Source organism: Cajanus cajan, chromosome 5, assembly GCF_000230855.2.
Source record: "Cajanus cajan strain Asha chromosome 5, NIPB_CcT2T_4, whole genome shotgun sequence".
Classification (NCBI taxonomy): Eukaryota; Viridiplantae; Streptophyta; class Magnoliopsida; order Fabales; family Fabaceae; genus Cajanus; species Cajanus cajan.
In genome coordinates, this window is record NC_138521.1 from 59,903,066 (window position 1) to 60,025,166 (window position 122,101).

At 31.5% G+C, this 122,101-nt stretch overlaps 10 protein-coding genes, 6 non-coding genes and 1 pseudogene across 26 annotated transcripts; 13 read left to right on the forward strand and 4 right to left on the reverse strand.

The window, feature by feature from the left end:
* Positions 1-10,412: 10,412 nt before the first annotated feature.
* On the forward strand, positions 10,413-15,602 carry LOC109807520 (agamous-like MADS-box protein AGL65). 3 transcript variants are annotated; one of them, XM_029273449.2, is made up of 12 exons: positions 10,413-10,734; positions 10,848-11,033; positions 12,439-12,498; positions 12,591-12,609; positions 12,738-12,802; positions 12,888-12,903; positions 12,999-13,060; positions 14,141-14,237; positions 14,389-14,436; positions 14,535-14,656; positions 14,887-15,271; positions 15,360-15,602. In XM_029273449.2, exons 2-12 carry the CDS (start codon positions 10,849-10,851, stop codon positions 15,360-15,362), a joined length of 1,062 nt encoding a protein of 353 aa, XP_029129282.2. In that variant the 5' UTR covers positions 10,413-10,734; position 10,848; the 3' UTR covers positions 15,363-15,602. The 3 variants fall into 3 exon arrangements, with proteins under 3 accessions (XP_029129282.2, XP_020225647.2, XP_020225648.2); XM_020370058.3 differs by having other exon boundaries at positions 10,415-10,734; positions 14,529-14,656; XM_020370059.3 differs by having other exon boundaries at positions 10,415-10,734; positions 12,891-12,903; positions 14,529-14,656.
* Positions 15,603-17,457: 1,855 nt separating this feature from the next.
* LOC109807521 (expansin-A1) lies at positions 17,458-20,136 on the reverse strand. Its single transcript, XM_020370060.3, has 3 exons — positions 19,991-20,136; positions 19,336-19,648; positions 17,458-18,241 (listed from the first exon to the last, which is right to left on the reverse strand). The coding sequence occupies exons 1-3, from the start codon at positions 20,106-20,108 to the stop codon at positions 17,935-17,937; spliced, it is 738 nt and encodes a 245-aa protein (XP_020225649.1). The 5' UTR covers positions 20,109-20,136; the 3' UTR covers positions 17,458-17,934.
* Positions 20,137-21,147: 1,011 nt separating this feature from the next.
* On the reverse strand, positions 21,148-21,220 carry TRNAA-AGC (transfer RNA alanine (anticodon AGC)). Its single transcript has one exon. It is a non-coding gene; the product is annotated as a tRNA-Ala (tRNA).
* Positions 21,221-29,291: 8,071 nt separating this feature from the next.
* On the forward strand, positions 29,292-29,364 carry LOC114916588 (small nucleolar RNA Z267). Its single transcript, XR_003805145.1, has one exon. It is a non-coding gene; the product is annotated as a small nucleolar RNA Z267 (small nucleolar RNA).
* Positions 29,365-29,597: 233 nt separating this feature from the next.
* LOC114916589 (small nucleolar RNA R44/J54/Z268 family) lies at positions 29,598-29,684 on the forward strand. The gene has a single exon (XR_003805146.1). It is a non-coding gene; the product is annotated as a small nucleolar RNA R44/J54/Z268 family (small nucleolar RNA).
* A 181-nt stretch (positions 29,685-29,865) lies between these two features.
* Positions 29,866-29,950, forward strand: LOC114916590 (small nucleolar RNA R44/J54/Z268 family). The gene has a single exon (XR_003805147.1). It is a non-coding gene; the product is annotated as a small nucleolar RNA R44/J54/Z268 family (small nucleolar RNA).
* Positions 29,951-30,378: 428 nt separating this feature from the next.
* Positions 30,379-30,456, forward strand: LOC114916605 (small nucleolar RNA snoR122). Its single transcript, XR_003805162.1, has one exon. It is a non-coding gene; the product is annotated as a small nucleolar RNA snoR122 (small nucleolar RNA).
* Positions 30,457-35,326: 4,870 nt separating this feature from the next.
* TRNAI-AAU (transfer RNA isoleucine (anticodon AAU)) lies at positions 35,327-35,400 on the forward strand. The gene has a single exon. It is a non-coding gene; the product is annotated as a tRNA-Ile (tRNA).
* A 21,928-nt stretch (positions 35,401-57,328) lies between these two features.
* Positions 57,329-58,931, forward strand: NAC100 (NAC domain containing protein 100). 2 transcript variants are annotated; one of them, XM_020371515.3, is made up of 3 exons: positions 57,329-57,627; positions 57,731-58,008; positions 58,098-58,931. In XM_020371515.3, the coding sequence occupies exons 1-3, from the start codon at positions 57,462-57,464 to the stop codon at positions 58,659-58,661; spliced, it is 1,008 nt and encodes a 335-aa protein (XP_020227104.1). In that variant the 5' UTR covers positions 57,329-57,461; the 3' UTR covers positions 58,662-58,931. The 2 variants fall into 2 exon arrangements, with proteins under 2 accessions (XP_020227104.1, XP_020227105.1); XM_020371516.3 differs by having other exon boundaries at positions 57,333-57,627; positions 58,101-58,931.
* A 7,616-nt stretch (positions 58,932-66,547) lies between these two features.
* Positions 66,548-69,125, reverse strand: LOC109808146 (galactoside 2-alpha-L-fucosyltransferase). Its single transcript, XM_020371014.3, has 2 exons — positions 68,783-69,125; positions 66,548-68,095 (listed from the first exon to the last, which is right to left on the reverse strand). Exons 1-2 carry the CDS (start codon positions 68,997-68,999, stop codon positions 66,636-66,638), a joined length of 1,677 nt encoding a protein of 558 aa, XP_020226603.2. The 5' UTR covers positions 69,000-69,125; the 3' UTR covers positions 66,548-66,635.
* Positions 69,126-73,708: 4,583 nt separating this feature from the next.
* Positions 73,709-78,899, forward strand: RPE (D-ribulose-5-phosphate-3-epimerase). Of its 3 annotated transcripts, none has more exons than XM_020370158.3 (10): positions 73,709-73,997; positions 74,544-74,658; positions 74,885-75,025; positions 75,105-75,218; positions 76,343-76,421; positions 77,369-77,478; positions 77,579-77,635; positions 78,024-78,093; positions 78,188-78,262; positions 78,623-78,899. In XM_020370158.3, exons 1-9 carry the CDS (start codon positions 73,891-73,893, stop codon positions 78,235-78,237), a joined length of 843 nt encoding a protein of 280 aa, XP_020225747.1. In that variant the 5' UTR covers positions 73,709-73,890; the 3' UTR covers positions 78,238-78,262; positions 78,623-78,899. The 3 variants fall into 3 exon arrangements, with proteins under 3 accessions (XP_020225747.1, XP_020225749.1, XP_020225746.1); XM_020370160.3 differs by having other exon boundaries at positions 78,188-78,250; positions 78,619-78,899; XM_020370157.3 differs by having other exon boundaries at positions 73,711-73,997; positions 78,619-78,899.
* A 385-nt stretch (positions 78,900-79,284) lies between these two features.
* Positions 79,285-82,833, reverse strand: LOC109807606 (RING/U-box superfamily protein). Of its 2 annotated transcripts, none has more exons than XM_020370162.3 (5): positions 82,507-82,833; positions 81,907-82,085; positions 81,609-81,692; positions 79,912-80,067; positions 79,285-79,570 (listed from the first exon to the last, which is right to left on the reverse strand). In XM_020370162.3, the coding sequence occupies exons 1-5, from the start codon at positions 82,604-82,606 to the stop codon at positions 79,448-79,450; spliced, it is 642 nt and encodes a 213-aa protein (XP_020225751.1). In that variant the 5' UTR covers positions 82,607-82,833; the 3' UTR covers positions 79,285-79,447. The 2 variants fall into 2 exon arrangements, with proteins under 2 accessions (XP_020225751.1, XP_020225750.1); XM_020370161.3 differs by having other exon boundaries at positions 79,912-80,076; positions 82,507-82,830.
* Positions 82,834-90,433: 7,600 nt separating this feature from the next.
* LOC109808831 (pentatricopeptide repeat-containing protein At5g66520 pseudogene) lies at positions 90,434-93,692 on the forward strand (annotated as a pseudogene). Its single transcript, XR_014434174.1, has 2 exons — positions 90,434-92,727; positions 92,964-93,692. The product of XR_014434174.1 is annotated as a pentatricopeptide repeat-containing protein At5g66520 pseudogene (transcript).
* A 141-nt stretch (positions 93,693-93,833) lies between these two features.
* On the forward strand, positions 93,834-97,305 carry LOC109808157 (protein NEN1). Its single transcript, XM_020371031.3, has 6 exons — positions 93,834-94,185; positions 94,273-94,430; positions 94,529-94,575; positions 94,662-94,725; positions 95,490-96,217; positions 96,929-97,305. Exons 1-6 carry the CDS (start codon positions 93,900-93,902, stop codon positions 97,161-97,163), a joined length of 1,518 nt encoding a protein of 505 aa, XP_020226620.1. The 5' UTR covers positions 93,834-93,899; the 3' UTR covers positions 97,164-97,305.
* A 3,329-nt stretch (positions 97,306-100,634) lies between these two features.
* LOC109809508 (Pentatricopeptide repeat (PPR) superfamily protein) lies at positions 100,635-105,847 on the forward strand. 4 transcript variants are annotated; one of them, XM_083075519.1, is made up of 6 exons: positions 100,900-102,491; positions 103,096-103,218; positions 103,398-103,535; positions 104,569-104,619; positions 104,727-104,890; positions 105,321-105,847. In XM_083075519.1, the coding sequence occupies exon 1, from the start codon at positions 100,900-100,902 to the stop codon at positions 102,370-102,372; it is 1,473 nt and encodes a 490-aa protein (XP_082931645.1). In that variant the 3' UTR covers positions 102,373-102,491; positions 103,096-103,218; positions 103,398-103,535; positions 104,569-104,619; positions 104,727-104,890; positions 105,321-105,847. The 4 variants fall into 4 exon arrangements, with proteins under 4 accessions (XP_020228431.2, XP_082931645.1, XP_082931647.1 ...); XM_083075521.1 differs by lacking the exon at positions 104,569-104,619 and having other exon boundaries at positions 104,661-104,890; XM_083075520.1 differs by lacking the exon at positions 104,569-104,619.
* Positions 105,848-107,976: 2,129 nt separating this feature from the next.
* LOC109809383 (putative xyloglucan 6-xylosyltransferase 5) lies at positions 107,977-109,764 on the forward strand. The gene has a single exon (XM_083075522.1). It carries the CDS (start codon positions 108,136-108,138, stop codon positions 109,465-109,467), a length of 1,332 nt encoding a protein of 443 aa, XP_082931648.1. The 5' UTR covers positions 107,977-108,135; the 3' UTR covers positions 109,468-109,764.
* A 6,596-nt stretch (positions 109,765-116,360) lies between these two features.
* On the forward strand, positions 116,361-119,867 carry LOC109807032 (Protein kinase superfamily protein). Its single transcript, XM_020369561.3, has one exon. It carries the CDS (start codon positions 116,786-116,788, stop codon positions 119,471-119,473), a length of 2,688 nt encoding a protein of 895 aa, XP_020225150.2. The 5' UTR covers positions 116,361-116,785; the 3' UTR covers positions 119,474-119,867.
* Positions 119,868-122,101: the final 2,234 nt, after the last annotated feature.

Below are 122,101 nucleotides of genomic sequence, written 5' to 3' on the forward strand. Positions count from 1 at the left end.
AAATAAATATTGTTTTGTGAGTGGAAAAGGTAAGGAATGGTATTGTGGTATTGTGAGGTTGTGGGGGTCAGATTTCACCAAACGTAACACTAATGTATCCTTAATCTCTTATTGAATTCATTGCTTAGTCAACCCAAGAGTTTACTCAAACCTAATCCCTTAGAGAAAGAGCCTAGGTGCGGATATTGAATATCAATCCCTTGAGTACCCAATATCTACACCCGCATTACGGGCTAGGGTTTAAGACTACTAATGGGTCAAGCTCTATCCCTAGATACAATCACCACTAGGCATATGTTTCAGAACTAGTTTCAAAGGTTATTTTCCAATACCCATGGAACCTTAAATCATGCAAAGGGTGATCAATCCAAAGCAAGCATTAAGAATAAAAACAAACACAACAAAGAATAAAACAACATGTATATATATCATTAAAACCGTAAAGATTACAATAGAGTACGTTGGTTACATCTAACCCCACAAAATGGGTGAAACCACTCACAACAATGAGGGCAAATACAAAAATAGAGATGGAAGAGGAAGTGAAGAACCGAAGGAAAGATCCGCACACGGACGATCCCAAGCCCTGGGAATCCCTTCTGCAGCTCCTGGAGGCGCCCAATGTGAGAATGAGGGTTTCTCCCTCGAAAATGGCTTCAAATACGAGTCTGGGAGATCAGATTAGGGTTTCGCGCCCAGCGTGTAAGTCTTCGCGCCCGGTGCGTAATCTTTTGAACACTTTCTGCCTCATTGTAAGCCCGGCGCAATTCCATTTTACGCCTGGCGTAGTGTCTTCCAGAGAGTTTCAAGCCTCTCTGTCTTGATCACGCCTGTCGCGGGTAGTTTCGTGCCCGGCGCATGTGTAACTTGCAGAAATTGAATGCTCTGCTCTTCTCAAGCCCGGCGCGGTTCATATTGCGCCCGGCGCAGCCACTCTGCTCTGCTCCTTAGATTTCCAATCCTAAGGTCTTCCATCCTCAATTTACTAGCTCAATACCTGCACAAAAATGAGGTGTATTAAGGTATTGTTAGCTGAATTTGGGTTAGTTATATCTGCACGCAAAATGAACCAAAAAGAGAACAATTATATTGCAATGGTTCAAAGGATGAGTGGAATTTGTTCAATAAGTCTCATCCAAAAAGAGGTAAAATTGAGACTTAACAGTGACCATAAGGTACACCTTGTTAGTCGTGGGTATGCGACCTCAGCGGCACACCTGGAGTAATATATGCATATGATGCATGTCATACAGTCGTTATTTCATTAGCTCAACATTTAACTTATTACATAATTTCATTTAGTACATCATGTCATCATTTTTCATGTTCTCATAGTCATAGCTTGTCTCAATAGTCCATTCTTAGGTCTCATGTCCATATTTCACAAGGTCATGTCATCAATACTCCTCATAAGGTCAGCATAGGAATTCACAAAAAAACATTCTTTTTTCATATTAAAACTTAATTATTTTTAGCATTAATGACATAATCATTTATTATTTCAAACAAGGAATAAAGTAGAGCAAATAGAGAATCAGACAGAACAACGGCAAGGGATTGAGATTACATAATCATTTATTATTTCCAACAAGAAATAAAGTAGAACAAACAGAAAATAAGACAGAACAACGGCAAGGGATTAGGGGCCAATCCGACAAACAAACTATCCAACAATTATCCCCACACCCCTGAGCGAGGTTTCTCACTTCCCCCCTTACCTGGATAAGCGGAGTTGAAACTTGGGCAGGGCCTCCTCCTCTGGATTCCCTCTTTCCTTCCCTCTCTTTCTTTCTTTCTTTCTTTCTCTCTCTCTCTCCTCTTTCTCTCTCTAAGATTTCACCTTCTCACTCAGTATAAAATTTTCACCCCCATTGCCTTATTTATAGGCATCCTGGGGTCCCCGGAACGGCCCGTATTGGATTCGGAACGGCCCGTTCCGGATCCTTCGAACATAGGCAAATTTAGCAACTGGAACGGCCCGTTCCAAAATCGGAACGGTCCGTTTCAAAAAGCAGAATGGCCCGTTTCAAAAAGCAGAACGGTTTGTTCTGAAGTTCACGTTAACACTGATTGACCATAGTTGGAACGGCCCGTTTCTAACTAAGGTCTTTAGGCAATTTCATAACCTTGGAACGGCCCATTTCCCTTTGGGAACGGCCCGTTCTGGGAAAACAAAAATGGGCCTTTTTACTAAATTGGAACGGCCCGTTCCACTTTTGGAACGGCCCGTTCTGCTACCTCAAAACCAGTATATTGTTAAGTCTCAATTTTACCTCTTTTTTGATGAGACTTATTGAACAAATTCCACTCATCCTTTGAACCATTGCAATATAATTGTTCTCTTTTTGGTTCATTTTGTGTGCAGATATAACTAACCCAAATTCATCTAACAATACCTTAATCCACCTCATTTTTTGTGCAGGTATTGAGGAAGAGTGGAAAGTTGAAGACTCTTAGGATTGGAAACCTAAGAAGCTAAGGAGCAGAGAAGAGGCTCTGCGCCAGGCTCAATATAACCTGCGCTGGGCGTGACAAAAACAGAGTATTTCATCTCTGCCAGGAATTAAGCCGGGCGCAAAAGGAATTAAGCCGGGCGCAAAAGGAATTGCGCCGGGCTTGTGTTGAGACAGAGAGTGCTTGACTTCTCTGGAAGAACTTGCGCCGGGCGCGAAGAATTGTGCGCCGGGCGCGGAACCCTAATCTGATCTCCCAGGCTCGTATTTGAAGCCATTTTCGGGGTTCTTTCCCCCCATTCTCACATTGGGCGCCTCCAGGAGCTGCGGAAGGGATTCCCAGGGCTTGGGATCGTCCGTGTGCGGATCTTTCCTTCGGTTCTTCACTTCCTCTTCCATCTCTATTTTGTATTTGCCCTCTTTGTTGAGTGGTTTCACCCATTTTGTGGGGTTAGATGTAGCCAACATACTCTATTGTAATCCTTACGTTTTCAATGATATATATATTTGTTGTTTCATTCATTGTTGTGTTTGTTTCTTTGCTTAATGCTTGCTTTGGATTGATCACCCTTTGCATGATTTAAGGTTCCATTGAGTATTGGGAAATACCTTTGAAATTAGTTCTGGAACATATGCCTAGTGGAGATTGTATCTAGGGATAGAGCTTGACCCATTAGTAGTCTTAAACCCTAGCCCGTAATGCGGGTGTAGGTATTGGGTACTCAAGGGATTGATATTCAATATCCGCACCTAGGCTCTTTCTCTAAGGGATTAGGTTTGAGTAAACTATTGGGTTGACTAAGCAATGAATTTAACAAGAGATTAAGGATACATTAGTGTTACGTTCGGTGAAATCTGACCCCCACAGCCTCACAATACCATTATCCCATTTCTACTCTTTCCCATTCTAAAACTAATCTTTTTATAGTTTTAACATTCCAATAGTCATGCTCTTCATCTCACATTTACATGACAAACTATAAATTGGAATTATTCTTTAGTCACGAATAGTCAATAAATGCTTATTTTACCTTCTAATCCCTGTGGATACGATATTTTTACTACTTGAACGGCCGGTATACTTGCCGTGTTTGAGACCGTTGATAGAATTAAACGAATTTACAAATATTAACAAAAGTGTTTCAACGGAAATCTCAACATATATTTTCTTTGTTTGGAACGGCCCGTTCCACTTTTGGAACAGCCCGTTCCGGCGTAAAAAAACAGATTTTTATAAAACTTTCACAAATAATTTTAAATTATTAAAAACCTTTACAAATATTTTATAAAAACCCCTTGTAATTAACCAAAATAACTTATAAAAATAATCTTCATAAATATATAAAAATAGACAATAATTGATATTGCTATAGTAGAAATTCCGGGGTGTTACAGCAATAAAGACGATAATATTAAATGATCATACCTCGCGTCGTGTTCTATCAACACCGTATTTATAGTGACATTTTTGGGCTTCATGGACTTTCTGGATTAGGAGGTTAGTAATTCCCGTTTTATGTTCTAATTTATGTTATTATGGGTTCACATAATATAATCCTAATTAAGGTATTGTGGTCTTAACAATTGAGGGTTCGGCTTATTTCAAGGCCGACTAACCTCTCGGATTATCTCTTGGCCGAAGGGGTACTCGACCTATGTAGCGACTGGGTTGTATAGCTTGAGTGTGGTTGGACCATTCAGATTATTGTGCTCGGTCGGGAAAGGGTGTTCAGCCTATGTGGTGATCGAAGAGTCGTAGTGATTTCCCCAGTACACTTCCCCCCAAGCCCGAGGACATAGGATGAAGGGGTTTGAATTGATTGAGCCTGGAATAACCGAATAGGTACTCTCACGATGAATGCTTGGATGGGTAAATGATGTACCCATTTGTGGGAGTGGAGTTTTGGATGGGTGTTCGTATCCTTGTGTGGCCGGAGGGTGTGCTTGTTCGTGGAAAGTGGGTTCAAAGGATGTCCCTTTGTGTGGTCGAAAGGTGTACCTGTTCGTGGCGAGTAGGTGTGAAGGATGTCCCTTTGTGTGGTCGTACACCCTTTGGTGGTGAGTGGGGTTAAAAAACGTGTCCCTTTGTGTGGCCGAAGGGTGTATCCTTTCACGATGTACTGGATGGCCAAGTAGGTGCTTGTTTGTGAAAAGATTGGTGCAACTCGTGACGTGGCCTACACCTTTTTGCCTTGGTAGTGATGCTACGTTGCCTCGGGGTTGTATATGGGAACCATAATTGCGTTGTTTGCGTTATAGGTATTTTCTAGGGTTTTGTGCATTAATCACGGACGTATCCGTTGTATTCGGGTGGTCAGGTGTCATTAATGAGGCGTCTTTTTGTGTGGCATATTGGTGTCTATTTATAGGTGGGTTTTATATGCTTGTATTCATACCTTCACACTTGCACCCCGAGATATAATCTGTTGCTCTCTCCTGAATACTTGCAAAGGTACATTCTTTGTGCGCATTGTGTTTGTTCGGGTCTCTCAGGGTTGTGAAATGGCTATTGTTGAAGAGATAAATGGGTCCTCGGGGTTCTCTGGGTCTTCATCCAGTGCAGGGTATTCAGCCCATTTTAGCGAGGACGAGGTGTCTGCTAGTTCTTCCCGACGATTATTTGGTAGTAATGCTACCGAGAGCTCATACGAGTCTTCTAGATCAGAGCTTCGCGATGTTGTGATGGATCCGCGTGATTATCGACAAAAGTTCCCCCCTATGAGGTTCTGGGGTATGAGTGGGTGGACGGGGAAGTGGCAACCTATTTCTCACGTTTTTATGAGAAGGTCGTCATGGAGCGTCTGTTAAAAAGGTGCCAATTGGCAAGATGGGAAAATCTTGATCCTTATCCCATAATGCTACGTCGTTGCCGAGCCGAGGGTGTTGGTGATCAGGTTTTTCTTGCAAAGCGAGAAGACTAGGGTGACTTCTTTTACATGTACGAGTGTTTGTTTAAAGATCTCGACATGTCTCTTCCATTTGATGACTTCTAGATGGGGGTGTTTCGCATTTTGAACGTGGCTCCTACTCAACTACACCCAAATGGGTGGGCGGCGATACCTGTCTTTCGAGTCTTATGTAGATATCACTATATAGGGCCAAGAGTTGGTTTGTTTTTACACTTTTTCTGCACACGTCCTTCGAGCAAGACAGTGAAGTGGTTGTCTTTGATAAGGCATGTGGATCGACCTCTTTTGAAGTCATTCACTTCTTCTTTTATGGACTTTAAAGCTGGGTTTTGAAGGTGTTCCAGCCAAAGGGTGGACTAGGGTTTTTTCCTAGATCGTGCCTCAGAGCCAGAGCATTCAAAAGTGTAATCTGCCTTCTCAACTCTAGGGTTTTGGGTTTTATGGTACGTCGTTCATGGGCCTTTTGGGCCCCGAGAATAAAGGGATTTCCCTAACCGCTCTTATCTTGATGGCGCGAGGTTAAAGGGGATAAGTCTAGTCGGGTTCTGACCGACTAGGTCCGCGCAGAGGACCCAGTCGGGTTAATGCCGGGTAGTCTCCTTAGTCCTTAGAGGCGAGAGGAATCGAGTTCCTCAGGTCGAGTCGAGTCATGACCGACTAGGTCTGTGCTGAGCCCTCGGTCGGGTTAATGCCGAGTAGGCCTGGTCATCCTATTGCCGAATAGAGGTGCAGGTCGGATTTCGACCTGGACGGCACACTTGCCTTCCAGCCCTGAGCCGAGAAGGCGAAAGGGCTTGTGGCCTGATATGATAGTCGGGAAATACCCGAGAAGAAAACCTTAATCGGATTTTAACCTGGACAGTACACTTGCCTTCCAGCCTTGAGCCTGTAAGGCGAGAAGGCTTGTAACCGGGCAGCCTGGTCGGGTATTGTCCGAGCAGAAGATCAAGTCGGATTTTGATCTGGACGGTACACTTGCCTTCCAGCCTTGAGCCTGTAAAACGAGAAGGCTTGTAACCGGGCGGCCTGGTCGGGTATTGTCCGAGCAGAAGGTCAAGTCGGATTTCGGCCTGGACGGTACACTTGCCTTGTTGTCCTTTTAAAACTCTACTGAATTTCTATTGAAAACTCTTATGAAGTATCTTTTTCTTTCACATAACTTCATGGCTGGCTGTTCTTATATACTCGTTCTTACAAGTTATATATATAAATTGTAGTGTTGCAAAACGTGTCGTCCTAATTCCGACCCTAACGAACGGGGAATTTTTATGTCTAAAAATTGAATCTCAAAGTCACTAGTCGGCCAAATACCGACCAGAAATGCCACAATTTTTTCTAAGTTAAAAATTGAATTTCAAAGCATCTAGTCGTCCAAATACCGACTAGTAAAATGCCACGAATTTTCTAAGTTAAAATGAATATCAAATCATCTAGTCGTCCAAATACCGACTAGGGAAACATGCCAAATTTTCTCTAAGTTAAAAATTGAATTTCAATGTATCTAGTCGTCCAAATACCGACTAGGAAAACATGCCAAAATTTTGATAAGTTAACATGAATATCAAATCATTTAGTCGTCCAAATACCGACTAGGGAAACATGCCAAAAAATTTTCTAAGTTAATATGAATATCAAATCATCTAGTCGTCCAAATACCGACTAGGGAAACATGCCAAAATTTTGTCTAAGTTAGCCTGAATATCAAATCATCTAGTCGTCCAAATACCGACTAGGGAAACATGCCAAGATTTTTTCCAAGTTAAAATGAATATCAAATCATCTAGTCGTCCAAATACCGACTAGGAAAATGCCACAATTTTTCTAAGTTAAAAATGAATATCAAATCATCTAGTCGTCCAAATACCGACTAGGGATTTATCTAAAAGTTGAAGTTCGTTGCTAGAACTAGATCGGAATACATTTTGTGTAGTAGGGTCGTTTAATATTTTGTCTTCGAGTTATTTAGACTCGCCCAGTCGGATTTTTACCGATCAATCACGAGTTTGGTCTTCGAGTTATTTATACTCGCCCAACCGGACTTTTGCCGACAATCACGAGTTTGGTCTTCGAGTTATTTATACTCGCCCAGCCGGACTTTTGCTGACAATCACGAGTTTGGTCTTCGAGTTATTTATACTCGCCCAGCCGGACTTTTGCCGACAATCACGAGTTTGTCTTTGAGTTATTTATACTCGCCCAGTCGGGTTTTTACCGATCAATCACGAGTTTGTCTTCGAGTTATTTATACTCGCCCAGTCGGATTTTTGCCGACAATCACGAGTTTGGTCTTCGAGTTATTTATACTCGCCCAGCCGGACTTTTGCCGACAATCACGAGTTTGGTCTTCGAGTTATTTATACTCGCCCAGCCAGACTTTTGCCGACAATCACGAGTTTGTCTTTGAGTTATTTATACTCGCCCAGTCGGATTTTTACCGATCAATCACGAGTTTGTCTTCGAGTTATTTATACTCGCCCAGTCAGATTTTTACCGACAATCACGAGTTTGGTCTTCGAGTTATTTATACTCGCCCAGCCGGACATTTGCCGACAATCACGAGTTTGGTCTTCGAGTTATTTATACTCGCCCTGCCGGACTTTTGCCGACAATCACGAGTTTGGTCTTCGAGTTATTTATACTCGCCCAGCCAGACTTTTGCCGACAATCACGAGTTTGGTCTTCGAGTTATTTATACTCGCCCAGCCGGACTTTTGCCGACAATCACGAGTTTGGTCTTCGAGTTATTTATACTCGCCCAATCGGACTTTTGCCGACAATCACGAGTTTGTCTTCGAGTTATTTATACTCGCCCAGTCGGATTTTTACCGACAATCACGAGTTTGTCTTCGAGTTATTTATACTCGCCCAGCCGGACTTTTGCCGACAATCACGAGTTTGGTCTTCGAGTTATTTATACTCGCCCAGCCGGACTTTTGCCGACAATCACGAGTTTGGTCTTCGAGTTATTTATACTCGCCCAGCCGGACTTTTACCGACAATCACGAGTTTGGTCTTCGAGTTATTGATTGATCCTTTTTGTTGTTTCTCTTCTAGCGAAAAAAAAAAATCGTTAATTTTGTATGCATGGTATGGATGAAACATAAATTTAAATTAATTTTAGATATATAATTATGTTAAATATTTAAACAAATTTTATTGTTTATGGTACTTCTATCAAGTTTGAACCAGTTCATCTTATGTGAATGATACATATAATTTCTTTTAAAATAACCATAAGTTGAAGAGAATTATTTTAAACTTATTAATTGCATTATAATTTGTATTTGAAAATCTGTCTAAACAATATTTTTCCTATATATGAACATTTTAATCACTAAGCATGTGGACCAATGGTGGGATGGATCTAACTTAATAATAATTTTACCTAATGTGAGTATGATTAATTTGTGAGAAAGATACAAAGTAATCTCAAATAAAAAATAATAGTAAAATAATGTTTGATCATCATAAACAACATTTAATATTAAAATAACATTTAATACACTACATAGACTATTTTCATGGTCTAAAAAAATTATCACTGATTGTACTTGTATGAATCAAATAGTGTGGATTGTTAAATTTAATTGGTGATCTCAAATTCGAATTATGGATATACATTTACGATTTTGTATTAATTTTATTGTTTATAATAATTTTATTTTATTTAAATAGATTGGTTTCAATAAAGGATATGTGTAATATAAAATAAATGAAAACGTTAGTCACATATACAATATTATACTTTTGTGAAAAAATAAAAAGTTTACATATACAATATTATACTTTTTTGCAAATTAATAACATATAAAATTGCCAAAGCCTTTTCTTTTCCCCGTCGTGCAAATTAATATTTTTTTTCCTCCTTGAGCATCATGTAGAATTAAGATTTTGAATAATTTATATTGTCCTCTTTATTATATTTATAAAAAAATTATATTCTTATAATGATGATAATGAGATTTAAACATAAAATTTTATGAACAAACATATCATTGGTATGAGTAAAGCTGAAATCAAAATTTTTATGCAAAGTTTCTAATTTCAGTTATTAAAGATAAAAAAAAAATACATCTTTAGAAGAGAAGACTTATTAAAGAGGGTCAATTAACCAAGTTTAATAATGAAAAAGTTAACTATTAATTTAGTTTATGTATATTTTACTTTAATAATATAATTAAAAAATTTAAGATTTCATTTAAACTATCAAAACTTTTGGAAATTAAGTTGATTCTAACGAGTTATATATATATATATATATATATATATATATATATATATATTTTTTTTTTTTTTTTTTTTTGTGTTAAGATGAATATAGATTATATTTGAGCTTATTTAAAAGCAAATGAACATTTTAGATTTCTTTTCTTTGTATGATTCTAGATTGATTAACAATTAATTATGAATAATTACTAATGATTTGTTGACTTATATTCTGAGGTCAAATAAATATTTTGGACCGAATTTTAAAATCAATAATTAAGATAAACAATTTACTATCAAATATATAAATTAACTGATTCAAAAAGTTTTCTTTTAATTTAATCATTAAGATTGACTTATGTGCCTAAATATCATTTCCTTTGTATTAGTGATTTGTACCAAAGGAAAAAGTATTCAGAATTTTATTTTATAAATATTGGAATTCATAATAAGATGTTGAAATTTAGTTAGTACCAGTAAAAGTTATAAAAATAAAATATAAATTATTAAACGATATATTTTTAATTATTTATTATTTTAAGAAATTTATTTATATTAAAATACAATTCATATTTATATTTAAAAAGAAGGGTATATATATTTGTTTTTAAAATAAAAGGAAATAGTAGGACTACTTTATTAGTATGAAACTGTTTATGACTAATATCAATTAGAAAACCTAACTTTTCAACTTTAATTCTATGACTTGAATATACTACACATAGTATTTTAAAATGTTGGGCATATATATTTTTGAGCTTGAAAGTGAGAAGAAAAAAAAAAAAAAAAAAACAAACAAACATGTGAGTTTGTTTTATAACGTGTGCTATTTTGGAGGCGCATGCAGAAAGAAGACGTGGCAAAGAGAAGTCGAATGTGAGAGAGAGAGAGAGAGAGAAAGGTGTTGGGTTTGTTGGTAGAGAACACGCTGCCAACAATCCATTCTCATGTGTTGAGCCTGGCTGGTTCCCCAAACTCTATCCACCGAAATCACAGCTACACCTTTCGTCCAAAACAATCTGTTAGCTCTTAGATTTCATATCCATCTTTCCATCTTTCTCTCTACTCTGCATCAGCATGTCTTCCCTCAAACAAATATTGCTCTAATTCTTCAGTTACCTCACACCTTTTCTTTTCCTCTACATTGTCTTCACTATCTCAAAAAGGTTTGCTTTCTTCCTTTTTGCATTTTTGATTTGCCATATATCATATGTGGGCTGCTTCTTGTTTCTTTGCTGCAAACTGCTCATGCTAAATGTTTTTAATCCTAATTTTGCAGGATGGGAAGAGTTAAATTGAAGATAAAGAAATTAGAGAGCATAAGCAATCGGCATGTCACTTTTTCAAAGAGAAAAAGTGGAATTTTGAAGAAAGCAAAGGAATTATCAATACTATGTGATATAGATATTGTCCTTCTCATGTTTTCTCCAACAGGAAAGCCTACATTGCTACAAGGAGAGCGCAGGTAATAATAATGATTGAGAATTGACTGTATGATGTTGTTACTAGTGAGTTGATCATATTTATGCCTTAGCAGAAGTACAAACCAGAAACCTTGTAATGATGTGCATGCCTTTCTATGAGATGAGACAATGATGATTTCTATAGCACACATTATAGGCCATATAACTCACCCAATTTCAATTGTTTCTTGTTTGAAAATATGTTGTATTGTAGAGTAGGCTTTTATTGTTTCAAGAAACGTTCACAATCTTTGCTTTAGGTGTTAATCCTTCTAGAAGGATAATGAGATATTGGTTTTACACATCCCTCATGACCAATGCATGTAAATGTAATTTAGTTTTAGTAATATTTCAGGAATAAGGAAGTCTCCTCATAAGCAAAAACTTCTGTGACTTGCTTTATTGTTACCTCTATATGATAATCACGATGCGAACATCTTAGGAAGAATAAAAAAGTATATATCAAAATGAAATAATTAATTTTACATCTTCCGATTTGAGTCCATATTTTAATTACTACACTTCTGTGATTGGGTGGATCTTGAATAAGAGATTTCTTTCACAGCTCATGTAGTACATTTTGTTTCAGTTGCAGTTATTTAATGCATAAAATCATCTGAGCTAGTCCATTATGATTGGAATTCTTCCTATTAGCTCTTAAGGATCAGCTGAATTGAATTTAGCTGTGAGATCAAGTATCGTGTTGGAATAGCTTATGCCTGGATCATTGTGCTGATCTTCGTTATGATCTTAATACTGTGTGGTTACAAATCACGAGTGTGTAAATTTTTAAGTTTAATAATTTTTTTTTTATAGTTATATAATATCTATTCATAACCTTATCTATCTAGGACTATTAGACAGACTGGTTTTATGGTTATTTGTAAATAAGGGGTTCATAATCCATTATGTGACTGTGGTTCACAAATCTTGCCTTATTGGTGTTTCAAGTATAATTGGTACCTGCCAATGCTAAACTTGAACAATAAACTAAAATAACTATTTAAGTATATGCAATAATTGAATAACTGAAAAGCAAAGTAACAAGTCACAAACTCTATTATTATATGTAAAATGTATTTATACGTAGTGTGATTTAATTTCCTAAATGGTATAAAAAAACCGAATCATACTAATAGTCTAATACTACTCTTAACTAATTTTCCTTTTCTTTTAACATCCCCTCTTTCATATTTAATTTTCATGCTTTTAGTTTTATTTTTCTTACAAGCCAGAACCAACTTAGATGTTCAAACAACTGTGTTAACTTTTTAACAAAATTGGAAGAGGCCAAATTCATTGAATCTTGTGTATTTGTTGGATATTACTATAAAATTCACCTTTAAATGTAAATATTAAATCCATGTCAGGTTTTTAATGATTTTACATGTTGGTTATTATTTCCAGCAATCTTGAGGAGGTCATTGCAAAATTTGCTCAACTTAGCCCACAAGAAAGGGCCAAAAGGTCTGCCAAACTTTTTGATGAGGCTTTATGGTTTTTATTTTTCATTTGTTGGTGATAAATAAGTTAATCTCTTTTCTCGTTTTATTGAGCAGGAAAATGGAGAGCCTTGAAGTAAGATTACTTTATTTTTCTCATATATGTCTTTTACATATACTGCTTTCGTTGCATCGAATGCAAATTTTTTGTTGTCTCCTCAACTTCTGGTGATGCTTAGAATTATTATTTTGTTTAAAATGTAGGCGCTAAAGAAAACCTTCAAGAAGTTGGATCATGATGTAAAAATACAAGATTTCGTAGGTACAAGGTAAGTGATTGTGATAGTCAAACTGTCGTTGTGTTTTATCTAAGGCTTTTAAAGGTTCTAAGCTCTTTTTTTATCTGCCTTGCAGCAGTCAAACAGTGGAGGTACAATTTCTTCATTAGACATCATTATGTTTAATAATAATGATAAAATCTTAAGTTGGTAGTTGAGCAACCAAAATGTTATGATCTACATGCAGGAAATGTCTCACCAAGTGAGGGTTTTACAAGCTCAACTAACAGAAGTACATCAGAGACTGAGGTGCAACTTTGGAGCTTTTGGTTGTTAAAGTATTTCTTTTTTCTTTTTGGTGTTATTTTTTTGCTCTCTTGTTGAACTATTATTCATTTGACCTTTGCCTTTCAGGTTTATTGTTTTGCAATCATTGAGTTATTTCTATCCCTTATATAGCTCTCATATTTATCCTTTCCTTGTGCATTTTGACATATTCCTTTGTGCCCTATCATACACCTGATATCCCTGTTCGCATATTGTCAAAATTATTTCAGATGATACCATTTAACATTTCCCTGGTACATAAAGTTTTATTTTAGACATGTTTATATGGTTGGTGCTAGCATTATTGATGTTTTTTTTAATCTATTAGGCATTTGAGCTTTCTCCGTACAAAATGATTTATTAGAGAATTGAATAGATGGAAGAGAACTAATTATAATACAAAATGTTATTTCACCCCCCTCCTCCCTCCCTCAACAAAACACTAGCACATTGCATAAAAATACTTCAAGAAATGCATTGATGAAACTTGATTTTTTTTTCCTTTCAAAAATGAAACTGGTGCAATTGATATTTAGTTGTTATGTTTTGTTAATAGTTTATTGGTGACTATAATATTATAAATTGGCGAGTAGTCTTACAAAAGGGAAGGAATCGTTGCTGTAATCATTATATTCATTATGCACCTTTTACATTTTAGTGATGGAAGACAAAAATCCAATTAAATACCACCTTTTGTATCACATATTCTACCATTTGTGAGTGTGGATTACAGTTACACATTAACTTTTTCACAACTTGGACTCTGTTGAGGTAAGGAAAGTGTAAGTGTAACCATTATTATATTAGTTGACCTTTCTTAAATATCTAGATTCCATAATTGTATAAATAATTCCTTAGCGGTTGGATCTGGGCCTGTTTTATAAATTTGAACAGTTCATATGGATTAAATTTCATCAAACTTCAACCAGCTTTTTCCTCTGACAGCATTAACATGATCATAAATTCATAGCACAAATATAAAATCAATGTCGACATGCATGGTCATGAAAGTTTGAGTACCCATCATAGAGTAATATTGTTTTACATTTGCATTTTTTTCAGCTATTGGAATAATCTAGAGAAGATCAATCACTTGGAACATCTTAGGCAAATGGAAGACTCACTACGGGAATCAATCAATCGAGTGTGCCTCCAGAAGGTAAGGTTTTTGTTTCATGTAGACTAGCCATATCCTTCTGTCATCTTTAAATGCCTAATATATCAGTCCATTAAATAACTACTAAAATATCAGATTTGTATTTTAACATGTCTACATGTTTTCCTAAATTACTTGGTGATTTCATTGGCAGGAAAATTTAGGAAAGCACCAACTGATGTCACTTGAATGTGCTAACCAGGTAGCAAATGTTGCTCTCTCTCTCTCTCTTTGTCATTATCTTTTGTTCTTTTCTTTGGAATAAATCTTATTTTGGATAATGTTCCTTCACAGTTGCAGGAAGGGATGACATTACCCTTGATGATGGCAAATCTGCAAGAATCCCAACCCCTGTCTTGGCTTTTGAATAATGATAATCATCAGTTGATGTTACCTAATGAACCAAAATATCTATCATTTAGGTGGGTTAACTCTTGTATGAGTCTTGCATTCTCAATTCTACAAGCTTAGTGCTACTCCTGTTGAACTGGCTTAGTATGAAAATTATACTTGTTATCCTGCTAGTAGATCTGTTTTTCCAATTAGTACGTTTCATTAGACTAGTAATTTTATCAAGTTTTCTTTCTAAATTTGACACAGCCTTGTGTTTCATTTTGCAATCTAGCTACTGATTCAATAGTATAACATACAGTGATAATACCAATAGAGATGCTGAGTGCTCAACTGACATTTCACTCCCAAGCTATTCTGGTTATATTGGGAACAATAAACTTGAAGTTGGCAGCTCTCCTCAGGTCAATACATTGGGTCAGGGAGGTGGTGCCATGAATGAGTTAAATGGAACTACTTACTTAAATGTACAACGATGTGACCAGTTTGCATACCCTCCTCCACCAGATATTGAGGAAGTGAAAAATTACCCAACAATGAACAACAGTAAATCAAACACTGTGGATTACCAAGTTAATAGCAACTTCGATCTTCCCAGGTCACTGTTTGAAAATGGACACCAGTTTTGGAATTCTGCTTCTGGGTCTTGTGGGATTGCCATGTATAATGAGAATGGCTACCATAGGGTAAGCAGCCCTTCTCTGTTATATTCATCATGTTTCCATTCTTGAAGTTGTCTTGGTTGGTTGGTTTCTAATTTGTTGTATTTTGCAGTAATTGACTGGTTCAACTCTTCATGCTAGCCTTTTTTTTTTTTCAAGTGAGAAGGATGTTAGCTGATAAGGACATGAGCAATGCTTGAAAATTATCTCCACAAAAACGATATTAGGTTGCCTCTCCACCTATGAGGACAACGGGGCTCATAAGAGTGGGCTATTTTAGGTGTATATATTGTATGACTTGTAGGATGCAGATTGTTCACATACAAGTATTCATGTTGACTAACTTGTTAACTAACTTGTTTACTGGTAGATTTTTGGAATTGACTCAGTGATCCAAGCTGTAAATTTTAATTTTGTACAAAAGTAATTTTATGTGCCCGAGACTCGAGTGCAGTTGTCTTAGAAAATAGTTACTTGAAATGAAAGTTTATTCGGCCCCTTATACATGAAAAACTCGTTTCTTTATATTCATGTCCAAAACTCTCAAAATTCATTCACTCGGGATTATAACAAGATAAAGAGCCTCTTTGGTTGTGTGTCTGGCAGTGGCAAGTATGGACGAGAAAGTAATATCTACATATCAATTTTGATGTAATTCTTAATGAACAAAGACACAGAAATCCGTTTTATTTTATCCTTTTATACATTAAAGTAATGCTGGATTTCTTCTCCTTTAATGTCGTGTTATACATACTAATACTATAAACAATAGTTATTACAAACCAAAGGCAAAATTTATTAGAACATATTTGGTTTAATTATGTTTTTAGTTTTGTACATGTTTTACTGGTCTCTCAAATTTAAAACTTGTGTTTTTAGTTCTTTATAATTTTTAAAAAATATATATATATTGTTTTAGTTCTTTCATATATATTTTTTTGTTTTTTAAATTTTAAATTTGTGTTTTTAGTTTTTAAGTATTAAAAATTATCATTTTCAATTACAGAAATTAAAAAAAAAATTGAGAGATAAAAAAATTACCCTAAATATAAAGAACTAAAATAATAATTTTTTAGTATTTTGGGAAATAAAAAAATTAAATTTTGGCATGATTTAAATTTTGGAACTAAAAAATATATATCTCAAATTAGGAATACTAAAAACATAACTAAGTCAACATATTTTATCTCAATTTTTTTTTAAAATATCGTTTTTGTAATTTTTTGTGTGTGTAAATATAATACTTTTTTAAGCAACTAATTTAAACACAACATATGATGTTTGTAAACTCTTAAGTTTGATTGGAAGTATGTGATGTTTGTATTTGTAAACTTAAGTTTGATTGACAGTATGTTTTAAGATAAGTAATTTGTGTTTAAATTTTTTTTAAAAAAATTAAATCTTTACAATATACTTATTTTATGATTTTAGTTTTTATAATTTTTTTTCTTATAGCTGACTATATATGTTCCTTAAAAAAATATTTTACAGTTGTAATCATTAATGATATTATTTTAGTCTTTATAAAATTCTAAATTTTTTATATTGGTCTCTTTTAGAATATATTCATTTTAGTCTCTGTTCTTACGAAAAGTCTTATTTATTTTTCAATAGATGATTATCATATCATTATTAAACACAGATAAAGACTAAACTTATAAAAATAAAATTTTATAAGTACTAAAATTATAATTAATATATACATATAAGGAATTATAAATATATTTTTAAAAAAATGTAATAAAAGTTAATATAAAATTCTCAATCTCTAGAAAACAGAATAAAAATCTCAGCACCAAAAAAAAAAAAAAAAAAAAAGTCATGAATATTAGCACCTTTCCTCATCTAATAAACTCTCCACGTATAGATAGAATGGAATGTGCTTGATGAATGATGACCGTAAAAAAATGATTTTCGGAATTTTATTTAAGTGAAACCTTTTTCTTTTCAATAAAAATCTCTAAAGAAGTTACTTTTCTACGGTATGTAACTTCGAACAATTTCATAAATATTATAAAGAATCCTATCTTTCCTTTTTATTTTTTTTATTATTAAAGAATCCTATTCTGTACATAAAGAGAGCCTTCTTAGTACAAACATTAATACGTACTGACAATATTTGGTTACATTGCTTCTCTTCATTGTCTGCTTCCAAAGCACATAGATTATGTCATGAAAATTATATTCATATAGAGGATAGATTGAGCTAATTACCAAAAACATAATTTTATTCATCCATGTCTTCCATTCGTTCTTACACAGAATCAGCTCCTTAAAGTCGAATACAATGACATATAGAACCAAAACTACTGCCTCATTTATTTTCAATTCTATTCCTTTATAGCTAAGCTAGAAAATACCATACTTCCATAATTAAAAGTTGAACTAACTCCAATAAACAAAAAATGGCGGGTTGATTAACTATACCACCACTGCCACCTTTACTAACTCTGCCTTTTTCAATAGAGAGCAGAACAGAATTCTTCATAACACAATCCAAATGACAAGGGCCATCTTAAAATATGCCCCTCTCATTTGCTCCCAATGACTCTCATCACTTCTATATTATATTTCTTTTTTAATTATACTACTAAGTACTAACCATAGTCCATAAATGGTACACTTAATTTTAAGTGCCAACACTTGCAAAACCAACTCTCAAGTGTTGTTATGTTCTTATGTATCTCTTAATTGAATTGTTGCCCTGTGAAGGTCTGGCCAAAGGACCAGCTACTAGGGGCCACATCGTAAGAGACCAAGGTGCGGCCGTCGCTGGTGGTAACCTTAAAGGAGAGGCTTTGTCCATTGAGGTAAGTGTTGCTTTGCCAGTTCTGACCCCAGTTTCTGGACATTGGTTGCCAATTAGTCCTTGAACCTTTGATGGAAACTGCTTGAACATCACCAGCACCACCAACGTTGCTGATTAGGACTAGGTTGAAGTATGAATGGCCATTCATGGTGAACCTGATGCCTCCCCTTTTTTGACATGCCACCCTGCGTTATCACAAGAAAAAGAAAATCACAATGCTTGGTTGAAACAAGGACAAAGCAGGCAAACCAAGGTATCAGCTATCAAGATCAAACAGGTACGGTTATTATGCGACAAGCATAGATTCCTATAGATCACCAACAAATCAGTATGGCAAATATATAAATAAAGTTTTTTTTTAGGAACGCTAACAACACATTCCTCTTAACATTCTCACTCTTATCTGTCATAATTTATTCAAAACTATAAAATCAGAAGAATGAGTGGTTAGATTGTGTTATCAAATTTTGTGTTTTATAATAAATTTCAAACAATGAAAAAGGGTGTGTTTAAAAGAATGTGATAGAGTTTGTTGTTAGCTTTTTTTTTTTTGTCAAAAATATGATGGTCTGATCGATAGTGAGAGACTAATTACTTGAAATCATCGAAATTTATTTTATCTTTCACATCAAAGTTCTTTTTCATAGAATAAAATATTCTAAAAATGTCAACTATCTACCGATTGTATTTAAATTTGTTCAAGAGACAATATGACACGATTTTTCTAGCACACTTTAGTATTATTGAGTAAAATTCATAAAAGTTCTGCCAAACCCCATTATTCAGTAATGAATTTAATTTCATTAATTATGAAAGTAAGATTTACATAAATTTCACCTAATCTTAAAGAATAGACAAAGAAGAGTATATTAGAGCATTTCAAATGTTGTAGCCTATTCGGTTCCAAACTCACTTTTTGTTCTTATTAAGTTGCATTAGATATAAGAATTTCAACAATTCTTAACTGCTGCAGTAAAATCACTGAAGAGCTAATGAATCCCACTTATTATTCTATATCTTTCTACTTTCTGCAAAAGAATAATATTTTCACGTCGAGATTTGGTTTTTATATAAGAACTATTCTGGCTTTTATGTAATAATTGTTTGTACTCTGTCACTCCATTGTAAATCTTATAAGAACCGTTCTTGTACTTAGGAACCTAGCAAAAACTATACATACTCTTAGAAAATGTGCTTATAGCTGGTATTCCTTGTGAATTATGACACATCCTGAAATAATTAGAAACAGAATATGAAAATTTGAAACAAAATGAGGTACCTTCTGAAAGCTACAGGTACTATGCCAGCTCTGTATTGAGCAATTTGTTGAAAAACAGGCTGAGAGAGATCAAAATGTTGAAGGGGAGGGTTGCACCAGCCACCTGCATCATTTGGGAGGGCATTGTTTGGAGGACAGAAATTTGTGGCAGTGACCACAACTGAGTCCTGAAGGCACCACCTTTGGTCATTCACACACTTGATCTCAAAGCAGGCCCCACAGCTCAAACCATTGTTGAACAAGGCCGTGCTCAAAGCAGCTGTGTTAGTTCCATAACCCTGGCTATACAGGTTTCCATATCCACATGCTCCACCTGCAATAAACCTCAAAATCAAGCTTTTCTTGTTATTCTCATGCCATCTTTGTCATGTTACATGTACTAGTTACATCATTTCTACATGCAGGGTTCAATAGAGGAAATTGAACAGAAAATGTTGAGGGTAGCCAAATTAATGTTCAGTTTGTTATACTACATAGTTTTTATTATGCATAATTTAAAAACAGTGCTGTAAATAAGTATTAAATGACTTTGATTTTTTTTCAAACTCAATTCATTTCACTCCATGGTTGAGAATCCATTAATTTATTCTTCACCTATTTGTTATAAACACATAATATATGATAAAAGAAAATAAGGTGAAACTGAGATACATACCCATTGTGCCAGACGCATCACCCCCTCCATAGAAGGTTGCATGAGCATCCATCCAACCATGAGTGTCAGCATACACACATGAGAGAAACCCCAGCAAGAGAAGAGCTAAGAACGCCATGTTTCCTGAAAATCTTGTGCAGTAGGACCTTAGAGGGGGAGAAGGAGAAAGAGAAGTTGTGAGGAAATTAAAAGCACAAGACAATAAATAGATGGTGGTGAGAGCTTAATTCACCAACGTAATGCCAACGAAAGTAATACTGATTACTGACACTAGAGTGAAGTGTGGGGACCCTAACCCGCCAAGTGTTGCGGTTCCTTTTTTAGTCCGGGACAGATATTTTTTCCTGAATGAAACCACGTGGTTTTGAGCCTTTTCTGCCTTTGTTTGCACCCCAAAATTCGACTAGAGTTAGAGTTAGAGTTTGCTTATGTGCAAGTTCAAGTGCTGCCTCTTAGAGGAAACGAGCCAAGAAGGTGACATTTCCCTTACATACTAGCTAGCCACCATTGCTAGCCGAACATTGCTCCTGTCTTCTTACTCGCTACATTTCATCAAATTGTGACCATAGTCAGTGAACTTAGACTCTTTCCGAAACATTATTCGCTGCATGCGTGAGCTCTATGTAATCTATGATCCTAAATTAAGCATATCATAGTATTTGGCAAATATAGATTAGTGATTACATGGTAGTGAGACCAAAGGTTCTTGATTAACTGTTTAAGATCAAAATACTAAACTCAAGAAAAGACCATGTTATACAAAGCCAACATGTTATATTATAATCAAGCTGGCTAAACGAAAAAACTCTTAACCACAAGCAGGAAGAATTAATGAATGTAGGTTGCAAGCTTACAAAAACGGTTGCCTCAATTAAAAGTTGGAAGAAAAAAAAAAGAGAGATGGCACGTGGGTGAGGTGAGGCGGTGGTTCGGTCATGTCGTCAAGAACATCCCACTCTCATTTATTACTTTCATGCTACTGCACGTTGCATGTGAAGAATTTTTTGTCAATATTTCTCGCTTTATAATAATTAAAGCTGGCCCATTCTTCATTTTTCTCTCCCTACTAAGTTCATAGCTAACCCTTCTAATTTTATCTAGCTCCACTTCCAAATTGACAATTTGTATTTATTTAGAATAGCCTGAAGTGAAAAAAATGGAGATGCGGGGTATCGATCCCCGTACCTCTCGCATGCTAAGCGAGCGCTCTACCATCTGAGCTACATCCCCATTCATGACTTCTGTGTAAAAAGTTGTATTTACTATAGAAAATTAATGTTCAACTAAATATGTCAAAAAAATTTCTTGATTTTAATCCTGTAAATTTATATAATATTCATTTTTAATCTTTTTTAAAAATTGTTAAAATAAATCATCTCAACATTTAAATTATCATTAATTTTATTGACATGCAAAATTTTAATTTAAAATATTAATTATCTTATGGTTAAGTTAAATTTTAAGATAAAAACTAATTTTATACTTAAATTTTTTTATTATTCACTGTCAAAATTAAAAAAAAAATTGAAATACTAAAATTAAATAAAGTTAATTATTGGAGGACAAAAAATATATTTAACCATAAGTATATGAAATTAATTATAACGAAATATGCGATAAATATCCCGATACTATGTACCATGCTTAAATTTATATAAAAATATAATAATGAAAATATTTAAGAAAAAATATATATTTGTATTTTGCATACAATAAGTATTTCTTTATATGATTAAAAATTATAATAAATAAATATTTTTAAGTGGCGCTTAAGTAAATAGAAAGAAATTGTCAAAAAAAAAATTAAATACAAAGCAAAAAATTAGAAATTTTTTAACACAGTTTTAGTTTATATAGATTATATTAATTTTAAAAATAAAAAACTGACATTCTAAATAAAGTGAAATAAGTTTACTGGATAAAAATGATTACAGAAAAGTGTTAATCGTAAATAAATATATTCATAATATTATATATTTAAACAATACTATAACTGACAACTTAAAAGATTCATGATATTATAAGAAGTTTAAGTTTTATTCAAATAAATTTTAAAATTTACTTTAAATTTGAGAGCGTAAATGATAAAGAATTTTATTAAAAATAAATTTGAAAGCGTAAATAAATATTTATTATTAGTTTCTTATACTGTTTGGAATATATATATATATATATATATATATGTATATATATATATAATAATGAGTCAATGTATTTTATGTTTTTATATTTTATTTAATAAAAATATTTAAAAATTACTAATATTTGATAGATCAATTGATGCAAGATATTGAGTGTGAGTCTTATCTCTATAAAAATGATTAATTTTTAATATTATTTTTATTATTTAAAAATGTAAGAATAAAATTATTTAAAAAATATATACACCAAATAAAACGATGCTTTTGATAATTATACATAGATAGAATATTAGAAAGTTGCATGTAATTATTCAAAAATGATATAAGATTTTTTTTTTACAATTGATAATGATCCAACAAAGAATAAGGATAAAAAACGACTATATACCCTAGTATCTTCTTTATAATAGGTATATATATATATATATAAGTATATATACTAGTAGAATTGAAATATTTTATATTTATTTATTTAAAATATTTAAAATTATTAATATTTATTGAATTAATTAATTGTACTGGTATTTAAACTTTAAAGTCTTGGATTAAAGTTTTAGGTTGAATTGATTTTTAATATTATTTTTTATTATTTAAAATTTTAAAAATAAAATAATTCAAAAATTGTATATATAAAAATAAGATATCCATTTTATAATAAATGATATATATATATAAAGAGAAAAAGGAAAAATGGATCATTTAATTAATAAAAAAACATTTACTTTAAAAATAAATAATAAAGTAACTACAACATGTTTAAAGAAGAAAAGGTGAAAAACACACAATTTTTTTTTTTGGTTCGTCCCTGGAGTATCCAGCTACGTTGGAGGCACCTCAAAGGGTGGGGATAGCTGACCCCAAGATTTAACGCGGCTGCATACACAAGACATGATTCGAACCCCTGACATTGCTTAAGCGTGGATCAACCCCTACCGCTGAACCACACGCTTGGAGTTTAAAAAAAAAATACACACACAAATTATTATCAAACTTTGTTAAGATACAAATAAGATTTCACAATAATAAAATACAATATATAAAATACACATATATTTTAATGATTAAAAAATCTTTTAAATAATAATAAAAACAAAATCATAAATGAAAACTTAGATTTAAAACAAATTTAAAATAATTTTATAAAAATAACAAAAATATATATCACTAATAGACGGATCCACAAAATAGACCGATCTTAGCTGCAAATCATTAAATCCTTGTGTTTTCTAAGTAACAGCTGTCTACAATTCTCAATGATTATGTTACGTGCCAATACCTTGTCTTGATTTATCGCTTTCAACAACGTGATTGTCTACAAAAATTGGCAAATCAAACTATGAAAGTTACCTTCCCCCTTTGTCCACAATTTTGGTATCAGCAGTGTTTCATCTTCCGAAAAGAACGTCCCAATCAAATGTTAAAATATTATTATTATTTAATTAATTTATTATAAAATATTTATTTAATTTAATATTTTATAATTTAAATTAATATTTTATTTGTTTGGAATAATTTTCAGAACTCTCTTTCGAGGATGTATCTTTTTTCTTTGATAAATTAAAAGCTTAAATATATTTTTAGTCCCTTAAATTTAAGATAAATTTATTTTTAGTTTTTTAAATTTAAAATTGTTATTTTTAGTCTCTGTAACTTTTAAAAATCTTATTTTAATTTTTTAGGTCAATAATAATATATTTAAAAGTGACTAATTAAGACAATTATACAATATTAACTGAATTTAATGTCATATTTTTATTAATAAAAATAAAAATAGGTAGATTTTATGTAATAATATTTAATAAATTTCTTAACAAAACTTGAAATAAAAATTAAAATAAGTTTTTTTAAAATTATAAAAATTAAAAATAATAATTTTAAATTTAAGAAATTAAAAATAAATTTATCTTAAATTTAAGAAATTAAAAATATATTTAATTCTTAATAAAAACACACTTTTGTATCTGTTGATAGCAACATTGTCATTTGTCAATAAATGTCACAAACAGTAGTCCATCACATCCAGTGAAAACTAACGTTCCGTGAGTCATAATCATTATCATCAAAAAATATCCGTACGTAAATATTGTCTGCTCCTTCTGTGTTATTCGTAACGAGACACTTGTCTGTCCTGCAAGATTGAAATTCTTATCAATTATTGTTACCTGATGACAGCTATGGCAAGTCAATCAACCCTTATCATATAAATTCGATACTACCGATTAATACTCTTTTTGTTATTTAAATTCACACTTGGAATAAAGAACTTAATTAAAGTTATGAAAATTAAGCTCAATCAAAGTTATGTGTACAGAGAAATCATGGAATTACAAACAAGGATGATGTTTGAAGTTGATGAGGTGTGTAAATGGTGTCAGCCTGTCAGGTTATCATTTCTATTACTAATGCAATTAATAGTTGCCTCCATCCTGACGAATTAAACTTTAATTCACTCATAAATAAATTTCCCACTAAATTAGAAGCTTAATTTCCTAGATACTCCTAATTAATCGACGTAAATATTATATTTTATAACTTTTATGTCTGAAAATTATAATTCTTTATCCAGAAATTCCCATTTCAATTTTGTTATGTTTTTAAAATTGGATTCATCAAAATTCAATGATTTAGTGGTGATTAAATTGTAATTAAATTGATATTAATAAAATAATTATTGCAATTAAATAATATATAAATATTATATTATAATATACATATATATATATATATATATATATTTAAAGTGAAACTAATAAAAGTCTAAATATAATATTTATATTTAAATTTTATATCTCATTATCAATTTTTCATTTAAAATTATACTTAAGTTACACAAAAAATGAATAGATATATTTTCAATAAAAACTCTTTAGTTTTATTCCTTAAACAATGTCTTCAAATTTAATGTTACTAACATTACATTCATTTTCCATTATAACATATATTTAAGACTTTGAGCATTTAAAATATGCTTTTAAGTGTCTAATTACCTTAACATTCTTATTTAACAGGTGGCAATTGAAAAATGGAAGGAGAAATAGGGAATCATTTGAAGTGAGTACGATAACAAAATAAGGGGTTTAATTACGCTTTAAAAAACTTTAGTTCATTTAAACTTATATATAAATATACTTAAATTAGTTCAAATTTAAACTTATATATAAATATACTCAAATTAGTTCAATAAATATTTGTTTAGGGGTTAGAATGAATATTTATACGTCTTCAAAAATAATAATTTAAATCTTTTTAATTAATATATTGATGTTAATGATATATTGTGTATCAAAGGTCCTATCATAAGAGTTACGTTAAATAGGATGCATGAGGAATGTGTTAAAGATGAAGATAAGATGATTAAACTTATTTTTGAGTTATAAGTTACTTTTACGGTCCATGTCTTTTTTGTATATATAATTTTTTTAACCTTGTATTTTTAGTCAAATAAATTAAAAACTTATTTTTTTATAATTTTATTTTTAGGGGTGTAAATATAAATAATATTTTAGGAAGTGTGATTAGTATTTAAAAAATGTGTTCATTGAATTTGTTTGGGTCGGGAGAGAGTGGGGAGCATTATTACTCAAAGTGGATGTCCACTTATAGGTCTCATATGCTTTCATTGGTTCACACATCACAAACAAGTCACATGTTTTATGCACTAATCACACTTTTTACATATTTACTTTTACAACCCATTTTCTACTAACACTTCTCCATCACACCTTTTGTACCTTGTAATGTGACAAATTATCATTTGCTATTCTAGATCTAGGATGTTGACATCTTTTTTGGAGGAAAATTCAAAATTGAATTTCAAATTTGAACTATAATTAGTTGACTTGAGTATAAGTTAATCTAACCTTAGTTATCTTAACTTACATTATAAGATACCAAACTATATATAGGAGTTTCATGGACATAACTCGTCACTTTTTGAAATATATGAGATGTGAGGTTGATTTTTTTTCTCATATTCAAGACTCTTAAGAGTTATTTTTAGTGCAACTTTATTTAAATATCTTATCAATGATTCTTTTCTTATGGTGAAAAACCTTTTTGGCTTATCTTCTTATTTGGAAATGGCATCGTCGTCTCTATATTTTTTCATCATTTTCAAGTGTCTTCTTTAAAGACCTTGTGGATGAAAGATCAAGGAAGTAAGAAAAAGTTAGAGGATTCACCAATCATCATTGAAGCTAATTCTATCATATATGCTCACTATATTGGTTCAAAATATTGTTTTATAAGTGATTAGTTACAAAACAAAGTGTTAGTTCTCAATAAATTAAGACAATTACACCTGCATGAGGGCATATTAGTAATTTTGTCACTTTCGTCTTTGTTCTCGTAGTCCTCACTTTGGTCTTTTCCAAGTCTTCAGTTGATCTTGTCTAAAGGATTCAAAATATATTGCCCATTTCTTTGATAATAAACGAGGTAGTCTTCGATAATACCCATTTGAAGGAAAAAAAAGTAAATATATCTGCAAAAGACACTTCAATGCTATAGTTAATCTTTAGATCTCGACAAATCAGTGCAATCAATCTTGTAATAAATACAAAAATATTTTTTTTTCTCTTTACACGTCATTATTTATATTAACTTTATTAGACCTAGACTCATTAATAATTGTCATACCTTTAGTAATTCCTTAAACTTTGTTAATCATTGGTATATGGTGAGGAGTCCTCAATTTTGGCCTTCTACCAAACTCCTCTAGTATAACAATAAAGTGCAAGGAAGAAGAAAGAAAGACACGACTTGTTCATCCTAAATCTAGAGCTACATTCAATCCTTACTACATTAATGAGATATTTTTTTCCTATTAAAACATACTCCAACAATCAAACTGGGACACAACTACAACCTTTCCTAGTTGTTCATAGCACAAAGTACACCACTCTTACAAATATTCCCAAACACAAAGTTTGCAAAGTGCACTCACAGCATATCGTATACTACAACACCTCGCACAAGTTTAGGTCTAGAATTATATCAACATTTTTTTTTGTTATTGTAAATGTTTGCACATATTACAAGTTCCCTCCTTGACAAGGGTTCCACCGAGGAAAATAGTCTCACACTTCTATGTGTTAAACACAATAAAGTTCAAATGTATAGAGGAAAAAATAATTTTCTCTTTTACTCAAAGGGATGAAACAGAAAGTGAATTTCCTGGATAAAGGAAGTGTACCATGAGTTGCACTTTTTTTTTATTCAATTGTTTGGTGTTCCATAAGTCCCTTTTAAATAGACAAAATTTTATCACATGAGAACTAACACGTTGAATGGAAAATTAGGCTAAAAATTTTGAATTGGATGAGAATCAATATTTTAATAAAATAAAAATAAAAAATTATATGAACAAAATCAAAATTTGCTTATTTTGTCCCACTAAAAACATATTTAAGGTAAAAAAAATTAGGGTAAAAATTTAAAAATTATAATTTTTAAATTGTAATATGTAAAGAAAAATATTTTTGTAATAAATAAAAAAATATTTTGTAAAGTAATTTGTATAGAATTTTTAAATTTATTTATTTTTAATGCATAAAATAAAAAAAAAAACTAAAAAATAAAGAATTTTTTGCTATAATACTTTTTAAAAGTAACTGTAACATATGTTAGATTACTAGGGTAGTTGTGGAAAGGGAGAGGCAAATTTTAAAAGATACTTTAATTATTCTATAAAAATAAACTTAATATATTTTGATAAGTTATAATTGTAAAATGCGAGACAGTTGTGAGAGATGAAAGTTGAAAGATTGAGGAAAAAAGGGATGGGGTGAGTCTGTTTTTGTAGTATAGAGGCAAGTGATTCAAATGTTTTGGAAGTGACGAATGTCTATTTTGATATGTGGTTCTATCATTAGGAAGAAGACTTTGGCTGCAAGTTAAAAATATTTTTTAAAAAGGACATGTCAACTGAAACTTTGTTCTGAGGAACCATTTTGAAGTTTTATTTTGATTTTCAATCTGATGTCCTGTTCTGATGTGATAAATGTGGATCTTGTTTTGATCTACTTTAGGTGAGATCTTCAAAATATTGACTTCATCTTTGAAAAATCCTTATCTTGATGAGTGTTTTATCATAAGTGAAATCATTATATCAAATATAAGTTGTTGTATGTATGTACGTTCAGGTGTTACATCTAATTTAACGAGTTATTTATTTATTTAATAGTAAGATTCATTAAAATTTATAACTTCTAATTTATAATAGATAATATTTGTAACAAAATATCAAAAAGAGTGTGGTTAATATATTTTTTTCTCTCACAATTTCAACAAGCTTAATAATACAAAACACTGAGTAACAAAATTACAATTTATTTAAATCAACCGTTATCTCCTGATTTTTATCAAATGTAATCAAAATTTATGTTAAAATGCATTTTGTAGTTTTTCTTAAAGAATAATTTCGTACCAATACCATATAACGTTACTCTCTTTAAACAAAACAAACGGGGCATGTGTAATGAAGTTGGACCACCAGATATTTTTTTTTTCTCAACAGAGATACAAGTTAATTTTACACTATATTTGATAAAACATAAATAAATAGAGGGGAAAAAAAAAAGGAAAGAGAAGAGAAAGGAAGATAAGTGAACTAAGTAGGAAATGGAGTAAAAATTGAAATTGTTTGTTAAGATTCAAATAGAAGAGAAGTAGAAGAAAGATAATATTTTAATTAGTTTATATTAATTAAATAAAATAACTAAATTAGTATTTTTAAAAAAAAAATCCACTCACTTGTTTTGCTTCCTTTTTACTAAGAAACTTGTTTCTTTTGGTGAGTTTGAGGGTGAAAGCCCAAGCTAAAAATCTTGCTAAAAAAACTAAGGAAGTGTTAAAGTGATGGACCAATTGTAACAGTGTGAATGTAGCCGGAGCTATGCAGGCCCAATTAAATCCCATGTGGGTCATTATGTTTAGCTTCTGTCTCATATACCCTAATTTCTACGATGCCTCTCTTTCTCACTATAAATACACGAAGCCATGATCCAAAACCCTAGCATCTGCAGCAGCAGCGTCGACAGCTCTCAAGGGGTTTTCCCTTTTCCTCTTCCAATTCCTATTGTGTTTTCTTGTCTTTTTCCCTCTCTATATCTTAGATCTTCGCTGCTTTCACTTTTCACAATTCAATTGCTTTTCTCTGCTGTGTGCCTATGATGGTGTTAAATATACTCCGAGATTTGTTTCTATGACATCAACTTCCAACTGAGGCACTACCTTTATCTTCCCAGTTTTCGATCTAAAGCATATCAAAGTTCTTTTAGGGTTTTGCTTGTACTACTTACAGAGTTCAAGCTTTTTATTTTATTTTATATTTTTCTGCCAATTGATTTTCTTTTTTCGTGATTGAAATGTTGTGGCTCTAATTTAGCTAATGCGTTCGGTACTTTATGCACTAGCATTAATCTTTGCTCTGCCGTTTTGTGTTAACCTTCAAAATCCATACCTATGGCGCAGATGACGACAAAATAGACAGGGACATCAGCACTCCATAGGAGAATGTTGACTTCGTCTAATGGGAATCTCTCTGATGCGTTTAATTTTTTTGTTTCTGAGCTTTTTCTTTTTAATTTAAAACTCTTGTGTTGTTTAGAATTTGGATGGATATTGTTTGCATAATAACTTTCCCTGTTACTCCTTCTTTGAATTGTACATCGGTTTCGGGTTGTAGAAACTCTTGTTTTTCACGATGCTGCATTTTGTTCCATCATGTTAGCGTGTGCAAGTGACGATAAATTAGACAGGGACATCAGCACTTATCTAAAGGATGATGATTTGTCTTTGGGAATCTCTCTGATGCATAAAGAATTTTAGATATGGTACATACGAAAACGTGAGCTGTTAGGAAAGTTTCCTCTATGCTTAATGTGGTGGCTTAAAAAATAAACGTCACCCTCTCTTAGGGTTAAAGTTTTTAAGGTGCATCTATCATTTTTTAATTAGCTTTTCAAATGATTCTGTAATATTTTGAAGCTACAATTGTCTAATTACCCTGATGTTTTTTGAATTTGTGAAATTCGTCGTTTCTTTCTTTACTGTATTTTACTTTTAATTATAGTTAGTGTTTAATGTTTTTGTTTGCTAATCCCATTTTAGATATACACCTTTTCATATCATTGTTTTAGTTGTTTATTTTAGTCAAGCTGTATTTTTACCTTGAGTATAGGGCAATATAATATTTTCATTTTTCTCTGTTGGGAGCAATAGTTTTCTTTTTGGGTGGGATGATTTGGCCAATGATGCACTCTTTAGCACGTATTATCAGATGTTTTCTTGATGATATCTTTAATTGTCACTACCTCTGAGGCCTTGTCTTACCCTGAATATTGTCTTTGTTTATACATCTGATCTACTTTCAAGTTATTGCTACCTATTAATGCACTTTGACAATTATGTTTTATGCACTGAATTTTCTTGGTCTGTTTATCTTCGACGTCATTCATTGTCATAGTAAGGTAAATTTGCAGGAGTTGTTTTGTATTTGCTTATACAATGTTACAAGTTTGTTCTTTATTATGCTTAACAATGTGTTGCAAGTCATATAAACTATTGGCATTCCTTTTGTTATTGTTAATTGGTTCTGTATTTAATTTTTGGCATCACTGTTAAGAAGGTTGTTAAAATATAATCAGCAGCAGCCATCGATTTAAGTCTGTCTCAAGTTTAAATCTTTTGTTCAACGATAAGCCTCATTTGCTTAATTTTTAACACTGAATGGTGATTTTTTTTCTTGATTAAAGAGCAGCTTACTTAGCCAATACATTTGGTTCCCACAAGCCTGATGATTGTTGCTAAGAACGGAGATTTGAAAAATCTTTTGTCGAAGCCTGACCATCGTTGGGCTCCAAAAGCATCTAATGTAATAAATCGTCTCATATTGGTATTAATGAAGGCTTGTAATGGGTTGGCTGATTTTGGATCCTATGTTTGTGAAATGTTCAACTACTTGCATATATAGTTATGTAAATGGGATTCTAGTGTGGTATGTAGGAATTCTAAAGCGTTATTAATAAGGCGTTTTTAATAGTCAATGGTTATAATAATTAGTAATTTAGTTTGAATGATGCTAAATGGTTTGTGTTTGCTTCCAACAAGTATGTGGGCAGAAAATACTTTTAATTTAAATTATAAAAAAATTGACTTATTAACTTTTATAATATTTAAAAAAGTTGTAACACCTAAGCACTTGACATTTTCAGAAGCACTCCATTTGTCAACATTCGGACATTTCTTTTAATGTGAAATAAATTGGACAGTTTCAAATTAATTTTTTTAGTCAGTTGAAATAAATTTCCATTATATCTGATTTGCAATACAGTTTTTGTTCGCTTGCACGAGATGTTTGAACGGCTGTGCTTCTGTCCATATTTCAACGAGGGTCACATACAATTGCAAATTAAGCATTTCAAATACAATACACGTTTCTTTTCTTTTTACTTGAGCAAACAAATTTTTTATATATATTGTTTTTGGGATAGATTTCACGAGAGTCATCCATTTTGTGTAAATATCACCGGCTAAATAGTATCTCCTGTTAAATTAGGTTCTATTCACCATGAATTATAATGTGGGGAATTTTCCTTCCATAATTTTAATGAAGTCATGAGATTTGTTAAGCATCACAAATTACGCAAATTATACTATTGGAGTTTCTCCTCCCATAATTTCATTGAAGACATGAGATATTAAGCATGTTGTTGCTATTTGAACCCAAAACTCCAAAATGTCAAATTTATAAGTCTTGTGACGTCATGACTTTATGCCCGATTATTGGTGAGACATTATTACCATAATAAGATTGACCTTTTCACATTGACATAATTGGAAAATAACATTGCTCACCTATAATAAGTATTGATGTTATTGTTAGGTTCTATGAAGTACTCAAATCCAAATATATTGTAGACATCCTTTACAAATTTGTTCAAGTATTGTAAAGTTGTGGTTTTTCCAATTCAAACATACTCATTCACATTATTAGCAGGTGATTTATGTGTGAATATACGAATATCAACAACGCATTTTTGAAATAGGGAAATGCTCATACTTCCAAATGCATTAATTTTTGACTTAAAATATTGATCTTCATTGTCAAAGACTTGTACAATGAGAAGGAAGACATTCTTTCACATTCTAAATCTTCTTTGAAATTGGTCATTTGTGTAGACTGCATTGTTGAAGAAGTAAACATTGAATAACCGATCATACCTGTCTTGTCTTTTAATTAACTTTTTGTAATGGGTTGTTGTTATTGTTGTTGTCTTTTCATCACCAGTCTCATATTATTCTTTGTAGTCATCAATTAGTAAATCTTCTAAGTTCATCTTTGAGAGATGAATCACTCAAGTCCAACTTAAGCAATATTGCAAAGTTATAGAGTTTATAAAAATTTGCTACAACTTTTGTACAATTGATATGTGTGAAAATCATTGTACAAGTAAACAATATATATATATAATGAGTTACAAAGACTAGTTTTGTTTTTGTTTTTTTTTTGTAAATGATATAATGACTTTTTTTTTTGTAATTGAAATAACTAGTTTATTACAAGTTTATTTTTTTTAATAAACAAAATAACTAGTTTTTTTTTTTTGTAATCGAAATACTAACTAGTATACTACAATCACTAATTTTTTTTTAACAAAATTGCATGGGCATCTTGCATGACATCGGATTCAAAGCTATCACTTTTTTTTTTACAGACTTGTTTGTAGCTTGTTAAGAATTTTTGACAATTACCATTGATCTTTTTGTCATCAATATTTTAGTTGTAACACTTCTTTCAGCTTCAAATGTTGTTTACAATAATTATTGTAATTTTCTACAATTTTTACCTAAAAATTTGCCCTTTGTTGGTTTGTTCCTACAATTGCATTCTTTAAAACATTTAATCATGCGTTGACGAGACATTCATCTTCCTTTTTGTGGAGAAGCATGATCTTCGTTGTGTTCTAGATGCTTCTTCTTCTCCTTCAATTTGGGCGTTAAATGGTGAAATTTGAGGCTGTGGCGCAAAGTTGGATGGTGTGTTATACTCTTTCATTACATTGTCGGCAACTACTATCCATTGAAGACCCTTGAGAACCGAAATGGTTAATTTCATGAAATTGATATGAATGAAATGGGATGTAGGATATTAAATATTTGGATTATTAGGATTGTTTAGTTGGTTAGGTAAATTTGGAGAATTTTTGAAATTTTAAACTTGTGAGTTGTTGATAATTTGGAATCAAACTAAACTATGCATTCATATTGAGTGAATTTTAATTTGGATCCTTGAATGAAAATAAATAATTAAATAAAGAAGTTGGAAATTTATTGGGGGTGAAAGTGAGAGAATAAAAAAAGAGAAGTTTTAGTTGTGTAAAAAAAATCAAAATACTCTTTATATATTTAAATGACCTTAATGAACTCAATAACATTGGATGATAGAAATCATATATAAATGATCTTAGTAAAACATAAAGGTGAGATTGGTGAAACTCAATCCCAATAATTTTACATACAATTATATTTTAGTTTTTATTATTATTTTGATTTATCTTTTTATAATTCATATTTAATTTTTATATTATAGTAATTTGGTACGCTTATCTCAAAAATCTCATCAGCTAGTTTCTAACAAAGGTGGTAGGTACCCACACTAATACCATGGTAAAAATAATACATGAATGTATGAATTAAAATAATTTTTTTTGAATCAATCGGTTCTCCACATTAGTTGAATGCATCGTTGATGCTTCCAAAAAAAAAGCTTTGCTTCACTGACATAATTACTTCCGTAAGAACCATTAAAGTTTCTCTAAGAACTGAGACTTTTTGATTGCGATGCGGATGTTTGTCTACCTCATTTACCATATGTTTTGGTGCAGTTAGAATTAATTTAGTTTTCTCATGATTATTCAGGTAATTTAATCTCTATTTCTCATGATTTTTGTATTTACTCTATATACATTAATTTAGTTTTTATACTTGTAAACATTATTGCTTTAGTTTTCTTTTTGGTCATTAACTCGTACATTCTTAATTCTTTTCATGAATGTAATGCATTTTTATTTTAGTCATTATATGCATTATACGGTATTAATTTATTTCATACATGTATGTATGAGTCAAAATAAGAATATATTACATATATAAAGATTAAATTAAAATTAAAAAATATGCAATTGAGTTAATTGTTAACGTTTGACAGTAAAAATTAAATTCATAATGTTTATATATATATATATATATATATATGGGGAATGCTAATATACTCCCACCTGTTTTTTAATGGGAGTATGTTAGCAACCTACACCAATTTTTTAGGACAAAAAAACCACTCATTTATTTTGATTTGGTTAATTCGTACAAAGGATATTATAATAATTTAATTTAATCTTAAATGAAAATAAAAATATCTTCTCTCTTTTATTAATTTCATTCTCCAATTCATTTATTTTTTCTATTAATAAATTTTTATTTGTTCAGAGAGAGGAGGGAGACATCATGAGAGATGAAAGAGAAATGAGTTAAAGAATGAATTTAATAGGAAAGAGATAAATAAGTTAGAGAAAGAATTTAATAAGAAAGAGAAATGAGTTGGAGAAGAAATTTAATTTAATCTTAAATGAAAATATTTTGTTTTCATTTAAAATTAAATTAAATTACTATAATATCCTTTGTACGAATTAACCAAATCAAAATAAATGAGTGATTTTTTTGTCCTAAAAAGTTGGTGTAGGTTGCTAATATACTCCCACTAAAATATAGATGGGAGTACATTAGCATTCCCCATATATATATATATATATATGGATTAAATTGAGAATTTCCGATATCTATATGAAATAATTTATATGGTTAACAAAAATAAATAAATAACAGTACGACTGGTACATACGTCTACTAATGTAATTATAAAACAATAATTACAAGGGATTAATTCAACTGATTCGGGTTACTAATAATGCAAAATGAATACATTTATTGAAATTTTTACTTCAATATGGTAATAGCAATATTTGTTTTATTAAGTAAGAATGAAACCTCAATGGATTCATGGAACAAGCCCAATACGGAACAAATCTGAACCAAATATCCAAGTATTAAACATGCTGAAATTAAATATTAATTCAGGAGATTTGGGAAAACTAAATTTATAATATAGTTTTTATTTGTAGCTGATTTCCCAACTGGCCTATTAGCTCAGTTGGTTAGAGCGTCGTGCTAATAACGCGAAGGTCGCAGGTTCGAGACCTGCATGGGCCATAAATTTTCATAGTTTTGGTTTTTAATGTGTCTTCTTCTTTTGAACCTTCAACGAGCTTATCCATGAGAGTTTCACTTTCTCACTTTCCTTTTGCACCCACCATTTAATGGCCCAAAATAAATTTGGTCAACTTCGCAGCATAAATAGACATGTTGGGACCATGGGGATTGGGCTAGTTGGGCTGGCCTATCCTACTTACTACATAGTGCTAATTAACACGACTTGACCTCTATTCTTCACACTACTAGCATGTAAATAATAACATCACGTTTTATTAAAATAAAATTATCATTAAACTACTAGAGTCGCATATATAGTGATGAATTTTGGATAGTATGGAGAAAGTTTTATATTTGAACTTTGTTATTTTTAATGTAATATTTTTTACTGATAAAAATAAAAATAAAAATATTAATTTATTGAAATAAATGATGTTATCGTTTTTGTTTCTTCTTTTCAGACATTATGCGGCGCTGGCGAGAGAATACTTAAAAAATATTGATTGGTGCTATGGAATTTGAACGCAGAACCTTTTACTGTATACTTCCAAAATTTAAAGAAAACGGCAAAAGATAAAAACTTAACCAATGAATTGTTCATAATCTCTGCGTTGTTAGGATTCGTTGAACATTATGAATTCTCAATTCTCAATATTAGTGGTTTCTATGTGTTCCGTTAGGTGATGGTCCCTTTCGTATTAGCAAATTTAGTTATTACCAATTATTAGGAACCCTAAAAAGTTATCTAAAAGAAACTAGGAGCTCAAAAAGGTAGAACAAATTCATAAGCATTTCATTATAAACATTGTTTAATGCATTAGTGGGCATGCATGATTCATCGAATTATTCCAGTACAGAAGCATAAAATAATTGGGTTAAATGGACGACGAACACTGAATCAAAAGTTGAGTTGCCTTCTGCATACAACACGTAAACAAATTGAGGGGTGCAACTAATTATAAAAATAGGATGTTAATTAATCAGTGTGCCTAACCCACCAAGCCTGCGAGCCAATGAATTTACTCGGCAGATCCTCCTTTGTGGTGAAAATGACAAAGCAGGAGCAAAATACATTTTTATATTTCAATTATCTTCTTCGCTGATCAAATGAAGTGTAATTATCTTTGTTTTCTCTGGGGTTACAAGATTCACTTTGGACTCATGCATGTTTTCAACACCTAACACTCTTCGTTCCAATAAATCATTGCTTAATATATTGGAAATTTATAATAAGCTAGTCTATCAAATATCATAAAATTAATATCTTACTTGTCTTTGCAGTTTTTTTTTCATATACCATGTAGATATGTATTATTGTATATGTTATAAATTCTAGTATTTATTTATGTGACTTCTTTTTTAAGTACGTATTTTTCTTTTATAATTTAGGCCAAATTGAAAATAACAAAGTGTAATTATGGATCAGTCATTAAAAAAAAACTATCTTTAATAGGCAGAAATCGAATTCATGTAACACTTTTGATTTTATATTTATTTTATTAATTATATAAATTTTTGTTATTTAAATGTTAATTACTGTTGAGAACTTTAGGTCAAAGAATCTTAAGAGTAAGTTGATCTCTAGACAATTGAATTAGAGACAAGGGAAGTTAGTTCAAGAAAGGAACAAAAAGATTTTCTTAAGTTTCAGATTTCATAGCTCAAGATTTTAAAAATTTTAGTGAGATAGGTTAGTGAGTTGATTATATCTTCTCCCTTTTTTTCTTTGACTAAGAAACCATTCCATTTCTCTCTTGTGCTGATAGGAGTTGTTAAATTGTTGGATTTGAAGTTGGGGTTTTGGGTTTTGAAGTCTTATAGGATCGTTCAATTTCTCTTCTTCTCTTGTTGTTTGGTACTCCAAGAGATAAGAGAAGCTTGTGTTGATTTTAGTTGAATTTCAAGATAATGAATTTATGTTGATCGTGTGTGTTAGTGGCTATTTTGATTGTACTTGAGGTGGTTTGCAAAAATGGAGGGTTTTCCTCAAAGTTGTTCAGAGTTGAAATACGATGATTTTTGATTGTGTTAAATGCATGTTTTTTCTAATGGTGTAAGTATGTTGCATGTTTTAAAAGTATTTAATTTTCAGGTATTTGGGCCAAAATTGTGTTTAGCATGAGTGCATAACTCTTTAGGACATTGGGTGTGGTTTCAACCAAGGGATTCTATCTCGTTTAGGTTGGGCGCAAGGTTGATGTCATCAAGCATGAGGGGAGATAATTATCTCAATTGGAATCATGTCAGACATATTTTGAATGGTGTTGAACATGAGAAGAAAGACTCGTCTTTGCCTATATCCATGTTGGACGCTAGTGGAGTGGCATCAAACATAAGTCAGGTAGAGGTGCCAAGCGTGAGTTAGGTAGAGACCATTTGTTTAATTAGAGTCAGGCGTGGATTTTGCCACACTAGACATAGAGGGTGGGTGACTTTTTGTCAAAACCACACTAGATGTAGGTAGTTTGGCAGCGAGTGTGGGTGAGATAATAAGGAGTCCCCTACCTCATTGGGATCGGGTGTCCTAGAAGTGGCGTGGGTTGCATGAATTTTTACTTGTTATTTAAGTTGTTTTCTAGCTACAAGGTGATGATAAGTTGTATGATGGATGATGTGTAATGGTGAATCTATATGTTGTAGTTTGGTGAATAATTGATGATTCATGTTGTAAGTTGTGATTAGATAAATGATTGAGTTGGAAAACTGCATGTTGTTTATTTGCTCAAATTGTTAAGTTGTTAAGCTATAGGCATCTAGGTTAGATACATGTCTTAGCTACAATTCATAAAAACTAGAAGGGAATAACGTTTTCGAAAGTTGAATATCTCATTGTGTGGATATATGTTGTGGTGTTGTGAGAGTCTAGTTGAAACCCTTTAATAGATAAGTTGACCTTTGAATGAGTAAGTTATTTTCAGTAGTCCCCTTTAAGTTTTATGTGATATTCGTGTGTGAGTAAGGCAGAGACACACATGTATAAGGTAACTAATCGAGTAAAGTACTAGGTTGGAGACTTAATATCTAACTTAGTATCGAAGGGATGTAGTACTTACACGGTAGTCAGTGGGCTAATCTCATAGGTGGCTTAATGTCGTAGACTAATGTTGTGGTAAGCTCATACCTAAAATGTTTTACTGTGACAGTAGTACTAGACTTCCTAGTTTAAGTGATGAAACGTAAAAAAATCAATTTAAGTTGTCTATACTTGACATATTATGAGGCCTAACGTTGTCTATACATGACCTAATTGAGATATGTCAAACATCAAGATACAATAGAATCTAACCACTTCAACTGCTCACCTCAATTGTAAGAGATTTCTATAAGTTGATATGCATAACAACGGATTTTAGACACATTTATATGATGTTATGTAGTTTATGATGTTAGATGATGTTGATACATTGCTTTAAGTTGTGAGTTGTTTATAGATGTTTTATGATGTGATTGTTGTTGAATTAATTGTCGTTGAGGTGTTGTAAGATGTTGATCTTAAGTTGAAAGTTATATGTTAAAGTTGACACTATGCTTGCTTTCTTTTCACAAGTTTACCTTTGAATGTTTTTCATGTGATTTGGAACTATAATGATTATACTTGTATTAGAGTAAAGCAAAGATAAGTTTTGTCGAGACGTGCGAGTGGAGACCATCACGTGGATGATGATTTTTATTGCATTTAGGTAACATTTTAAATAGATTTGCATAATTGTGCTTAACCAACACTTAAGTTATACATTCAACATTTTATTGGATTTATTGTATATACATCCTGTTTATATTTGTATAGTAGTATTTCACACTTTTGTACATGTTATACACATTATATATCTAAGTAACTCTGAATGTATGACTGTAAATAAAAGTAATAGTTTCCATTGCTAATTGAGAATTTCACTAAATATAGTGGTCAATTACAATTTAATCCCTTTATGACATGTTATAGAAATCTAAACTCAATGCTGCTTTGGGTCAATAAGTTGTTGATCATAAGTAAGGTCGTCTAGCTCTGTTAAGCCACTGAAGCTAGGCTTGTAATTATGAACTTTGACTATAAAATGAGACTTGTGAATTCAATAGCAATCCTCTTGCTCTTGGTTGCACTCCACGCATCTTATTCCATTTGGGTTTCTTATTTCAACATTTCATTTTTCAATTCTAATTTCACTGCATTTGTGTTTTCACGTCATCATTGGTTTTGGATGGAGGTCATTTTTTTTATTTATACCGCATTTTTAAATTTTAATTCAACTAAATTTGTGTTGATTTTGATTCATCGAGTTTCTGCACCTTCTGATTTTCTGTAAGCGTTTTTTAACAGAAGATGGCCACCATGAATTATTTACCTATCAACTTAAATCTACATTTAGTTGTTATAATTTTTGTAATATGTAACTTTAATTTTTTGAAAATCTTTATTATAAACTTGATTCTTTTATTTTTAAAATTAAGTAATTTCAATCTATTATTAACGTTTTACTTAAAATTTAACAGAAAATATTAATAAATCTCTGTAAGTGATACTATTTATAGTTAGTTAGTGTTAATCATATAAAAAAAATAACAATGTTAAAAATTAAAAACTAAATTATTTTAATAAATTATAAATTTTAATTGAAATAAAAAATAAACACAACATATATGTAGTAAAAATCAATACTATTCCTTAAGTAGACAATGTGATTAAGTGTCCATTTGAATACGAGCTTAGAAATATTTTTAAGAATTTTTCTACTAAAAAATACTTTTTTTTTATTTTTAATAAAAAAATTAAAAGTAATTTTTAACTTATATCTAAACAGACTCTAATTAACTACCAAAAAATGTCGCTCATAAATATGCTAGCAATTTCTATTTAATTTTTTTGGATGATATATTAATGATAGACGACTAACAATGCTTAATTTTAAAAATTGGGAGCTCAAGATTGCAATAAAAAAATTTGAGGAACTAAATTGTATATTTGTGAAATTATAGATCAAAAAATAGATTTAAGCCTATAAGTCATTAAACTTTTTTTTTTTTAAGTAATCATGTTAAAAGGATTGCATTGTATTTTATCTTTTTTGTTTAATTTCTTTTTCTAGAGTTTTCATCATTGTTTTAGGTTGAAATGTGAGTAATCAATTTTAACTCTTAAATTAAAATAGACAACTTATATTAAAATACTATAAATAAAATTACCACATGACATTGTTATCATGATTGTCATTATCGTTATCATTATTATTATCGTCGTTGTAATTATGTCACCACTACTACCGTCATTACCTTAATGATAATGATGCTGGTAATGGTAGTTTAATAATGATAGTCATGGTGGAAATGATAGTGGTAGAGGTAGCAATAGTGTAATGATGATAGTGATAATGAAGACAACAATAATTGTGATACTATAACGATAATGATAGTGACAATGATAAAGATTGTGATGATAGTAACACAACAACAATTATGATAATAATGATGACAATAACAATAATAAATTCAATTACAATAATGACAAATACATAATAATTTTGATTATAATTTTTAATCGAAATTAAGTTATCTATTTAATCTAAAGGTTGATATCTATCGATCTCATTCTTACATAAAAATGATATTATCATATAGTGTATATGTCCTATATATATGACATGTAATAAAGAATATTTTATTATTGTGAAAATTTTTATAAAAAAAAATATAGACTATTAAATTATAGTTAAATAGTTAAATATTAAAAAAATACATGTCTTATTTTAATGACCCTACCTTAGAATTTACCATAAAAGTTTTCACTTGAACACGTAATAAATTCTATAATTATTTTTAAATATATTTGAATAAATTCAATGAAAAATATTATGAAAAACTATTGTTTAATTTATTTTAATAACTTCACATACTCACGTATAATAAATTTCCATAAAATAAATATTTAATTAAAGGATTAATTGCACTTTTAATTTTTTTATAATATTAAATCTATAATTTTAGTTTGTTTATTTTTAAATATACAATTTTAGTCTTTTAATAATTATAAAATTTACAATTTTACAAAAGTGATAAAATAAAATAATAATTAATATTCAATAATATTTAGGCTAAATTTTTCTATTAATACTCATTTTTATTTCACAAAAGTGATAAAAATAAAATGAAAAGTGATAAAAATGAAAACTAAAAGTACAAATTAGCACAAATATTATTAAATAGTAATCATCTTGTTATCTACCTAATGTTGAGTTACAATCAACATTATAATTTTCACAATTAACAAAGGAACATTGGATAAAAATAATTGCAGATTTTATAGAGTTAAGAAACTAAATTTTAAAATTTAAAATAAAAAAATCAAAATTATAAATTTAATCTTATAAAAAATCAAAAACATAATTAAACCTTAATTAAATTATATATCCAATCATAATTCACTAGATACAGACTTTTTAATCAGTCTGAAAGTTTTAGTTTGATTCCATTCCATTTCCTTATAATTTTGAAATATCATATTTTGGAGTTAAATTGAATGAGACAACAAATAATAGAATATTTATGTTATTAATAGAGAAAAATCACTAGGATTAACCTAGTGGTTGGAAGGGAAATGATCGGAGTAATTAGAAACATGAAGACCTAGGTTCAATCTTCATTGTAGCTATTTTTATAATATTTCCTATCTTTAGCTCCTCAAGTTCTTTCACATTTCCTAGTCCTTCCTTGTCTCCTTCTCATCTCCTTCGTTTTAGTGACTGTAAATTCCTCCATTCGATACCCTCAAAGTTTGATTTATTCTGTGCAAAAAGTCATAATCATATTGGTGATATATAGTTATTTAATGGCTGCGAAAAGATATGGTGATGTTGAAATAGTCCACAAATCTGATTAAAGAAAGATTCCACACAACCAATCGGATCAAATACGAATATTCCCCTATCCTATGCTAATTGCCATGGCCATTTCCTTCTCAAATTAACATTTTTTATTTTTATTTTATTAATACATATAGGATTTCTTTTTAATCAACTTTATTTATTTATTTATTTTTTAAAGGACCCCATTCAAATTGTTTACTGTATTATTTTCTTAATAACAATATTTTACATGAAAACATATTAATTAAGTATTAAGAGATTAAAGATATAAGATTTCAATAGTTTCAAAGATAAATTTAAAACAATATATTAATTAAAATAACTGAATGTTTTTAATTCTTGAAAAGTGATTAAAATAGTCTTATACATAAGACCACAAGTAGTATTGATTTTTTTACCAATTAAAGGGTATTAATAATTTAATATTACACGGAGAAAATTCTTATATCGCACGTGGGGTTATTGTAAAATTAAATTAAAAAAATAAATTTTATTAAATTTTATAGTTTAAATTTAATAAAGAATGTAGACTTAAATATGTTTTTAGTATTTCAAATTTAAGATAAATTTATTTTTAGTTACTCAAATTTAAAACTAGCATTTTTAATCATTGTAATTTCAAAAAAAAATCTTATATTAGGTATTCACACTTAAATTTTGTTAGAAAATTTGATAAATATTGTCACATAGAATCTACCTATTAGTGTCCTTGTTAGTAAAATATCATATTAAATTCAGTTGATATTATATAATTATCTTAATTTTTCATTTTCATATATGTTATAAATGACCTGAAAGAATAAAACAAAATTTTTTAAAATTAGAGATGTCATAAACAAAAAATTTTAATTTGAAGGACCAAAAATAAATTTATCTTAAATTTGAGGACTAAAAATATATTTAAGCCAAGAATGTATTATTATAAAAAAATATCTTTAAATAAATATAAATTATTGAATTATAGTATATGAGTATTTAATAATCAACTTCTATATATTAAATATGAACTTTTATCTTGCGCGAAAGTACTTTTAGAAGTTTTTCTTTAACGAGAGAGTTTCCATAAATTTTTTTGAATTCTTATCTAATTCAAACTTTTTTTATCATAATTATTTATGAATTAAATTTTAATATTTTATAGTAAATTATCAATAAAAAATAATAATATACTAAAATATACATTATTTATCATAAATCTAAAATATGATTTATATGTTTAGAAATATCTGTTTACACAAATTTTAAATATAATTTATATATTCAAACACAACCTTTATTTATATACATAATTTATTATAAATTTGATTTATATATAATAAATATTTAATCTATGTTACATAAGTTAAAATATGAATTTTAATTAAGGGATAAAATTTAGTCATATAAGATAATTAAATTTTATTTACTTGATTTTATATTGTTAATCATCTATTTGAATTATTAATTATACATTTCATCGAGATATGTTCCTTTTGTGCTTTCATCTTTTACCCAACACGCTTATGATCGACAATAATTGTTTAATTGATTTTATTTTTCATCACTCATTTTTTTTAATTATTATACGGTTATGATTCACTCATGTTCTCATTTTTTTGACTGCAAATATGCCTTTTATAGGCATGGCAACGGGGCGGTGCGGGGCGGGTTTTACGTTCCCCGCTCCCGCCCCTGCAAATTTAAACCGCCCCGCCCCCGTCCCCGATACCCGCCGGGGATAAAATCTAGGTCCCCATCTCCACTTCCGGCGGGGTTCAGGTTTCCCCGCCCCGCCCCCCGCCCCCGCCCCCGCTTTTATTTTTTTCTTCTTTTCTTCTTTTAAATAAATATGAACAATTTAAAAAAAATAAAATAATATAAATTTTTACATATAAATATTTATAATTTTGGTTTATATATATAAAAATAATTTTTTAATTATATTATTAAGCGGGACGGGGGTGGGGGCGGGTATGGGGACGGGGGCGGGGTGGGTATTAACATCTCCGCCCCCGATTTTATCAATCGGGGAAAACCCGAACCCGAACCCGAACCCGATAAACACGGGTTTTCCCCATCCAAATCGGGGCAGGTTCGGGCGGGTACCCACGGGGGCGGGTTAGATTGCCATGCCTAGCCTTTTATATGTAGTTTTTATATGTAGAGAGAGAGAAAGGGAGGGAGAGTTGTCTGTGCAATAAAAATTGATATATTTTCTTATAATCTTATAGTAACTAATATTATGTTGACAAACAGTTATTATTGCATGTTAGTCTTAACCTATTCATGACTAGTTAGGTGGCTATGCCTTGACATTGTTTTTACACCATGAAATAGAACTTACCTAACTAATTAACCAGACACCTCCCATTGAACCACAGGTGTGTCATAGAATAAACAAATGAACATGTTTTGAAAATTGTGTGTTTTGCGATTTGTTACTTAATGATTAAGTAAATTAAATATTCCAAGAACATTCCTATAAAAAGTCAACCCTTGAAAAAATGTTTTAATAACAATGGCATCTCCCAATTATAATAATAATAATAATAATAATTATTATTATTATTATTGTGATTCTCACACTCCCATAATCCCATTGTTACCTCCAAAAGTTAGGCAATCCTATGAAAGGGTCAAATCGTTAGTTGAATGGTTTAAAAAATGAAGCAGCTAATGAAGGGTTTCCACATAGCATGCTCATCCATCAAATCTCAATGACATTTGCCTAACAGTAACTTTATATAGATCAAATCTCAATTTCATATAATATGATATGAAGATATAAATGAATATGATAAGGGGTTTTGGAGCAATGGTGTTGTTTCACATGGTCTTGGGCTTGCTCATGTCGGAACAGGAGAAACAGGGCCCACTTCAGCACCTCAAAACCCATTGTTTTCGTTTATAATCAAATGGTGTCAAAATTGATTTGCGTTGCTTAATTGTATTCTACTCAAACCAACAATGCCGGCGATTATTACTACTTTAATTGGATTTCAGTTTTCATGTTCAACATTCATAAATTTCATTTCTCTAAAATTATTTTGTTCCATGTAAGAAAAACGAGCATGAAATGACCATTATATTAGATGAAATTAGAACTCAGAAATAATTATTTAGTTGTTATAATCTTAGTTGTTGGCACAGTTAGAATTTGAAATGTAAATAAAAAAGATTGAATCTTGTCTTGCCTGACAACGCTCTTGAAACTAACTATCAATGAGATAAGTTGTAGAACAAGTAATTGTAATCACCGTGAAGTTATAGGTGACTCGGTCATGAGTACATATTACCCTTATGCATTTTTTTATTATCAAAAGTCTAATGGTTAAGGCATACACTATTATTTAGTATTACATATTAAAACTCATTATTAATTAATTATCACATTATAGAATTTATTATCTAATGAATTATAAATATTAATTCATTTTTTTGTCAATTCAAAATTTATAATTGGAGAAGAGGACCGCTAGTCTAGTGATGCAATTAGCCAACATCGATGGAAAAGGTGACAACTACATATAAATACTCTATTACTCAAGTCAACAGGTGATCCAACAAAGGAGCAAGGGAAGATAGTGACCATTAAGCAACATTTTCTTCATCCATGGCCTACATGGGAAGCGATGGAAGACGATGATGATAAGGATGCCTTCTTCCAACGTTTTAAGATATGAATTGTCTGTATAATTCTTGTTTGTGAACATTGATATGAATTGTTTGTTTGTGAACAATGATATGTTCATCTAAAATGTACCAATTTTTGAATGATATATTGTTCATCTAGTTTCTTCACTTGGAACTTTGATGCTTTACATGTTCATAAACACTTGAACTTAGTAGTTATTGTAGTTTCGGTACAAACATCTTCTGCTTTTAACATAGGTTGAAAATAAATTGTTCATTTTAGTTTATAAAAAAAAAAAAAAACTAAGTTGAAATTCTTGTGTTATTGCTTTTGGTTTGATTTAATTTATTTATTTGTATCCTCATGTTATATTTGTTTGTAACTTCACCTGCATGATATATTATAAATGTTCAATTTTATTAACTGTTGAAAAAGTTTTGAATATGATTTCCTTTGACATTTTGATGCATTACAATTATTATAATTCATTGTTTTTATTCTTCATATAGCGTAAGGTGGCATGAAGACCTGAGGATGAGGAACAGATAAAGAAAAATTTTCACTCAAAGGCCTCTCATAAATTGTCTCATATGTTTAGTGAAGCTCAAAAAGCAAGTAAAAGGTAACTCTGAGTTGGACAAGATGTGTGGAACCAACTAGTAGAACATTGGAATTCAGCTGCTTTTCGATTAAAGTCTACACAAGCTTCACTAAATCGAGCATCTGAAAAGGGTGGGACTCTTCATACAGGTGGCTCAATTACAGTTCATGATCATGCTAAGCGCATGGTATATATAGATTAAAATTTTCTTTAATATTTTTACAACTTTACAACTTCAAATTAATTTTATATCCCATCAATGCATTATTTTGCAGGCAAGAGAATTTGGTCGCTCGGTACATATTGATGAGGTCTTTCAACAGACCCATATACGAAAAGAAACTAGAGAGTGTTTGTTGATAAAAGATCTAAGAAAACATATATAAGTTATTTAAATAATTATTCTTGCTAATTTTAATCATATTTACAAGATTAGTAAAACAATGCCTTTGTTTGAATAACAGGAAGATTTTCTCAATAAATTTTCTCAAGCTATGTATAAGGCTGCATCATCTATTGATGAATCACATCCTATGGACCCTAGTTTGGAGGATACAATTAGGTCTAAGTGTTGGTTTGATGTAGTTGGTGGCATGACCACTAAGGGGGTGATTGTATGGAGTTGGAGACCTTACTCATGATTTTAAAGATACACAAAGCAGTCACCTCAAGCTTAAAAGGAAAACATCTTATAGTAATTCACATGACACAGAAGACATTGTTCAACTAAAACAACAACTTGCAAAACATGATGTGCTTATTCGTCAGTTACAACAATTTCAATCAATTGTCATGCAATTCTTACCCGTAGAAGCACAAACCGCCATTCAAAATATTAGTCAACAACAAAATGCCAACCTAGATCAACAAAATGGGGAACAACAACAACTACAACAACAAGAACCAAAAGATGACCAAGGAAAAAATCAAGAAGACTCTCTTAATTATGATGATTATTAGTTAGCATTAGAAAAGTATGAGAATCTATTTGAATTAACTATATACGATGTTTGAATTATGAATTGTTTAACATATGTTAGTGTTGGATTATTATTATGATATAAACATTAGTGTTGTCTTTTAAATTTATTTTGATGAAGCTTCTGTGAGACCCCCGTAACTCTTTTCCTCCCTTCCCTCCTTTACTCACTTGCACTTTCTCTTTTGCATTTTGGTTGCTGATCCTTCTTCCTCTCAAGCCTTAACCCTGATTCAAATTCCTTTCTCTCTAGCTGAGACCGTGTGTGACCTTGGAGACCCTTCTTTGCAAGCTTGAAGCCGTTCGGAGCTGAACGTGAGTGGAGTTCTCTTCCTCTTCATCTCTTCCGTTCTTCTCTTCCCGGAGCTCGGATTTCTTAAACTGAGGTAAGGGAAGTTAGTTTTGCTGTGTTTGTGGCTGAAATCGAGCTCTAGAGGCTCAAGTTTGCTGGTTAACAATTTCTGATCCTTGATCTTGATTGCTGGAAAAATGGACTTGGGGGGGGTTTGGGTTTTCTTGAGAAATTTGGGTCTTTTTGGATTGTTGCATGCATGGGTGAAAAGATGGTATTTTTAGACTCTATGATGAAAATGTGGTATTGTGGCTGGCTTGCATGTGTTAGATAAGTGAAATTTTGTAGGTTTTGGATGAAATCTTCGAACTTGGGGAAGCTGCTGTTGTGTTTGCGCCGGGCGTTGTTCTTCGCGCCGGGCGCGATGACAGTGGTGACACATTTTCTGGTGCCACGCTGGGCGCGTGTTTCACCTCGCTGGGCGTGGAGGCTCATTGGGAGTCTCTGCCAAGAGGGCGCTGGGCGCAATGCGAATTGCGCCGGGCGCGAGACCCTGTTAGGTCTCTGCCTTCCCCACGCTGGGCGCGGGTTAGGCTACGCTGGGCGCGTGAGACTCCCTTGAGTCTCTGCCTGGGCTTACGCTGGGCACAATTGAATATTGCGCCAGGCGCGGGAGAACCTTGGGTTCTCTGGCTGAGGTACGCCGGGCGTGAGTATGCTTGCGCCGGGCGCGCTGGTCCCCTGGTGACCCCTAGATGTGCCACGCCAGGCGTAACCATGGGTACGCCGGGCGCGCAAGAAGGTGTTAACTTGATGTGCAAATTAACTAATAAACTTCGTTGAAATTACTGAAAGAGGTTGTTTTAAGCTGAATTTGATGTTATGCCATGCTGAGTTGGCTGTTATTGATAAGTTTAAATGCTTTATATATATTATTGATGTGTTCTAGAATGATGGGTTGAGGTGTAATTAGTAAGCTAAGTTGAATACTACAAGCTATGTTGTATGCTGATGTAATGTGCTGTGCTATTAGCCACTAGTGTGGTGCCGTTATAACCACTATTGTGGTGCTGTTATAACCGCTATGGCGGTGCTGTTAGCCACTACGGTGGTGCTGTTATAGCCGCTGAGCGATGCTGATATAGCTGAATGGCTGTGTTGTAGTGTAAGTTGTGCGGGTGTGTTGATAGCTGTAGATATTTCTATTTGTATATTATATATGTATGTTGATTTATTTACACTAGCTTACCCTTTGTTGTTTCCTGATGTTTGTACTGTAATGATCATATTATGTATGGGAGCAGAGCAGGAATAGGTCGGAGGCTGGTAGTTGGGCTGTAGCTGGCAGTTGGAGCTAATCCTCTTGGGATGTTTGTCTTTTTGTTGTTTGGCTACTCGGTGTAGCAATTAATTGATGTATCTTTTTGTACACTTTAACTCTAGTCAGACTGGAACTTTGTATATTTATATATTCTAGATCCTATATTTATATATTTGTTCTATCTGTCTAGTGTTTCTAGTGTATTGAGCAGTGTGTAGTGACCAGCCGGGTCGTTATAGCTTCTATCAATCTATCTATATATATATATATATATATATATATATATACATACATATATATATATATATATATATATATATATATTGTTAAACATATGAAAATAATGTCAATTGGTTACATTAATAAATTTATAAAAAAATAACATTCAAATAATACTTCCGACGGAACTTTCTATTGAAAATCAATTTTTTTTTCTGACAGATATATCCATCAGAAACTATTGACGGATCTTTATTCGTCGAAAATTAATGATGGATGTTCCTACAGATATATCTGTTGAAAATTATTGACAAAATTTATTTTCGACAGATTTTTTTTTACGCTCCTTTTTTTGACGGATTTAGGTACGTCGGAAGTTTGTCGAAAATCTGTTATTTTCGACAAATAATACTTATTTCCGACAGATTATAACCATCGAAAATTAGCGTGCTTCTTATAGTGATATATGTGACATGAGATGCTATTTACAAACATTAATAAGAGACACAAGAGAGAGAAAATTGTTATCCTCCATGGAGGTTTTGTCACAAGACATGTAGCATCACTCAAAAATGGTTATACACAACATGACAAAGTCAATTAACATGTGACCTTGTCAACTTATAATAGATGAAGCGGGTACCTATTTGCTTGAGATGACCTTATTATGAATATCCAAATTTTGTTGTGCTTAGGCCGATGTAATCTTGATATGAGTAAGAAAAGGCCAACAACAAGATCTAATGAGTTTAGGCCATAAGTGCCTCCAAGAACTTCAACATTCTTCAATTTGGATAAAATCAATTATTTTTTCATAAAAAATATTTCCAAAATTGACTCTTAGACTAATAACATATTGTGGCCACAAAACACATGATTTTTCAATTAAGACTTATCCAACAAAAGTTTTATAACATCTAATCACAACAATAACTACATATTTTATTAACACAACACCTTTAATGGTTACAAATATCATTGACCCTATCATATAGTCATCAATGTGAAGTTAACAAGAAAATAACACACCAATGTAACTTAAAAAACCATACTATTATTTACTTTGTTAGTCATTAGTTTCTCTCAAATGCTTGGAGGTTAAAGAAATTTTATGGTTGTACCAAAATCATCATTCCTCAAATCCATTGAGACATCAACCACAAGTATAGTGGTCCCAATAACATCAAACTCCAATAATTTCACATTCAATGTGTGTGTATATATGTGTGTGTGTATATATCTAAACTCAAACTAAATGGAAAAATATTATCAAAATATGAAAATGTCAAAAATTAGATGATCCATTAACATAAAAAATAACAACATAAAAGTCAAATTCACACTGACCAAGCATATTCTCAAAATTCTCATATTCTCCATATGTCCCTAAAATCCACTAGATTGAGGCCTTTGATTAAAGGATCAGTTAGTATAAAGTATGTGCCAATATGCTCAACCACTACGTTAATCTCTTTCACAAGACTTTTAGTATGTTGGGTACTTCAATCCACATGCTTAGAAATTTTGTCACACTAATCTCACACAATTCTCATTAGCCCAACAATGTAACTTGCTCAATCGGTTTTGTAAGTTGTGCAATTTTAACTATGGAAAAAGGATCAATCACATTCTCAACTTAAGAATGGTCACATTCTCAATCCAAATGTAGTATTGAATTAGAATAATAGATGAAATATTGTTATAAAGACTAGGAAAAGGTAAATAATTAGTTTTAGGTAAAGAAACATCAACCTTATAAGATCGAATGACAAGGTTTATCACATCAAGTTTCAAGAATTTAACGTGTATAGATTCAAATATTTCAATACTTATGCTAGGGTAGAAGAGTCGATGCCCCATAAAGGAGATTGACTTTTCTCCTATATATGAATTATAAATTTGGGCAACCTTAAACTCATAGTTTTTTTTAGGTTTCAAAAGGGGTTTTCAAGAAAGGCTTACTAGGATCTTTATTAAGATTGTAAAAGTTTGTTTCCAAAGTATCACCCCACAAAAGACCTAGTAGGCTACATCTAATCAGCATGTTTCTCATTATATTTTTAGAGTATGCAATCATGATTTTCACTATAGTATTTTGGTTAAGACTCTTAATCATTGTGTATATTGAAACCCTTAATCATGAGAGTATGTAGCAAATGATCTTATATGTTTCATTGTGACATCACGATTACTGCAATACTTTCTACTGCTAATGTTTATGAATTATTTTTAAAAGAATTGAACTTCTAGTTGTAGCATTCTTCTCAATCATAGTGGAATTTCATATAATCCAATTCACTCGAGTACCCAAATCATCTAAATATAACGAATGTGAGGTGAGATGTTGGTCTCATTCAACCTTTCAATCTTTCCCCTAAAATTATGACCAAAGTGTTTGCATCATAACATAAAAGGTATTTATTTAGTTTCACACACTTTAACTACATCTCATCAATCAAAAAGGAAAAGACATTTACAAGAGGCCCTAGAAAATTTATATAATCTATCAATAAGAAAATCATAACCAATAAATTGAGAGTTTAACATTAAACTTATTTTTCATCACCAAGACCAAACTAATGCAAGATTTATCTAAACAGAAACAATTTTTTTTTCCTAAAAGAAAGATAAAAGATACCCTTCAAAACAAATTCAAATTTATATCTTCAAACTTAATTGATGACTCACATTGATTCCATATTTACTTCAAGATCATTTCCTACCTGAGTTTATTTTGCTTCAAACTTTTTTTTCTCATGATTCTAAACGACTATAAAGACATACTAATGAGTTATATAACCATTATTAAGTCACCAAAAGTCAAGTGTAGGACATTAACTAAATTAGACTCAAAATAGACAAAAGTTAAATTATTTATCCTTCATATTTTTTTATTATTTTTCACTCAGGTTTTTAATCTACCATAATCAACTTTATTATGTCTTTTATTCTACCTAGAAACACTAAATATTTTTCTTAGTTGAGACTTTTAATCTCTTTACTTTTACCATCAATTCCTTTTTCTTTCTTTCTTTTTTATTTATTTATAAATATTCTCTTCTTTTCTCGATTACATCACACACACATAAGATATTGACACAACTTATAAGATTAATATTAGTTTTTTTAATATTTTATATTTTCTTTTAAATTTAAATTATTTCTATTATGAGTATGTTGTTAGCATTAAATTAAATAATATTTTAATTTTAAATCGTAAAAATTACAAGTATTTATAAATGTAAATAAAATATTATTAATTGTTATGTGTATATTATTATCTTAAAATTAAAATTAAATTAAATAATATTCTATATTATTTTGCTTAATTGAAAAGTATAATAAAGTGATTTTAATTTATGAAAATAAATGATTGTGATAGTATGTTTATATATATATATATATATATATATATATATATAATTTACCTAAAGTATTTAAGAAAATTAAAATGTTAGTTAAGTTGTATTTAAAAGGATTATGAATATATTTTGTTATAAAAACAAAACCAAAATTACAAGTTTTAAAACTTATTAACTTTTGTGGAAGCATAGCTCCCTTCTACTTTGACTTTGTTAAAATTAAATTAGGAAAAGAAAAGAAAAAAGGTAATTTTGTAACATAAAAAGTTGGTCAAGTGGTTATATATGAGACTTTTCCTTACATACTAGACAAATTTGCTTATGAAAGGCTAACGAATTTGCCCATCATTTTGCAACCACCCAAGTGAATATTATCCCAAATCCCAACATTCATTCCATCCCATCAAATGTTACTTTGACTATTTTCAAACACGTATTGTGTTTTGATTCATTCTTACGTAATTATATTATTATATGACAATAAAATATTCATTACTTTATATCATGAATAACTTTCGATTTCCCATGAATGATTTTTAATGATATTGAGAGTCAGATTAAAAAATTCACATTTTTATTATTATTATGACTGGTCTGATCAGAAATCAACGATTAAAATCTAAATTTAATAATATATATATATATATATATATATATATATATACACGATATATTAAATAATTATCAAACACACTCATTTCTCATGCTTATATTCATTAATACATTAAGAACGTATTTTTTTCATTATCAAAAAGTATTCCATTCTTAAACACATTAACAATATAAACAGTACTTAGTAGTATAAAAAAGTTATCTTTTATATTAATATATATATATATATATATATATATATATATATTTACACATATATTAATGGTAACAATAAATGTATCATCATTTTATACAATTTCATGAAAATAATCTATTCTCTCCATAAATGTATTACTTTGCATTATGGTGATTTAATAATTTATGAAAGGACAAATTAAGTAAAAAATAATTAATATTACATTGAAAAGTGAAAATATAATTCATTCTGAAACATTTTTTTAAATGTTAAAATTACATAATGATAGAAGAGGCTTATAAGAAATGTTACTAATTATTATTGTGGTTGTCATAATTATTACAATAATTATCCTTATTATTTAGTTTATCAATATATTGAGATATTATTCGGTGTGAAAATAGTTCCTTCTAAAATTAGCACTTTGTTTGGTTAATGAAAGAAAGATAAAGAAAAGAAAGTGAAAGAAGAGAAAGTCATTAAAAAAGAAAAAGAAATTATTATTTAGTTGTTTAGTAGGGATAAAAAAAAGAAGAAAAGGGTGAAAAGGAAAGAAAATAGTATGTATGAAAATGACATAAATATCCTTAAGTAAAAAAGATATAAAATAAAAATATAAAAATAAATGTTAATAAATAAAATCAATAAAAACTTGTGATAATTTTTAGGATAAAATTTTAAAATATTAATAAATATTAAAATGTATTATTTCATTATTTTAAAATAATGATTTTTATAAAATAATATTTTTGTTTTTATTTGTAATAAGCACAAAGAAAAAAACTGTAACTTTAACCATATTTCTCTATTTATTCTTATTTTCTTGCCATGAAAAGAAAAAAAATAATGCGAGACTCACATTATCTATTATTTTCTCTCTACTTTTCTTTCTTCTCTTTTATTTTCTTCTTATTTGTTTCATGTTTTCCAGACAATGTGTAGAAGCAATACACTTCGGTCTTGTGGCTGGAGCATGGAGGTGACTTGTACAACGCTCTAACCTTTCCATGTTCATTAAAAAGACAGTTTTTTTTTTATCGTAAAAGTTAAATCTTTTGCGGTAAAAGATAATTTGTGCTCATTAAATTTCTCATTCCATAAATAACTATACATTATATTTTAATCAGAGCAATTTTATTCATTCGTTTTAAGTAATTACATTTCTCATTCATTAATTAATTATTTTCAATCGTAGTTCTTGCGGGAAAAAAAAAAAGAAAAGAACTACAGGGGTTAGGAAATATATTTTACTCGATTCTCATTCCAACCGCTAATAAACCAAATTTCAACCCTAATATAAATGGGTTTTTTTTATTTATTAATATTTACTTATAATTAAAGTTTAAATTTAATACTCTATTAATATAAAAATTATACTAATGATTACATGTACCTACAAAGATAATAAGATAATTTCATTCATCTCCCTGAATTGTCAGTTCTTGTTATTTAGGTTTTTGATCAAAAGGAGTAAATGTTTTGAACCTTACTTGTCTGTTTTGGAGTAGCTATCTTTGATCCTACCTATCTGATAAGAAAAAGAAATGTATTTATAAAAATCACTTCAATGTTCGAATAAATTTTTGATTTCGATTAAGTCAAAAACATTATATAAAAAAATACATTTTTTTCTTAATATATCATTATTTATACTAATTATAATTTTTTTTTTTGGAAGGCAACAATTTTATTAAATAAAGTCAATTACAAATAAAAAGTGCCAATTGAAATAAGTACAACAATATTATTAAACCCTATACTAATTATAATTGAGTATGAGTCTTAATAGTAAACCCTACATCTAATTACCCTTATTTTATATTTCACTATATTCTCGAATATATTTGTTCACATAGCTTTCGGTAAAATTCGAGGAGCCTACAGTTTTATCACTCAACTACATACCTATCGAAATAATATTTTTTAAAATAATTATAAAAATCAATAATTTTATAATATATGACAATGTATGATTAAATGTGCACTTTCTATCGAGACATTCTAATTAAAATCTTAACTTAAAATGATACTATTAATTATAATAGTTTTATGATATGTTATTAATAATAGTATATGTTGATGGTACATGTTCGAACTTTTCAATTATTTATTTTATATATATATATATATATATATATATATATATATATATATATATATATATATATATATACACGGGGTTAAAAGCCCAAATATAAAAGTTACTTTGATACTTTTTAAAACAGAAATTGTTCATTGGTAATTGGCACGAAGCAAATTGTGCAAATTAATAATTTACTATCAATCCGTTTCCGTTTATGGTTAGGTACTCAACGACTGAACGTGAATAGTTTTAACGGATTTTATAACTTTTTTATACTACAATATTTGTAAAAGTAATAATTTTTAAATGATACTAATTAACTAATATATTAGTATTTACAATACATATACATATATAAATAATACTATGTCTAAATATATAATTATATTTAAAAATTTTATAAATAAATATTTTTAAATATATAAATTGTATTTTAAAATTTATATTGTAATAGAAAATTATTTTATTATTGATAATTTATTTTAAAATATTAATATTTAATCACAAATAATTATTCAAAGATGGTTTGTTAAAAGCTTTTTTTTATAAAAAGTAAAAATAAATTATCATGTATTAGTTACAACGATTGGATATGACTCTTACACTTAACAATTCAACTATTGACAATAAAAAACATTTAACAATTATCTAAAATTAACATATAATTAGTTCTTAAAAAATATATATAATAATATAGATATGTGCATAAGGATATAATCATCCAGTAGATGTTCTTCAATGAAATTATAATTTATCTTATACACATATTTTTAAGTTATATTTTCAATTGTTTTAATTACTATATATATATATATATTATTACATCAAAATTATTTGAAAGGGCAGTTATTTGTCTTATTATTTTTATTTATAATAAATGTTGAAAACCATATAGGATAAAGTGATATAACTGATTTTCAAAAGGAAGATGCAGAAGGAGCTGGTGTCATCTATTATTGATTGAATTTATACAGCTGGGATAAGACACAGGGAAAAAAAATATTTGCTTCCCGAATACTCTTCTGTTTATATATATAAATAAAACGATTTAATTTTTTTTTTGTTTTAAAAAGTACAGATTCTTTATTTTTGTGAAAGTCTTAAGTTCTTGGTGGAAAACACACATTATCAACACCACTTGATTCTAATCGTTCTTTCCTCTTCTGATCCAAAAAGGAAAAACTTATTATAATATTATCAAAACCAAATTTCATAAAAGGTCTTGCTGGGCCAGTCCCCTTACCACTTAAAGATTCATGCTATTAATTAAAAAAAAAAAAAACGTTTTTAATTGAAAAAAAAATTCATCATTTAACGTTTTATTTAAAACAAAATCAATATAATATTTTTGAGAGTCCCAATAGTAATACATTAAAATAATTTCTATTCAATCAAAGCATTGCAATTAAGACAAGTATTTAATTTATAATTTTATAAATATGCTTTAAGAAGTTAAATAAATATCGAACTTCTAAAAACGTTAAAATATATAAAGTAACTTTAATTTATGATACGATAAGACTAATGATGTTTAAATGCTTTATTTTTTAATAAAAAATATCCCATCAACTTCTTTAATTTTTTTCTTTATCTCTTCCTATAATGCAATATCACTCATCATGTTTATACTTTTTTGGCTTCTCTTACACCGACTATTAAATAACATTCGATGTGTTGAAAAAGATCATGTAATTGTTTTTAAAAAAAAAAAAAGAAGAAGAAAAACCAAGTAAAGTAGAAAGTAGGTAAGTAGTAAGTAGCTTAGCATGATTCGTAAATAAAATTGTAATGAAGTGAGAAAAGTTGTAAGAAGTAAGAAGTGGGCTTAGGAGGTTACTTACATTCCACGTTTCTTCCTCTCTTGTCGCAAAGAGCAGTATTTATGGCCTCAACCTCAAACTCTTTTCTCTAACATTCACCTCTTTCTTCTAAAGCTAAGCCTCATCCATGGAAAACGCGGATCACATCGATTTACCTCCAGGATTTCGCTTCCACCCCACCGATGAAGAGCTCATAAGCCATTATCTCTACAAAAAGGTGATGGACACCAAGTTCTGCGCCAGGGCCATTGGAGAAGTCGACCTTAACAAGTCCGAGCCTTGGGATTTGCCATGTAATTACTAATTACTAATTATCAATTACTAATCACTAATCACTAATCACTAATCACTAATCACTAATTACTCAAATTGAAATTACTTGGTTGTGGTGTGTAGGGAAAGCCAAAATGGGAGAAAAGGAGTGGTACTTTTTCTGCGTGAGAGACAGAAAATACCCCACTGGGTTGAGAACCAACAGAGCCACTGAAGCTGGGTACTGGAAGGCCACGGGGAAAGACAAAGAGATTTTCAGAGGTAAATCGCTCGTTGGAATGAAGAAAACTCTGGTCTTTTACCGAGGTCGAGCACCCAAAGGAGAGAAAAGCAACTGGGTCATGCACGAGTACAGACTCGAGGGTAAATTCTCCGTTCACAACCTCCCCAAAACTGCAAAGGTATCAAACTGTTACTCTTGTTTTTCTATGCTTTTCAGTTTGGCTTCCTTTTGATTACGATTCATGATTCATGATTCTTGTGTTTGTAGCAGAACGAGTGGGTGATTTGTAGGGTGTTTCAGAAGAGTTCAGCTGGGAAGAAAACCCATATTTCGGGGATAATGAGGTTGGACTCTTTCGGGAACCAATTCGCTTCCTCTGCTCTGCCACCTCTCTCCGATTCTTCACCTTCTATCGGCAACAACACGAAACCATTCAATGATTCGGTTTACGTGCCCTGCTTCTCCAATCCAATTGAAAGAAACCCTGAAGGGGTCTTTGATTCCGTTTTTGGGGTTTCTTCAAATTCATTCGACATTCTTCCCAGAGTGCCACCTTCTGCTTCCTTCTACGCTCAACCCGCGCCTAATTTCCCATTTCAAGCTTCTCTCTGCACTCAGCAGGACCACACAATCTTGCGAGCTTTGTGTGAGAACAATGGTTTCAAGTCAGAGAGGGACATCACCAGTGTCTCGCAGGAAACGCCTCTCACTCCTCATGTTAACGCTCAACCCTCTTCCAATTTTGACATGGGTAGGAGGCCCTTTCACAACCACAATCACGCACCTGTTTCTGTTGCGCCATCGGATCCTGATGGTTTCTGGATTTACTAGGTTGTTTCATGCTCTTGTGTATAGATTTTATCTAAAACATGTACTCAAGCATATGTTAAGTTGTGAAATTAGGTTGCTTTTGTCTTTTGTTTCAGCTTGGATTCAAAATCATCATAGAATGAGACTGGTGGATCAAATTTATAAAATATGTATAGATCTTGCTTTTCTGGCTTGGATCAGTCTAGTGTCCAGCTAATGCTCAGACCAAGACCATGAACTTGATTCGGTTAATGTTTGAAATTGAATAGCATATGTATTTTGATTTTAAAATGTGGGGGCTGTACGGTTACCATTGAAAATCTCTCATTTTTTTTCTATCCCTCTATTTGGACACACGTGCACGCGCGCATGCTTTGACATGGACAAATGTGTAACAAGCTTATCTGCATTTACCAACTCCTAAATTCACTGTGCAAATCCTGACTCAACTTCTTCTCTTCCCTTTCACTTTCTGTTTACGTGCGTGCATATTCATCATGACATGACAGTATGATTCATTGTCAAATGCCAAAATTCAAACGTCTTTACCTAAAACATCGCTCGGCATATGTCGCTCTAGTAGTGTTCAGATTTCACATTCTCTCATTTATCTCTTTCAAAGTGTTTTGTATTATTGTTTTATGAAGGGTGATGAGAACAACTGATTATCAACCAATTTCGCAAAAACAATTTTAGTTACCAAGAGGAAAGCGTTTTAGAATAGTAAATATGATGTGTTTAGTTTGTAGTCAAGATACAAGTCAAGTGAGAACAAAGAATTTGTGCCAGCGCAACCTGCTATTGAATATGACACGTAAAAGAAAACCATGCATAGGACCGGTGCCAAGGCGACACCAATAGAAAATCAAAGTATAAGGTTTAATATATTACCTTTTAATCTGATACTTTATATTTATTTGATGTTCTTGAGCTATAGTCAAATACCATTATTCGATTTTTTTTGTAAGCTATATATGAAAAATAAATATTAAAAAAATCCTTATTTTGGGTGTGATTTCTTTTACTGAATCAGGAACGATTGTCTGTATTTGTGATCATTTATAGTTTCATTCATTGTCAAATCATCCATTTCTCATTTCATGATATGAATTCCGTTTTGAAGCTGTAATGGCATGACATGAGAGCATTGATCTTCTTTTCTTATTTTGTCCAAAAATACAATATACGTATCTCATTTGAACCATGTGGTGGTCATATTTATGGCACATGATAAAAATCCTCTCAAAAGTCCACCAATTTGAGTCCTTCACGTCTCGATCCTAACTGTATGAAAACACCGGCAATTTGTCTTTTTATAATTTTTCGCTCAACTCACTTAGTTTGATGGCGAATAAACACAATAAAGAAAAAACTCACTGTTAATATTTCATTTTCTTCATGATATTATGACACCAATCCAACTCCGTTATCTTTTCTGAAAATTTTTAGGTCCTCTTCTAATGGGCTATGAGGTGTTTATGTTTATTTAGTATATTTTACTGTGGGAATGAGATTGAAATAAAAAATTAACTTTGGAGGACGTATATAATATTTGTGACTCTTTCCTCTGATTGGTGTAATTGTGGTATAAGTTTAGAAACTCCAACTACCTTATCATCATCGCTTTAGTGAGCTATGGCCTAGGAGCATTTCGGGTTTCAAAATTGGAGTATTAAATTATGATTAGGTTGTTAAAGGTGAAACTTTCGCTTTCAACCAGAGTAATTTGAGTAACATCGAAACTAAACAACGAGAGGAAATCATCCAACACGTGGCGCTCTGGTGCATGTGCCAGGTCCTCTCAAAGTGTCACATTATTTTCCACGTGTTTTTCTTTCTTAATCATATTATTCATACATAATACACATTATTTAATGGAACTACTACTTCAATAAATGATTTGTTAGTGTGTACAATACATTTTACTCTTGTACACGAATATTTAACCCTCATTTTTTCAAATCTCAAATTTATACTTGTTTTATATCTCTGACTTTTTTGATATAATCGAGTGATGGAGGTGGAGTCTTGTTTGAGATAGCATTCTTGAGGAAACTATCTTAGGTTCAAAGTATTTAAAGTGCAATTTTTTTACAAGCCTTAAGTACAGTTTCATAATTATGGTTAGTGTCTTTTATGAATCAAAATTAAAAATTCATCTCAATAACATACATTTATATTTAATACAAACGTAATTAATATATATAAAGTGAACTTGTGATTTTTATTAAAAAGGTGCATCAACCACTTACCACAGGTATAAAAGTGTAATTAAATTTAATCCTTTTTTTTGTCTCCCATCAATCATACTTGAGTTTAATTTATTGGGCGGTAGTTATATATATGGATTTTGATTATTTTAGTTTTTAAAACTCCCGGGATGAAGGAAGAAGATGTGATTTAGGTAGTGAGTTTCCGTTGGCACCTTAACGATATATGGCAGTGGCAGTCTGATGAGGTCACTCTAAGGACAAAGTTAGGCTGCGTTCACCCTTGGCTGCTCCTCAATATTTATCATTACTTCACTCAACTGCTAAATATTTTAAACAAATCTTTTCTAGTCACCACTAATTTTATTTACTTTCATATCAAAGATATATATCTAATCTATGTAAAAGTATAATAATAATAATAATAATAATAATAATTCATTTAAATGATAATTAAGTTAAGGAAAACAATGGAGGCATTACAACAAAATTATCATACAGTAACACACACCTTATAGTGATACTATATATGTTATTAAAAATTATTTTTACCCATACAATAACTATAATATATGTTGTTATATTATTAAAAAGTATGGGTATAGACTATAGTGACATACAAAATATGTTATTAAATCTCATTCAAAATCAACACTAAAATTATGTGTAACTATATGTTAAATAGACATATATCTATATATATTGTACCTATAATAATACTTTTTGTATGTCATGTAATTAATAAAATAACAATTATCCCATCAAAAAAAAAACATGAATTATATTGTTTTAGTATACAATCACAATAATAAGTATCAAATTTATATAGCTATCCTAATTACTACTACTTTAGTGTTGTTAAATTATATAAAAGATTGCAATAGTATATATTACCACATAGTTTGAATAAAAAATATATAATTTTTTTTATACTTAAAACAGTAAATAGGAAATGATATTTTTATGATCACCAAATAACTACATGTTAAAATCTCCATAATAAACACTATCATTCATTTAACAGTTAGTCAAAGTTTAATAATATTTAGGTTAAATCAAAACTTTATTTATCAAAATTTAATGGTAATAGAATTTTAATTAGATGTTGTTGAACAATTGAATTAAATTTTAAAGAATTAGCAAATTTTTAAATCTAAAATGATACTCTCAAATAATTTTATGTTAAGAGTATTTTCTCAAGTAGAACGTTAAACGAATGTGAATATGATAGTTTCAGGTGACCCATTTCTCGTCAAATATTCTAACTATGATAACTTTTCCGTCTAAAATTAGTGTGTTGATTTTTTAATTTGTTATTTTTAATACATAGGAAATAATATTTTTATGTTTGGAATTTTATCATTTTTAAATTCAATTTAGATATTTTTTATAATTATATTATTAGTACCAAATATTTATTAATTTTATCTATAATTAATTTCTGTCAAGAATCTTAATCATTTTTAACGAGATTTCCCATCCTAATTATGTTTTTTCTACACAAAAGTAGAATATGAGATGTTATTTAAATGAACCAAATCTAGTACTAAACATACTAACAATTTTTTGAATATATGATTAAGCCATTTACTTATTATATTTTTTAGAGTATACATAACTTTAAATCTTGAGAAATAAATTTTGTTAAATTTAAAAGAATAATACTTACTTTATTTGTAATCACAGTCATTGTTAAAGATTAATCATTACTTTGATAATAAATATTTCATATAATATCATGATTTAAATAAAAAAAAAAAAGAATGATACTATACATCCTAAAAAAACGTTTGAATTATCCTCCGAATAAATAATAAAGTGAAATTTGTTAAAAAATTTAATACATAATATTCATAATCGATTAATTTTTCGGATAATTATGTTTGGAGGATCTAGCATTTAAAAAAAAAAGTGCACATAACTTTCTTCCGTGTGGCAGTGTGCCCTCCCAAACATCCAAAAGGAAAAAATCCATTTCCATTATTGTGATTCTGGTCTTCATGGCCCACTCAGCCCCCAATCATTGTTCTCTCCATAAGAACTCGGACAAATATTCAAAAGCCACGTATTCATAATTAAACATTTTCAGTTTTAAAAAATAGATATGAAAAGATAAGAAAAAAAAATTAACCATGTACAAAATTGATTAATTTATATGTTAAGTAAGAATACTTGTCAACATTATTTAGTTTTACAAATTTTAATTAAAAATATTTTTTTTCTTCTTATATTACCTTTTTATTAAAACTTATATCAAGAATAAAAAATCTCACTAAAAATAAGATTTCTATTAAATAAAAGACATGTTATATTTTGTATAATTAAACAGAATAAAATCATTTAAGATTGTATATATTTTAGTTCATCATTCATGTTTCTTTACTTATATTTCAATTCGGATGGAGTAATAATTTTGCATATGATTTTTTTTAATAATTTTTTACTATTGTAAAGTGATAAAATGATGAATCCTCCTTTATTTAATCATCGGATTCACATATATACATATGTGAATAAAGTAAAATAAATGAGCAATTAAAAGCAATGGAAAAAATGAGAAGTTGAGGAATAAAGGGCCATAGGAAATGACGTGTATGAGATAATTTTTGCCACGTGTCATTATCATGCTTGGCTAATCACAATGTTGATTCCTACTATAATTAGGTAATGTCAATTATTTCACACCCTTGAGGCCACTTAATGGGGTCAGTTATACAAATACTTCCAATATTATATCCAAATAAAGTAAGTGAGGAAATATTATAAAAAAGAAAGATACAAACGATGAACAGAAATCGAGATATCCACGGAGATTTCATTGTGCAAAGTAAAATGAAGCTTAATCCAAACCAAAAGTGGGAAAGGTCAGTCTTATCCTCGTTTCCATGGCCCAAAATGATTGCAGGGTGGTGCAAGAACGAGACATTTGGAAACAAATGTCCATTTTGCTGCAATAAGAAATTGTATGGTTAGTTAATACATTCCTTTTTATGAATAAATGAAAGTATTATTAAATGTGATATCATTCAACAAAGTGATACGCATTCATCCTAGTCCATCACCTCATCATGTCAATGGCAATATGGAGGCATATAATTGGCTTCGAGAAAAAGTGAGATTACCCTATATGAAACGGGTGAAGGGAAAAGTTTTGGAGAATGGTGTTTTGATCTAGAAAATTAACATGATATAAGTTACAACCACACCTTGGGGAAATCCAATTGGGACTTGGATTCAATTGCATGTTGGACTTTTGTTTCGGAAGGGAAATAGTGACTGGTCTGTGGACTCTTTTTAGATGTGATTATTCATCACAAATAAATGGTAACAATTTCATATGCTTATGTTTTTTCATAGTCCGGTAAATTAAGCCTAAATGTTTCAACTTTACTACACTAGGGCACTAAACTAAGAAGGTCAACGTTTACAGAATTGGTTCCATCTACATCATCATATGGATATCATTATTATCATAACCTCAAATTTTCGAATTTCAATGTGCTAAAGCGGATTTAGGCAGTGGTGCCAGGGTGGTACTTTCAAAGCTTTCAAAAGAAGAAGAAAAAAGTGAGTAAAAAAAAAAAAAGAAGAAGACATTATCTCAACCTTAAAACCATCACCCTTGAAATTATAAATTGTTCTAGTTCTACATAAATTTTTATATGAATAAATCACAGTTTATCTCCTTTAGTTAATTTGATTCGGAATTACTTTACTCTCTGTTCATTTAAGATACTTTATTTTCTCTCTGTAGTTTATTTAGATTTCAAATAATCACCTCATGATTTTTCTCCATTCAGTTTCAAGCGAATGAAAAATGTGCTAGAGATATATATTAAAAAAAATTATGAAGTTGTATGCAAAACACTAAATAATAATATTTAAGTATTTACATATAAAAATAAAAATAAAAACTAGAGTGGAAAATCCCATATTAAAAAGGTAAAGCATAATAAGTCCCCGCCGGTCTAAATAAATATGATTTTCTCATGATATAAAATAAAGTGCTTAACTTTTGTCACAGTACACACATAATTGCAATCCAAACTTATCCTTTAACAAATTTCTAAACTTTGACATTTTTTTTATAAAGAAAAATGATAGAAAAAACTACCAGTGAAGACAATGGTAATTGACTTTTAATTTACCAAATATCTGAAGAGAGTACAACCATACATGTTGTTTTCATTATTGACACACGTGTAAACAAAGTGGGAAATAGTTTTAATGGGTGATTAGATTTTGTGAAGAGGAACAGAAGCTTTCTCCAATACGTGGATGATTTCATATTTAATTTTGGAGTTTAAACACGTTGATAATCCCCTCTATTTTACCAAAAAGAAAAAAAAAACGTTGATTAATTGGAATGCAATAAGAAAACACGCGTGAAAATTTACACAATTGCTTATTTTCTTGGCAATTTCCAAAAGCTGCTCTTCTAATCTCTTTGACTTGGATTGGAAATGATTCGAATTTGATAGGATGGAGATGTGCCTCCTAACTTTGTGTTTTCTCAACCTTTTTGCAAACACTTAAGACTAAGATATATTCTTCGTTGATTGCGACCCTTAATGTTGAATTTGATTCTCCGTTACTCTTCCATTATGGTATGTATTTTTCCACTAACTCAGTGGTATGAATCTGGTGATCCAATGTCAACCGATGGGAAAAACATAGTGTTAACTTGTTAATGATTTGATAGATCTATTTTTAAAATGGCCCATTTGGAAAGGTCAAATGTTGGGCTTAAATTCAAGCCCACGAAGTGAACACTATCATCCAACATGGGACAAGACAAATCTTTAAGAGGTGATATTTTTCTTATGGACAAAAAGAATGCAACACTATGGGTGTTTGTTCTTGATTCTTTTCTAAATTGTTATTTGGTTAAATGCTTGGATGTTGCTTCCTTCCCCTATCAGAATGCGGTTTATAATATATACGTCATGTTTGCCAGATTTATGTTGTTACTAATACTTCTGAGATTTTAAAGGTTATATGTGAAAAGTGAGAACAAAATATGCCTAGTCATGAATGGTTTTACTGCATTTGGAATAGGAAAATAGACAAACAATAATCGAAGACGTTAAAAATGACATTGGTCTTCTTGTGCCTCTTTGGAATTGGTTTGTCATTCATAGCAGGTCCAAATGTTAGTCTAATACCAGTTGAGACCAACTTTCTGAAAGATTAGTGAATAAATAGACAGACATGTGGTTGTAAGGGAACATTACTTCTCTTTTTCCCTAAAACTGAATTTACAAATACTGGAATATCAGTGACAGGAACATTGATGCTTTTATTATGCTTTGTGCCTTTTAAAAGAAAAACAAAATTTCAAGTCAAGTTCATGGAATAAACCCTTAAACTAGTCCTTAAATTAGTACAAGTGAGATGTTTTAATCCTTGAGACTTTACAAACTCTCCATGACTTCGCAAAACATCAGTCATTTTAATTTTTAATTCACCGTTGTTTTGCACCAAAAAGGTCTAAAAATTCTCAGATTTAACTCATAATCTCGAGATCTAATTTAGGGGTTTACTCCAAGTTAGTCTTATAAGGACTTTAACTAAATGTAATGCGAATTTCTTAAACCTGGTAATCGAATTCATTTCTATGCATTCAATAGCCGTAAAAAGGTAAAGCTAATAACACCATGGTTCTCTGGGAGAAAACTGCATACACTGATACACATCTAACATAAATAACTCATTCTATTTTACAACAAAATTGCAACACTTCGTACCCGAGTTTTAACAATAGCATACAATGCATTGGTCACAACTACTTATAACTATAACTGTCTACAAGCTTAAGGCCCCAGCTCATATCTTCGCAATGCCTAACGTATGGAACAAGTTCACCTGTGTCAGTTCCTCTCTTGGCCTTGCAGTCATAGAAGGGAGGAGCATGGAAACATGGCTCCATTGACATGGCACGTCGACAGGGAGGATCCGGAGCAGTTCGATTCTCAGGTTTGTACAGAATCCATGGTTTTAAACCTCCAAGCCCCTGAGCAACGTAGCCAAAAGTAGACCATGAGCTAGTAACCAACACATCAGTTAAGCTTAAGAGATACATTTCTGCCCAAGCTTTTTGGTTGTGCATCTGCTTCTGTGTTTGTTGATATCCTTCATGGCTCGGCTGGTAAACGCCAACCACTTCTCCTGTAACTGTAGGATATTCCCAATACATGTCTCTAACCTTTTCAAAATAACCAGAGTTTAAGGATGTCATCAATACTGCTTTTGTCTTGGGAATTTCAGATGAATTGATAGTATCTTGCTGGTGATTAACATCAGGCAAAAGTTTCTCCTTCAAAGCACAAGCTAAGATCTGATCCAACACATGTTGAAATGGACCAGGATCCGTGTCAAACACTCTAATTTGTATGCCCACTCTTTCATCAACTTTAGCTAAATAAGCTTGATAGTATCTGTCAACAAGTCCCCACACACTGTTTGTGGGGTGGAGCAGATACCTACCCAAGAAATGGAAAACTGTTTCCTTATTTGGAAAGAGATCATTGAGTTCCTGCTCAAAAGACGGCATTAAGAATAAAGATGGAATAAAATAATTATCTGATTTCATCATTAGCCAAGGCACTTTCTGGAGGAAATGTTGCTCTTCATCGCAGAAGAAAAGCTTATCATGATCATCGTAATCATGGAGTATATGAAGGTAGACAAAAGATGAAGCAGTGGAATTTGTAACTGAATTACTTTTCAGCATTTTCCCATAACATTGATCAGATTTCTGGCTGAAATTATTAAATTGAGCATTAAGAGGAAAATCAGCAGGGAGAAACCAGGAAGTATCTGGAAACGGCTCACAAAAGAGATCAATCATATCCACACCAGGGTCAACCAATAGAACACGGTTTGTGAGGAGAGCATAAAGAAACGCAGAAATTAAGGTCAAAATCCTATTCCCTAACCCACTAAATGAAATCCATACAACATATTTACAAGCTGAGGACTCGGTAAATTTACCAGACCTGAGTTCTTCCACTGTTTTGTTATATGATTCAGTATAAGGTCCGCATTCTTTGTGTTGAGCTTCATATTTTCTTAACCTAGAAATGAGATAAGAAGAAGGCTTTCCTGATAGCTCTTTGTGATACAAGGCTGACTGATACCTGCTGAGACAAGATTTTTCATCAAATCCAGCAGATAGAAGGCCACCAAGCAGTGCATCTTTTGATTTTGGCAACTCATCAGAATCAGAGGCATCATTGTCCAAATCTACAAGTCAGAGAAGATGAAATTTTATAACTTCACAATGAGTCTCTAAAATACACAAAAATTCTAAAAAATTATCATTTAGGAACTCAATCTTTATCAAGAAAAACTCAAGTCTTAGGAAAGAGAGTATATAAATAAAGGATAATCATCATTTTACAAGTCAATTTTATAGATTAAGTTAGATATTTGGATTCAAACCCATGTTCTAAAATGGTATTAGAGATTCATCGAAAAGAATCTCTGCATATGATATATCCACTCATCAAGCTCACAATGTTACTGTTAGGCCTTAGGCGTGATGTGATTGGGTGTATCGGAAAACTCAAGTCTCATAAAATAAAGTATATAAGTGAGTACCGAGTAGCAATGTCTACCTTATAAGTTAATTTTGTAAGATTTAGTTGCTGTTAGTTTTGTAGGATTGAGTTATGGCTTGAGGCAAGTATTGGTTAACACTTTAACTACCTAACTCATGTGCAAAATGCAGTGCAAATATTTGATGAAACAAAAGTAAAAAACCAAGAAATGCATAAAAAAGAGCAACATATTGTTTGGGAAAAGGACAATTGAAGAGAACAATGTATGAACATGTTGATCTATCAATTAACATCTCATTCATAATGACTCAGTGAGTAACATGAATAATAAGGACAGGGTAAGTTGAAAAAAGAGGAAATGGGTAGCCACCTTGTTGAGTTTGTGTGATTTGAAAGAGAGGCGTGAGTGAGGAAGGTTCGCGAAGAGCTGCATCTGAAGGAGGGTCTCGAAGAACAATGGAGAGTGAGAAAATTACAGAGCAGAGGACGAAAGAAGCGACGAAGAAACCCATCAAGCGCATCAAAGAGATAGTGAAGGCACATTTAGTATCCAAATGGGAGGGTGAGAGTGAGAGTTTCTTCATCATCCCTCCACAACACAACAATTGCTAGCACAGTGAAGTTGGTGTGGTTTGGTTTAGCCGCACCAAGATGCGATCCACATAAACATTCATTTGTTTTCTTACTATAATTTAATAACGTTGTCATAATAATCTTAGTGTCTCTCAAAAGCTAATATTAAATGTCAAATCCATTATCCATGATGAATATTCAAATGGACTGTCGGTGGCACCCTTTTACGTTGTTTTGAGTTACCTTGCCAACCGTATTCATGGCAATTGTCAATTGACAACCTCAACCCATTTTTCATTTTAAAAAATAAATAAATAAATAAACGTATAATTATCTTTTCCTGACGGTATAAAAATCACTTTCAAATAAATTATTATAAAAGTAATAAGCTTGATGTATCTTTTGGACGCGTAACTATATCTACAGATTACAGATAGATTACAGTAAAAGTGATACGCAAGACACATTCATTGACCAATACGTGTCACTCCGACGATCGAGTGAGAAAGTGGCTAGGGAAAGAGAAAATGTTTATCATGAAGGTGTATTTACTTAGAAGGTGTATATCCCTATTATTTTTATTTTAAATTAATTGACAGAATATTCAAGTTTAAAAGGTCGAAGGATTTTTTTGGTGTTTAAGATTTAGAGGATACAACATTTTCCTAAATAAAAACATACGGTGAAAAACAATTGTTCCTTATCAAGAAAATTGTGTAAAACAAAAGGAATGTTGTCTAGTTGAACTCATGTCTTAATTATCTACTTGATACAATTATATCCCTGCAAAAATTCCTTAACTATAATTTTATCATATGGACCTCGTTTTAATATTACACCCTTTAAAAGCAGACATCTAAAAAGGACTACTCCCATCATCACCGGGATATGGATGTTTCTTATAAAAAAATAGTGTGGAGAGTTATTTTACATAGCTATTGTTGCACCATTCTAAAAAAGAAAGAGTTTCTACCAATGAAAGCAATTATTCACGACTAGGATTGCACCTTGATAAAATCCAGCAACTTAATAAAAACAAACGATCTTGAGAAAAAACAATTTTGTTACGCAATAACCACATGGACCATGTCACCGCATGCCAAATTAAAGACCAAATATTGTTTTCCTTTTCTGCCTCTAATTATCCTGTCATGTTGAGTAAAGTGTTCCATACTAATGTGTGTTAGAACAACATTAAAACTAGCCCATCATATATATATATATATTCAAATTCGCATAGACACTAAATAGTTAAAAAAAAATAAATGATTGATTTATCTTGTTATTCACAGAAAGAATATAATGTGAGACTTGCATCATTCAACACATATATTGAATAAAGTTTTTATAATGTGAGACTTGCATCATTCAACACTTATATATTGAATAAAGTTTTTTTTTTATTATTGATAATCTATTCAATCATGATCTCTAAGAAAAAGCCTTTATTTTATTTAATATTAGATATCTCTACAACTTTTTAAACTTTATTGAACTATTAGTGTAAATTTGTGGAGATTGCACCTGATTGACAATAAAATTATATGCTGATTTTGTTGTAAAAGTCTTGTTGTTTTCCATATCCTTACCTAGTATATAGTTTTGTCCTTGCTTATTAATTGAATGGTAATTTTTTCTCCCAAATGAAAATCTCTTTTCTTAATGACCATCTTCACTTTCAAATATTTTCTGCCCACTCCCTAATTTTGCAATATTTACATCCTTATTTTGAGACAAAAGGAAAAGTCTTGGAAATGCATCATTGAGAGAAATAGACCCTAACCAAGTGTCATGCCAAAACTTAATTTTTTTCTCCATTTCTCACTTTCCTTCTCACATTGCTAGAGAGCCGCATTGGAGTAATATTAGGCTAACTTTCTAATTTGGTTGAGTTCGACCACCACCATGATGTTGATTTGTAGTTCCTATTTTTTGAGGTGGTATCCTTGTTCAATGACCCATATCTTTGGTTAAGTATTTTGTACCAAGCTGCATTTTTATCATTGGGATATTTCCATTTCCACTTTGCCGATAAGTTGGGGTTAAATATTTCTAGATTCTCCACTCCCAAATCACCCTTCTCCTTTGGTAGACAAACTGTTTCCCATCTCACCCAAGCAATTTTATTGTTTCTTCTACTCCACCTCATAGGAAAGAATGTTGAATTAAAAAAATTAGTGTTTACTCACATAATAAAAGATATTTTTAGTAATATATTTTAATAAAATTAAAATATAGTATAAAATAAGATTTTTTGACAAAAAAAAAACAAGGCTATGCAGTATTTGACAAAAACTGTTTTGTATGAATAATATTTACCTTTTAGTATTTTTTTTCTTAATTGTAATTTTCATCTCTAAACTTTTGTTTTTCTTAATTTTGTTCTCAATAATTTATTTTTCATGAATTATCTCTCTAAATTTTGTTATTTTAGTATTGTTTATTAAAATACTAATAGAGTGTTTATATGATATGTTTAGTATGGTTTTTATAATAATTTTTGGGGAGTGATGTAACTTTATTTAAAATAAAATAAAATAGTCACAAATAATAATTGCATTTTGTGTTTGATATGTATATTGTTTGAGCAAACTTTTCTCTGAACAATTTTTCTCATAAATTATACTATTAAACTTTAATAGTGTGTTTGGATGGAGAATTTAAATGGAGTAATTCATTTATTTGAAGAATTTTAAATTCTTTGAGGTGAAATACCTTGTTTGGATGAGGAATTTATAAGGAATTTGAAATTCAAGCATTTGTGAAATTCCTTGAAATAGTAGAATTTCAAATTCTCCCAAAAGAGTAAGAATTTGAAATTCCTCATATTTTTTTCTTCTTATTTCACTTATATATTTTATCTTATCTCTTATCTCTTCATGTTTTTAATTATTGAATATTCAAAAATATTTTTAAAATTATTAAATATTATCTAATATTAATTTTTAAAATTATTAAATATTTAAAAATTAGCAAATATTTGTTTTTATAAAATTTAATTTAAAAATCTTAACATATAAATATATTTTTAAAATCAATTTTATCATGATAGAATCAAATTATCATATCCAACCTAACAATTTAAAATTTGAGAAATTTGAATTGACTTATCCAAACAAAATATTTTAAAAATGATAGAAATTGAAATCAAAGTAATTCAAATACCAAGAATTTAAAATTTCTTGAATTTGTAAAATTCCTCATCCAAACACACCATAAGATTTTGACAATGTGTCATTTTGTCTAGGGGTGGGCAAAACGAACTGAACTGAACTGAACTGAACTTATAAAAACTATACTGAACTTAAAAGTAGTTCATATGAACTGAACTAAACTAAATATTAGTTCAGACGAACTGAACTGAACTATTCTTTTGTGTCATTGAACTGAACTGAACTATACTATAAAAACTTGAACTGAACTGCAATTTAAACTGCACTAAACTATTATGATATTTTGAATTGAACAATTTTGACTCATTTATCTATCAAAATAGGACACATTTGTCAACTTTACTTTATTTTCCATTTTATTTAAATTTTTCAAAGGAAAAAAAATATAAAATTAAGTCAAACAAACTCAGTGAATTTTAAGTCTAAAAATAAGTAGTTCAACGTAGCTCAATTGATCTGTTAAGTTCAACAAAATTGATACAATTTTTTTTCAAATCACTTTTTTTCTAAAATTTTGGTTATTAAACTATCGAGTTAATCTATTAAGACATAACATGTTAAACACATTTAATTTTTATTTTTTTTATAAAAATAGTTCAATTTTTATAATTTAGTTCAGTTTTTATAGTTCAGTACAGTTCAACTTTACAACAGTTCAGTTCAGTTCAATTTTTTTTAAACAGTTCAGTTCAGTTTTTTTTACAAACAGTTCAGTTTTTTATAGTACAGTTCACCACCAGTTCAGTTCAGTTCAGTTTTTTTTGCCCACCCCTAATTTTGTCATATATGTCACATTAACACTTCGCTAGTATTTTGATGAATAACTTATCGAGGACACAAGTTGCCATAGTTTCAAATCTTAAAAGTATAATTTAAGAGCAAAATTACTAAGAATGAAATTCGATAGAAAGTGAAAGTTTGAAGTTATAAAATACACTTAAACCTTTTTTTTATAATTAAATTATTAGTATAAAATATTTTTTTTTACTTTGATAACTAATTTATCATTCATAAAACTTAAATCCAAGATTTTAATCATATATATATATATATATATATATATATCAAATTCTTTATTGAATACCTTTTATATAGAAATTATACTAGGACATAATAATAATTACATCCAAAATTTAATGAACATGCATTGTGAGTTAAAACTTTTCACATTCAACTAATAAAAATAAAAATTCAGAATTTAAATGATTTTTAAGAAAAATAATGCAAATATTAATAAGCTTATCATGTATAATGACTTATGATTGGATATATAAATTTGTTTTATACAGTGTATCATTATTAAACTCCTACATAAAAATATTAACAATATTTTGTTTAATTAGTGAAAATATTTTAAAATTGATAAATTTTATGAATCATTCATTTTGATTAAATAAATGTCGTGATTCGTAATTTATTAAAAAAAAAAGTTTGAGTAAATTTATTAGAAAGATTGGGTTTCTGAAAACATGGAGATAGACATAGGTGATGTAACAGCCTAACAGGTAATTAGCGATTGAAGGCAAAAACGTCCTTGCAGTTGCAGCTGTCTGGTATGTGAGACTGAGAGGCAGAGCGCCAACCGTTGCAGATAAGCACATCCCCCACCAACACTACACGTGTCAGCCACCTACTTTTCCAATTTTCATATCACAAAACCAAGTTAATTCACACCACACCACATTTTACACACTTGTGAACCCATACGATTCAATTGAAGGCGAAGAAGAACATGGCTGCAACTTCTTCCTTGTGCTCATCCACCCTCCAATCCCAAATTAATGGATTCTACCTTCGCAAAACCTCCCTTCTCCACCCTCCTTCTCTCACTTTCTCCAGGTACCAATTCAGACCCGAATCATGAATTTCACTCGTGTTTTCGATTGGAAGTCAAATCCATTCACTGGGACCCCTTTATGTCATACTGGGTTGTCTGTGGACATTTTCTTTTGTTCAAATTAAAAGAAAAGAACAACCTTTCGGTACTTTCCAGTCAGATAAATTGTTCCAATTAGGCCATAATGCATGCATTGTCTCCTTCGTAACCTGGTTTTAGTACATGTTATCTTCATCTGGGAAGACTGTGACTAATTGTTATGTTGATTTTGAACATGGATGGTTCTGTTTATTTGCATCCTTGCTGTCAGATTTTATATGTTCACGAGGTTTCATAGGCTAAAAAATGTTAGCTTCACAGCTTCATTCTATGAGACAACACTTTCAGGTGTTTGTTTGTGGGCTTCTAAAACTACTTTTCGTGTGATCGGCTCATATTTATGCGGAATCCAGTGCATGTATATTTTGTTAGATATGGCTTGTGCCTTGGGCTATTTGAAAGGTGATATAGTCTACTTTAATGTTCTTTTGTTTACTTTGTGAATTCAGGAGGAAATTTTCAACCACGGTGAAGGCTTCATCTCGTGTTGACAAGTTTTCAAAAAGCGATATCATTGTTTCTCCATCCATTCTTTCTGCTAACTTTTCAAAATTGGGAGAGCAGGTTCTATAACATGCTTTACTTTCTGTAATCAGCATTTCAGTTTCAAATGCTTTTCTTGGCTTTTGTCCAAAATCCAAATTGTTTACAATGTACAATATTTCATAATCATTTTACCAAGTTTGCTAATTGGTATTAAATCTGTCTTTTTTGTTTTGAAGTCACTATTAACATGTTTTTTAATTGTCAGCAATCATGATTATTTGAGTTTGTGGGTTATCTTGTCTAGGTGAAAGCTGTCGAGTTGGCTGGTTGTGATTGGATTCATGTTGATGTAATGGATGGTCGCTTTGTTCCAAATATTACAATTGGACCTCTTGTGGTTGATGCATTGCGTCCTGTGACTGATCTTCCTTTGGATGTACACCTGGTATTAATCTTTTTACATATACTAAATTAGGTTGATATTGAATCTAAGTACTTCTCTGAGTTTTGTTGAAACACTGCAGATGATTGTAGAGCCTGAACAAAGGGTGCCAGATTTTATCAAGGCAGGAGCTGATATTGTCAGTGTTCACTGTGAACAATCTTCCACCATCCATTTGCATCGTACAGTTAATCAAGTAAGGTTTCCTCTTGAACTGTCCAACTCTTGAACAAAATTGCTGCACCTGAACCTTGACATCAAGGGAACCCCACTTTGATCAAACTGTAAAATAAAAAAAGTTGAAGGGTCCAGGCATATGTTTAACCTAGTGTATAATTATCACATACAATTTGAGAATCTTATTATCAAGGACACAGTAATCATTACATATAGTACTGACGCTGAAATGAAAGTCCAGGATTTTAATAACAGTGAAGGAATGTCTGGGTTACTGACATTATTAAGGATATCTATACTTCATTATGTGTATGGATTGAAGAGCATTAACAAAGCAGTCTGAGGACTGGCTAAAAAAATGACCATTGCAATTTCTTGTGGTATTTAAGGTATCAACTTGCATGACTAAATTGTTATATTCATAATATTGGCATACTTTTTCATGACTCATATGAGCTTTGAAGTGTTTATAACTCTTTGAAGAAACATGAATGCCAAATACTAAAGGCTAAAGCTGAATGTCATATACAGGAATTTCTTAAACCAGGATTGACCTTAGAATGAATTTAGCATTTTCTAAAACTTTTTTTTCTTTTCAAAATGGTGAAATTCTTTTTGCGGTTACATGTCCTCACAAATTTTTCTTGGGACATGTGATGCTAAAATTGTTTTACATCTCTCTTCTTTTTTTTTTATCATTTTCTTGGTTGGTTTGGGTTAGTAATCACCTATTATTTAGGTTATCGTAAAGTGCAGTAGAAGGCATTGGTCTCTTTTTCTAGATGGCTAGAGCTATATGAAGTTGCGTACTTCTTATTACTTATGAGGTATGCTTTACCTCTTCAAGTCATTTAAGTGTCTAGATAAATAAATAGAGTTTAGAAGCCTTATACAGTAATACCATATCAGAAGTTTTCCTTTGTCTGAATCTATGTTTGCACCATTGTATCAAATTTGAGGCCTTACTTTTGAGTATATTCATTTCAGATTTGGTTGCTTTCTTTCAGAATCACAGATGTTATAAGTGAAAATGTTAAAAAGCCATCTAGGAAACTTGACAGTATAGATTATTCCTTGGAAAATATTTTCCCACTCCTGTTTTAATTTTCAGCTTATGTATCTGACTATGTTCTCTTGATTCAGGTGAAAAGTCTGGGAGCTAAGGCTGGTGTTGTCTTAAACCCTGCTACCCCCTTAACTGCAATAGAATATATCCTTGATGGTGAGCCATTTTTGCTCCCCTTTTCTGTTTCCTTTTCTTTTCATTATACAATAAGAACATTAATGATCCTATTTATGACTTTGGTTCCCAGTATGCTTTATATGGCTTTCTAAACCATGGACCAATACTGGCCTACTTTGGAGTTGGTTGTTTAGAATAGAAGTCACCAAAGCTACCAGTTTAATAAGTGTGTTGTTACTTCATTGCATTAATTATTTTTTAATAGAAGAGTATATTTTGAGCTATTGTAGGTACAGAAAAGGAAACTTTGCCTGTGTTTTGACAATGTAAAAGAAGTTATAATTTATAAACAGAAGACAGATTTATCAGCAAGTTTAATAGCAACATGGGACATATTAGTTCTACGATTAAGGTTGTTACACACTTACAGTTTACTTTCAAATCTAGAATTCACACATACTATTTTAGTTTTTGGGTGAATTACACTTGACGCTTTTTTTTTGTAATTTAAAGCATGACTTTTTTTTTCTTATTTTCATGTTTTAATCCACTGAATATTCCATGAAAGGCAACAAAATTTGAAAGATCAAGAATATTTTCTGCTTTGATCTTTAAGTAGTTTGAGCTTTCATTCTGCTAATATTAATATAGTTCTACACAGTTTTCTAATTAGCTTATTGTCAAATTTGGTGTGCATCTGAGCTGGAAATTTTTTACAAGGGAAAGTCGAAGGGATAATTTATTGTTTTAAAACTTTAGTGCTAAAATAAATTAACAAAGTATAGGAGTAAAATTTATTTTTTTTGGTCTTTATTTATTTTAATTATTCATGAGAAATGCATGGGCATTTTTTATCTCATTAAGGGAAGTAAAAGAGAATGAATCAACTTCTTTCACAGCATATTGAGATCTATTGAATTACATGTCTAAAAGTTGTTTTCATAGTTTGAGAATAAAGGTTCTTAATCTTGTTATGGTGTTGGCAGTGGTTGATTTGGTCTTAATTATGTCCGTAAACCCTGGATTTGGTGGCCAGAGTTTTATTGAGAGTCAAGTAAAGAAAATTTCTGATTTGAGAAGATTGTGCGCGGAGAAGGTACCATGATTGCATTTGTATGTGTCTATTATTTTTGTTTTTTCCCCAACCTTTATGTCTTACATGTCTTTATCTGCATTCTCTCTCTCTCTTTCTTCAGGGAGTGAACCCATGGATTGAAGTAGATGGTGGAGTTGGTCCAGCAAATGCTTACAAGGTGCCATATACAATCATATTGTCTTCCATCCAATTATTATTTAGAATGATCTGTAACAAATCTTGTACATGCTCATCTCAGCATATATTCTGATTATACTCGGTGATTGCCTTTTTTGAAAGGATGAACTCAACATAAAAATATTGGGAATATTGGGAAACGACTAATATGGAACGTGTATCTTATCATGCATTTCAACTTTATACTTACCACTGTACTTTGGCTAAGTGCTCCATTTTTTGGATAGAACAAGGAATTACAGATAAATAACGAGGGGGAAGCACATTATTGTTTATTCATTAAATTAGAATATGCTTTTAACATGGTGCAGTAATATGATTGACCCATTTGAGTTGTAAGATCCAATTTTTTATATCTTGTTTGGCAGGTGATTGAGGCCGGAGCCAATGCACTGGTTGCTGGTTCTGCTGTGTTTGGAGCTAAAGATTATGCTGAAGGTACAAAAAACATTTTGTGTGATTTGGCATATATTGTAACGTGCGGAAATTCAATGTGATTTTGATAATTTTCATGGCTTCAACTCCCTTGTAGCTATAAGAGGAATTAAAACCAGCAAAAGACCTGAAGCAGTCGCTGTGTGAAGCCAGCATGATTGTAAGCTCCAATGTAAGCTGTGTTTTTGCCCCAGAGGTTTCTCCATTGAATTTTGACATCAATTTTCTGATTGTGTGGTTGAATATAAACAAAATTGACCGCCAATGTGAGAAATAATCAAGTAAAATAATGGCAGACATTACTTAAGAGGCAGGAGCTAGTTTCAATGTGATGTATAATAATGTTATGCTTGTGAGTCAATTATCACTTGTATCTGACTGATAATTACTCAGTATTATTAGATATTATATCTTCGGTTGTGTGAAAAGTGTTAAGTTGAAAGCACAATGTATTAGGTGTTGTATTGATTGTGAGCATGATCTCAATCTAATTCTCATTGCTGGTTTTGCTCTGTTTGAACCTGGCAGACAGTATTCATGAATTAGCGGCCTATTAGGCACCATTATGTTGCCTGGCTTGCTGTCACCACTGGCTATTGCTTCTCTCTGGAATTAACTATAAGAAATCAGTCCAAGTAAGGCTGCTGCTGTGATGCGTAGTTTGTGTATAATCTTTTGGAGTATCAGAACAAAGGTTAAGTCAAGATAATGCCCTTGACCCTGTATCAGCTTGTAACCTGACAGTTATATCCCCCCATATTGTAAAACAGTTGTGCTTTCTATCAATACAACCAGCTAAATACATTGTATGCTTTTTTTGTCAAAGTTGATACCGATTTATTTCGTTCTTGTCAATACGATATTACGCCAGTCGGGATCCAAAATGTGTCTTTATAGTTTATTCATGTATCGAGGAAAGGACCCCTTGAAAGATGAAAAATGGACAATTCACTTTAAATTCCAATTAGAGTGCGTGTGCGTGAATTTTCACACTTTTACAATAAAGCATTTGATGTGAAAATTCCTCTTTTTTTGCTCCCTTGAAAGATAATATTTGACCAATTCACTTTAAATTAAAATGGTGCCCAATAGAATCTAATGACCAATTTCCTAGCATAGTAGCATTCCTCTGATACATTTACTTTTCATTTTCTCTCCCGAAACATGATTCGTTATTGGGGCTTGGGCATTGGCTTTCATACCAAACAGTGTTGTTTAATTACGTTATAGAATAGTACAAAATGCCAGTGTCAACTGTACAGAACTTGATAGTAATCTTAGTTTGTACATAATGAAACAATTAATACAACATATACATTTGCCCGTAAAGATGATCACAAAATGCCCAGGCAACAAGTTACACATTCTGTCTGCAGACAGGACACGAATCATTCTTGACAAGCCATTTGTCCACACATATCAAGTGAAATGTATGGTGACAGCGAGGTAAGCTTCTTGCAATTTCGCCTACTTCAATGTCCTGTATAATTCACTTCCCAATGTTAAGATCATTTGCATCAACAGTTTCATCAAAATTCAAATGGGGGATACTGAAGACGTGGGAAGTATTATTGCAAGCAAATGCATCTTTGTGGTCATTAAATATCATTAATACCGCTAGCAAGAAAAAGTAAAGGCTTCCTTAGTTAATTCTGCACATAATGTTGATAAGCACCGGGATTCAACACCTAATGGTTTAATATTAGTATTTCCAGAGTCTCCTAAAGTCCTTATCAATATTCTTTGTTCTTTTTAATCATTTTCACGCAGGTAACAAAACAAGTATTATGACATTCACATATCTTAAAAAAGAATAATCACCTGCAAACATATTGCACAGCAAGTATTCTCTGCCTTCATATCCTTTGTGATCATATGGTGCGGTAACTTCTTCAATGAATCTCCTGACAATCCTCTAGGTGCCACTAAGCCATGAATATCATGAATCTCATCATAGCCTGTATTAGCGATGCCAGCCTGCTCAAACTAAAACGAATGATCATACGTCAAAAAACTAGCTATTCTCTTATCCTACACACTGCCAGATAAAGTAGTCCAAGTACAGAATCTACAATTGACTTCTTAACAATAAAAATATGGAAGTAATATACTTTAACATAGTAGAAGACAATCAACATGGATTAATTAGTTGGTCCCTAAACTATTTGAGAATTTTCAAGTTCCTAAACTATTTTTTTTAATTGAGTTCTTGATCATGTAAACTAATTTTAGTTGGGTTCCCTGGATTTTTAAAATCACCATAAATTGTCTTTTTTTAGTGGTTTTAAGCTGCCAAAACTAATCCCAGTGAGCTATTTTTTAAAAAATAATTATTTTAGGAACCCAATTAAAAAAGAAAATAGTTTAAGAACTCACTTGAAAATTCTCAAATAATTTAAGGATCAACAGAGTAATTAAACCTAAATTTTATAAAGCATGCTTGTTAAAAACAAAAATCAAAGTGGTGCGGTATTACCATTTTGATCACTGAAATGTAAATAAATTTTGCATAGATTAACAAAAGTCAACAAGAGTGAAACAGAATAATCTGGGGAGAAAAAGAGGCACGTGACATCATTAACATACAAAAGCAATTGATAGCAGACATAAAAAGTAAAACGTGTTGTTAAAAAATTAAATAACCTGAGCATATGTAGCAGTAGCATCAATAGTAATTTTGGTTTGTTAGGACCATCTATTTGTTATAGTCTTATAGATGAACCTGCGATCAGTTACTTGGCGAATAGTCTCTCTATTAATATATAAGCCACATATAGTTATTAGGTAGACAACTTCTACATTTCAGTAAATTGACTAAATTCACTTTCTTCTCTCAAATTCTATCCTCTCTACCATGTCCTATGTCATGTGAACAACATCATGAACAAATTAAATATCCCAAAAACAATTGTTGACTGGAAAATTCTTAGTCCTACCTAGAGTCCTCTCCTTTCTAACTTGGCTTTAAATTTTCAAATAAATAAAACACATAATCCTTCAAAGGACGATAGGATTAACCATGGTACCATATCCTGATTTGATTAATGTATTGTGGATGATTTCCTTTATGAAAACAAACTCTCAGCTGTCAAATCTTTGTTTTATCCTTATTGTGTGCTATATTTGTTTGGATAATTAATCAAATATGTCTGCAGTTCAGTACACTTTGATTTGCATTCTAAAATATTTTGATGTTTTTTTACAAGGTAAATAGTTTAATTTATATTTTTTTTTAACTTCAATTTCAGATTTCAATAATGATATAGGTTACATGAGCTTCGCAGATGCTGATCAGACTGAGATTTTTTTTTAGGTTAATTGAAAGAAAAAGTGGTTCGTTTCTAATTACATAATAGTGAATTTGCTGATAAAACTAGCCGAGAGGAGGAGAAAAAGAAAGCTGGCATTTTGCAAGCTTTTCAAGTAAGGTTAAGTTAAAATATTGCACCTAATCCACGGAGGCATACAGCTATTGCTTTTAAAAGGAAAAAGTGGTGCAAGAGAGAAAGGAAAATTACCTGCAAATTGTAAGCAGTTAAAATAGCAGGTGTAAGGGACTCCTCAACAAGCCTCCCACGAACAAGTTCCTCTATAAAATCTGCCTGGATTTCAATGTCAAAATATTGGCTTAAAACTATGAATTAAGACTATAAAGGTAAAGCACACTTTTAAATGCTACTTAATGAACAGGCTACCACAAATAAGTGCAAAGCATAAAACCTAAAAGGTAACCATATTGTGCCTCATCATTTTGGAAGTTACAAATCATTTTACACAGAGATACCAACGAAAAACAATAACAAAATGAATACCAACCATAGATGATGCCCCCCGTGAGCCAGTTTGCTCCATGCACCAGTAGGCACGTGAAGCTTCCAAAACCTCCACCGAGAGTATGGAGCCAGCAATGGCACCCAATGAAACTCCCCGGAGAAGACCACTCTTAGTAGCCTTAGCTGCTAAAGCACCAGCTATAGCTCCTGTGAGGGCCCCAGCTGCAATCAAACATAAATTTGATTTATGCATAAACTCAAGCACCCTTAAGGCCAAGTAAACATTTAACATTCTACACCCTTAAAATTCTCTACCTTTGTACAGTATCTACACCAACTACCAACAATTCCGGTCACAAAAAATATCCAACAAAAAAAGAGCATAAATGTGATTTATAGCACGCAATTTATTCCTCCAACAAAAGGGAAAGGAAAAAGGCAGATTCTTTCCCAATTCTATTTCTACTTTCCATTCTACCCAACAGCAAGCCTCGCTAATTACACCATAATCAACGGCAAATCTAACAAAAGGCTCCAACTTTAGGGCAAAGAAACCGTTTTATGAACGCCCCACTTATCAAAACAAAGAATTAACAACATTGGACAGAAAACAATGGAAATAAAATAAGAAGGAAATAATTACCAATGGCAAAACACACGGTGAGGGCCCCAGAAATGGTGCATAATATGAATTTAGACAGGGAACGAAATCCCAAAGGTCCCTGGATTATTCCAGTTTCCATATGGAATCTGGGTTTGTCAAAGAGGTGCAATCTGCAAGGCCATGGCTGGTGCTGTTCTTGTTGTTTATTGGTGATTATGATGGGATTAGAAAGGATAAGAGAGACCCCAGATTTTTAGATAAAGGAAAATGGATTGAAAGGTAAGGTAAGGTCATGCAGAGATCAAAAGAAAGATGATGGATGGTATATACGATAAGTCAAAGGAAAACAACACCAAGAAAAGAAATGCCCATACTACTTGTTTATATTTTTTTTTTTAGCACTTCTACTTAATTATACGGTGTACTATAATAATATAAATATGATATATATAGAGAGAGAGAATGCCTAAATTTAATCCTTAAAAGAATAATTTTTTTTTCGAACTCTACTTATTTTTTTAGTCAAATTGGATTAATTTAAAATAAATTCTTAAGAAATTATTACAAAATTAAAAGAATATATAAAATTATGATGGAGTAGGTTAAGAAAAACAAAATCTATGATAAGAAATATTCATTATTTAGTATATATTTATAGACTCCAATAAAGATTAGTCACTATTTTTAAAAAATAGATATTATCTCTGAATTTATACATAAATAAAAAATGGTTAAAACTTTTTGAACAAAAAATATAAATAAATTTTAATTAAGTTAACATCATTTAACAAGAACACTATCTATTATAAATATAGTTAAGAATTTAAAAAAATATAATGTATATTTTATGTGAAATTATAAAAATAAAATACATTTAATAGGCTTTTTAAATTTATGTAAGATTAATTATTTTTTTGCTTACATAATACTTCGTACCTAACTATCTATATTTAGATTAAAATTAAAATTATGGAATAAGTTGAGAAAAAGAAAGTGATGTCATTTGCATGGGAGTGACATGGTGGTTGGTACCAACCAAAGCATGTATTTATTTTGTAATTAATGTTAATGCCCTCATGTTATAATTTTATTATTACACGCACGAAGGCCTATCACAAAAGGTTGTACTAATCTAATGATTATAGGCCCATAACCTATAATCCCATGTTCTCATCCAATGCCAAAAAAAGGATTATCATTTTCAGCATCTCCAGCCACAAAATCTGTACCCTCACCATTAACTCACCAACAACCAGGAGGAGCTTCTGATTTTTTGGTTCATGTAAAATGCCGATTTTTTTTTTAAATCAATTCAAAAAATACTTAAATTTATGTATATTGCATTAAAGAAATTAGTTAGATTTATTTAATTTTATTAATTTATTATATAAAAAAATTAACTTTCACTTTTTAAACTATCTTTAATAATATTTATTGAAAATAATAATCAAGAGTATTTTTTAAAATAATAACATTAAATAAGGTCAAGTTAATTAAAACTTATTTATGTTTAAGTTTAAAAAATTTAATTACTATTTTTTGTTTATATATAAATTTAAAAAATATTAATTGATGTGTGTAAGTAAAAAAAAAAAAAACAGTAACTTTTGTTAACTATAAGAAACACTCGTTTTCAAGTATATTAATTGTTAGAGTAATGTTATACCACCTTCCTTTAAGAAAAAATGTTACTGTCCTCTGAAAATCCTCTAACTACTTTATAAAAATATTAAATAATAAATAAATAAATTCTATTATGAGGAGATATTTTACTTATTAGTTTTTACTTATTCAATATTCAATAAATATCAAAGAAAATATATTTAATCGCATATTATTTTTCCTTAATTACTTATTCAATTGAATATAATTTATTTTCTTTAAATAACGACAAAGTCTTATCCCACTTATTGAGGTCAATTTTATGAATCTCATGGCATCATTCAACTTGATAAAAAATAATAATAATAATGATTTACCAAGGTATTTTTCTTTATATCTTATCCCAAAGTTTTTTTTCTTTAATAATCTCTCACTCTTACTTTTCATCATAATATAGTTTTTTATTTATTGATATATCCTATGACCTTCTTTGTACATGATCAACCAACTTTAACTAAATCATGTTTTTTTTCAATTAATGTTACACTAATATATATATATATATATATATATATATATATATATATATATATAATAAATTCATATCATGTCCTTTCTTGTATGATCATATAATCTTTTTATCCTTATCATTTATAATATTCTCATTTTTATCTCTCGTTATTCCTTTAAAGTCTAACATATGATATAACGATATAGTTAAGTTTATTCTTGAGTTTAATAGAATATGTGTTTTACAATCACATATAACTTCTAATGTTTTTCTTCATTTTAGACATATTATTTGTATTTTATGTGCGATATTGTTATTAATTTCTCTATCATTTTGTATTATTGATCCTGCAATTTAAATTTGAAAACTTATGAACTAATATTGATTGACACAAGTAAGAATTATTTGTATTCTTTAATTAAGTTGTCTAAGATTCGAATCTTAACCTTGAATATATAATAAATTATCTTGAGAGAAAAATATTTCTCTTGTATACACTCATAATTCTCAATGAAAATTAGTTACTTTTCACAAACCAATATCATGCTTTAAAAAAAAAAAAAAAAACTTATGATATAACCTCTTCTCTCATTTTTACTTCCTTGTCGTATACTTTTAATCTTTTGTTAAAATTGCAATTCATGTGTCCTATCTTATTCTTACTTAAGAAAAATCCTTTGATTCCGATTTGTCTCCATAAATCAAGTTTAATGTTATTTTTCTTGAATTTCAGTTATGCTGTTAATTTATTCTAATGCACTAAAAGAGTTATCAAATATACTATCTCAAGTTAAAAAAAAAATAATTATTATTATTTTGAACTCAATGTTTAATTAAAAGTATTTTGATATTTTACTTAATATTTTAGTTTAAAATTTTCAAAATTACATAATTATCCTTAGAATTATAATTTTTTCACTTCTAGCCATTGCACTAACTCAAATTCAATCATAAACTTGTTTGACCAATCTTTAATGGAAACTATCCATCAATTAATTGCTTTTGACAGAAAGTACGAATAGTCAATAATCATTACTTGTTGGCAATTTCCAGTTAAACTTCTCCTTCCATAGGTTCAAATAAGGGAGTTACCTCTGCATCGATGTCCCTAGAGGCTATTGATAATTAGGGATACAAAAAATATATATAAAAAAAAACTAAAAGAAATAAGCATTATTAAAATAATTGAAAAAACATTATTATATAAAAATTATCCTAAAAAATAGTAAAAAGAGAATAATGATTAAAGTAATATATTTAGAATAAAATGAAAGAAAATAATATGCTGCAATTTATAAGTTAATAAGTTATAAGCTTGAATAAGTTGTTTATCACATGTCTTAATTTGATCATACTAGTAAAAGAAATTGTTCCTGTGTTAGGATACACACTTCACTTATCCTTGTTGTAGCGGGTCTGATCCTGAGTCTCGGTCTTCTCGTTTCTATCCGGGTAGTCCGATGTGGGGGGGTGTGCTTGCAAAGACACTCCAACGCTCAAGTAAGTATTCGGCGTAATAAATGCGGTAATTGAAAGTTAGTTACGTACCTCGTTGGGGTCCTATTTATAGTGATTCTTATTGGGCCCGATTAAGGACTGGGCCCCGGGAAATTAGGGGGCTAATCCGGTGCATTACATAAATTAACCTCTCCATAATTATCCTGGCGTAAATCTGTGACTTGGCCGAGCACACCGACACGTTCCGTTCAGATTGTGAGTGGTCGGTGGGCTCGGGTATTCGACCTGGTCGTCCACGGACTCAGGTATTCGGCCTAGTCAGCCACGAACTCGGGTATTCGGCCTAGTCGGCCATGAACTCGGGTATTCGGCCTAGTCAGCCACCATACGGTATACAACCCCCACAGCGTCGAGGATGGGAAAGACAAAGACGTTTTAATTATATAGGGTTGTGGTTCTCGGCGTGGAATGGCAGATGTTGCTTCCGATCGCTAGTAGTAGTGTGCATGTTCCATGCGATTTGATATGCGATGTATTTGATCCGCGAGAGTGCTCGACTTAAGGGTGTTCGGCCGAAGCGTGCTCGGCCTCGGAGTCGGATCATGCGCTTTGATACGCGAAGTATTTAATCCGCGAGAGTGCTCGGCTTGAGCGTGGTCGGCCCCAGAATGTTGGGTCACGTGATTTGATGCGCGAAGTGTGTTGGAGCACGCGAGAGTGCTCGGCTTGAGAGTGTTCGGCCGAAGCGTGCTCGGCCTCGGAGTCGGATCATGCGATTTGATACGCGAAGTGTATTTGATCCGCAAGAGTGCTCGTCTTGAGAGTGTTCGGCAGAAGCGTGCTCGGCCTCGGAATCAGATCATTCGATTTGATACGCGAAGTGTACTTGATCTTATCACATCAAATACATTCTCTGTTAAAAGCTATTAGGATCATATTATAGGAGGAAATTTGGATAATATCTACAAGATGTTTGTAAATTTTAACCTTCCCTTCACTAGTGTACAGAAAATAAAATATGTTCTATTGGACAAAATTGTTTGTTTAAATATTAAAAGTATAATATAATTAAAATTTATAAATAAAATAAATTACATTTTAAATTTATAATAAATAATTTATATTACAATACAAAATTATTTTTAATTATTATCTTTTAAAAATATTAGTTTAATTTAAAACAAAAAAAAAAATTGAAAGAGTCAAGACATTCAAAAAGTTTTTTTAAAAAAATCAATAGAAAAATATAACAACTCATAATGATTTCTTATTTAATGGTTCAATTACTAGCAGTAGAAAAAAAACTATAACTACATAAGATTAATATATATATATATAATAATAATAATAATATACGTTAAAATTTAAACAACCACCAAAGTATTATCGAGATTATACAAAAATATAAATATGTATAAAATTCAATATTAAAAATAAAATTTTTAAATTGTTGGTTAAACAACAACTAAATCAACAGGTTATATTAGAGTAACCTAACAAAAAAAGTAGTAAACCATCCTTTAGCATGACCTCACCAACTAAACCTTGCTTCCCACTCAACCTTGCTTTGTTCCTATATAAACATAATCATCGTAATCCAACAACAAATAAACATGTAATGATGAGTTAATATTCAAAAGAATAAATATATAACAATTATAGGAGTAAAACAACATATTACAAACACCAACATGTAAATCACACAACATACACCTCAACCTGACATTCAACAATCTTACAAAGGTAAACAACTTGATCATGTCACAAAATATCAAATTACGCTAAAACCATGTCATTCAACAACAATACCACACAATATAAGAACAACACCAAAATCACCACATCATATACGAAATTTTTACGGAAATAATAATTTTTTAAAGAAAAATTACAAAAATGACACCTGTGCAAGTTTATTTACAGGAATAGAACGGTTTACTGTTCATGCTCAGAATTCGGTTCCCCGGGAATCGAATTCTGAGCTTAAATTTTTTTTTTCTTCTCAGAATTCGGTTCCCGGAGAACCGAATTCTGAGTTAGTTTTTTTTTTTTTTTGTGTTTGTGGCCCATTTTGGGCAAATGTTAGAAGTGGAACGGCCCGTTCCGAAAGCAGAACGGCCCGTTCCGGAAGCAGAACGGGCCGTTCCACTTCCAACATTTGCCCAAAATGGGCCACAAACACGGAAAAAAAAAATAAACTAACTCAAAATTTGGTTCCTGGGGAACCGAATTCTGAGAAGAAAAAAAAATTTGAAGCTCAGAATTCGGTTCCCGGGAAACCGAATTCCGAGCATGAACAGTAAATCGTTATATTCCTGTAAATAAACTTGCACAGGTCTCATTTTTGTAATTTTTCTTTTAAAAATATTATTTACGTAAAAATTTCCATCATATGCATAATACCCAAATTACACGCCTCATGACTCATTCACCTATAAAGGTCTTTTACAACAAAGGTGATTAGTCTAAGTGACTTGACCTTACTAAGTTAACATGATATTTTTACACATGTTAAATCAACAATCAATTTGGATACCAATTCATAACAACACAATTTCTCGGATTTCACCATTTAAACTAGGAGGTTTAGTATTATTGTTAGGATGGAACATCTTGGGTGCGAGTCTACCACAACATTAACTTGCATAACTAAGTCTCTCATGAGATTAACCCGTTAGCTACTCTCCAAATACTACGACATTTTGATACTTAGTTAGGGATTTTGGCCCCCAACCTTGTTTCTTATTCAGTTGGTCACTTTATACATGCATGTCTTGACCTTACCCACATACAAACCAACATTGGTCACTTGTAATAAATATAATTTGACCTAACCCGTATACTGTGATCACTTATAATTGATATGTTTTGACCTTACCCACATACTGCACCAATTGAGGTCCTATAAGAGATTCAACTATTAACTTCAAGAGTCAACTACTTAATAAGAATTTTAAACAAGTAGGCTTGTAGAACACCATACCAATATCCTCACAATAAGATATCCAATTTTAAAAAACACTCTCTCTTCTAATCCTAACTCAATAAACACAACACACCCTGATGCCTTAATATCTCAAGCATTATCAACATCATCTCCTCAATAGTTTAATTATCAACCATTTGATCATCAATACACATTATCTCAGATTAATGCATAAATAACTAATAACATACATCAATATAAAATATATAATAGATACAACTAACCTACACATGTTCACCATTTTGTTAACCAAACAACAAATTTTCACAAAGTAAATCAATTATGTCTGATGTCACTCTACCCACACTTGGCTTCATTGAGACAGAGAGTTATTGGGCTTGCCAATGCCTAACACCACTTAACATGTGGCCACCGTGGTGAGATAATGAACCTATGTTGCTCTCACACTTAGCACGACCAAACTCCACGCTCGACCTCATTTCAAGTAAAGAGCCTTTGCCTAACTCATATCCGATGTCACTAAACTGGAGCACTTGGTAGAATCACGATTTTGCTCAATCCACCTGAAACTTAGAAGATTTTCAACATGCAACACAACATATCATTCATACACACCATCAACAACTTGAATCAAACCAGAGTAACAACATGTAACATAAATTTGATCATCATTCACTCTAAAATCTCTTCATATATTCAAAGCTCTCAAAGCTTCACAACACAAGAAAACACATCATTTAATCACCAAAACAAGTACGTTTTGAGTTGTCAGATAACATTCAATTTATCAATCCAACAAAGAACCATTTATAGTTTTCCTTACCTTAAAATCTCAAAAATTTGAGAGAGAAGAGGAAGAAGGTGACTATAAGCTAACACTAAAGTTTCATACCCACATCGATTCTTAGCCTCTGAAGCTTTGAATCAACAACGAACAATGACAACTTTCAAGAGAAGGATACTACAAATACTTGGAAGTTAATTAAAGAGGAGAATTCTTACCAACTTCATAACACTTATCTTTAAGGTTCTTAAGAAATAAACTTATGAAACTCTAGTCTTAAAAACAATCTTATATATCCTTCTTTCAAGGTTAAACTAGATCTCAACATAGAGAAACCTTCAAACACTTGTATCTCTTCATGAATTCTTAAATTTTCAAAGTTTTCCTAACAAGAAAACCACAACATATAATTATTGTTAAAAATAACAATAATTAACAAATATATACGATGTTAAAAAAAAAACTAAAAATATTGTAGCCCAAGAATGATTTTTAAAAGCATTTTCGTTCAAAAGAACTGTTATAATTCTAATTTATAATACTTTTTGTAAGCTGGTGTACTTAATTAGAATATCCTTTCTAGAGAAAACCTAAATTTTTTGTAAAAAAGAAAAAGAATCTGAATTTATTATTTTTATTAAATAAACTAAGTCAAGCTCGATCTTGTATGAGTTACGTTGCAAACCCAATCTTCAGGATGGATGGGAGAACGTAGAACTAGAAAGTAGAAATGGGAACAAATCTTACTCTTTCTTTGTTCACGAATATTAAAAATGAAATTATAAAAAAAGAGAGTGAAAGTTCAATATAAAGCATCCATTCCCGCGAAAACACAAGAACACAAGTTCAGCAGAAAAACAAAGGCGTGGTGAAAGGTTTGGTTCTAAAATTCCTCATCCAAACACAAACACACCATGAATTTCAACACACCATTATCGAATTTTATTCGATGTTGGTGAAAGGTTTGGTTCGTGCAAGTGCAAGCGGCAAAAGGGTTGTTCAAGAGCACCTGTTGTCGCTATTGCAGAACTGCAACAGCGTAAACAACCTCATTCAAATTCACACCCAAGTACTTCTCAACGGCCTCTCTCACAAGAACATCATCATCGCCAAGCTTCTCAACTTCTACATAGCCTCTGGCCATCTCCAACATGCCCACTACCTTTTCGACAAAATGTCTAACCCAACAACCACTGTTTGGAACCACGTCATCAGAGGCTATGCCGGCACCCACACGCCTTGGAAGTCGCTGGAATATTACAACCACATGGTGTCTGCCATGGCTCAGCCTGATGGGTTCACCTACTCGTCTCTCCTGAGTGCTTGTGCGCGAGGTGGGTTGGTGAAAGAAGGGGAACAGGTGCATGCCATGGTTTTGGTAAAAGGGTATTGCTCTAATGTCTTTGTGGACACCAATTTGATCAATTTCTACGCGAGGGATGGTGGTGTTGCGCGAGCGCGCCATGTGTTTGATGATATGACAAAGAGAAGTGTTGTTAGCTGGAATTCTTTACTTGCTGGCTATGTTAGGTGTGGAGATTTTGATGGGGCCAGAAGGGTTTTTGAGGTGATGCCGGAAAGGAATGTTGTGTCTTGGACTACCATGGTTGCCGGGTGTGCTCGGAGTGGGAAGTCTAGGCAAGCTTTGTTGTTGTTTGGTGAGATGAGGAGAGCGCATGTGGAATTGGATCAGGTGGCATTGGTGGCGGCTTTGTCGGCGTGTGCTGAATTGGGGGATCTGAAGTTGGGAAGATGGATCCATTGGTATGCTCAACAGGGGTTTGTTGCGAGGAACCAACAGCAACCCTCTGTGCGCCTCAACAATGCACTCATACACATGTATGCTAGTTGTGGAGTCATTCATGAAGCTTATCAAGTGTTTGCCAAGATGCCGCAGAAAAGCAACGTGACTTGGAATAGCATGATCATGGCTTTTGCGAAACATGGACTTGGGAAGGAAGCCCTTGATCTGTTTAAGACCATGCTTACTGACGGTGTAGGAGTGAATGGAGTAAGGCCTGATGAAACAACCTTCATTGTAGTTCTTTGGGCTTGCAGCCATGCAGGGTTTGTAGATGAAGGACGGAAAGTTTTTGCATCCATGAAGTATACTTGGGGAATCAGCCCGAGGATTGAACACTACGGATGCATGGTTGATCTCTTGAGTCGTTCCGGATTCTTAGATGAAGCACGTGGGCTTATTGAAACTATGCCCTTAAAGCCTAATGATGCGCTATGGGGTGCTCTTATTGGTGGTTGCCGAATTCACAAGAATTCAGGGCTAGCATCACAAGTGGAAAACAAGTTAGTACCTGAGCTCAACGCTGATCAAGCTGCGGGCTATCTTGTGCTCTTGTCAAACATATATGCTTTTGGTGAAAGGTGGCGGGATGTCATTACAGTGAGACAGAAAATGATTGGGATGGGTGTGAAAAAGCCTCCAGGCAGAAGTTGGATCCAAATTTATGGAGCCGTCCATAATTTTGTGGCGGGTGACATGACTCATAAGCATTCATCTTTTATCTATGAAATCCTACGTGACATCACCAAGCAAGCCAATCTGGAGGCCTATGAACCGGAGATAAATATTTTCCTTGATGTTGAGGTGTAGGAATTGTAAGAAAAACATACTTTTTGCCTCCTGCATTCTGGTTCTACAATTATACGTGTTAGCATCTTTTCAGAAGGCAGGTGCTTATTTTCTGGTTTTCAGAGTGGTTGGCAGTAATTGTTAGTGCCAGTACTAGTTTCTTACGATGATTCTATACCATCACTCTGATTTAACAAACATTCTTAGGAGGAATGCTTATAACATTTTGCCACGAGTGTTCCTTCTCCCATGCCACGTTTATGAAAACAATGTAGAATTCTATTCTGGCATGGCATAAACTTTGACGTTCTACTCAGGACAGAAGTTAACATATCACATCTCTCAGAATATCTTGTAACACATAAATTGTAAGTTATTGTAATTAGTTCAGTATTAACAGATGAGCCATTCTTTTTGCCTTTGGTTTCTTCATTTCAAATTCTTTTCTCTCGTACTGACTGTTAGGGCATCTTCATTAGTTTCAATTTGAATTCTATTTGGATAAATTTCTCTAAAAGTATTATATTTTTCCATCATATTTTCTTCTTTTATAAGTGATTATGGAAAAAATTATCTAAAGAGGCCCAAACTTATTATATTTTAGAGAATTTGTGCATCAAGTAGCAAATCTTTGAGGTCCAAGATAGTGCAATCTCATATGTCCCAGACTTCTGGTGTTTGTAACTTGGTTCATACTGGTTCGTGATTCTATTGTTGCTAGGCGCATATTGGTTTGGGCAGAAGGAAGTATGAGCTGGCAGGTCTGTTATTCAATTCTCCTCATAGATCTATATTAAGGCAATTATACTTTAGCTTAATGGTGACTTGTGTTAATGGACTCCTCGTCTTGAAATAAACCAATCAACTTGTACAGTTATGGCTTCTTAATGTCATATTTACAGTTGCCAAAAAAATATTATATATTTTTTTGGATACAAGAGATAACGGAAACCAAAAAACAACCAAAAAAATATTATATTTACAATCATAGAATAAAAACTGCATATGTTATAAACCATAAATGATAATTCTACTGAAATGTATTTCCATTGCAAAGTACGCCAACAGACGTTTGTTTACTACTACGCCAATAAATCAACATATCTTCGTATGACCAATAATGATTCAGTCGGAGAAAACATGCTACGAATTAAACAATGAAAAGTGGTAAAAAATAATCTTAGAAAAACTAGTCACTTATAAATCACAACTTTCAAGAAATTGAAATCCAATCATCATGGAAGGTATTGTCATATCACGCGAACAATGTTTTTGATGCTTGATTTGATTAGTCTGCTATCCCTAAAATGGTGTTTGATGAAGCAAAGTATAACAATAACCAATAACTAACTATTCATTGCTTGAGTGAAAAGATATACCAAGACTGCGTTTCTATTTAACCTCATGGGCGGGTTAGTAATAACTTGAGTGATGGGCCTGTGCCAGCCCAATCCCAAGTCCATTATATATATTGAAGTGACCTTCGAAAAATGAAACTTTGAATTTCTGAACTATCGTTACAAATTACAACACTGTTCCAATGGGTCCTCCTCCCGCTGAAGATCGTTCTGAGATAGTCTTCTTCGATGTTGAAACCAGCGTTCCGACCCGACCCGGCCAGGGTTTCGCAATTCTCGAATTCGGAGCCATTTTGGTTTGCCCCAGGAGGCTCACGGAGCTCCGGAATTATTCCACTCTGGTCCGACCCGCCGACCTTGCCGTCATCTCGCCGTTGTCGGAGCGCTGCAACGGTATCACCGCCGACGCCGTTTCCACCGCTCCTACTTTCGCCGACATTGCTCAACTCGTTTACGATCTTCTTCACGGTTTGTTCTTATCTCTTTACTAAAATTGAAAAAAAAAAAGAACCTTTTTTTTTTTTTTGATGTTGGTGAGTGGTGAATTTTGTGTAGGGAGGATTTGGGCGGGTCATAATATCATAAGGTTCGACTGTGTTCGGATTAGAGACGCGTTTGCTGAGATTAATCAGCCACCGCCTCAACCTAAGGGGACCATTGACTCTCTGGTTTTGTTGACTCAAAAGTTTGGAAGAAGAGCCGGTGACATGAAGGTATCACAATTATGTTTCCTTATATGCATTTCTTTCTTTGTCTACACCACCTTTTCAAAAGTTGTGATGTATTTGTATATGATTAATGTTCATTGCAGATGGCTACTCTTGCTACTTATTTTGGGCTTGGACGCCAGACACACAGGTAAATTTGCTAATGCAAGCACTTATATCTTTTGTTGCCTTCTTACTTTGCCATGTTAAGTTTATTTTGCTGCTGTGGATACTCAGGAGCTTAGATGATGTTCGGATGAATCTTGAAGTCCTCAAATACTGTGCAACAGTTCTTTTCTTGGTAATTTGTAATTCAAAGTTTTGTTCAGCAACAGCTCAGCTATTTATGTACAACAACTTTTGTTACAGTTAAGGTTTTTTTTTTTCATATCATAAGTAAAAAGAAAGAACCTTGTGGTCACATCGAGTTTCTCAGCGCAATACATCTTGTTAGAATTTAGTTGTCTTTTTCTCGTTTTGGACATATGACATCTTTTTTTGAAGTCATTAATAGATGCTAACAGAATATGGCTAGCAATAGCATTGCACACTTTGAACAATCTTCTTGTTCTTGTCCTTGGTTTATTCTCATCGACTACATAAATTATAAATTTATATTTCTTTTAATACCTGGATGCATTTTCTGGCTTTTAACAAATTATTTAATCTTACTACTTTTTTACATCAATGGAGCATATATCTCCCATTTGTGCTTTTTTAAGGTTCTAGCACTATACGGTCTCCACATAAAATTCATATAGAGCAGAATACACGTAGTCACATTCATTAAAATTCCCATGTTATGTCTGTTTGGGAGGCGGGAGTTTAGAATCTGTCTTCAGCCTACAATTTACGTCAGCAGGATTACCCTACATGCGGCTTTCATCAGGTTTTACTGTCTAGCTTCAGTAGATTACTAAGAAAATGTTTGATTGAGGAACCTTAATACTTGCACTACTTTCTGAATCATCAAAAAGGCGTTTTAAGGAACAATAATATTTTTCTTACTTTATATTATATATGATTTTCAAAGCTTTCCTTGCTGTTATTCCTCTGTCCTTACAGGAGTCAAGTCTCCCAGATGTATTCACTGCAAATAGCTGGGTTTCACCAAATGCTACTACAAGAAGCCGCAGTAATGGGAAATCTCCATCACAGGGGGGCTTATTAAATATTAATAAGGATTCTGTATTGTCATCTCCTGCAACTGGATCCAAAGACAAAAATCACCCAATACTTTCTTTTGCAATGAGTAGCCCAAAAGGGGAAGTCTCAAATATTTCAGATCCTAATATAGTTCAACAGGATCCTTTTAACTTCCATGCTCTTGAGGATGAATTAAAAAGAGAATCCTCTAAGTCAGATGTTGCCATGGAGGAGAAAACCATGCAAGACTCACCTGATTTGGCTTCCTCCTCTTCTGCATCCCAGCCTTGCAGCAGCTCTATTGCCATTTTAGAACCTGATGGAATATGTATCCCTTCTATTGATGCATCTCTTGTTCCATTTTTCCGTGGCAGTCATAGGATAGAATTACTGCATGAAGGTTTCCCATTTGAGCTTCATTGTACTGATTTGAAAGTGCGGTTTGGAATAAACACAAAGTTTTTCGACAATGCTGGCCGGCCACGATTGAGTTTTGTGGTTGATTCATCACCAAGTCTATGTAATGTTCTTGATGCATGTGATCGTGTAGCACAGAAGTTAACATTGGATTCTGGAAGCAGCTCTGATTGGAGGCCTGCTGTTATTAGGAAAGAAGGCTTCTTCAACTATCCTACTGTCAGATTGCAGTAAGTTCTTGGCCTGTTATTTTATTTTATCAATATAAATTACTGGCTCACTTCACATGTATAATACTGGATAACACTATTCTCACAACTGGGCATTCAGTTTCACATGACTACCAACCTTGCCAATGGGGTTTGAATCATCCTAGAAAGCTTTCTTCAATATTGTGGCCATTTTCCTGGTTTTATTAAATCATTAGAAATCATTGCATCAATTTATATTTATATTGTTTTTGTGCTTTATGAGAGTGAACCTTGGCAGTGGCACAACTGTAAGGTTACTGCCTTGTTACCTGGTGCCTGTGGTCATGGTTCAAATCTTGGAAACAACTTCTCTCTTTGTGCAGGGGATTGGTGGGGGGTTAAGAGTGCATACATCTACTTTCCCTAGATCCCACTTGGTAGGAACCGTATGTACTGGGGAGCCCTTCTTGTTTTTGTACTTTATATAGATTTTGATTGTAGAGGTAAAACCCATTTCTATGATCTGTACGTTTCAAAAGAAATTAGTTTTTAACTATTGGTTGGTGGATATTATCGGTGCAAACAAAAAAAACTGGTTAAAATCTTGAAGTTGGGATAGCTTCAAGAATACCATAAACTAAATAGAGAAATTAATCCAAAAATTTTATGCTTTTGGTGATCCTAGTTGGCAAACAATTAGGATTCCTCTCAATGAGAATTTCTCTGATTTCTCTAACATTTATTTTACAGCATACCTACAGCAGTAGTGGCAGACGTCGCTATTTATGCCACAGAAATATATCAAAGAGAATCGTCTGGAACAGTGCAAAGACTTCTCTTCAGTAAGTTTGATGCTGCAGAACTAGTTTCTTTGTTCATGCCCGGGACACTTGTTGATGCCTTCTTCTCCTTAGATCCGTATGACTATCAGCAGAATGCAGGGATTAAATTAGTTGCCAAAAAATTGATCATTCATTGCAAATAGAAGGAAGTTAAGATATAAGTATAGGTTAGTTATTACATTTACATGCGAAGGTTGATAGATTAAATATTGGTTATGCTGTAAAGTTGGTTCCATTTCATGTTTGTAGTTCAAGTAATGTTCACACCTTTAAATTTTCTAGTTACTCACTGTGGCAAAAATATAAAAATAAAAACTAAGAAAAGAACATGAGACCAAGATTCTCAATCTCGAGAGTTTAAATAATTTCGTGAAAGTTTTGTAAACTCGAATTGTATATCGTAAGAATTTACTTAATATAAAAAATATGTTAAAATACTTATAAATAACACAATAACTAACATTTTAATTTTATATTAAAGTAAAATAGTAAATTGCAATTATAAAGTAACAAATTTTAGTGGCAAATACATAATTTTTCACAAGACATAACTCACAAGTTCTTAAAAATAAAATGATAATAAATAAAAAAACTAAAAAAAGACAAATATCTTAAAATCAAGTCTAAAAAATATTAACTATTACATGTATAATGTATTTTTGGACTGGATTGAAAAAATGGGACGCGAGAGAAAATAAATGGAACAAGGAAGGGAAAGGGGGAAAGAAAGAACCTCACTACAAAGAACGAACAATCCTAGTGCAAAGAGAACGCAGGAGAGGAGAACTAGAATGCATGACACAAAGAGAGAGAATGTACAACAGAGAGGGAGAACGAGAGTCGTCCAACACATAGAGTAAGAAAAATACGTTTTTGGGAAAATACTAAGTGAAACGTATGTTTGGGGGGTTTTGCGAGTGAAATCTGTAATCTTGCAATATCGAAGTAAACTCACGAACTTACTCAAGATTATCCAATATTACTAAAAAATGAGATTATTAACGAGTTATACAGGTATGATTGATTGTTCTCGTAATTTTGTACCAGTTATCACTCGAAATTGATAATTATACATTGGATTGTTGTTTCAAAAATTGATAGCTTATATAAAGTGAATTAATAGTTGTTCCCTTAAATAATGACCATTTGGAATGGTTACTTTAGTTGATTCCTTTTGTTAATTTTATATATTGTTAGGATTCTCTAAAATTGGTAATATTTTCTTATAAGCCTTAAATAATAATCTTACACAAGAAAAGGGAGAGGAAGATGGCCTGGGCAGTCAGGCAAGTATCAATCATGTGTGCATGTAATATCTCATATGCCAAACCTTGCTTTCTTGTCCTGGAATTTCTAAATGAATTTGAATTATCTTAGATTTGAAAACAAGGTGTTAGGAAAACGTGAACCTTTAGGGATGTTTGGTTCAAGGTATTACATTCTTGGGAATCACTTTTTTTATAATATTATTAATAGAATAATATCCTTGGAAATATTTAAAAATGTGTTTTGTAGAGTTTTAATATTCCTAGATATTTTTTAATTTTTAAATTAATTAAAATAAAAATAAGCTGAATAAGTGAGTTAAAATATAACTTTTCATATTTTTATAGAAATATAACTTTTTCATTCTTCATCATGAGATCAAAATGAAGTAAATCGTTGTGATAACTTTTTTGAGAATAAATTATACTGCAGGAATAGTTGTTTATTTTTTTATTTTTATTTTTTTATCATGACCGAGAGCCAGAGATTCTGCATACTGAGAACAGATTAAGAGTACTCTAGCAGGGGTTGCATATAAGCAACTCCCTGTACCACATCACTGCTAAATCAGTTCTGGTCCACTTTATAAATTGTTTAAATTTTAGCAAAATTGTTTCTACAAACAACTCTGCTAAAATTTAAGCAATTCATAAAATGAGTCAGAATTGATGTGATAATAATGTAGCACAGGAATTGCTTATAAGCAATCTCGTTGCAGATGCTCTAATGATCGGAATGACTCTTGGTTTATTGTGTATGGAACAGCTTTAGACCTGTCCCGCTAAACGAATTATACCTTATCTCACACCCAGCCTTTAAATTCTTTTTTGGGACCAAACAAACAGGAGGTATGTTGAAAAACGATTTATAAAAGAGTAAAGGACAACCTCCCACCGAGAGAAAGGAAAATCAATTACACCACCCAACTATTAGATGGATATGCCCAAATTTTATTTGGAAATACTATTTGGTCTTCTCATCAAACTATGAAACTGCTATATCCATTCTGGTATATAAGTTTTCTTCTTCTTCTAAATTTGTTTGTTTATTTTATAAGATTTATTTTAAATTGTCTCTTGTGATAAGTATTTTTAAATTAAAATAATCTCAATTACTTTATAAGTTTTTAGCAAATAAATAATAAATTTTATAAATTAATAAGATAAATTCATTCTCTTTCTTGTGATGATTGAGAAGATAACAAATATATGATAATTATTAATTAATTAGGTGAAAATAATCAAATAAAAAGAATGAGATTATAAATTTTAATAGGTTGAAGGTTGATTTTAAAAAATAATACAAATTATTAACAAAGTTAATGTTATTTAATAGATTATCTATTTTTTTTATGAATAGTTATATATATATATATATATTATAGACTAATGTATTTTCTAGTTCCAAAGTTAAAAGTTAATGTTTTAAGATAGTAAGATTTATTTAAGAAGTTAACTTTTATCAACAAATATTTTTTTAAAACATGTCAATTAAGAATCAAACATTCGATCTCTTAATATATATTTAAAGAACAAAATTATATACCATTTAAGTCACACTTTGGTAAAAGAGTTTAATATAAACATAATTTTTTTTCATTAATAAAATAATCCTATATGAAGTCAAGGGTAGTATGTATGAAGGAGAATGATTCTGTAATTTATGCCAAAATAAAAGACCACATCTTCATTTGTGTTAATCCATACAAATCCCTTTCGTAACACATAGTGAAATTGAATTTTAATTGTTTCTTTCAAAGGTACGTGTTTTTCCTTATTTTATGATATGATAATGTGGGCTAGACATGTATCATTAGTTCCTTAGTATGCTCAAAAAATGTTGCCTAACCAAAATGCAAAATTGGAAACCATTGGACCACTCTGCGATCATTAAGTTGGCTTTATCTCTGCATGTTCCAATCAAGGCAAATGAAAAAAAATATATAAATGCTTATTTATAGTACATACAATACACATGGTATAAAATTTATAATAAATAGATATTTAAATACATAAATAATATTATAATTGAAATTTATAATAAATAAATATTTCAAATATATAAATTACTCTTTTAAATTTATGATAGTAATTTATATTGTGATATAAATTTATTTTTAACAATAAGTCTTTATTGAAGAAATTAAAATTTAATTTAAAAATAAGTTTAAAAAATAGAAATAAGAAAATTTTCAGAATACATTCTTATTGAAAAGAAAAGAAAAACCTGTAAAAATATTCTTGTCAAAGAATAACATCTTGAAATATTCTCATTTTATAAGATTTAATAAAATTTTAGGAGGAAGGATTATAATTAGAATAATAATTAAGTTTTAGTTGAATTATTTTAATATATTCTTCTACGCTCTTGACTCTTGAGAGTCGACCTTTTTCAATCGATCTGACACGACAGCCCTTAATAATTAAGCGTTCGTCCCCAACTTCTGAAGTTCAGCTTTAGCATCGAACCCTAAAATTTAAGACTCAGAGTTCGGATTTTGTGAATTGCAGCATCTTGCCTTTCCCGTTAACGTACAGCTGGGGTTGATCATCACCTCGCACTGAAGGTTTGGAATAACTACGCTGCACATAACATGTTTGATGAATTTCTCCAATGAGATTCAAGATGCATTTCTTGTTCAAACATGCATGGAAATGCTCTTGGCTTCAAAACATGAGTACCCAGAATTTCCTACTGCTTTCAGCTTCCCACTACTCCGCATTGCCGCCAATATCTGTTCCTCCCCGGTTGCAAGAGCTCTGCAGCATTGTCATGAGCACTGTTGGTGGGCTAGATGATCTGGAGCTGAGTCTAAATAAGTTTAAAGATTCTTTAACTTCATCTCTCGTAGCTCAGGCTATTGATTCTAGTAAGCATGAGGCACAGACTAGAAGATTGCTCAGGTTCTTCTTATGGTCTAGTAAGAATTTAAGTCATAGTTTGGAAGACAAGGATTATAATCATGCCCTTCGAGTTTTTGCAGAAAAGAAAGACTACACAGCAATGGATATTTTGATGGGAGATCTCAAGAAGGAGGGTCGTGTCATGGATGCTGAGACTTTTGGTCTTGTGGCTGATAGTTTGGTTAAACTGGGAAAAGAAGATGAGGCATTGGGTATTTTCAAGAACTTGGACAAGTATAAGTGTCATGTAGATGAGTTTACAGTTACTGCTATCGTTAATGCCCTTTGCTCCAAAGGGCATGCTAAGAGGGCTGAAGGGGTAGTTTGGCATCACAAAGACAAGATTACACGAGTAACACCTTGCATATACAGAAGTCTTCTTTATGGGTGGTCTGTGCAGAGGAATGTGAAGGAAGCTAGGAGAATTATTAAAGAGATGAAGTCAGATGGGGTTATCCCAGATTTGTTATGCTACAACACATTCCTCAGGTGCCTTTGTGAACGGAATCTTAGACATAATCCCTCAGGACTTGTGCCTGAAGCTTTAAATGTCATGATGGAGATGAGGTCTTACAAGGTTTTCCCAACCTCAATCAGTTACAACATACTGCTTTCTTGTCTGGGGAAGAACAGAAGAGTTAAGGAATCTTGTCAAATACTTGAAACAATGAAAAATTCTGGTTGCGATGCTGATTGGGTCAGCTATTATCTAGTGGCAAAGGTGTTGTTTCTGAGTGGCAGGTTTGGTAAAGGGAAAGACATGGTGGATCAAATGATCGGAAAAGGCTTGGTTCCTAACCATAAGTTTTACTACAGTTTGATTGGTATTCTCTGTGGGGTTGAGAGGGTAAATCATGCTCTTGAACTGTTTGAGAAAATGAAGAGAAGTGAGATGGGAGGTTATGGACCAGTTTATGATGTGCTCATTCCAAAGCTTTGTAGTGGAGGGAATTTTGAGAAGGGAAGAGAGCTTTGGGATGAAGCCACAGGTACGGGCATCACTCTTCAGTGCTCACATGATGTTTTGGATCCTTCAATAACCGAAGTTTACAAACCTAAAAGGCCAGAAAAAATCAGTCATGTGGACAGTTCAATAGTCAAGTCTCCACAGAAAGTTACGAAATTTTCAGGGAAAATGAAGATGAGGAAAAAATCTGCTGCAACGAAGAAGAAAAAGAAGTAAAAAAATATAAAAAAATGTACTGCCAGTAAGTTAATTAGTCCTTGTTCCAGCTCTATGTCTACCGTTTTTCTTTAATGAACAGCCTCCCTTGTCCACCCTCCTTCTCTCACTTTCACCAGGTACAACCACTGCCCCTTCATACTTCATAATCTGTTGAATTGGGAATCGTATATATATGTAACTCGCAATTGAGGCCCAAATCATGAATTTCACTCGTTTTTTGGATTGGAAGTCAAATCCATTCACTATGAACCCTTTATGTCATGCTGGGTGTCTGTGGACCTTACCTTTTGTTCAAATTAAAAGAAAAGAACAACCTATCGGTAGCATGCAGTCACATAATTCTAAAGTTAAATGATTTATTTCATGCCATCATTCATGCGTTGTCTTTTGAGTACATGTTATCTTCATCTGGGAGGACTATGACTAATTGTTATGCTGATTTTGAACCTGGATGGTTCTGTTTATTTGCACCCTTACTATCAGAATTTATAATGTTCACGAGGTTTCATAGGCTAAAAATGTTAGCTACACAGCTTAATTCTGACTCAACATTTTCATGTGTTTGTTTTTGGCCTTCTAAAACTACTTTTCATGTGATCGGTTCATGTTTATGCAGAATGCAGTGCATGTATATTTTGTTAGATATGGCTTGTGCCTTGGGGTATTTGAAAGTCTGATATAGTCTGCTTTAATATTCTTTTGTTTACTTTGTGAATTCAGGAGGAAAATTTCAACCACAGTGAAGGCTTCATCTCGGGTTGACAAGTTTTCAAAAAGCGATATCATTGTTTCTCCATCCATTCTTTCTGCTAACTTTTCAAAATTTCAAAATTGGGATAGCAGGTTCTATAACATGCTTTACTTTCTGTAATCAGTATTTCAGTTTAACAATATTTCTTTATCATTTTACAAAGTTTGCTTATTGCTAGTAAATCTGTCTTTTTTGTTTTCAAGTCACTATTAACATGTTTTTTAATTGTCATCAATCATGATTATTTAAGTTTGTGGATTATCTTGTCTAGGTGAAGCTGTGGAGTTGGCTGGTTGTGATTGGATTCACGTTGATGTAATGGACGGTCGCTTTGTTCTAAATATTACAATGGGACTTTTTGTGGTTGATGTATTGCGCCCTGACAGATCTTCCTTTGGATGTACACATGGTATTAATCTTTTTACGTATAGTAAATTAACTTGATATTGAATCTAAGTACTTCTCTGACTTTTGTTGAAACACTGGGATTCAAGACCTGATGGTTTGATATTAGTTTAGCATTTCCAGAGTCTCCTTATGTCCTTGTCAATATTCTTTGTTCTTTTTAATCATTTTCACGCAGGGATTCAACACCTCATCATAGCCTGTATTAGCGATGCCAGCCTGCTCAAACTAAAACGAATAATCATACGTCAAACAACTAGATATTCTCTTATCCTACACGTTGCCAGATAAAGTAGTCCAACAGAATCTACAATTGACTTCTTACTTCGTACGGATAAAAATTTGGAATATACTTTAACATGGTACAAAACAATATATCATCACGGATTAATTAGTTAGTCCCTAAACTATTTGAGAATTTTCAAGTTCCTAAACTATTTTGCTTTTAATTGAGTTCTTGATCATGTAAACTTATTCTAATTGAGTGGATTTTTAAAATGACCATAAATTGTCTTTTTTAGTGGTTTTTAAGCCGCCAAAACTAATCCCAGTGAGCTATTTTTTTTATTTTTATTTTAGAAACCCGATTAAAATAAAATAGTTTAAGAACGCACTTGAAAATTCTCAAATAATTTAAGGATCAACAGAGTAATGAAACCTAAATTTTATAAAGCATGCTTGTTTAAAACAAAAATCAAAGTGGTGCGGTATTACCATTTTTTATCACAGAAATGTAAATAAATTTTGTATGGATTTACAAAAATAAAAAAGAGTGAAACAGAATAATCTGGACTTCTGGAGTGAAAAAAAGGCACATGACATCATTAACATACAAAAGCAATTGATAGCAAACATATAAAGTAAAACGTGTTGTTAACAAAATTAAATAATGTGTGCATATGTAGCATCATATCCTGATTTGTTTTATGTATTATGGATGATTTCCTTTATGAAAGCAAGCTCTCAGCTGTCAAATCTTTGTTTTATCCTTATTGTGTGCTATATTTGTTTGGATAATTAATCAAATATGTCTGCAGTTCAATACACTTTGATTTGCATTCTAAATATTTTGGAGTTTTTTTTACAAGGTAAATAGTTTAATTTATATTTTTTTGAACTTTAATTTCAGATTTCAATAATGATATAGGTTACATGAGCTTGGCAGAAGCTGATCAAACTAAGAATTTTTTTTTAGGTTAATTGAAAGAAAAAGTGGTTCATTTCTAATTCCATAATAGTGAATATGCTGCTAAAACTAGCCGAGAGGAGGAGAAAAAAAAAGCTGGCATTTTGCAAGCTTTCCAAGTAAGGTTAAGGAAAAATATTGAACCTAAGACACACAGCTATTGCTTTTCAAAGGCAAGTGGTATTTTAAGTTACCTGGATGTTTCTAGCTTTGGCATATTTTTCAAATTACTTCTCTTTACTGGTTTTTCAGACCTGATTTTGGAAATAAATTATTTCACTTTCCGATCACTGAATTCCTTTGGCCAGTAATTCAGTTTACTTTAAGTTTGCCTTTGAATCTCCATGGAATAGATTGAGAAAGATGTGTTTGAAATTGAACCAATATCACACCATGTATGCATAGAGGAGTACATGCTTGGAAAATCTTCAAGAATCCTCCATTAAAAAGGCATCTATAGAATTGTAGATTCAGAAGTATATTCTTGTCCGCAGCGATGGCACTTGCACTAATCGTATGTTTCTGTTTTGTGTATGATCAAACAAACTATTGGTTTTGAGGTTTTTGTTGGTGTAACTAAAATGCTCCTTGTTTCTTTTTCAGGTGCATGTACCAATATGAAACTAGTACGGTGGCAGAGGCTGATGACAGAGTAGTATTGCAAAGTGGAGTTTGAGAATAACTGAGCAAGATGAAGATCTTGAAACCCCGCACATGGGCCATGGCACATGTAAGTTATGCAGAGAAAAGGGACAAGAATAAGGTGTGAATATGGGGATATTGTGAGCACTCACCCACGTTGACACAATGCAAGTGAAATCCACGCGCTTCCCATTCTTCTACGTTCTTCCTAGAAGATGCTAACTACAGAATACCAAGTTGATGTTGTAAAGCAATTCAACTACAAGGTGCGTAACAGACCATAGACAGCCATGGGTGATGGGTCCATTGCCAGAACGCTCAAAGCTGGATTTTTACTTACTTACGTACGCTGTGTAACTCGTTTTCTCTGAAAATATTCTTATTTCAAATTCTTATTTTTTATTTTCTGGATTTATTTACCATATACGTCATTGTATTTTTAGTTTATTTATTCTATAGTATATGTCAAGATTGAAACTTGCTTGCCTCTTTTAACTTGTCGGATAGAAAAATTTGTTGACTTTTCTTTTCCGCCAATCGAAATCTTATTCATACAAGACTACATTTTTAATATTAAAAAATACTACCATTTAATAAAAGATTCTCATTTATGATAAGTTTAACATTTTTGTAATTATTATATTAAAATTATTTTAAAGATAATCTCTATTTAATTGATTACGTAAAAACAACATCTGTATATAAGGATTTCGTTTCTCTAAAGCATTGCAATTTAGAGAATAAAATATAGTAATTGATTAAAAAAATTAATAGTTGATATTATAATTAATTTTATATTTAATTATGTAAAAAATTTATTTTATCACAAGTTTCAATTATTAAATTTTTAATCAATAACTATGAGTGTAATTTATCTTCTAAAGAATATCCCTCATTTTAGAAGAGACAAATCTCTCAATCAAGTTCAAAAATTCATAAAAATGACCACTTGAAAATAGTTTAAAGGAAATTTAATTTATAAACATCATCAAATATAATTTTTTTACATTATAATCTTATCATAGATTATTGTATATTATAACATTGTTAAATTTTTTTTATTTACCTTAATACTTTGTTTAGATTCACAATAAAATTGCAATGAAAAAAATCTGTTTTTTTTTTTAATTTTATTATCTTTATCTATAAGAAGCAAATTGGTATTAAAGAGTTGGAAGTTATTAAGGTACCCTTATAAATGGATGTGTTTTGGTATAGTTAATTTTTTGAACTAATAAAAATGATGTAAAGTGTTTTTTTTTCTTCTTTTCACTTTTGCTTTTTTTTTCCTCTACACTAAGTGATGTATTCTTGACAAATAAATGATCTAAGTACTTAACTTATTCTTTATTTTTACCAAATACTGGTTCAAGTATTTCAAATGACTTTGTAAAAATCAAAATAACTTTGAAAAAAATACAATAAAATTTTATTTGCTGAAGTAAAGAAAGATTTTGTAGTTTTTTTTTAATCAACTTACTCCTTGTAATTTGTACACAAGTGTGAAAAATCTCAATTCATCATGTCTTAAAATATATCAAAATTATCCTTGTTAAATTTAAACATTTTATATATATATATATATATTAAAAGTTTTAAGAAAATATATATTGAAATGAAAAAGATAAACATCTTAAAAAAATAAACAATTCTAAATCAAATATTTATGTATTTAAAAAAACAAAAACAAATTCTAAACCCTTTGAATATATAAGGATACAGTAGAATTTTTCTAAAGAGTTTACGTCAATTTATGCAGACTTCTTAACTAAAAACATTCTCTTTATTTTGAAGAGTAAAAATAAATAAATAGATTATAAAAAAATATTTTTGTATCAATTAAAATTTGTTTTTTCCGTTTTTATTTTTATAAGAATGGATTTGGTGAGAATGAATTACACATGTTTAATAATCAAAATCATTTTTGCTCTATTATTTTTATATTATAAAAAATTTAATTATTAAACAATATATTACATTTTTTTTATTTAATATCGATTAATTGAAAGGAAATATAATATAATGAGACCGACAATTTTACAACTTATCTTCCACAGTTTTCCTCAAAAAATAAAGAAAATAGCTAAAATATTTCCTTTATCCAAAAATAAACTACACAATATCTATACTATTAATAAAGAAAATATTTCATTTTGGTATACATAACTTTTGGTCTAATTTATCTTTATACTATCTCTAAACCACTTGTTCTTTCATTATCTTTTTATTTATTTATTTTCTCTTTTTTTTTTTATAACAATATTTAACATTCAAACATTTCTATTTAATAACTGCTGATTAATTTTTATCAACTATTAAACTATTTAATAACTTTCAATAAAATATAAATTTTTTAAATTTTATTATTAGATCGAAAATTTCTTACTAGTAAATTATATATATATAAAATTATATTAATATAAGATGATTTGATACTTTATTATTATAAAATAAAATTTAACATAATATATATATTTTAAAATAAATTTTAAGAGTCTATAGTAGTGTAATGCATAAGAATGAATGATGTTGTATTAAAGAGAGAAAAGGTAAAATATTAAGAGCATTATTATTATTATTATTATTATTATTATTTAAAAGGTTAAAGATCCAGCGCTGAGGAAAAACACGTCTTTCTTGAATCAGCGTTTCCCTTCAAATCCAATGATTTTGTTTGCAAGGGTCGATCGGAGGTGAGAGAGAGAGAGAGAAACGAAACACTCCCTCTCACCCTATCAGTTTATGCAAGCGTCCATTCATTGATTGATTCCGGGCCATGGGGCAAGAGAACAACCACAAGCGCACCACCAGCGCCGCCTTGCCCACCGCCCGAGGCCGCGGCGCCGCACTCCCCCGCGGCCGCCAGATCCAGAAGACCTTCAACAACATCAAGATCACCATCCTCTGCGGCTTCGTCACCATCCTCGTCCTCCGCGGCACCATCGGCGTCAACCTCGGCTCCTCCGACGCCGACGCCGTCAACCAGAATCTCGTGGAGGAGACCAACCGCATCCTGGCCGAGATCCGCTCCGACGCCGACCCCAACGACCCCGACGAGCAAGCCCCCTTGAACCCTAACGTGACCTACAGCCTGGGCCCCAAGATCCGCAATTGGGACGAAGAACGCAAGGCTTGGCTCCTCCAAAACCCCGAATACCCTAATTTCGTGAGAGGTAAACCCCGCATCTTGCTCCTCACTGGTTCCCCTCCCAAGCCCTGTGATAACCCTATTGGGGACCATTACCTCTTGAAGTCCATTAAGAACAAGATTGATTACTGTAGATTGCATGGGATTGAAATTGTTTACAATTTGGCCCATTTGGATGTTGAGCTTGCTGGCTATTGGGCCAAATTGCCCATGATTCGGAGGTTGATGTTGTCCCACCCTGAGGTCGAGTGGATTTGGTGGATGGATAGTGATGCCTTTTTCACTGATATGGTCTTTCAGCTTCCTATGCCTAAGTATGACAAATACAATTTGGTTCTCCATGGCTACCCTGATCTCATGTTTGAGCAGAAGTCTTGGATTGCTATCAATACCGGCAGTTTTTTGTTTAGGAATTGTCAGTGGTCTTTGGATTTGCTTGATGACTGGGCTCCCATGGGCCCCAAGGGGCCCATTCGTGAGGAGGCCGGCAAGATCTTGACGGCCAATCTCAAGGGCCGGCCGGCATTCGAGGCCGACGATCAGTCTGCTTTGATATACTTGTTGCTGTCCAAGAAGGACAAGTGGATGGATAAGGTGTTCCTTGAGAATTCTTACTATTTGCATGGATATTGGGCTGGATTGGTGGATCGGTATGAGGAGATGATTGAGAAGTATCACCCTGGTTTGGGGGATGAGAGGTGGCCCTTTGTGACGCATTTTGTCGGCTGTAAGCCGTGTGGGAGCTATGGAGATTATCCTGTGGAGAGGTGCCTCAGTAGCATGGAGAGGGCTTTCAATTTTGCTGATAATCAGGTGCTCAAACTCTATGGGTTCAGGCATCGCGGTTTGCTCAGTCCCAAGATCAAGAGAATCAGGAATGAGACGGTTAATCCTTTGGAGTTTGTAGACCAGTTTGATATTCGGAGACATTCTGCAGAGAGCACTGAATCCAAGAGCTAGTGAGAATGGAGTTGTTCAATGGTGCTGTTATAGAGAGTAATTAATTAGAGACGATGAAATTTCATTTGGTGACGGTTCTCACGTGTAACTTCTCTGCATTTTCTGTTGTCTTGGTGCTACTTCGAAAATGTTAGGATATAATTCTTTCGTAAGTTATCATCTTTCTTCCAAGTTTGAGCAATCAGCCAACAAATTTTATTTACTCATCTGCTGTATACTGAGCTTCCTTTGTATTTGGGCTTTTGTGACATGAAATGAATTCAAGAACTTAATTAATATACTTACATGTCCTCTTGATTTTTGTTGTAATCTGTAGCTCAAGGTAACCATTAGTTTCAAACATTATATTTGATATGCATGTGTTTTCCAAATTCCAAGAGAAGGCAAAGGGAAGACAGGTATGATCTTCTCAACAAAGAAAGGGTGTGATAGTTTGCTTGAATTAAGATTTTGAAGTAGTTTTTTTTTTTTATTTTATAATTATAATTATTATTATTCTTTTTATGTGGGATACAACTTTGTCTTCTGGAAATAATGTTTTGGATTCGCGTTTACCCTCATGATAACAGTGAATCCAGAATTTTGGGTGTCCTTTGACATGTAACGATGGGATAAATATCTATACCAGACGCCAACGTCTTTTAACTGCAACATTGTTTTGTCTTGGAACTAAAAAGGTATTCATAGTGAGTAGTGACAGATACATAGTGTGACAGCGGCATGATATTTGAACATCTTGCCTCATATTTCTTTGTCGGATGCTACAGCTTTTGTTCCGAGTATACATTTCTGCACGCTCTACAAATTGTGGATGTAAATATAAAGAATAAAGAAAATATTGTATTTTCTTGAAACTTTGTTTTCGCTTTGTAATATTTGTTTTCCATTCCCATTTACGAGTACTTCAGAGCTTAAGAAAATAAATGTTTGGGGTAGTTTAATGTTTATCATTTATGACTGATGAGGACAGAATAAGAATATGCTATTGGTAATAGTAAGAAAGAACTTTCTTTTAGGTCAAACATATAATCTAGTAAATATGTGTAACGGATTTGCAATTTGTTAAAATTTATTAAATCAGTTTCTATACATACAAAAATCACCCATTTGGTCCTTTCAGTATTCACTCTTAAATTACATTTGTGACGATCATACTTGGACCGTTAAATGTATACACGCCCTCTCCACCTGTATTCTCCCTTTACAAACCTTTAATTCTTTAACGTTGTTCCAGTTCTTCTCCAGCAGGAACAGTCGAAGACACTTCTTGAATTGCCAAACCTTTTGTATCCGGTAAACAAGAGAGGGATATATGTTAGGCTTTGTGGACTGCCTCTCGAAATAAATAAGATAAAGAAAGTGTGTCGGTTCACTTCATTCAATGCGGAAGAAGACTTAACAAGTAGACTTATCAGTCCATGTAAGCTTAGGCTAAACAACTTTTAAAAAAATGAGATAACGTAGGGACAAAGTTGGCTAATAATTGGAAGGATAGAGATTAATTTAATAAATTTTTAGTGTAAGGACCAAATTGATATAGGAATTAAATTATATATGTTTTTTTAATTAAAGTTTTAGTATTAGGCTATCAGCCTACTCTTTGATACTATTTTTGAAATATCCTTATTAGCATTGGGTGAAATTTAATGCTTACTCCACTAATAAAGTGGGTTAACAAAATTTACATAAATTTTCACTTAAACAATGAAATATCAAAAGGAGTGTGAAGTACTCTTGCTGCGCCGTCGGTGATGGTAACCAAGTCGCTCTGAATTAAATTGGAAGCTTTTAAGAGATTCCTAATATCACATGACTTGTTATCTTTCGTAGGTATCCCCACGTAATCATGTCTCATGTAAATTATAATTGCATTGCAAAATGAGAAATTGAACGGAGTGCAAGGTTCCGCGTTGATTGTATAATAATAGCATAGTTATGCTTTGGTTAAAAATTAAGTGGCCACGGCACTTTTCATAGTTACGTTATGTATATTGTATCCGTAAGGTAGTAATTTCTTCATCATTTGTTTTTTTGGGTCCAGTCTCACCATTGTTAATTTTGTCTTTGAAGAGGGTGCGCTGTAAATCCTCCTACCCGTAAGAGCGTTAAATTTTGTTTGCATACTTCTTTTCCATATAAAAGTATAGAAAATGAAATGAAAACCCATAATTTGAAAATAAATAATCCTTCGAAAACATCAAACAGTTTCTTTTAATAATAATAAGAATATACATTTTTGGTTGATCTACGACATGCATCTCAGATAGAGTAAATAAAAGAATGGGATTTTCCAAAAGCTAACCAAATATGGTGCGAGTCCTTAAGTTAACATGAAGGGCCTAAATAGATGCAACATGAGCAATCCACCTGAGGACAAAAAACCTAGTGAACTAACAATTAGTAAAGTTAGAGTGTTCTGCCAGCTTCCCTGCGTAAATTCTGTGGCTACCTTCTGAACTAGTATTCATGAATCATTAGACTTCATTCGTCAAGTTGTTGCAGATTAATGATATAACCCAAAAGTTGGCACTTCATTCATCAGCCAATTTCCTTTGATTAGGTTTGAGAAGCCAGTTGTGAGGACTGTTCAATCACTCGGCTGCAGCAGGAACATGTGCGAAGAATGACAATTAGCTCTTCTGTCAATTTACAACCTAACTCTCACATGCAGAATACAAGCAAATTGCAAAATGCACATGCAAACAGTGATATTTCAACATAAAAAAAGAAGAAAATAGCAGCATCAGTGATAATCAGCCTAGGGTGAAGCTCTTGATCAATGCTCACAGTCACAACCTTTAGGGAATCAATCCCCCACTTTTGCAGCCAATGCTTTGTGACGATCTATAAGTATCTTATTCATTTCTGCAATCTGGTGCAAGAGTTGGGCAATTTTCTGTAAATAAAAGTAGCTAGCAGTTAGAAATGATTCAAATGAAGGCCTACATAGCAAATAAGGACAGTCAGGGAAGGGTTAAAAGATTAGTTGTTTTCACAAACACCAAAATTAGGTTTTTTCTTTCCCCCCTTTGGGCAAACAAGGTCAGGTCATTCTTTCCTATAAATCTCCTTCAATCCAATCCACTTGAAATGAGATATGACCCTTAAACCTTTCTCAAGTCTATTTAGATAAATTTTTCTGCGGACACTTCTAAGAGAAGAAATTAAGAAGAAAAAAATGAAATTATGTACAAAATTAATTTAATCTTATATATAAATTAATTTTAACCTACCGTAAACTAATAATTTTAACTTTTAAAAGAATTTATTTCATTTTTCTTCTAATTTTTTCTCAATCAAAAGTACTTACACAGAACTTGATTGGATTAGAAAAGAAAACAATGAGATGATTAATGCAGTCTATTTTCCATGGCACACAACACATGGCTTGTTTAGGCTTAATCAGCAAACCATACAATCATCTAGTTAATCAACTAACATACCAAAACAAGCTACACTATTTAATACAGTAAAGCATTTGATTTCAGTAACGATGACATGGTTGATGGCGTGGAACAAAATCTGGAATTGTTACGAAAGAAAGAGAAAAAAATAAACGAACCCCATCTTTGTCCTTGATGATGTTGATGAGACGAGCTTCATTGGGTGTGAGGGTCCTCTTCTTCCTGATGGTGCCGATGATCCAGCACGACATTAGCAGCGCCGCAGCGGACACCCCAATTGACCAAATTGCCCCTCTCTTCCTCAAAGAAGAGATTTTGGAACGCAAAATGTGGAAACCCATACCAATCCAGCCCCTAAGGTGAGAATTGACGGGTTGGGGTGAAGGAGGTGAGTGAGGAACGTGTTGGTCTGAATCTAATGAGAGAATTTGGAGATTTTCGTGGTTGATTGGAGGAAATACCAAAGGTTCCTTTGGATCCACCATTGTTGAATCAACTTGGGAACATAATTCAATTGGGATTATTGAAATATCAAACATAATAGTAATATTATCTTCAAACCCTTTACTGCACTACTCTACTGTTCCCTAAACCTATTATCTTCCTCACTTTCCACAACCTTCAATCTCAGCATAAAAACTATATTATATTCGACATGGTTTCTGATTCATATTTATATAGATTTTGCCATCAAATCATCAGATATATTTCGTCAAATAACTTTTTGGAAAAACAAACACTACCTTTTCAGTAATTTATTATTTATAATTTAATAAGTTATTTTTTTTTTCTTCCTCAAATTTGTTAATCTCAATTTTTTCAACAGATTCTTTTCCCTTTCAGCTTCGGATATATCCTATTTCATATTTTACTGTACAAATGGTGATTTTCTTTTTAAAACAAAATTATTTATTTTAAAATTATTTTTCAACAAACTTATTTAAACAAAAGCTAACGATACATAAAATCAAACTCATATATAAAAGAAGTTATTCTCACATAAATATATTTATTTATCTTCGTGGAAATGTAATTATATATATATATATATATATATTAATATTTATAATAATGAAGATAGTATATTTATAATTATCTTGATCTTATAAATATATATATATATATATATATATATATATATAATTAAGATAGTTAAATCATTTTAAGGAGTACAATTAAATTAATTAATATAAATATTATATTATACAATTAAGGTAATATAGTAACATATTATGAAATAATAATTTTTATTATTTTAAGGCCGTAATATTTATTTCTATAAGGAAGGATATACTTTAGAATTCCTTTCCTTTATGCTCGTTTTCAAGTGTATTCTAACACTTGCTTCTCCAAGTTTTCTTTTGTGGGGTAGATTCGGTCTTTTGTCATTAGAGCGAGATACTTACAATAATACATCAACATTTAAGTAAGTATTCGAATCAAAACAATAAAAACTATTAAGTAAATAAACAGTCTAATCAATAAATAATATTTTTAACCTTATCAACTCTATATTATATTGACCTTATTAGGCCTAGTGAGTCTTTGGGCATAACTCTCAATTACCAATTAGGTAATTAAGTAGTTAGGTGAAGACTAATGATGACTTACCTTAATAGTAACACCTTACTCTTAATCTCTTGGTTTACTAAATAGATGAAGGGTGTTTTATAGAATATGGAGTGATCAACCAACAATACCTTTTGGAATGCATCTTTATCAAGGGTTGATGGGGTGTTTGGTCATGGTGATGGCCAACTACGTGTGATAATTAGTATTAGTGTATTCTAGGTACTTAAACACCGAGGGGTATTTGGTTTCTTTCTCAATTGAAGGGTGCCCTATGTTTGATGTTCTTCTACTAGCTTCTCACTTTTTCGGTGTGGGTTAAGGTTGAGGGCGAGGTGTTCAATTCCTTTATGAGTCGAGGGGTCCATGTATGAGTCACGAGTTCTCACCGCGTGTGGAGAGCCGTGCTTATAGATGATAAGTGTAGCTAGAGGGCTATTTCAGTATAGTCTTATGTAGTGTTGTTTGATCAATAACCTAAGTAACCTTATAGTTGTTTCTTTTGAATTACTATATATATATATATATATATATATATATATATATATATATATACACGCACACAATACTAGTATGTTCAAGAACTACTTGTATGATAATCTTAAGTAATAGTTGTTTATAGTTGTCAGTAAGTGATTCTATTAAGTGTAGAGATTATGATAGGTCATTATATAAAACCTTTCACTTTGTTGATTTTGATTACTTGTAAGTCACAATATAATTTATTTTTAATGGATTATGAAATTTATGACATTGATTTTGTCTCCAAAAATAAATATTTTATTTCTTATTTTAAAATTAATTATTATTATATTTAAATATATTTTTAGTCTTTTAAATATTATTATGCAATTTTAGTCTCTTAATAATTGTTGGTGACATGTAAAAATGAGAAAAAATATTATCAAAATATCTAAAAATAGGTTCAAAGTCAAAAATTTTAACCTTTAATAATAATTACTAAATTAATAAGTTTACGAGTTTCTTTAATATATAAATGAAAATTACATAAACCTATTTTTCAATAAGAACCAAAGTTGCACATATATTTATTGCTACTAAATGAAAAATTATTGATATTAATAATATTATATATATATATATATCTTTATATATATACACACACTATTAATATTATTATTTATAAATTAATTAATAAATATAAGTTTATTATAGATTAATATAATTTTATATAATCATAAATATATCAGGTACGATATAAATATGTTATTAGAGAGATAATTAAAAATTTTATATGATACAAATATAAATTTTAGTGACTAAAATATTTAAATTAAATGCTCAATATTTATATAATGTATTTTTAATTAACCTTCTTCTTTTATTTATATTCAATTTATCTAGATTATATTAATAATGTTAATAGTATTAATTTATCAATTATATTATTAATACTAATATATATATATATATATATATATATATATATTATTTAATAGTAGTAAATATATGTGTAACTTTAGTTTTCATTAAAAATTATATATTATAATTTTTATTTATATATAACAAAAACTCATTAACTTAATGATTGAGTGTTATTGTTAAAGGTGAAATTTATGATTTTTAATCTCATTTTTAAGTATTTTGACCATATTTATTTATGTATTTTCATATGTTATGTTATCATACTTTGTCACCAATATACTATCGTTGTTATCTTTTAAGGGGATCAAAATTACATAATTATAATATTTGAATGTCTAAAATAGGTTAATTGAAACTTGATATACTATCGTTGTAATTACATATATTTAAAAGATAAAAAAATGTATTGAAGTGTTATTATTAATATTATTTATTTTTGAATAAAAAAGGATGATAAAATATAGAATATGAATCAATCATAAACATTTGTCTATTTTCGTATTTTAAGTTTTTGTACAGTTTAGCATTTTCCCATAAATATATGTAGCAAATTTAGAAAACTATGTACTTGGTTGTTCCTACGAGTACGACACTAGGTAGCTCAATTATGCTATTCAGTTGCATAACATCGTGCTAAAGCTAAACACATAATCTTCTTTCTAAACGGATTCCAGTATAGTTGTTAGTTGTTACGCGGTTTGTACTTGCTCATTGTTAAGTATTTTAGGACAAACATCCTTAGTGACATTGTAGGATCCAACGCATAAATCGCTCTTATTCATCATTCCTTTTACCAACATGCAACCAAACATGCGTGCTTGTTCTCCCTCTCTATCACTACAAACAAAACACCTCTCTTTTATGTTTCTCCAACTGCTACACCCTGTCAAACAAAAAACCATCGTTCAGTTCTTTCATGCATCCCCCATCTTTATGTTCACCCTCCTCCACCTTCATTGATGAACATCAAGAAAGGACTTATGAAACTTTCTTTTGTTTCACCCCTTTCCATTCTTCACCTTTTATTTTTCACCCTTGCCAAATGTGACTCTACTTTCTCACCTCTTGTTAACTATCTCATTGATTGTGGCTCCTCCCACCCCACTCAGCTCAATGATGGCAGAACCTTCAAATCTGATCGTGAAACCACTTCCCTCCTATCCATTACTGAAGATGTGCAAATATCACTCGACTCAAATCTCTCTCCTTCTGTTCCTTCTTCATCACTGCCTTTGTATCAAAGTGCAAGAGTTTTTCAAGAGAAATCTACCTACTCCTTTTACATCTCCAAAACTGGTAGACTTTGGGTTCGTCTTTACTTCTTCCCTCTCTCTCACCCTTCCTATAACTTAACAAGTGCTGTTTTCTCTGTCCAAACTGATCAAATCATGCTCTTGCATGAGTTCTCTGCCAGGAACAATGACTCATCCATTTTCAAGGAATACCTTGTTAACGTTTATAAAAGTAGATTCTCCCTTATATTCAAGCCTAAGAAAAACTCAATTGCGTTCATCAATGCCATTGAGGTTGTCTCAGCCCCTGACACTCTTATCTCGGATACAGCAACTGCAGTTTCCCCACTTGGAGAATTCAAAGGGTTGTTGAAATCTGCTCTTCAAGTTTCCTACAGAATAAACGTTGGTGGCCCAACCATAACTCCTGAGAATGACACCTTGTCAAGAACATGGGAAACTGACGAGTCTTACAACACCTTCCCACAGGGTTCTGAGATTGTTGTTGTGCCCAATGAAAGCATCAAGTATCCTACTGGGGTTACACCTTTGATTGCTCCAAACTCAGTTTATGCAAGTGCCGTACACATGAAGGACCCTGAAGTCACACAACCAAATTTCAATCTTAGTTGGGTCGTGAATGTGGAAACTAGCTACTCTTATTTGATAAGAATGCATTTCTGTGACATTGTAAGCGAAAGTCTTAACCAGTTATACTTCAACGTGTACATCAACGGGATTGAGGTTGTATCAGCTTTGGACCTTTTATCGCAAACCAATGCTCTAGCTACTGCTTTCTACAAGGACTTTGTGTTAAATCCATCAGCCATCACAAAAGGTTCTATCTTGATTCAGGTGGGACCAGCCAATCTCCAACAAAGCACAGTCGATGCAATTTTGAATGGAATTGAGGTGATGAAGATGAGCAACGATGCAAACAGCTTGGATGGTTTCTTCTCTATTGATGGGGAATTCGAAGGGCCAAGTTCACTATCCAAGGAAATGAAAGTTTTTGCTTGGGTTGGCATAGCATTGACTGTGACATCGACGTTGTTGCTAGCAATGATTTGTATAAGGTGGACAAAGAGACCTCAAGTTTGGGAACAGCATAACAGATTTTCATCATGGTTCCTTCCAGTTCATTCATGCAAAAGCCCTTGTAGAAGCTCAACCATATCCAGTTCCCGCATAAGCAAGCCTAGTCATTCTAATTCTATCGCCCCAAAAGGGCCTGAAAGGTTCTTCCCTATCAGTGAATTGCGACAAGCCACCAATAACTTTGATGAGAAGAGAGTGATTGGTATTGGAGGCTTCGGGAAAGTGTACCTTGGAACGTTGGAAGATGGAACAAATGTTGCTATAAAACGAGGAAATGGTAGCTCAGAACAAGGCATCAATGAGTTCAGAACAGAACTAGAAATGCTCTCCAAGCTACGCCATCGCCACCTAGTCTCACTGATGGGTTTCTGTGATGAAAATTCAGAGATGGTTCTTGTGTATGAGTACATGGCTAATGGCCCCTTTCGTTCCCACCTTTATGGCTCAAACCTCCCTCCTTTGCCATGGCAAAAGAGGCTTCAAATATGCATCGGCGCTGCTCGTGGCCTGCACTATCTCCACACTGGTGCAGCTCTAAGCATTACACATCGTGATGTGAAGACAACAAACATCCTCTTAGATGAGAAATATGTTGCTAAGGTTTCTGACTTTGGCTTGTCAAAATTTGTCCCAGAGGAAGCCCACGTGAGCACACTTGTGAAGGGTAGTCTTGGATACCTAGATCCTGAGTATTACATGAGCCAACAACTTACTCAGAAATCTGATATATACTCTTTTGGGGTAGTCCTATTTGAGGTACTTTGTGCTAGGCCAGTTATTTGCCCGACACTACCAAGGGATGAGATTAACTTGGCTGAATTGGCAATGAATCGACTAAGAAGAGGAGTGCTCCATGAAGTTATTGATCCACATATTATTGATACTATTAGTCCTCAATCGTTATATGTTTTTGTGCAAATTGCAGAGAGATGTATAGCAGATTGTGGTGTTGATAGGCCTAGCATGGGGGATGTGTTGTGGCATTTGGAATATGCTTTTCACCTACAAGATGCTTCCTCACGCACTGATGCACATGAAGATAGAAGGGAAAGTACTGTGATAAATGAATATAGTGATTCTACTGATGATGCACATGAAGATAGAAGGGAAAGTATAATGATTAATGAATATAGTGATTCTACTGATACACATGAAGATAAAAGGGAAAGTATAGTGATAAATGAATATGGTGATGATATTGACGCACATGAAGATAAAAGGGAAAGTATAGTTATAACTGAATATAACGAAGATATAGCAGGTCCCTTGCGTGAACCAGGAAGTGATGCGTCTGATTGCACAGATCACAGATGTTAATTCTGCTATGTTTTCTCAGATAGTCAACCATCAGGGAAGGTAAAGTTAGATAGGTAGAAATTACATTTCAAAGACTAGTAGTCACCTTGAAGGAGTAGGATTTGTTGTGCCACTCTTCCTTGCTACTGATATTCAACTATGAAGTTTATGATGGATCAACCTCAATTGGTGTGTGTGATTTTAGTGTTTTAAGCATAAATAAACCCTACTTTTTTTATTTTCTCCCTGTTATCATAATTGATCATAGTGACAAAAAAAAACACCAGGGTAAGAAAGTTTTTGTATCTCATGCGTATATTGTGCTAGTTACACATTATAGCAATATGAAGTATTTAACCCCATCCAGTGTCTCTCAAAATTCAGTTTTGACTAACTGTTTTTTTGTTATATTAGTATTTCATCCTTCAACTTCACTTAATGAAAATTTGAAATAATTTAGCTGGACGTTATGTATCGCATTAGAAGAATAAGGATTAAAAGTTTGAAATCAATAGATTTTCCTACAAAATATTATGATAAAACTTCTAAGTATAATGTATAGCTCTAACGTCCACTCGAAGTTTGATGCTAACTCAATTTAGATTCAAACATGACCACTAGGATTAGCCTAGTGATTGAGTGAGAAAAGGATTGGAATAGTTAAAAGCATGAGCACCTAGGTTCAATCTTCATTGTGATCATCTTTACGATCTTTCCTATCTTTACCAAAAAAAATAATTTAGATTCAAACATAACATTTCCGTAGTACTCCATGTCATTATTTTAGCGGTAAGCAGTTTTAGTTTTAGTACTAAAAGAAATGTTATAATATGCTGCATAATGTTTATAATTTTTAAAAAAAGTTTCTTTGTAAAATTTTGATCATAAGATGAAATTTAGAAAGAAAGCAAACATTAAATATGTTTAAAATAACTAATTTGATTTCTTTATTAAAAATATAACAAAATTAACTATATATATATATATATATATATATATATATATATATATATATATAGTGTTTTGGCCCATTACATTAATATATATATTTAAGATCCGTAAGGCAGCGGGAGAGTGTAGTATGGTGATGGTCCAACAAGGCCATTAGTTTAGCCCATCTGGAGCAGGCCATTAAATCTCCATTCTATAATGAGTATATCTTTTTTTAAATAAAAAAATGTTAAAATATATTTATTTTTTATTTTTTATTTTTAGGTATCTAATATTTTTTTTTTACATACATCTTCCTCTTTCTTTATTTGACTTCTGATATATATATATATATATATAAATATATATATATATATATATATATATATATATTTATATTTATTTATTTATTTTAAGTACACCTCCTTTTCTTTTTTTTATAAAAAAATATTCTTGAAATATCATGAACGTAAAAAAAAATAAGGAAAAAAATATAAATTAAACAATAAAGGAGTCAAATTAAAAAAAATATAGGATAAAAAATTAAAGATATTTTAAAAAATAAAAAAGGTTTACTTATAATAAAAAGGTGGTGTATATATCATTAGCCTTAAATAAATCCATTACATTTCCTGTAAAGTATCATGAATGGTCCGTTTGTTTTTTTTTTTTAAATAATACTTTTAAATAAAATATTTTTTTAATATTTTTTAGTGGGTTTGTTTAAACAGTTTATCTAATTTTATTTTTTATTTTTACTTTTTTTTTAAGAAACACATATCTTATAATTACTTTTTTTTTGTTTAAACGAACTAATATGTGCACTTAAAAAATTTTCATAAAAAGGAATTAAAAATGTTTTTGTATCATCCAGTTTAGTCAAGTCAAGTTCAGCACAAGCTCGCCCATAATTGGGCTCCCATCCCATTAGTGCTACAAAGTGAAATCCTAAACAGTTTATTCCTAAAGGCTATAGGAATATTTTTGTGTTACATATCTTTCAGAATTTAGGATCATATTATCAAAAATAATATTTTTGCCTATCAAAATAATATCTCTTCTTATTAAGAACAATATCTCCACACAATCACCATAATATATCTCCAATAAATCATGCAACATTATCATTAAACCTAGAGATAAGATTAATCACCTATATATAAGACACCAGAAGCCCCCACTACCATTGATATTAGAGTAACCAAGATGACATTCCTGGTGTCGATGCACTTGCAAATTTTGGTAAGAACATTTGACATCCACTATGGGACCAAAATGAAATTCTCTTCTGGCCACACATGGTGGAAACCAAACAATGAGCAACAATGTATCAACAACCTTTGTGACTACCGAACACCTTGGACTAGTCCTAACTCTCGTGAAGCTGCATGTGGTGCTCGTGACACCATTCGTTATCACCATTGTGCCACTTATCACACCATCCACCACTAAACTCTTGCAACACATGGAGGCCATGCACAAGTGCAACAAGAAAGTCTTGTCGGCCCTCTACCAACACCATGAGGCCGATCATGTATGATATGAGTGAGAGCTAAGCTTTGCAACAAGAGAACCACAATACTCACACATGCGTGAGTATCTAAAAAATGGAGGAATACACAACCTCTCAACCCACCAAAGACATCCCTACTACATAAGGCTCTTGGCTCGGCTAGGAAAGCCAACATCGTCTTCAAATCACACCGAGGCTCGTTGATG

Excerpts from the sequence above, each read along its gene's own strand:
- LOC109807520 (XM_020370058.3), top strand. The coding sequence starts at position 10,849 with ATGGGAAGAGTTAAATTGAAGATAAAGAAATTAGAGAGCATAAGCAAT. Across the intron at positions 14,238-14,388 it reads ATCGAGTGTGCCTCCAGAAG|GAAAATTTAGGAAAGCACCA; the intron begins GTAAGGTTTTTG and ends TTTCATTGGCAG. Across the intron at positions 14,657-14,886 it reads CCAAAATATCTATCATTTAG|TGATAATACCAATAGAGATG; the intron begins GTGGGTTAACTC and ends TATAACATACAG.
- LOC109807521 (XM_020370060.3), bottom strand. The coding sequence starts at position 20,108 with ATGGCGTTCTTAGCTCTTCTCTTGCTGGGGTTTCTCTCATGTGTGTAT. Across the intron at positions 19,649-19,990 it reads TGATGCGTCTGGCACAATGG|GTGGAGCATGTGGATATGGA; the intron begins GTATGTATCTCA and ends GGTTTATTGCAG. Across the intron at positions 18,242-19,335 it reads GTACCTGTAGCTTTCAGAAG|GGTGGCATGTCAAAAAAGGG; the intron begins GTACCTCATTTT and ends GTGATAACGCAG.
- NAC100 (XM_020371515.3), top strand. The coding sequence starts at position 57,462 with ATGGAAAACGCGGATCACATCGATTTACCTCCAGGATTTCGCTTCCAC. Across the intron at positions 57,628-57,730 it reads CGAGCCTTGGGATTTGCCAT|GGAAAGCCAAAATGGGAGAA; the intron begins GTAATTACTAAT and ends TGTGGTGTGTAG. Across the intron at positions 58,009-58,097 it reads ACCTCCCCAAAACTGCAAAG|CAGAACGAGTGGGTGATTTG; the intron begins GTATCAAACTGT and ends TTGTGTTTGTAG.
- LOC109808146 (XM_020371014.3), bottom strand. The coding sequence starts at position 68,999 with ATGATGAAGAAACTCTCACTCTCACCCTCCCATTTGGATACTAAATGT. Across the intron at positions 68,096-68,782 it reads AATCACACAAACTCAACAAG|ATTTGGACAATGATGCCTCT; the intron begins GTGGCTACCCAT and ends TCTGACTTGTAG.
- RPE (XM_020370158.3), top strand. The coding sequence starts at position 73,891 with ATGGCTGCAACTTCTTCCTTGTGCTCATCCACCCTCCAATCCCAAATT. Across the intron at positions 73,998-74,543 it reads CCTTCTCTCACTTTCTCCAG|GAGGAAATTTTCAACCACGG; the intron begins GTACCAATTCAG and ends TTGTGAATTCAG. Across the intron at positions 77,479-77,578 it reads GAAGATTGTGCGCGGAGAAG|GGAGTGAACCCATGGATTGA; the intron begins GTACCATGATTG and ends CTCTTTCTTCAG.
- LOC109807606 (XM_020370161.3), bottom strand. The coding sequence starts at position 82,606 with ATGGAAACTGGAATAATCCAGGGACCTTTGGGATTTCGTTCCCTGTCT. Across the intron at positions 81,693-81,906 it reads CACGGGGGGCATCATCTATG|GCAGATTTTATAGAGGAACT; the intron begins GTTGGTATTCAT and ends ATTGAAATCCAG. Across the intron at positions 79,571-79,911 it reads GCTGTGCAATATGTTTGCAG|GACATTGAAGTAGGCGAAAT; the intron begins GTGATTATTCTT and ends TGAATTATACAG.
- LOC109808157 (XM_020371031.3), top strand. The coding sequence starts at position 93,900 with ATGGGTCCTCCTCCCGCTGAAGATCGTTCTGAGATAGTCTTCTTCGAT. Across the intron at positions 94,186-94,272 it reads CGTTTACGATCTTCTTCACG|GGAGGATTTGGGCGGGTCAT; the intron begins GTTTGTTCTTAT and ends AATTTTGTGTAG. Across the intron at positions 96,218-96,928 it reads TATCCTACTGTCAGATTGCA|CATACCTACAGCAGTAGTGG; the intron begins GTAAGTTCTTGG and ends TTTATTTTACAG.
- LOC109809508 (XM_020372842.3), top strand. The coding sequence starts at position 100,900 with ATGAGATTCAAGATGCATTTCTTGTTCAAACATGCATGGAAATGCTCT.
- LOC109809383 (XM_083075522.1), top strand. The coding sequence starts at position 108,136 with ATGGGGCAAGAGAACAACCACAAGCGCACCACCAGCGCCGCCTTGCCC.
- LOC109807032 (XM_020369561.3), top strand. The coding sequence starts at position 116,786 with ATGAACATCAAGAAAGGACTTATGAAACTTTCTTTTGTTTCACCCCTT.